Source organism: Lepisma saccharinum, chromosome 22 (assembly GCF_977018435.1).
Source record: "Lepisma saccharinum chromosome 22, izLepSacc3.1, whole genome shotgun sequence".
Taxonomy (NCBI): Eukaryota; Metazoa; Arthropoda; class Insecta; order Zygentoma; family Lepismatidae; genus Lepisma; species Lepisma saccharinum.
Genome location: NC_139250.1, coordinates 19,613,109 through 19,757,287, shown reverse-complemented (window position 1 = coordinate 19,757,287; position 144,179 = coordinate 19,613,109). Strand labels below are relative to the sequence as shown.

Genomic DNA, 144,179 nt, shown 5'->3' with positions numbered 1-144,179 from the left:
TACTCATCTACAGATTTAGGACCATTAAGTATCAAAAGCTAATCAACAACAACATTCTGCTGCTGTCACTAGGGCCTGGAACTATTGACTCATTTATTTTACATGTTTCAGATACTAGTTGAAGGTGTTTTGCAACAACAGGCGTTTCCTATTACTGGATATATTTAACCAAATAGCCTGTGGTTAGGCGACATAGGTTACCCTTTGAGTTTAAACTTCAAATGAACGATGCATGAAAATTACTTTCACTATGCGTAATAATAACCTCAAATTATACAGAAAAATAAGCAAGAAATACAGTATTCAACTTCAAAATTACATTAAAAATTAAGAAACGTGGACAATAACTTATGACATAACGCTAAAGATCAATAAATGCCATTATGGAATATTTATTCGAAAGAAAAAGCCAATTGAATATCAGTACCAAATACTCAGCCATACTCAGAACAAATCATTAGTGATGTGTTCAAGAACCTAGGGCTTAGACTTTGACAGGGGAGGGAATTTCAGAGTATTGAAACACAAAAAAAATTGTATAATTCATATGTAATCCAGGACTCGAATATTTATTGAATCTGTTATATGGAATATACAGCAAAGTAAAGTAAAAAAATTGTAAAGGTCCAATCTTGATTTCTTAGAATTAATAATCACGCGCCATCTCGACCCAAAGCCAAAACGAACGCCCTGTAGTATTATAATGGAAGTTGTCATGCAGTTCCAGATGAATATATACTCGGTCAGATTAATTCTTTAAGCCTATCAACAAACACTAGACTCAAGAATGAAGTTTTTCTTTTCAATAAGGCTAGATAGATTGAACAGATTTGAATCCCTGCCTAGCCATGGGTGTTCTTTCATCAATTTCATCATATCATCACTCATCCCCATCTTCGCAAATTAGCCAAAAGTGGCACAAAAAGCGAAGTAAAATAATGCAAATCAAAATAACCCCTGGCGTCGTAGCGCGATGTGCTTACCACTCTGCAAAGGAGGCCAGATTTTGAAGTGTTAATTTAGCGATAATTTCTGTAGAATATAATTGCAACGTTCCAAAATTTCAATTTTCAACTTTCATATAACAGTTCTGTGTTGGTTCGACATTGTACGCATTTTTACTCATATCTCTAAAATTTCTCAAGGACCGAATATTTAGCATATGGACCAAGACGTCCGTACATGACATGAAATTACCGTACATGTACGATAAGGATCGTACTGTTGGCAACGCTGACCGCGACCTGAAGTGGAAGAACAAATAGGCGAAACAAATAAACGTTGATGAACAACGACGAAAAAAACAATCCTCGCACTGAGCTACCTACGGGCAATATCCGAAAAGACAAACAGACCACTTCAAGAAATAATTGTTATAACATCAATATTGGCGAAAAAATCAACGGCCGCTGACCTTTATAGAGATTGCCGCCAGTGCTGTAAAGTAACTGCAGCTTGTCTTTCAAAGTAGAAACAATGTTTCTCTGTTGTATACAATAACAGAGATCTAACTTCAATACCTAACATGCGACGCTCAATATGACAAGGACCTCTTCGCCCTCCGCCCCCCCTTGGCATCGCCCCTGCTTGAGAGAGCAATCAGTTTCCTTCTCTGATTCCTGCACTTCCGGTTCTGACCATTAGTTTCCAGGAATGGAAACAACTTTGCAACTTGATCCAGTGATTCTTGGAAAAAGTTCCTCTCAGGATTCCCTTTTAATCTTATCAGAAATGTGGACCTCAAAATCCCAGGTTCTAAGCCCGACTGACACTTCAAACGACCGGTTTTTCCTATGGAGACGCGGGTCGGAGGCGCCATAAAGAATGACTTACTAGTAAAGAGGGGGGATGTATAGGACGCCCAACTGAGTCAGCAGTTCGGGCGAGGAAGAACCCAACGGCTTTGCTAAGAGTATGGAAATGAAACCAAGTACATTGAAATGTAAGTGTAATGCTATGGGTTCTTACCTACAATCTAAAATTGATCTCCCAACCTTATATCCTTAGGAAACCCACTATCATGGTCTCCGAATTCGGGCACCGGCCCTCGCCCTAGAATCCGCCAACTCCCGTCCCGATAATTTGGTAAAGTATTCAATACAAACACTTTACTTTTCCCTTTGTTTGAATATCATTTGATTTACAACTGAGCAGTACCAGAGCAAATTATTAATACTAACTACTAACAAAATTAAATATAAGTCCATAAAGTGGCTGATTGCACATCAAGCGGTGTCCGGTAAAAATGGCCAAGTAAAAATGGCAAACGAAAAAATGGCCAAAGTGAAAATGGGAAATGGAAAAATGGCGAAAGTAAAAATCACAAGCAGAAAGCAAAAGCAAATTATATATAATTGCTTTAAATAATTCATACGTAAATTGTAAAGAAGAAAAATATTGATGCTGTGTTTAACAAAATCAATATTTATTCACCTTGGATTTCGTCACCTTTTACTGAAATGGGATAAAGTTTCCGAATTTTGAATGGCTCGGTCATCGGCGAGGCCATGGCGGTAGCTCTGCAGTGCTTCTGCTTAACAGAAAATGTTATATCTGAGTCAAAACAACATTTCACTTTGATGTTTTTTTCCTAAAGTTCAGAGATATATGTATAGGGAACGGAACTTTATGTGCTAAAAAACTCAGAAATATTTATTTTCTTATGTGTCATAAATGTTGAAAATATGTGATAAAAACAGGAAAATATGTGACAAAAATGAAAAACATTTGGTAACAAAAACAAAATATTACATGCATTTTAACAGCTGAAATCAGTTTCTAAATGCTTACCTCCTAGCGAGATATTTTTTGGAAGAATTTCATTGAATCACCATAGTTTTTCCAAATTCTCCGCTGTAAATCTGTGACGATTATCTCTAAAAAGCATCTTATATTGTGAGAAAGACCGCTCCACGTCACAAGAAACAATTCTTGCATATTTGAAGCACGAAATGCCACTAACGCTGAAGTTTTCCAAAGCTTCCTCTTCCTCTACTTCAGCTTCCAAAACACGTGCAATTTGGCACAAAGTTTGAAAACCTTGTTTCTTCCCAAAAAAATTCTGTATATTTTGACATTAGCACTTGTGCGTTAGATCCAGTGGTGGGGGTAATATTTTCCCCCAATAGGATCGTAGGCGAGACGCCAGAAGTCTGCCAGCGAGCGTGTTCAAAGACAAAACAAACCTAGAAATCTCGATATGAAAGAGGTGCGGAGAATAAACATTTTTCCTTCGAGGATTTCGAGGTAGATGAAGCCAATAAGTGATTTTATGTATTTAAAATAAAAATTCGAAAAATATGTATTTACATACGGAAAACTGGAAAATATGTGTTTTTATGTAAAATAAAATTTGCTGTGTTGACATATAAGGCTATGATCAGAATTTTGGCAAAAACGAGGGTCTCTATCTTATCGCAGAAAAAACATTTAATTACCTAAAGTTCCGTTCCCTATATATGTACATTCCATATAAAAAGTTGTCACCAAGGTTACTTTTCAATGAGAGCCAGAAAAAAATATTGTATTATAATAATGTTGATTTTTGTGTGTCGATGCCTGACGTTATTAAAATTACCTTACCGCAGAGGCGTGGCGTGTATGTAGCCGGTGTTACCGCAGGTAACAGCAAAATGTAAAGAATTAAAAAGTTGTTTCAATAAAATGACAACATTGTTAAATACTACGTTAATGAACACCGTTGCCGTCGAGTAGATATTGCCTAGGTCATTTTTTCTGCAGTCGACAGAAGCGAAGAGGGAGGCCGTTCCGCTACCCTGAAGAGGCAACAAGGGAGAAGAGGGTGCCAATGCAAGGAAAGAGCGGGGAAGGACTTTGGGGCAACACTTTTGAAAAAGTCACGCCACGCCACTGCCTTACCGCTAAAAGACACAGCAGTTATCACGCCAATTTTTTTTTTCAAATTGAAGCTTAAAGTATGTTCTAATAGGATATAAAATCAAATGAGTGGCTTTTTCATTGCTTCTATTAATGAATTCTGTGTACATTCATATGGGTTATTCCATGTCAAATCATCACAAAAACATGAAATTTGGTAGGGTTGTAGAAGACATGCAGTAACTTACTCAAATATTTTCACTGCATATTGTTGTACAGTGTCTCTCAAAAGTTTTAGGACAACGACATTTTAAACTAGGCAACCCAAATTACGTAAGGCGCTGGTGGGTTGCATGTAGAGTTAGGCTCAATTTCAGGGTTGTCATATGCACAATAGATATTTATGAAATAAGCGAAAGAAGTAAAAGCAAGTATTATTGTATAAAACTCTAAAAAAATATATCAATATTACATTTGCGGCAAATGAGAAATACTTTCTGAAAGAAAGAAAATCGATTTTCTAGTATTTCATCGCTGATGAGTTTACACAAAGGAAAAAGAGGAGAGAGGAAACGAAAGGGGACAACAAATGAGAGGAGAAAAGAGAGAGCGAAAGGGGAAAAGGAAAAGTAAAGGAGGGAAGAAAAGATAGGACAGATGTGGATAGGAGAAGTAATGAGAAAGGGAAAAGATGCGAGGAGAGATGAGGAAAATGGAGCAAAGAGGAGAAGAGAGGAGGGAAAGAGAAGAAAAGAGAGGGGAGGAGAGGAGAGGAGAGGAGAAGAGGAGGTTTGAGAGCAGAGGAGGAGACGAGAAGAGGGGAGTTGAGAGTAAAAGTAGAGTAGAAGAGAGAACATGAGAAGAACGAAAAGAAGAGTAGAAGAGTTCAGTGGAGTCGGAAATCTAAGACAGGAGAGGAGATAAGAGGAGTGGAGAATAATGGGATGGAGACAAGAGGCGAGAACAGGAGGGAAGGCGATATGGCATAGCAGAGGAGAAGAAGGGGAGAGAAGAAGGAGAAGGAGAGGGGAAGGAGAGAAGAGAAAGGAGACGAGAGGAGAGATGAGGTATTTATGGAAAATATCGTCTCAGCGTCAAGAATTGATGCATTGATCAAAATATCGACATGAAACATTCAATAATATTTTAAAATGAATTGGACAATGTATTAGATAGGTGTGAAATGTCTTTTGGCCGAGTTCAGAGCGAGATAAAATCTGCCACGTAAGATCTTTGATTTTACATGCGATTATACCACCAAAAACATGAATGTAATTTTCATATTTATAAGAATTTTCCTCCACTTCTCAGTTCGTTGAAATGGAGGTTTTGTTATTTAACATTTATCCTCCCCTCATCGTTAATTCCAAAGAGAATCATTCCGTTTCACACTGCGTAGACAATGAACACAATGGGATATGTCTAAAACTTACGAAAATTTTCTGCCACCGGAAGGGTTTGAACCTACAACCATCAGGTTTACAATCTAGAACGGTAGCCACTACCCTACAAACTTTCGTCCTTTAGAATAGCTAGGAGGAGCTGACCAGTGTGAATTGTAGATGCAACTTTCCTCCTACAAGTAATGTGCGGAAAATACTTGTTTGTAACAAAGAAAACGAAGGTAGTACGAATCGGCGCAAACATTTAATGGAGAATTGCACATGATGAAAACTTTTCATTCGAAATTTGCGGAGGTATCCTTGCATTGAACTGGAGTGGGTAAAGGGGTAAAATTAGTATAATAATGTGCTGAATTACCACAAATATAAATAGTTATTTCATTAATATTTGTCAATGTCTTTGAAAGTACACAATTATCGTTACAGTATCATAATTCACGATCTTATACGTAAAAATATCCCTTTCAAAGTGTGTCAATTCATTTATTTGTTTATTTTTTTTTTTAGTAAATTCCAGATACAGAATAATGTAGCAACTCTACACTGCTATTACATATAATGTTACAATGCACTTGTTTAATAAAAGGAGAAATTGAGCCTAACTCTACATGCAACCCACCAGCGCCTTACGTAATTTGGGTTGCCTAGTTTAAAATGTCGTTGTCCTAAAACTTTTGAGAGACACTGTACAAGGTAACCAGTATCTACCACGTAAATGACAGTTCGCTCCGTCTTCCGATTCGGTCGTAGCCGTGGCTAGAAAATCATGTGATTTTCCAATGTAATGATTGATCGATTGCTCGATTGCACAAAAAACTAATTTGGACTGGACCTACAGTTTAAAGTGGAGTCCGAACCACTATGTGCCTCCACCGGGTATCCAACACTGGACCCGTTGATTAGAAGGCAGCGACGCTACCACTGCGCCATCAAAGAGGCCCTGTAGTCAATTGGGTATGATATACTAATATGATACAACATATTGATTTCTGTATAGCTCTGGGTGTTGCTTTTTGAAAATGTATCTCTTCTTAAACAAACGTCTAGCCTAAAAGGAACTAACTCTCCCCTTGTTATATTCTCCTGGTTTTGGCAAGTGGGAAAGAGTTTTAACCGTGGCAAGGATCGGAACCCCTGTGGAGCTCTTCTTATCTGTTGGCACAGCATGCCTTCCTGCCGAGTTTCATAATGGGGCGTAATGAAGGTGAAAATAACCCCTTTAATCTGTAAGTGGTCAAAGGTTCCGCCTAAGCATGTGACAAATTCAGAAGGGATAGTACAATTAATCGGATCATGTGAAGGAGCATTGAAATAACTTGTCTGATAAACTTGGACCTCTTTTATCAATCCTCTGCATTTGTTGAATGTTTGAAAGAGACTGAAAGTTGGTACGACAAAATGTCGTACTGCGACATACAGACAATATCGCATTCATAATAGATCAAAATTTTCATCCGACAAAATGTGGCACTATGAACCCTATAAATGAAAGGGACGTCAGTATTTTCCTTTCTTTTATTTTGAGTGCTATTCTTTCTTTAACGGATGCATGATGTCCAAATGGAGGCTACAGTGGTGAAAATATTCATAATTTACACATCAAGGGTGGAAAATTGATTTTTGTCTCTATCTATGGCGTTACCGCTGTTTTGGCGCAGGTAGGCAGGCTAATCGGAACTGGCCCTACAGTTTAAAAGTGGGATCCGAACCGGATATCTAACCCGAGCCCCCTACAAGGTGACAACGTTACCACTACGACATGGAAGCCTCTGAAAAGTATTTAACTGTTAAGAGAATAATCGTGAATGTTGTTAATTTATTTATTTATTTCTGCCAGAGTAGTAACACTTGCAATGAAGGAGCCTCGGGTTCGATTTCCTGTGGAAGCTCGGATGATTTGAATTCTACTTTGAACAGTGGGACCAGTTCATATTAGTTTATCTCAGTAAATTTAGGTGGACTGAAAATATAAATTTTAGTTGTTGCCGATCACAAAAATCCCAAGTAGATCTTGTCACATTACCTACACATTTAACATTGCCACAAAGAAACAAAGCGAATAGCATTGTTTAATTATAATTAATATAAAGGAAAGCTATTGTATTTGCATTCGCACCATGCCAAGAAGCCATCCATGTAAATTGATGCACTACACGGAGATTAGCACATAAAGGGTCCAGATCAGAAAGAACTATCGCATTGTGGTTTAGAAGTCAGGTAACCAGATCTGTGCTGTCTATCGAACGAGCTGTTTTCTAATGACTTCTTGCTTATTGTCCAATCAAGCAAAAGAAATGCTTTGATTTATTTGACAATTGGAAGATGTTTATTTAAATTAATTTCCTTTTTTACGAATGGACTATGTGGAATGCCATATCACCATCTTGCTGCACCGACAACAGATTCAGTACATTTTCCACCCTTTCATGCTTAAACGCTGTTGGAAATGCCTTTGTTTAAGCATTCACAATGAATTCCTGTGTCTTGAGATAGGAAACAAGTTTCCCTGAATATGTGTGCTTTCCAACTCGACAACAGCTTAGGTGAATGATACAGTGATTCTTGGAAAAGTCTCCCCTCAGCATTCCAGTTTAATCTTATCAAAATATGTGCCTCTGAAAATCCAAGGTACCAAGCTAGACTGACATTGCAAATTTCTTCTGAGCAGGAAGGTATTCTGCCCTGAGCTTGAGCTGTCTGGCATCAAGATGAATTTCCTAGTAAAGAAGGTAGGGACCATGGCCCGAATCCATGGGAGGGGCCATTGTGGTCACGGGCCCTCCCCTTCGAACTATGAAGTATTTTATTTTTACCCTATAAAAAAAAAATATACGAAAATGACATCTGCGATTTCGAAATTTGTAAAAATTTTCATTTTGTCCTTGCATAAATGAGTATGTGTTCCGTCATCAATTTCTTATCATTGCTCATCATGATCGTCGCAATTAGACAAACTTGGAAGTAAAGCAAGGCAAAATAAACTAATTCAATGACCCTTACAGCATGACTGTTCTCTTTGTGACACATTTTCGGATCTAACACACTCCTCCTTTAAACAATCCTAGTTTCGTGTCTTATCAAACTGAAAATACAAGATGAAGATAAAAGCACAAATATAAAACTAATATAAATAAGAATACAGGGGTGGCGCTAGAAATTTTCGACCGGGTAGGCAGAAGCTCCATAGTGATAGATTAGGGTGGGCAGTATAAATGTAAGACCATGTATGTGTACGTAAGACGTATGTATCCCCCTCTCTCTCACACTCCCGATTTTCCTCTTACTTCTTTTCCCTTTCCTTGCTTTCCTCTTTATTCTTTTCTAATTATTCTCGCATCTTGTTCCATTTCCTTTCGCTTTGTCTCTGATGAACACAATTATTTCAAGGAAGCGTTTACCCATGCGCAGCCATACATTCTAATCACATTCTTTCATGCATGTTAATACAGTGAAATAAATGTGAATTAGGTTTAAGCTTGTGTTGCGAATACAAGGCACATTCTTGATTTTATGTATTCGGCGACAATGATAGAAAGTGCGATGGTAGACAATCGTGAAGTTTCTCGTAATTTAAATGCATGTTCCTGAGCATAGTATTTTCATCATATGAGTTTTTGACTGAAAGAGTTTTCTTACTCCTTGGGGGGTTACTTTTCTTATCTTACAAGGTTAGTACAATTGACAAATCTATCTCAATGTTTGTAGTAGCAGCGATTGGGTGCCAACATTTGAGGGGCAAGGACATCTCTCCCAAGGCCAATGGCGCATCCCCACAAAATCATGTCCATGTCATCGCCCCCCCCAAATCATATTTGCGCCCTGAAACTATATCGTAATTCCTACACGGAAAGTAACTTTTTTCTTAGCCCTTTGTTCCAAATGGTGCACCTGCTTTAAAATAAGCAGTATACCAACACTAAGCACTATATTTTAAGAACTAATGTTACTCATGAATATGGAGAATATCGCTCATGTCTTGTAATGCAGCTATAGCATAAAAATTCACATAAACCTCAGTAAAGCGCCAAACACACATTGTTGTAACAAAAAAATTATTGCGAGCGAAGCAAGGAAGAACATTTTTACATCCATTTCTTTGCAGGCTCTCAAGAATATTAATTTAACGGGGTGTCAATACTTTCTTAGGATCCCGGGATATTTAGTCTTTTCCAACTTCTGTTTTGACACGTTCGGGCTCGAAAACGTGTGGATACCATATCGCTAAATATAGTCTCCAAAATTTAATGTTGTTCAAACTCTCTCTTCACTACAGAAATCCCTTGACAATCTAGGATTTAACACTTTATCAAGAGCTTCCTATCTTCCCCTTTAAATTTAATACTCAATCCTACCACAAGAACGTCCATGCCAATTTTAGACTTACTGTTGATATTGAAGACTGGATATTGCCTCCTCCAAAAAATTAATTCTTAGTCTCCACACCAAAATTTCTGCAACATTCTAAGACAATAGTAATACACAAAAATTGGATACCTTAATGCTCAATGCCCCTATGACTAAAATACCCGCCATAATCTAAGACTTAGAGATGAATACTGTACCCACCAACGTTTAATTCATAAATCCCCCAAGAACCCACGTGTCAATTAAGGCCTAATATATAAGAGTTGGATATTTATCCCCCCACCCCCTTCGCACCTTCAATAATAACCTTAAACGCTTTCTTTTCTTCATGTAATGGATTAAATATGGTGTATTATGGGAAAATATATAAATGTTCAATTTTACATTATTTGAAGGGAAAAAATCCCCCATAATCCCCCCTGTGGGCACCCCTGAATATACGTTTTCTTGGTAGAAAAGGTTTAGCATAAAGAGGCCATAGTGCGAGGGCAAAAAGTGGCAAAATGTGGCTGGGGAACTGCATCCCCCACTTCCCGCTCCTCCTAATCGCTGCCACTGAATGTTTGGATTAAAATGAACGTCTTATTAGGAATGATTTAAAACACACACGGAAAACAAATTATTTGTTCATTGTCCATTAAGTATCCCTAGGCTAATGAAAGGCTATTTTGACAAAATACCACTCGTCATAAGTAATAAACAAGTAAGATTGAGAAATCTGTTCAGAATTTAAGAGATTATTAGCTAAGTTGCTATTTGTTTTCGGAACTGCCACGTTACTAATGCGGGAGAAGCAATACACATATGGTTACATGAACATATTTTTTGAGGTAACAAAATGATTTAGGACACAATGGATTCATCGAAGTTGATCATCGTACCAGTAATACTTCATCTATTTTTCATTGGGTTGTATGGCGTGACTATTTCGAACACACTAGAATGTCAACCTCTATCCTGTGCAGCATACCCTGGAAACTTTATTCTTTCAGGGCAACGAGTCCCTGGCGCCTGGAACCACTGTCAAAGTAATAATTTATGAGGGCTCGTATTTTGAATGTTATTTGAGGATTTCTAAATAGGATAAGCCACTCATTAGCAATTGAATAATTCTTTAGTGTTTTTCCATACATAACTCATTTATTAAAATTTATTCACTTCGGTATTGTAGTGATTTATTTTTATTAGTAGAACGAATATAAAGTTGATATTTCGTATACCATATTGATATTTGAAGATGACAGGTATATAAAAATTGTACTGAAAAAAAAAAAGGGACACTTCTGGAATTTCAATGCAGAGCTGATTAAAATTATATTATACTCTATAGCAGTCATGTCCAACTTCTACATTTTATTGTTACAATAGGCAGTGATCTACTATTAATCGTCAATCTTTCCAAAAATCTGTACCTACTCAGCCATTATACATTATAGAACTTGAAATCAAATAACGTATATTCGTATAATTACAGTTGATAACTACGGTCGACCAACAAACGCCCCGCGATCGACGCGTTGGACATGCCTGCTCTATAGCATACTTAAACCCGAAGGTTTATGGCTGCAGCAACACAAGCCTTCCATCTGTCCCTATCCTGGGCAAGATCAATTCATATCTTGCCCACCCGTGCCCACCCCTGTCGCCGTCCCTGTAAGAATATCACTGGTAATTACGAAATGCTAAGTCTACTAAATTCGGTCGTAGTCGGGGCGAGAAAATGATGCAATTCTCCAAGGTAAATCGGTGAATCTTCATAACAGGTTGTCCCTAGGGTGGTAATAATTAGAAAAAGACGTGTTACCTCTATTTTTCCAACAGAATATTGTTGTAGTACAAGGTATCACGTATCTACCACACAAATGACAGTTCGCTCCGCTTTCCGATTCGGTCATAGTGGGGGCGAGAAAATGACGTAATATTCCAAGGTAAATCGGTGAAATTTCATAATAGGTTGTCGATGCGAACCACCACAAAAATGGTATGGTATTTTTGGAAGCATTTATGTAGCAATTTTGCTGAGGAAAATGCTTCACTCTAAAATGGACCTAACACTTACTGTATTATCTTTTCCTGCTCCTGGTTGCAAACACTGGACAAAAGCTGATACTTGACAGATAAGACTCCTCTGTCCTCGACCTCCGAGGACACCTGCTGGCACCAACAGGGAGAATGAAAAGGAAAGTGGTTGAACCGCCTCTGTAATAGGTTGTCGATGGGGTGATTTAAAATCGGGAAAAAGTGTTAGCTCAATTCTTTTTATTGAATATTGTTATAAAAGGTATCATGTATCCACCATGTACATGAAAGTTCGCTACGTCTTCCCATTCGGTCGTAATCGCGGGGAGAAAATGATGTAATTTCCCATGTTATTTCTTTGAAATTTCGTAATAGGTTGTCGATGGGGTGGGTGAAAATCGGGGAAAAGTGTTAGGTCAATTTTTTTTACTGAATATTGTTATAAAGGGTATCATGTATCCACCACGTACACGAAAGTTCGCTACGTCTTCCCATTCGGCCGTAATCGCGGGGAGAAAATGATGTAATTTCCCATGTTATTTCTTTGAAATTTCGTAATAGGTTGTCGATGGGGTGGGTGAAAATCGGGGAAAAGTGTTAGGTCAATTTTTTTTACTGAATATTGTTATAAAAGGTATCATGTATCCACCACGTACATGAAAGTTCGCTACGTCTTCCCATTCGGCCGTAATCGCGGGGAGAAAATGATGTAATTTCCCATGTTATTTCTTTGAAATTTCGTAATAGGTTGTCGATGGGGTGGGTGAAAATCGGGGAAAAGTGTTAGGTCAATTTTTTTTACTGAATATTGTTATAAAAGGTATCGTGTATCCACCACGTACATGAAAGTTCGCTACGTCTTCCCATTCGGCCGTGATCGCGGGGAGAAAATGATGTAATTTCCCATGTTATTTCTTTGAAATTTCGTAATAGTTTGTCGATGGGGTGGGTGAAAATCGGGGAAAAGTGTTAGGTCAATTTTTTTACTGAATATTGTTATAAAGGGTATCATGTATCCACCACGTACACGAATGTTCGCTACGTCTTCCCATTCGGCCGTAGTCGCGGGGAGAAAATGATGTAATTTCCCATGTTATTTCTTTGAAATTTCGTAATAGGTTGTCGATGGGGTGGGTGAAAATCGGGGAAAAGTGTTCGGTCAATTTTTTTTACTGAATATTGTTATAAAAGGTATCATGTATCCACCGCGTACATGAAAGTTCGCTAAGTCTTCCCATTCGGCCGAAATCGCGGGGAGAAAATGATGTAATTTCCCATGTTATTTCTTTGAAATTTCGTAAGAGGTTGTCGATGGGGTGGGTGAAAATCGGGGAAAAGTGTTAGGTCAATTTTTTTTACTGAATATTGTTATAAAAGGTATCGTGTATCCACCACGTACATGAAAGTTCGCTACGTCTTCCCATTCGGCCGTAATCGCGGGGAGAAAATGATGTAATTTCCCATGTTATTTCTTTGAAATTTCGTAATAGGTTGTCGATGGGGTGGGTGAAAATCGGGGAAAAGTGTTAGGTCAATTTTTTTTACTGAATATTGTTATAAAGGGTATCATGTATCCACCACGTACACGAAAGTTCGCTACGTCTTCCCATTCGGCCGTAATCGCGGGGAGAAAATGATGTAATTCCCCATGTTATTTCTTTGAAATTTCGTAATAGGTTGTCGATGGGGTGGGTGAAAATCGGGGAAAAGTGTTAGGTCAATTTTTTTACTGAATATTGTTATAAAAGGTATCATGTATCCACCACGTACACGAAAGTTCACTACGTCTTCCCATTCGGTCGTAATCGCGGGGAGAAAATGATGTAATTTCTCATGTTATTTCTTTGAAATTTCGTAATAGGTTGTCGATGGGGTGGGTGAAAATCGGGGAAAAGTGTTAGGTCAATTTTTTTTACTGAATATTGTTATAAAAGGTATCATGTATCCACCACGTACATGAAAGTTCGCTACGTCTTCCCATTCGGCCGTAATCGCGGGGAGAAAATGATGTAATTTCCCATGTTATTTCTTTGAAATTTCGTAATAGGTTGTCGATGGGGTGGGTGAAAATCGGGGAAACGTGTTAGGTCAATTTTTTTTACTGAATATTGTTATAAAGGGTATCATGTATCCACCACGTACACGAAAGTTCGCTACGTCTTCCCATTCGGCCGTAATCGCGGGGAGAAAATGATGTAATTTCCCATGTTATTTCTTTGAAATTTCGTAATAGGTTGTCGATGGGGTGGGTGAAAATCGGGGAAAAGTGTTAGGTCAATTTTTTTTTACTGAATATTGTTATAAAAGGTATCATGTATCCACCACGTACATGAAAGTTCGCTACGTCTTCCCATTCGGCCGTAATCGCGGGGAGAAAATGATGTAATTTCCCATGTTATTTCTTTGAAATTTCGTAATAGGTTGTCGATGGGGTGGGTGAAAATCGGGGAAAAGTGTTAGGTCAATTTTTTTTACTGAATATTGTTATAAAAGGTATCATGTATCCACCACGTACATGAAAGTTCGCTACGTCTTCCCATTCGGCCGTAATCGCGGGGAGAAAATGATGTAATTTCCCATGTTATTTCTTTGAAATTTCGTAATAGGTTGTCGATGGGGTGGGTGAAAATCGGGGAAAAGTGTTAGGTCAATTTTTTTTACTGAATATTGTTACAAAGGGTATCATGTATCCACCACGTACACGAAAGTTCGCTACGTCTTCCCATTCGGCCGTAATCGCGGGGAGAAAATGATGTAATTTCCCATGTTATTTCTTTGAAATTTCGTAATAGGTTGTCGATGGGGTGGGTGAAAATCGGGGAAAAGTGTTAGGTCAATTTTTTTTACTGAATATTGTTATAAAAGGTATCATGTATCCACCACGTACATGAAAGTTCGCTACGTCTTCCCATTCGGCCGTAATCGCGGGGAGAAAATGATGTAATTTCCCATGTTATTTCTTTGAAATTTCGTAATAGTTTGTCGATGGGGTGGGTGAAAATCGGGGAAAAGTGTTAGGTCAATTTTTTTACTGAATATTGTTATAAAAGGTATCATGTATCCACCACGTACACGAAAGTTCGCTACGTCTTCCCATTCGGCCGTAATCGCGGGGAGGAAATGATGTAATTTCCCATGTTATTTCTTTGAAATTTCGTAATAGGTTGTCGATGGGGTGGGTGAAAATCGGGGAAAAGTGTTAGGTCAATTTTTTTTACTGAATATTGTTACAAAAGGTATCATGTATCCACCACGTACATGAAAGTTCGCTACGTCTTCCCATTCGGCCGTAATCGCGGGGAGAAAATGATGTAATTTCCCATGTTATTTCTTTGAAATTTCGTAATAGGTTGTCGATGGGGTGGGTGAAAATCGGGGAAAAGTGTTAGGTCATTTTTTTTTACTGAATATTGTTATAAAAGATATCGTGTATCCACCACGTACACGAAAGTTCGCTACGTCTTCCCATTCGGCCGTAATCGCGGGGAGAAAATGATGTAATTTCCCATGTTATTTCTTTGAAATTTCGTAATAGTTTGTCGATGGGGTGGGTGAAAATCGGGGAAAAGTGTTAGGTCAATTTTTTTACTGAATATTGTTATAAAAGGTATCATGTATCCACCACGTAGACGAAAGTTCGCTACGTCTTCCTATTCGGCCGTAATCGCGGGGAGAAAATGATGTAATTTCCCATGTTATTTCTTTGAAATTTCGTAATAGGTTGTCGATGGGGTGGGTGAAAATCGGGGAAAAGTGTTAGGTTAATTTTTTTTACTGAATATTGTTATAAAAGATCTCACGTAAATGACAGTTCTCTCCGTCTTGTAATTGTGGCGAAAACATGATATATCGGCTAGAACTTTCTCGAACCTTCTCGTACCCCTGGCAACCTTGAGCGCGCCGATGGCCTGCAGCGTTTTCCTGGTTGTCGATGGATTCCGGTGTCGCTAACATATAGAACGTAGACACACACATGTTATGTACAAGGACTCTAGTGTGTGTTTGATTTGTCAAATTAATAAATAGTGTTCGACAGTTAACAGAAAACAAAATTGTAAGATATGTGTAGAAAATTTTGTAAGATGTAAGGCGTGCAGAAATTTGTAGAATGTAAAATGTGTAATTCTTCATATTTGGCACATGTATACAATGCAGTTGAAAACTGCATGCAAATGTTAATGTTCTGCATAACGTTGAATTCAAGTGGCTGTTATTTATTATTTTTTTTTTCGGAAAAGGGAGTAGAAAATTGTAAAGAAATTGAAAAATTAGTATACCTCTACCAATCGGAAGAGGACTATTATATCGGAAACACATTAAAATCGGATATTTTGTGTTTCGCATAGTTCGTACTTACCAATTGTGTATTGCGGAACATAGTTCAAGGTGCCATTATGCTTTTTACACGAAAACAAACACAATTTTTCACATACAGAGTGATTTCTTTGATTCCTTGGTAATTATGCGATATAACCCGAACACCTCTCACTCGTTTATTTCGTTCATTTTAGCATTGATACTTACCTATTCTGCATTGCGGAAGATTCTTTGAGGTGAAGTTATGCCTTTTTCCATAAAATAGTATCAACTGTTCATAATACGAGTCATTATTTGTCTTCCTTGTTCCACTTGGGTAACAGACAACATGGCGTGCACTCGCCATGGATCATTGCGAGTCGTGCTTGTGTTTTGTCGATTTGGAGTGGGTGTGCAGGGTTTCAAGCTTCTTAACCGAAAAATACCTACTTTCGTGTTCATTATGTCATCACAAATCGTTGACAGATAGCCCCACAAACCATTGATGGATAGCCCCAAAAACCATTCACGATAGCCCCAAAAACCATTCACGATAGCCCCACGGACCATTTCCCGCAAGGTTAGGTAAGCATAGTTAAAAAAAAAAAGTTCTCATAAAAAAAGGCATGTTTATAAACACTGGCGAGACTGTGTGACTTTCGACGCTCATGCCATCTGCAGGTACATAATGGAAACAACAGCATAATGTTGTCGCTTTACAGAAAATGCAAGTTCCTTACATAAAAAGTGATTATTTCTTGTTCTGCAGCATTCTATGGTGAAGTTTTCAGTTTCCGCAAAAGAAAATACCTCGACGAACTTCGACAATGTTACAGAAACTGATTTCAGTCAGTAGTTTCTCCTGTAAATTTGAAGAAATCCGTTCGGGTGATATCGCATATTTACCGATTCCTTTCCTCGCTTCCATAACTCACAATATGGCGGCCACATCTTGACTCACGTTGTGGATATTGCAGTGTTTCCAACCTTCTTCACTGAAAAATACCTACAATCGTGTTCGTCACCGGTGGAAATTGTACATTATGCACGGGTAGCTGACGGATAGCCCCACGAACCATTATGCATGGTAGCTGACATAGCCCCACGAACCATTTCCAATAAGGTTAGTTTAGGCAAGCATAGTGAAAGAAAATGGGTTGGAAACACTGACAGGGGGTTACGTAATGAAACGTAGGCTGCATCTGGTTTAGGTACGGGAGGCAAATGAAAACAATGGCAATTGTGCATCGGTGAGATATTTGTCTTGAAAAATACATGATTTGCCGGTCAAATATATTCCACAATAAAGGAAAATACCTCGACGAATGTTGTAAACCTTAAACAAGCTCATTTCCGTAAGTAGTTTTTTTCTGTAAAAATAAAGAAATGTGTTTCCGATATACTAAACTGTTACGGACTATTTCAATAAGTAAATTTGAAAACAACAAAAGATGCTTCTTGTAAGAACAGTTTTTAAAACACTGTTATGAGAACTGTAACATAAAATAGTATAATCAGATATTGTGTATATTATTAACATGTCATTTTTTTTCAAAAACAACAACGTAAGTAGTTTGATAAGTTTATAAAAAATCCCTTCAAGTGCTATATTTTGTGAAATAAATTCAAAACTGTATCGATTTCTGTGGAATGACATAGGTTTCCTTTAGCACATCACAAATATCTTTTGGTTCTGCAGTTCTCAGTTTTTTCCAAGTAACACACTCATGAAAATAATCTGTGGTACCTGCAAATTGTTTCAGTTTATTTCCTTGCAATTATTAATCTCATAATCACATAATTTTTTACTAAAATTAATCTGAAGTAAAATATTTGTCTGTGAAAGATTTTGGTAACAATGTAGTATGGGCACAACACCTCTCATTCGTTTATTTTGTCATTTTTGACATTCTTACTTACGTATTCTGCATTGCGAAAGATTCTTCAAGGTTGTATTTTGCTTTTTTCACGAAAATAATTTCAATTTTCCACATTAACAGTAATTATTGTTATTCTTTTTTTTCGCTTGCGTAACACATAATATTGCGGGGCTCAGCTTGAGTCGCATTGTGCATGATCAGTGTGTATGCAGTGTTTCCAACCTTCTTCACCAAAAAGATACCTACTTTCGTGTTCATCACGTGTGCAAATTGTATATTATGCATGGATTTTTGTTATTTTAAATAGGCTTGCCTAACCTAACGTTACCGAAAATGGTTCGTGCGGCTATCCGTGAATGATTTGTGGGGCTACCTGATCATTTAACTATGCTTCCACAGGTAGCCCCACAAACCATTCACGGATAGCCCAACAAACCATTTCCGGATAGGTTAGGTTAGTTTGGGTTAGGTTATGCAAGTATAGTTTAATGCACCAAAACAACAAAAACATCGGCATGTTTGGAAACACTGACAGGGAGTTACGTCATCAAACGTATGCAACATCTGGCACACGTGGAGGAAGCAAATGAAAGCAACATCTATTGTGCATCGGGGAGATATTTTTTCTTGAAAAACACATGAATTCCCAGTCAAATAGATTCCACGACGAAACAAAACACCTCCACGAACTTTCAAAATGCTACAGAAACTCATTTCCATAAGTAGTTTCTTCTGTAAAAATGAAGAAATATATGGTGCCCGTACTACATTGTAACTTTTGCAACTTATTCACATACAAATAACATTCAGGTATTAAAAGGTCTATATTTTTCCATGTCCAAGGGTTTTCATTAGGTCTGAGCCGATACTGATTCCCACCGATATCAATACCGATACTTGAAAATTGCAATAATTAAAATTTGGTATGCAAATATTCTTCTGCAATTTTATGCATCAATTTAGTAATAAATTTGCTTTAGAATACTCAAGAATTGCATCAGAATTTATTAAAATAGATATTTTGTAATTACAAAATATAGTTTTTTGTGCAAAATTGATGCAAAATAAAAAGAAAGTTTGAATTTTGCATAATTTCCAGGATAATTAGTGTTGTGTTGCATTTTCTGGACCCCGTGAAAAACAAAATACTGGAAAAGTATCAGCTAGTATCGATAAGTGAATTTCAACCCATACCACTGGTATCAGGAATTGGTCTTATAAACCTGCACAGAAATCTAAGTTGTGGAAATGCCAGGGTGGCTGGAGGTTGGCTCAGTGGTAGAGTACTGACACAGAATGTCAAATACCCAGGTTTGATCCCTCGTTGAGCCATGATTTTCACATAACTTTCAGTTAGTTATTGAATTAATTATTTTGTGCTTAAGGTGTCTAAATGTATGTTCAAGTTGAATGCAGGTAATAACTTCGTGCACTGAAATATAAATCCAGTATTATTTCAGGTGTAATAACTGCAAACATGCGGACGCTAGTTGAGCTGACACCAAACAGAGATCTTCTAGATCCACATTTTGAAGGCTACAAATTATCGTTGGATTCCGTCCCAATATATAGGCAGACTTTGTCTCCTGGTAAGTTAATAAAAGAAGATGAAAAAGGTTTGGAGCGAATTTACAATATAGAGAATATCTCCAATTTCGTTAATATTTCGTATACTAATTAAATTTGGCCTTCTAATCACAAATCTGTTGTTAAAATGCGGGGTCACGTGTGGAAATTGGGGAAAAAAGGCTATAGAAGTGGAAATTTTCTTTTTTTTAGAGCTGTATCGCATTGTTTTACGAACAAAATTTTAACTAAGCTTGCCGAACCTTACCGGAAATGGTTTGTGGGGCTATCTGTGAATGGTTTGTGGGGCTACCCATGCATGGTTCGTGGGGCTACAGCTTTCTAACTGCGCAAGATGCCATTTTTCTAGAAGAACGCTCAAACACCATTGCCAAACTTACCGGCCACATCCATCCTCCTCCACACTCCACTTTTGCACATTAACTATTTTATCACTCCTCTGTTCCGCCATGCTTCAACGATTAATGATCTGCAAGTAACGAAGCAACAATTAATGCTCTGCAAATAACAAAGCAGCAGTGTGGCAACACTGTAGACAGCGCAACGAATGCCGAACATCACTTGTTCATATCAAACATCGTTCCTATGTTTCTGTATGGAGAATGATCGCGGTAATGAAGAACGTAATTTTGCAACATGTATAGACGTAAGTGTACAATTTTTTCATGTGACCTCCAAATCTTAACTCCAGATACGTTACCAGGACTGCATATTTAGTGAGTATAAGAAGTAGGAAAGAAATTAGAAACATTCTGTGTATTGTACATTCTTACCAAAGGTTTGTGTTAGAACGAAGAGCAACTAATAAGTTAAGTGATGGATTTGCCATATTGCCCTATGGTTCATTAAGACGTTTACTTCTTTCTAGGTGTGGATCATGTTTGTCCAAACGAAGATCAGTATTCGTTCCTGCATGTGAAGCTGTTCGGACTTCACAATCATCTATATGGTGATCCTTGGTGTCCAGATGATGTATATTTCATTGATGAGAAGTGGGCTGTTAAGCACAATGTAGTGAATGAAAATGTAAGTCTCGTGTAATGTATTCAGCAATAGTTCTGCCAGCTTAACAGATCTTTTGATCCACTTTCAGGATAATCTGAAGGGCAGTGCGGACTGCACAACTAACCACCAAAGTCAATTCAAATTGTGTCTTTTACAATAACGAAATCAGCAGAGCATGCCCAGAGTTTGCGATACTCCCAAAGTCATGGAGCTACTTTCCATATTTGAAAATAAATGCCAAGTGAAGATTGAATTTTTAATCAGAACTCAGACTCAGTATATTTTAGGGATGGGCCGATATGAAATTTTGGCCAATACCTATACAGAACTGATGTGAAATTTACTGATACTGAATCGATATAAAATTCACAATGGTCGTTGAAGAACCTGAATAGTTCATTGATCTCCTTAATAAATGTTTCTTTCCAGGTGACTGCAGTGCAAAGAAGTTGCATATTTAGACATTTACTTTTATAAAGAATAGGGCTTGAAGATTATCCATAAAAATTAAACAGTATGCCAGAATTTTGCACTAAATTATAAGATATTTATAGATATATTGGATCGGTAAAATAATCAGTAATTTAACCTATACACTGATATGCCTATATTGGCTGATACCAATAGATTATCGATTAATCTGCCCCATCCCTAGTGTATTTCTATTCTTGGTTGAACTGACATTTAAGTTTTGTATTTACCAATTCCTTTTTGATGTTATATGACTCAGGATAATTTTTGTGTGCTTTCAGACAGGGAGATTAGAAGACATTAAACAGGTGTGGGAAATCCCTAGCAATCATGAGAGGAAACCTGGACACTACAACACATCCCTAAGCTTTGCATCTCCTGATTTGGCTGTGGTAGGAGATGGCGCTGGAACCTTACATGTGGTCGATACAGGACACAGAAAAGAATCAGCTTCAGAATGGAAAGTAAGTATTTGTTTTGTGCTTCTTTTAGGTATGTTTCCTCTTCCTATTTCCCAGTCTGGCACAGTGATGTTACCACTGCATATAGCTAAAAGTAACAAAGAAAATGTTCTTCTGAGGATAGTGGACCACAGTTATCTAGTGACACTGTCATCTCTTCTGTAGCGGTAGGGTTGAGTGACCCTGAATCTACCACTAGAGATCATAGCTCGGATGGCTGGGATATGAGCTGTAAGAATACATCTGGTTAAATTGGTAGAGCCTTAATGCTAAGTGGGAGAACCTGTAGACAAAATTAGACACATAAGCAGTGCTTGAAAAATCATCTTCAGAGCTTGGTGCCAGCTCTGAAAATCAGGTGCAGGAAACCACCTACTAGCAACTGTGGATACTATAAGAAGCTGAGCCAGCCCCTGTGGCGGAGTGGTTAGCACATTGCACTACGACGCTAGGGGTCCTGGTTTCGAATCCTGGACTGGGCTTGGATGTTTCTGAGTGTTTGTTCATCAATTTCATCATATCATAATTCATTACCATCTTCACAAATTAGCCAAAAGTGGCACAAAAAACAAAGTAAAATAAAGCAAATCAATCAATCTATAAGAAGCTGAGCTTCATCCTATTCAAAACATCGCTAAATCATGTGAGAAAGCGGGAAGTTGGGGGTTGGGGACGAAGAATAAGAAATTGTTACTGATTCTATGGAATGTTCACAACATTGATAAAAAAAAAGTCACTTGCTAGCTTACGCTGTACTGCAATTTGAACTTAGAATCTTCAAAGTTTCATACATTGAAACTTAAAAACAGCAATATTACAGCAAGAGATCACAGTCGCCAAGATGAAAATTTTTAGTTGCCATGGCGACCGGGAGATTTCGAGCCCTGCACATAAGTAATGATTAACAATAACAAGATTGATTATAATAGAGTAGTGGCTGATAGATGAGGAGTGTTAGAGGTAAGGGAGCTGCTTGAAAAGAAAGGTAGATTAGTGATACTTAGTAGGTTCCTTGTTCATCTTCTAAGTGCCTGAAGACAGCCTGGACTTGGCTGGGTGGAAAGTCATCTTGGGTCAGGGACTGGTCAGCACCTCTGGCTGCACTTCAGCTCTGTTGGTCGACTTCCACACCTCTAGTTCTGCAACGAGGGTTTATACATGTACTTCGGGTGTGGCCGAAGCAACCATGGGCAGGGTTATTTCTGTTGTCTCATGTCATTCTCAGGAAGTCTAGAAGGTCAGGGGTGCATGGACAGAAGATTGATCGTATCTGTTATTCTTGTTATTGAGTCATCGGGTCATTCTCATGTGATAGCTGATCGCAATCGGTTCCAAGCAACCAACGCAGTAACCACACTTTTCCTGTTGTTGCTGACCTTACTTCTCTGAAGGGTAGAGAGTGCACGTGGACTGATGACTGACGAAGATATAATCCACAGCGCCTTGAGTGTTTCCTGTCGTGAACCGCACCCAAATCCAAGTTGCAGAAAATCATGAGTGTGCAGAAATTTGCACATTGCACTTCATCTACAAGTTCAGTTGTTGAATGTGGAAGAGCCATACTGTAGTCACGAGCCACAGGCACGATGATAGAAGGACTGATTGGGTATGAAATTTTATGTGTATCTTTTCTGGAATACCCTATTTCACTGCATAATCGTCATATCCTGATGTTTCAATTCATCATGTAATTGACATACTAGAATATGAAACCAGATTAAATTTTGTAAGTCTGTACTTCGCTTTTATTTTAGATCAGAAAAACCTTTGCTAAACTGTCACAAAGAAATTATCTACGTTGGTATCTTAATCTACACCAAAGACAGTTTACTAAATTATTTTTAAGTACCAGTAACCAGCAAAATTGTTGTTGTTTTTAGGAAAAAAACTTCACATAATGGTCCCACCTAACTTTTCTGTTTAAAAAAATTGCATAAAATTTGTATCGATTATGCGGTGAAATATGGTACCGGGCATATCACGAAGGTGTTCACCATCCAGAGGCTGACCTGCACGACCTCTGGAAATCTTTCAAGGGTGAGGGCAAGGTCAGGTCGTGAGGGTGAGGAGGTTGATTTAAAATAATAAACACCTCTGGTACTCCGGCTGTACCAAGGTGAGAAGAACCCCAGCAAACGTGCAGTCCAGTCCTAAGAAAAATTTTTCGATCATACATTCCCAGAGACACACATTAAATTAGATAAACCTCTTGGCTTATATCCTTTACCATGCCATTTTCAAAAGTTAATAACCATCTAATTAATATATTTTTTACCCTATTTTCAGGTGGTCTTCAGCGATGAAGTGTGTGGGAAAGAAAATCCCTTTATAGTAATCAGTTCACGTGCCGTCAAGTCTAATGAAGTACATGAGCTACATTGTTTGCTCGTCCATGTTTCTGATGCCAAATTAATAGAAACTATGGGAAGTGCTGATGCAGATAAGGGATTATTTGTCACAGTCGTGGATTGGATAACATTAATGGAAGGTAATATATTTTTTCTCTCTTAAGGGGGAGAGGGACAATTTCCCCTAGGTCTTTCTCACTGCCATAGCTGCCGATCACTGTTGCCAACTTTGCTCTTTTGGAGCCAGATCTAGTTCTTTCATGCACTCGTTTGGCTGTGAACTGTAGCACCCTCCCCCTGCCCCACTATGATGTCACCACTGGCTCCAGCCCACAAAGACCAACTTTTGCCATGATTATACATTTTGCACGTGACGTGATATTGTTATATTGGCTGCATCACCCACCCCTTCTTACTTTTATATAGTACCGTGGCTAAGGTGAAGGTGACAATATTTTTATCTGGGAATCCTTCATTTTCGATTTCATATTAGCATCAGTGGATTATTGAGATGAGTGATGCAGCCAAATCTAAGCAGTGAAAATTTAGAATATAAATTGCCATCACTTTAAAGCTAACGGTAATAGCAGCGCCCCCACCCCTCTGACACCTAAAATTACCCTAGGAGGCACTTTATGCAGCCTTCGTTAATCTAGCTCTTTGAAAGTCATCTTTAGCTCTACTAATGATAAAATTTAGCTCTTTAATGCCCACAAGGTTTGGCAACACTTCCAGGATGGCCGGAGGAGGCAAGGAGAAATTCATTACGCTTGTGGGACCATGTTTTTATTCTCATTCTCTCTGCAATATCAAACATCCAATGACGTATAAAAGTACATGGACGGGAAAAGAACATGTTGAACTATGTCATAGTAGTAGGAAAAGGCAAAACTCCCATTTGATTAACCATAACTTGAAGTTGAATTTGATTTCCCACAAGGAATACATGAGATTCTGTAAATACTTATTAATCATATTTTTTAAACATCATGTCTAGCTTACTAATCAACTTGAAAAACAGTTTCCACTTGCAACATGGAGAGAAATTCATACTCCCTTGCATACTAAACCCTTTTTTAAATAGCAGTGCCCAATCTGACGATATTGAAATAAATGCACAACTGGTGCATAATTGTCCCTCTTCGCCTGAATACCATGATTTTAAGCAGTGTAAGAATCAAAGTTAATTTGCTTGAATGCTTTAATGAACCTAGAAACAGTACATTTGCATATTTCTGCAAACATCATAGTCTTACTTCTTGTTTAAAATTAGAATGATAATTGCCTTCAATTTGCATGATTCACCGCTATCATTCACAAAAAGGTGTTTTAGTTTGGCTCTAAGATGAGGATCATAGTCCATCAGTAGTGTACTCCCTCAGATGTTACTTGTATTAATATTAATTTTTCACTCTATTATTTGTCAGTTTTTAAAGAAAATATGGAATTGTAATGTATAATTTGTGCTAATATCTTCCAATTTGGCACACACTGGAGACATACTATGTAGAAATTTAACCAAAAATACTGATAACAGACAATTCCACACAGGTAAAATACAAACTAAAGGTTAAAAGATTAAAAATCAGTAACTTACGTGTGTGAGCATGAGATTTATCAAACTACGTTTCGAAGGTTATACTACCTCCTTCTTCAGGTTGAAACAATGTTTTCAGACACCCGACATGGTGCCTCGTCGAGAAAGTGATAGTTGAGGATTTAGGTTAAAATGGTATAGGAAAGACACTTTCTAAAAAAAGAATGTAAAATACACATACTAAAACTGCGCAATACTCTAAAAAAACACAAGAACGTTCAAAGCTGTTGACGGCGAACTGCCGATCGGTGCTCGGGGTAGGCGAATGCACGGTATCAGCTCATACCTGGAGAAGGAAAACGCCTCCCCCCCCGGTCTATCCTCAACCGGGGCTCGTGAGTCACCAATCCAAGGAGAATTCAATTTCCACCTCAGGGGTAACATGGAAGCCCATCTCGTCTCTACTCCCGGTGGCTTTATCCCATTTTTTAAAAAAGTTTATCCAGCCGTCTTCCAAATTCCCATCATCCCTATTGAGTTTATTCCTATTATCCGCGCATATATAGGCTGCCTCATACACATTCCTGTCCAATTTATTGTTAATCTTCCTAATGACTTCTCTTTTGGCGATCTTATGCTGGTTAACTAATACGTGTTCAGATAATCCTGTCTTGGGTATACCCTCCTTTACATCTTTATCGTGCTCGCCCCACCTAATTTGCATACTCCTCCCGGTCTGTCCCACGTATTCCTTTCCGCATTCACATACTATCCTGTACACTCCCTTTTGCTCTTCATGGTTATCGTGCCTATCTCCCCTCCCTTTCTTATAAGACGTGAAGTGTTTTTCAATGCTCCGAGGTGCTCTCACCGGGCTGTCAAATACAGGCGGCCTCGGTAGCTGAGTGGGTAGAACAATAGCATGGTATGCCAGAGACCCAAGTTTGAGTCCTGGTCAGGCCTGCAGTTTTCTTAAATTTCTACATAATTTTTTAACATATTTTCTACAATCTAGACATGCTTACTTGCACACACACAGGCAATTTGTTTTTAAGTTCAATTTATACACATATAGGCTACAGTGTAAAGTACAATCTTGCACCTCTGCCTGAAATCCTTATTTACAAGGCGATAGCATTGATGACTCTCTGTAGTTAGTGCAAAATGTTCTGAATTCTGTGCTTAAATTGTTGATAAAGAAAAGTCTTTATGTTTCTATAAAATGCATTTTTCCAGGTTCAAATAACACTTGGTCCATGAAGAGAGCTCGTCAGCTAGTCGGAAAGTGTGGTTTGGACTATGCTGGCCTTGAAGGGAATTGTACAAGCATATACCTTGGCAGTGACAAACCTTTTGGGTTCGTATCTGATTCAGAAAAGCCACTCGACAAGAAATCAGAGCCTGAACAGAAGGAAAGTACTGGTAAGTACCAATTGACTATTAAAATAATACAAAGCTTGTTCCTTTCACCATTATATTTATTAGGGATGCAACAGATTAATCGGTACTCTATCGGTATCAGCCGATATTGGCATGTCAGTGTATCGGTAAAATTACCGATAATTTGCCAACCCAATATATCTATAAATATCTTATAATTTAGTGCAAAATTCTGCCACTTTGGTATAATATTTATGTATAATCTCCATGCCCTACTTTTTAAAAGTAAATTTCTAAATATGCAACTTCTTTTGCATTGTAGTTATCTGTAACATATATTTATTAAGGATGTCAATAAACCATTCAGGTTCTTCAAGGAACATGTGGCATTTTATATCGGATCAGTAGAATATCGGTTATCAGTATCAGTAAATTTTTTATCGGTCCCATCCTTTATTTATTGTGATATATTGATGAAGGAAACCAAGGTGATACAAAAACTCAATCCTCATTCACCCCAGTGATAACCTATCATCACAATCATGAGTAGAAACTCCCCTCGTCACTACTGAGTTTATCTTGTAGTTTACAGTTATTACGAGCATAAGAACACAGTTTTTCGTTATGACGTTTCAGGAGAACACACGCTCCCTTCATCAGACATTTATTTTTAGTTTGACTAAAGATACAGTTGTTGTTCATGTTCAAAGCATTATGTAGGACAAACAGCAAGGAAAATGGCAATAAAATGGTACGAACACGATTTGGACATTATAAATCTAAACCCAAGAACAGGTTTTCAGCTCGCATCATAGAAGAGAAGCATTTGATTAAAAAGAGAAGGGTTTTAAATAGAGTGAATGAATGTCTGGGAAGTTTTGTTCATTGCATAAGAACACTGGAATAATTTAAATAATGAAAATGGTAACATAGACCCACTATGGAGTATTCTTTCCTTTATTACTTTACTCATATAATTATCACTATATACCATTGTCCCCAGATATTTAAAACAAGGAACTCCCTCAACCTTATTCTCTCCAATTGTCAGATCTTGAGGTGCTCTTCTGATTCCCATGTACTTTGTCTTTTTTTCATTTACAGTGAGCCCTATTTTTATTGCTTCTCTTTCCATTTGCTCATAGATTTGTTTAAGTGTACTTATTGTTCTAGAAATTATAGTAATATCATCTGCATATGCACATATTTGACTGGACTTTCCAAATGTGGTTCCCTTTTGGTCAACTAGATTCATTACTTTGTGCAATGCTAGATTAAATAATACTGCCGAAAGGCCATCCCCTTGTTTCACTCCTGTGTTGAATTCAAACTCTTCACTCAGTGTACTACAAACTTTCACTCGTGCCTTAGTACCACTCAGTCATTCTTATTAGTCTTATTATTTTGAGGGGAATAAGATACTCGTCAAGTACCTTAAACAGTTCATTTCGATTAACACTGTCAAAAGCCTACATGAGGTCAACAAATAAAAAATGCAAATCCACATCAAGTTCAAAAAACTTTTCCATCATCTGTCTAATTATAAATATCTGATCAGTAGTGCTTCTGCCAGGGCGAAATCCACATTGGTTCTCACCAAGTATACGAGGTTTGACTAGAAAAAAACCGGATTGATGTTGCTATTGGCAAACAACGAATGCGCGAAGGTTGAGCAATGCATGATTCTATACTACCATACCCTGCCTACAGAATGACTAATTGCCCTGGGTGCAGGCCTCTCAGTTTCGCTGTGGCACTTGGACAAAGCGGAACGTGCATCTGTGCTCCATCGGAAAAATGCTGAGTATTAAAATGGAACATCGTGTCAATATGAAGTTCCTTTACAAACTGGGGAAATCCGCAACAGAAGCGTACGACATGTTAAAATCTGTGTACGGGGATGAGTGTTTATCACGCACACAAGTGTTTGAGTGGTTTAAACGGTTTAAAGAAGGACAGGAAATGATCCAAGACAACCCACGTTCAGGACGACCATGCACGTCGAAAATGGAAACAAACATTCAAAAAGTGAGTGATGTTATTCGAAAAAATCGTCGATTGACCATTAGAGCAGTTGCTGAAATCACAGGAATAGACAAAGAAAGTGTTCGACAAATTTCACACGAGAATTTGAACATGAGTAAAGTGTGTTCAAAACTCATGCCAAGGAACCTGACATTGGAACAGAAGGAAGCTCGAGTGAACATTTGTACGGACACTTTGAAGAACATTGAAACAGACCCTACATTCTTAGAGAGAGTGATAACCTGTGATGAATCGTGGTTTTTCACATACGACCCTGCCACAAAGCGCCAATCAATGCATTGGAAGACCCCGAGTTCGCCACGTCACAAGAAAGCTCGCATGAGCAAGTCCAAATTCAAAGCCATGATGATTGTCTTTTTCGATATTCGAGGCATTGTGTACGTTCATTGGGTACCCGAGGGTCAAACTGTAAACCAACATCATTACATTAATGTGCTGAAAACCCTTCGTGAGCGAGTAAGAAGACGACGACCTGATTTGTGGCAAAGGAAGTCATGGATTCTGCACCAAGACAATGCTCCTGTCCATACAGCCCTGTCAGTGAAGACATTTTTGGCTAAATATGGCATCCCAGTGTTAGAACATCCGCCGTATTCACCGGACCTTGCTCCCTGTGACTTATTTTTATTCCCCAGAGTGAAGTCTGCCCTAAAAGGAACCAGATTTGAGACAGTAGAAGCTGTGCAAAGAAAAGCGACGGATGTAATGAACATGATCTCCGAAAATGACTGGCAACACTGCTTTCAGCAATGGAAAATTCGTATGGAGCGGTGTACAGATCTTGCAGGTGAGTACTTTGAAGGAGATAAAGTTCCTGTTGTACAAAATGCCGAATAAAAGATTTCATAGCATCAGTCCGGTTTTTTTCTAGCCAAACCTCGTATCTTCTGTGTAACATTTTATTCTCTCACTGATCAATCCTGACAGGATCTTATAGACCACACTAAGAAGTGTGATGCCTCTGTGATTTCCACATTATTTTATCACCTTTCTTATAAATTGGGCATATTATTCCAGATTTCCATTTATGGGGCATTGTTTCATTTTCCCATTACCATAACCGTAAACTACAAGATAAATAATTCGACAATGCAAGCAATGTGTACATACAAGAAAACTACTACTGAGTTTGTTTCCTACTACATCAAACTTAAGAAGCTTGATTCTTTTCTGTGGTCTCGGCATAGCCAGGTCAAAACTTGATCCCTGAACTTCCAGAAGAAAATAATGAATGGACCACTCGGGTGGAATATGTTCTCTAGTTTGTATATGTGTAACAATATTTCGCAAAATACAAATTTTGGGTTTTTTGTAAAATATTTTGGATACTTTAATTTTTCAGTCAAATACAGGGTGGTTATAAATTATTGAGCACACTTGATGTATGAGTTAAAGAGCAACACACTATTGAGCAACCTTTCTGATAGAGCAGCAGTAAGAATTTGTGCTGGCATGGATCAAATGTATGTGGCACCATGGTGGCAAGATAGGAAACCTCAGTGCCAGGATGTCTACCGTTGAAGAGAATGCTATGTGCGTTCTTTGGTTTCATGATACCAAATCTGCAATAACTGTTCAAAGACTTTTTCGCTTAGAGTACAAGCATAATTATTCTAGAAAGAACTCCATAAAACGTTGGTATTAGGAATATAAGGCTAGACGAAGTATTAAACATAGGAAAAGTGCTGGGAGACCACCAGTCTCTGAAGACATTTTGAATCAAATGAGAGACACTTTTACGAGAAACCTGGGCAAGTCGACACTTGCAGATGTTCTGAGTTTTTTTGAGTTTTTGGTTTTAACACATTCGGGTCTGGCCTCATAATACAGCATTTTTACCTCTGATCTGCGGTTTTTGGTTGTTTTTCAAAAAAATCATAGAAAAAATAATTTTAATTTGTTTTTATTTACTACACATTTCTTAAATCTACAAAACTTCCTCTTTTCAATGAACAAAAAAATTTAAAATTTTCTTTTCGTTTTCAGACATTTTTGAATATTTTTTCAGCAATGTTTTGTGAAAAAAAAAGTTTAAACATTGTAACAAATGTTAATACAGAGATATTTTAAGTTCGTAATCTGGAAATTTCAATAATTAACTACATAAACTATCAATACATCTTTTGAATTTTGCATAAGAATACTTCTTATGTGCACATAACAAAAAATAAGTACAAATTACAGGTAATTAGCTTTTGTATGAAAAAGTGGCTGCAGGACAGGACCAGACAATGTATCAGTTGGTTCTGCATCATCTGTAAAATTTAAACAAATAAATAAATAAAATAAATTTTCATTTGACATACACTATACAACATAATAAATAAAAAAACTAAAAATACATCGGTGCATGTAGGAGAATGAAGCAAGAGGCAAGATGAATAGAACCAAAAAAAAGTTACCTCTTTTCACTTCATTCATAAAATACTAGAGTTTGCAACACTGTTTATTTTGTCAACAATTAATTATTACGAATATAACCTACCTTCCAAATCTTCAAAATCATCTGCATCATCAAACTCTGAGGCAGAATCCTCATGCAGAATTTCCGCTATGCAGTGTGGATCTAACGACGCCATTCTAAACAATGCAACGTACATCAACCAGACAACAAACAGTCGCAGGTGCAAGATAAAAATAGCACATGAGTCACGTAGCGGTCGGAATTTCAACAGAGGGGCTTGGATGAACACGCACATGAGACGAAGTACGAACATAGCCCGTAGTTCAATCGGCAAAGCGATTGCATATCGCAGGATGGGCTATGCCCGTCATTCGTCCACATTCAGTTTAAGTACATTGCGGGCTATGCCCATCGTGAGACCCCAATGTGTTAAGTCCACTTTATGCACAGGAAGGCTAATCGAGACTGGACCTACAGTTTAAAGTAGGATCCCAACCACTAGTGCCTCCACCGGGTATCAGACCCAGGACCTGTTGATTACAAGGACGTAACCACTATGCCATCAGAGGCCTTTCTTGCACATGTTGTAAATAAAAATTACAACAAATTAAATATTTATACTTTACTTTGTTGTTATTTTATTCATCGTTGAAATGTGCTTAATTATTTATAACCACCCTATATAAACTTGAGATTGACTATAACCTTTAAATAAAGGGATTTATTGCATATGTGTGTGTGCATGCTTAACTAGTATAATTAATGACAAATAACATGATTGCATGTTTTCAGTTATTTCGAGAGAAAGAGTGCATCAGGATTCTTATTATTCCATTCCAGTGACGAAACCAGATTACATGTGGACAGAAACTGCAGAAGACATAACAGTGTGGTTTACTTTACCAAAGACTGCTGTCAAAGAGGACCTCTGTGTGAATACAAAATCAAACGAACTGGCAATTACATATCGTGACAAAGTTTTGCTGCAAGGGGACACTTGGCAGGCATTAGATGAGTCTCTGAGCACCTGGACTTTTGAAAAAGGCAAGTAAGTACACATACTTTCTGTAATTAGAACTTTATGCCTTGTATAATGTAGTGTCAGACTATACGTTTTAGTTACTATCACCCCTGTTGTAACCCAATAAGGATGTACGAGGGTTATTTTTTAAGTAAGGTCCGTTTTGCAATAAAAACGAAGTAAGTAAATGTTTTTCAAAAACCATTTATTTTCTGAATTTGCATACATTTCTCTATTTTTCTACATAATTTCCTTTCCGGTTTAAATATTTATCGTAACGAACTACGAGTTTTTGGATATCCTCCTCATAGAACTCTGCCGCCTGTGATGATAGCCAGCTACTCACGGTCGTTTTCACTTCTTCATCAGTGTCTGAACGCTTGCCACCCACGAAGGTCTTCAGATGGCGGAAGAGGTGGTAGTTGCTAGGTGCAAGTTCTGGACTGTATGGCAGATGATTGAATACCTCCCAGCCAAAAGATTCGATCAGATCTTGATTTTGAGCCGCAGCATGTGGCCTTGCATTATCATGAATCAGTACGACACTGGCTGACAGCATTCCACGCCGTTTGTACTGGATTGCTCGATGAAGTTTTCTTAGTTACTCACAGGAAGCTGAGTTAATTGTTCCTTGCTGCAAAAAGTTCACTAACAAAACACCCTGCCTGTCCCAAAACACAGTTGCCATGATCTTGCGCTTTGAAAGTGTCTGTTTCGCTTTCTCTCTGACCGGTGATGATGTGTATCGCCACTCCATCGATTGTTGTTTTGGCTCGGAAGTCACGTGGGACACCCATGTCTCATCTCCTGTGACGATATGACTCAAAAACTCATCACCTTCCTCGTAGAGGGCGGCAAGCGTTTAGACACTGATGAAGAAGTGAAAGTGACCGTGAGTAACTGGCTATCATCACAGGCGGCAGAATTCTCTGAGGAGGGAATCCAAAAACTCAAAGTTCATTACGATAAATGTTTTAACCGGCAAGGAAATTATGTAAAAAAATAGAGAAGTGTATGCAAATTCAGAAAATAAATGTGTTTTTCAAAACATTTACTAACATCGATTTTATTGCAAAACGGACCTTACTTAAATAATAACCCTCGTATTTTTGACTCTGATATACTGATGCACTGACACAAACACTCGTGCCTTAGCAGGATTCACACCTGGGATCCTTGTATTCACACTGTGCAGTGCTGGCCATGAGCATGGCTTCTTTTTATAATGGATTGATATGCAGACGATAATGTGTGTATATATTTGCCTTCTTAGGAAACTTTCAGTTTTTATTTTGGATTTATCTTGCTCTGTTTCCCTGTTTTGTAGGCTAGAGGTTTGTCTCAGTAAGACAGATAGCGGAAATATGTGGAAAGAACTCGTGAAAGGAGATCAGAGGGGAGAGTACCTGCTAGATCCTGGGACTGCTGAAGAAATACACCAACGGCTAGCCCATCTTTGTTCGGAAGAATTGGTAAGCATCCTTTTTTTTAACATCAGAATAACTATGTATTCATTCAAAATTAGCCTGTCAGTATAAATGTGGTTAAGTTTATAGTTTCTGAGTTTTAAATGTGATTTTATTTTCAAGAACCCAGAGCCTCAAGGAGGAACCACACCAGGATTCGACTCGCAGCTTGAGGAGTGTGATGCCCTGCCTGTAGACACGTCTTTGCTCACAAGGATAAATGGTGAAGAACATGAAATCACACATCAGGTATGTTATCTAATTTTTAACTTACGTTTTACTATGTATGGACCAATGTCAAAGTTCGTCGAAGCCCACTTTCCTCCGCTCTAGAAGGTCTGGTCATAACAGGCCTTTTTGTCAGTCCCCGTGTTTACAACATCGGCAGGGTTTCTGTGACGACATCAGGGTGATACTCTGCGTGTCTGCTATTTTCAGCACTGTATCACATGCAATGCTCTTGTTTCTAAGGCGAAAAACACACACTGAAGAGCATCGCAAAACAACTTACACAGAATACATGAAAGTAATGGTGTATAAAAGCATATACTTACCCACAACTAATGCTGGAAAGAACTGGAAGAAGAGTAGCTCTGTGTCCATTGTTTTTGTTTCATGGCATTTCTCCTTTTTATTTCTTGATCCTGCGATTCAGATATCGAACTCCGAAAAATGTTCTTGCTCTACAAAACAACTTGTGCATCTTCGGTTCTTCATGGGGAAACCCATTTTTCAGAATTTCCAACAGACTGCTTATTACTTTTGTTCCCGATTCCTTTTATAACTTGCATTCAATGAGGAGACACAAGGCCACCTCGTGACAAAGTTTCTATCCATCCTCCACCCGATGAATTTGATGCACAAATTTCACCAGCTTCGACATTCCTACACTTTCTTGCGATATAGCCTGCAACATACCGCAGAGCCTCCTTTTCTTCATTTCTCCAAGTAAAGCATATCACTGTTTTCATGTGGCAAGTCTACAGATGATGACGTAAAGGTCACTTCCTGTCTTTGGTCAGTTGTTTGAGAATCGACGAGACCATCAAACAATGAAGCAAGCATCGTGGTCTCCCCAGCATCTTCCACAGGAGCACTCACCGGGTGAGGCAGGCGGCAACCTAGTATCAATAAGCGCAACCTGTGCTTCACTTCTACCGGTAGCAGATTGTTGTAAAAATTCCCCATCCCACGAAGTTGAGACAAAAGGTTCTCCAGAGCATCTTGGTTCAGCTTTCTGGTAAGAATGTATTTCAAACCTTTTGATTTTAAATCATGGTATAATCCTCTTAAGCTGCGGATGGAGACAAGAAATCCTTGTTGGAATGGAAGAAGATTGCATTTTCCCATAACTCTTGCCTCTGATATTGCTTTCTCCATTTCACTAAGCACTTCCATTTGTTCGTCATAATGTATGCCAAAGCCACATTTGATTTTATTGCTAGAATTCAGTGCCACATGCCGTCAATAAAATTGTTAGTGAGATGGAAAAAATTTGCCTCAACCTCATTCTCTGGGAAGACATACTCAATAAGAGCAGCAGTGTGCCTGGAGAAAAGTTCCATTGCTGGCGCAACCCTTTGTCTGTCGTTCTGTTGCACTGATATGTGCATCCAATTTAACTTTGGAGCAAGCCTGATTCGGAAGAATCCATTTTGAGTATCCTTTCTATGATATTTTTCTTCATAACATTTTTATTCCACTGGATCCCATTATCGATAAAATAATTCCTCAATAATTTTATCAAGTGTGGCAAATCTGCAAAAACCCAAAGTTTCTCCCCTGACAATGGAACTGAAAAAAACGACTGCTCACAATTGACACTAAGATCGTTCCACAGTTTTCTATTACTTCCACCTAGATCCGAAACTATAGCAACTATTGTATACCTAGCTGCCCCAACCATTGATGTAATATCAAACAACAAAGCCTTGGACATAGCCGTATCAAAGTTATAGCATACTGGCTGTTTCCATTCACCTGTCAATCATCGAAGCATTGCAACCTGAACATTTCTATGGGGACCCAAAAAACTCAGTCATTTTCATGGTCGTAGCATGCGTATGTTAACATTCATTCCATCAAACAACAGGACACTCAGTTTTTCCACTTCAGTCAAACACTGTCTCTGCTGTTTCATAATATTCAAAACGGGTGCAAGAATTCCCGGTGGGAGTCTCAATTTCTGCACCCAGCAACGAATTGTTGCAATGCTGGATAATGGAATTCCGACCTCTGATCTCATTGCATCTAAAGATATCAGTTTGGCGGTTACGCGGATATTTTTTTCCCCCAGTGATCGATTTCGCCACTCGTCTGGTGGCCTCGTCAGGCGTGAACTGTCTTGCTGCAGTAAAAGACTGATCTCATGTGGGTATACAATCGTTCACTGATCGCCCTTTGTGTTAATGCAGGAATTATATCTTCTTGTTTCCACCTCTACTTTCTTTTTCCTTAAGTAACATGTTGATTTGCCCCGGAGTAAAGGTTTTGCTCAAAATTTGTCTCACTTTTTTGTTAAAGATAGTTTTCACTTTCTTCTGCCCCCTTGTTTTTAAAGCCACTTTTGACTGCAATACCTTCTTATACCTTGCTTGCCATTCTTGCAAATTGATTTTAAGGTTTTTGATTTCCTGATGACAATTATTTATATCTGTCTTTAGCTTTTCATTTTCCCCACGAAGCACTTCCAGTTGTTTTGTGTTTTCGATTTTTTCACTTTCTATTGAACAAGCTAATGACAACACAGATAAAGGCTTTTGTTCTTTAGATGGCACTCTACTGTTCACAAATAATTGTTCACTTACCTCAGAGAGAACTCTTTTCCTAGCACATCTTGCCTTTGCACGTCTTGCACGAACGCTGTTGTCGTCACTGACCTGTACATGTGTGACTGGAAGTAACAATGTAGGAATGGCATGTAATTCCTAATAATTCCGATTTTAAATTGCGTTAACAACATTCTGGTGAAAAATGTGAAGAATAAATTCTTGAGTTAGCAACCTGAAATTTGTCTTTTCGATAACAATTGCTCTCCCAGATTTTTCAGAACTTCTCGTCGGGAGGAAATTTATGGTAAACAATATCAACATTTTTCGTTTTCCTGAGATAGTTTCGACATGTGCTCACAGCACAGTTAGACATTATTATTATCACTCACACTACAATATGAGAAACACAACAAAATGAATAAAAATACACACAAAATACACGATCCCCAGCGATCTGTCATTTGTATGACATCACAGTTTTACAACCACCTCAGCTTGCTCAAAAGGCACGTTATGAACGGACCTTCCAAAGCGAGCAGTAAACACAGGTCAACGGACCTTGGACCAATGTGACATTTTTGCCAGTACCAATATGTAACCAAAATTCTACTGATCCAATATAAAAGTACAAATGTTCCTTGAAGAACATAGGTTTGAAATCTCCATAATTAAGTAATGTATCCAGGTATATTCAATGGATTCTGCCTTTGACAAGGTAATTAGAATTTATACATTTACTTTACAAATCAAGAATAGATAAATTATACCTTGCTATACATCTAACGTCGGAATTTTTCTGGCCTTGTATCCACATAAAGCATCTCTGGAGCTCACCCAGCCTTAAATCAACCTGGGGTTAAAGGTGGTTAAAGCATGGTGCTGATCACATCACCTACAAAATGACTGAGATTGAGCATGTGCAGGGTGCTACCCCCACCTCCCCTAAATGTGCCTTCATGGCACGATGCTATATGCACGGGAAACTACCGTTTTTACACATAAAAATAATAACAAAATGGCAGAATTTTACAACAAATTGCAGGCTATTTATAGATAGTCAGATTGGAAACTTTACAGATAAATTGACATTAAATTGTTTTGTAATTCAAGTGTGTCATACCTTTGTGCATATACTAATAAACAAAAAGAGATATTTTATTGTGTAGATATTTATCTTGTGTAGTTTTCAAGAAATGGCATGTGAATTGCTGCCACTTGAGCTACGCAGTCTTGGCAAATTTTTAACTTTGGGCTTGTGCCCCCACATTCCCCCTGGACCCTTAATTGTTGCACCTTGTTAAATTGTCGCATTTTGCACATTATTACATGTAAAATTGAATTTTTTCAGAAAAGAACAGTGGTTTATGGATTATAGCCTTTTTATAGATCTGTTCCATAATATTAGGTGCATCCAGAAAGTAAGTTTCCCTGGGGTCGTGCACAAAAAGGAAACATTATTTCATTCAATGATTTATTGCCACAGATACAGCACTTGTCCAGTTACTTGTCAACATAATTCCTGCCGGAATTCAGGCACTTGTCATAGCATGGGACCAACTTCTGTATACCTGTGTGTACCTGGGCACCGAACCACTGTGTGACAGCCGTCTGAACCTCTTCGTCGCTGTGAAAATGTTGACCGGACAGGAACTTTTTCAGGTGCAAGAACAGGTGGTAATCACTGGGAGCGAGATCCGGGCTGTAGGATGGATGATCAAACACCTTCCAGCTGAACCTGTCCAGAAGGTCTGCAATGCACCTAGCCATATGCGGCTTCAAATTGTCGTGCAGCAAGATCACCCCGGCACAGCTTACCACGTGGCTTATTGTGAATGGCTCGTCACAATGTCCCCAGTGTTTCACACTAACGGTTAGCATTCACAGTCTCACCTCTGGGCAGAAACTCGATGAGCAGAATGCCTTGTCTGTCCCAGAACACCGTGCACATCACTTTTCGTGCTGACACAGTCTGTTTGAACTTCATCCTGCATGGAGATCCACTGTGACGCCAATGCATGGACTGCTGCTTGCTTTCTGGGGTGCTGTATACAACCCACATTTCATCCCCTGTGATGATCCGGTTGAGAAAATCATCATCATGGTAAAGCTGCAGAAATGTCAGTGCCGTGCCCATCTGTTTTCCTTTGTGTTCGGGCCTCAGTTTTTCCGCACCCACCAGGCACACAATTTTCGGAACAAGAGGCATTTGGTTACAATGTCGTACAACAACGACCAAGAAATCTGTGGAAATGGCTGTTGAGTTCCGTGATCGTGATGCGACGATCCTCCAATATGCGCTGCTGCACCTACTCCAGAAGCTCGTCCATAACGGCCGTTGGCTGCCCACTTTGCTCGTCGTCATGCACATTTTCCCGACCTTCAGTAAATGTCCTGCACCAACGACGCACCATCTGCTTGCTCATGACGTCTGGCTCATACAGCTGACAAAGAATTTCGATCTGCTGTATGTTTTGTGCGTTCAAGAACTTGATCACTGAACGAACCTCGCATGCGGCGGGAGATGGAATAAGAGCCGCCATGTTTCATCGCTGCTGCGATGCTACTGAGGACTTTCGGGAGGAGGCTTCTAGGACATTCACTAGCCAGGGCATGTGCCTCTCATGCATGCGCAAAACCAGTTTCAATACATGGCCTGCCACCTGTGGGCGAGTGGGAAACTTACTCTCTGGATGCACCTAATATTACGAGGGGTCACAAAGGACTGTTTCAATCTATGCTTTTTAATAATAGTAACAATGGATATATTGTTTTGTAATTCGAGTATGTCATACCTTCATATGTATACTAATGAACAAAAGACACAGAACTGAAATATCTTGTGTAGTTTTCAAGAAATGGTGCATTAATTGCTGCCATCTGTCCACTTAAGGTTAATGTAACAATTGTGTAAATGCTTTTATAATTCTAATCCTCACAAAGCATAATAGAATGAAAAGTTAATGTAATTTTGTACGCAAATGACCAGAGCATCTAATGTCTACTTGTATTTCAGATAAATCTTGGAGCGCACCAATGGCTGTTCAACGTACAGTTAAAACCAGAGAAACCATTAGCCATGTGCTTACGGCATGATGTTGACGGTTTAGTGTGGCAGCCTGATAGTGACTTGGCTGGTGAATGCTGGAACTGCGAGCACGTGGGCACATTCCTTGCCTTTGGATACGTCCAGGCATCAAAGGAGCAGAAGAAATTTACGACATGTGCACCAGGTGGGGAAACAGCAGTTTTAATTTAGAACAAAAAGGGTGTATAATGACAATGCTTTAGTTTTTTTTAGTTATGTCAACAAAGTTTTCGTTTAATAAGTGTTGAACTGACTAATTTAATATGAAACCAGAAAATATTACATCATTTATCTAGATCCTTTTTTATGCTTTTATCATATTCTTTCTTCCATATATTATTTATTTGTAATTATTTCAGTTTTCTGCACAACTACTATTATGTGTTGTAATAGCATATCCTCTTCTTATTTTCTTTTTTATAGTGTGAATATTTGGAAGCGAAGCTCTGGTTGTTTATGTCTTATGTGGGTGTGTCAGTATTAACTCTGTTTGCACCTGTCTCAAGATGTGGCAAACTTCCTCCTAACTACAGCCTACAAATAAAGTTCTGTCAGTTTTATATAGTATAGTAGGAAAGGAATACTAAATTTAAAAATATTGTAAATAATTCTAAATTGTTGAAGTATCAGTGATAAATCATTATGGATATCAGTGTTGATTCAAAGTAGTATTAGCTCTACCTGATCATTAAGCTGCCACTAAACCCTAATATGCTCTCAGCCTAATCAGAAATAAAAATATATGATCAGAATGTGCATAATTGATCCTAGTTGAATCGGACTGAACAGTTGTATCTGTGATAAGTGTCTCCCTTGTGTCAGATTTGAACTAGACTTGGCAGAAAAAATTTGGATTCATTTATATGGTTGCAGAAATATCCAGAAGAATACCAGGTACCCAGATCTGGAACCATTAAAATTGTTACCTGGATCTAGAGACCTAAAATCAGGTATGCCAACCTCCATAGTAGAATGGTTAGCGTGGTATGCTGTCGGGGGTCTTGTGTTTGAATCCCAGCCTGGGTATGGATGTTATCTGTGTGTGTGTCCCTTGATCAATTTCAAAATATGACCCATTGTCATATTTGCGATTAGCCAAAAGTGACAGAAAAGCAAAGTAAAATAAACTAAATCAATCAGATATCCCATATCCAGAACAGAAATTTGGGTACCTCGAACTCAAAACCTATTCCTATTTTCAACAGGATTCGACCTGCCTATCATACTGATCTCATTTCCAGCTGGCCGCTGGGAAACAATGAATCAGCGATAAGTTGAATTCTCTTCTACTGACATTGGTCATTTTCTTGTGACAATGCACAGAATGTTGTTGGCGGGATGAAACAAATGAGCATTGGGTATATAGCTTGTTGCCAAACATACTGTAAAATGATGGAGATATAGAGAGAGTTGATCAGTGCCATTAACCTTTACTCTGCCGAGGGGGGGTTGTTAAAAAGATACCCCGGTTTCGCTTAGGCCTTTGGCGCGCATTTTGAATTCGTACACTTATTTGACAAAAAATGTTATAACTCTTAGACTATTTGACCAATCTACTTCGGGCAACTTTTGTTTTGCAGCTAAAACATCAGGGCATGCAAAAATCATAAAAATGGGGAGTTTTTTTTACATATTCGATAATGTAATGCACCCAGAAACATGAAATGACTTTCATTCGGTTGAGAAAGGACCGTTCGTTGAAAATAAGGCTAAAGTTTGCCTCCCCTTCCCAAAATAGCAGGGGAAGAGGGGGCAAACTCCCCATTTTTATGATTTTCTCATTGAAAGTTGGGGGCCTTGGCCCACCCAACCCCTCTTATTGCCTTTGGCATTTTGATTTCTGCGTGGTTGCATGCCCTGGTGTTTTAGCTGCAAAACAAAAGTTACCCGTAGTAGATTGGTCAAATAGTCTACAAGTTATAACATTTTTTGTCAAATAAGTGTACGAATTTAAAATTCGCACCAGCTTCCATATGTAACTTTAGAGTCGGGGGAGGGGGGGTGCATCCACATTACATGCCAAAGCTTCGTTTAACCTACTGTAAGTGTTTCCGACCTAACAGAAAAGTATCAAGATAATAAAGAACAGGAATTTTGTAATCAGCTGCATGGTCGATATATCAACCAACATACGAGTAAAGGTTAAAAATAACTGACAATAAACAGACGTACGCTTCACAATGTTGTAATGGGAGAGTGATGTTACCTCTACAACTTTACTTCTCAACTGAGGTTGTTGACACTCATTGAGCCACACACCCCCGAAGACGATTGCTGAACAGATAGAGCTATGTAGCAAAATGTAGATCAGCCTCCAGTTGGACCCGTGATCAGTATAAATCTGTTTAACTTAATAATATTTATGGTAACTACTGTAACTCACATTATGGCTAGAATAAAATTTATTCCAGTTCCTTGTTCTGATAAGTGCATTAATATTGTTATTGCAGATTTCTCATATGTGTGCATTTGTGAAGCAACTCGACACATGTACATCTACAGACAGCCATCTGATGTGGCCGGGGAGCTTCGAAACAGACGTACGGGAATTAGAGTGTCACAGATTGCAAAGCAGGTCTTGTTGAACTTGGACTCAGCAGAAGAAGTGCTCGGTGTCCATGCTGCATCCAGGATTTTGTATGTGCTGACAAAGGATACATTGTTCGGTGCAAGAATAAATGAATGAACAAAAGAAAAGAACATGTTTGTAAATAGTACCAACATTGTTAACATCTTCAGTCGCATGGATGGAAAACAAGAGATCATACAACATGGCTAGTAAATCACAATCACATGTATACACACATCTAAAACCACTTTCATTGATTTTATTTTGCTAATCATTCTGTACACGGGATTTGTTTTCCTTCTACAGAGTGTCCACAAATGGTTCCCCTGAAAATTGTTGTTCTCATGTGCTAATTGAGAACCTTCTGCATTTTCTTCTTGCCAATAGTTTCCGCATTTACTAATCACCCTCGGCTAACCTATCTGCTTCTCCTCCCCCCCCAGAATCATCAAAATATGCATTTTTTTGTGGTATTTAGTAGCATATTTAATGTTATTACTTCCCATAAAATATTCCCTCTGCTCTGCCTCCCTAGTCATTTTTTCTGGTGCTATAACTGTCACTAATAGGTATGTATTGTAGCTGTTCAATTCATAGGGTTGTGTGGGGGACAAAAATGCAATAATCTGTGTAGTTTGCATTATCATATTAGTGCAATCATCACTGTATTAACCTCATATTTTTCTCAACAGTACTACACTGAAAAATGAGATTTTGTTTCTAAAAGGAACATATCATGTTTACTTTTCTCTACCATGAATGAAATTTTAACTGTACAGTGGGTTGCATGGATATTCCCATGTTCTGTAGAAGTAAGACCTTTTGCACTCAATGCCACTTTGCTCTTAGCCAGATGTGAATGGCAGGAATAAAACATTTGTTGAACACAACATGAAGTTTGATGTACTAGAGTATCCATGTAATTAAAGTTGGTGTGAGGTTCCATATTAGCATGTGAAAGTATTCTTTTTCAGGATGATTATACTTGGACACTCTGTATAACAATTTACAATTATTTAAATTGTAAATAAATAAATTCACAATGATTAGCCATTATAAAACCGTTTGTGGAGGACCATGTTACATTATTATTGTTTCTTCTGTAATAATAAACTGTAATTTTAAAGAGCAATGATGTGTATGTGTATGACAAATAGATATAGAAACATGGTGTCACACTTGATTGAAAACAATTTACGAGATTCTAATAAAATCAGGTTGAATTTTACAAAATGTGGGGGTACAATGAAAAGTCTTCAGAACGTAATTACTTTTTATTTTTCTGTGGTAAGATTTGGCAAAGAAATTTGTGCTAGATATAAAATGACAGATAAGCACCATAACAATTTCACTGATTTCAATATACAGGGTTACTATAAAAGAAATACACACTTTCAATGTCAAGTATTACTGAAATCGTCAAAATTCTTACATACATTTTTAGTATGTGTCTTTGAGTTTGTATGACTAACTTACAAATGTTCTGTGTCAGACCTTTGAATATGACAATTCAATTCATTCGAAACGCACCAGATGCACATGGTCACCCAGATCTTTTCGATTTTGCATAAACATAAACAACCAATATTCTGAAATTTGTTACTTAAATTGTAGATGCCTTCTTGGTGGCTTTTATCATATTCTATTCTAAAATGCGACCGTATGATACTAACAGAGTTTGTTTATGCTTATTTTCAACATTGAAAGCCTTGTCTACCAGAATAACACCCATTTTGCTTATGTGACGCAACAGGGCTCACATGAGTGCCATCATGAAAGATTCCATCCACCTCTACGCCACTATGCATATTCCATGTCTATGTGCTCGACAGTTGTGGTTCTATATAATGTTAAACTTTATGATTTCGCACATACTATGTAGGATGAGAATCTCTTATTTTCTTTTCAGTACCCCTGTAATACTGATCTAAAATTTACTAATAATTGCAAAAGAATTTATATGAATTTGCTTAACCATTGGAGCTGATTCTACTTAATAAATGTATGTGTCATTATAGTAGAGCAGCGTTCGTCAAGTTGGGAGGGTGTCTTGACTACCCCGGTTTGATTCTGGTGGATTCGTAAAGTGACTAAACCTCTAATCAGGGGTAAAGGCAACTGGAACTTGGTGCTTATCACATCACCTGCAATTGTGGGACCCTATCTTCACACACCCTATGTGCAGCTACTACACAGGAGATAGCTTTACCATCTTTAAATGTATAACTTTATTATAGTAAGATACTATTCTGGCAAATATACAGTCAGAAAGTCTGTTGTAGGCATTGCTAAAGGTGCTGCACATCAGAATCTCCATGATAAGCTTTTCATTCTGGCATATTGGTAAGGCCATGCACAGAATCAACACCATAGAAGAAAGATATGCTTTCTCTTCCGAAAATATCCACTGCTATCTTCATAGCCATGATGTTCCAGTCTGATTCTACAGAAATCATGTGGATGAAAATTGTGTGTGGCACAAATTATATCTACAAATGTCGGTTGGCAACCCTGACAATGCAGGTGCATATGAACAGGAATCTCGCATGCTTAGTCAACTGCAGGGCTTGCAAGCAATCAATCTGCCATGGAATGTTAGCCAGTTCAGACATGAATTGCAGCAGTGGATGGATTCACCTCAACAGATTCCAATCGAGATCCAGAAAGCATCGTTAACTCGTACCTTAATCTCTGGCATCCTGATGCTTCCTCAAGTTTCCTACGCATCTGGAAAACCTGTGGGAAGTAAGCAGGGAAAATCTGATTGATCACCAATTTCTTGTGAACTACATCTGAGAGGTTATAATATGCACTTTCCTGTTAATATTCCAGACTGTTGCGGCATTTTTTCTACAGAAGGTTTTTCATTCCCTCAAATGTGAATTGGACCTATCTCCATGAACTATATTTTAAAGAACTTCATATGCCACATGAATGCCTGATCTCTCACCATGTGATTGTCATTTGAACCATTTAAGGATGCATTTGTATGTTAACATATCTAGAGCGATGAGGAGATGAAGTGTGTCTTGTGTAATTGTCTGTGGCACCAACCACAATTGTTCTGTGCCGCACGCATTAAAAAATTTCCAATCCACTGTGAAAAGTGCATCGATTGTAGTGCAATGTAAAGACAAAAATTGTATTTTTGTAATATTTTCATTTAATAAAAAGTTAGAGCGAAATTCCAATTTATATTTGACTGACTTGTGTATTGAAAGCAGTAACTGAGGCTGAACGCATTGAGTGATTGACTTTCAGTCTCTACACCAAAATTCCTGGGTTTGAATGAGTCTGGTCATAAGTTTTCTTCTGCCGGCCCCCGTGGCAGAGTGGTTAGCACATCGTGCTGTGATTCCAGGTGTACCGGGTTCAAATACTGGCTTGGGCATGGACGTTTGTGTTGTCTATTCATCATATCATCACTCATCTCCGCAAATTAGCCAAAAGTGGCACAAGAAGCAAAGTAAAAAAAATCAAATCAATAAGTTTTCTTCTAAGTCTTTTCTTCAATCATCTCTTGTCTTGCAAGTAGTGCTAAATAACTAAAATGCAAATAAAGGGTGTCTTAAAAAGATGGGACATTTTGAAACGCAGTTGTAGAGAAGAGAATAAATAGTTACAAGAGACTTAATCATGAAAATGATTGATAGGTTTATGTCTTGCGGAAACATCCCTGCAGTCATCGAGAGACATCCTGCTTAGCTTGACATAACATGTCCACCGGAATCTGGGTGATTCTTCAGTTGTAGCAGCTCTGAAGCATCCATGAGGAAATGACTGCAGGGATGTTTCCACACAAATGGTCATCTACTGGATGCCATCTTCAAGCAAACCTACCAATCTTTTCGGCAGTATGTAATGGCATCCACTGCACTATTCATTTCCATGATTAAATCTCTTGTAACTATTCTCTTCTCTACACCTCCATTTAATAATATCCTGTCTTTTTGAGACACCCTTTATAACAATACTCCATGAATATTGCATTGCTACAGCAGAAATTCAGACAGGGAAACATGACTGACTGTACTTACACCCTTCCCCTCATGAAACAGAATTTGTAACTATTTCTTTTGAAGCCTAAACTTATTAAATTTGATGGGGATGGGAATTATTTTAGATAACTGCCCACCCATACTGGTTGAAGTTATGAGAGAAATTTGATCCTTCAATCGGCAGTTTTTTTCTACAATTTCCCATTGTAATCACGGTGAAAAAATTACATTGAACTGTTTTGTGACTGGCAGAAAAGCAGTTTCAGTCCATAATGACAGACTCGGAAACAAATAAAGTAACAATCAGGACTTGTTGTTCAACAAATGCATTGTTTCGTCATGGTTACAGATGATCATATAAAGCAAAGAAAAGTATGTTTCAATATGAACACAAGCATCAGTTAAGGTATATAAATATATTATAATTGCTGTAACGGAAACTTAATGGAAATTTGGACAAGAAAATGAAAAATATCTCAAATAAAATAATTATCAACAACAAAGTACAGTTAATTAGAATTTTACAAAATGAACAAAGTAAGAAAATAAGCATTACATCACAGAACTGAATACCAGAACTCATATTTTGAATCTTATAGTTCGACCACAAGGAAAAAAACCTGTCAAAAGCGTTCGCGCATCTTCCCTGCCGTTGTCGGTGCTCAGGGCAGTGTTGCCAGGTCAGACTTGAAAAAATCAGGAGATTGTTCCTTGAGAAACCAGAAGATCTGCTACAAGATCCAATGATCTAATAGTAGTCGATAAACAACGTTTTTTTGGGGGGGTGGCATAGGCATGCACACTTGGGGGCAAGGGAACGTCCGCAGATTTTTTCCAGCGAGGGGGAAATGTTTTTTTTTTTTATCGGGCAGGGAACTAGGCATATTAACCCGTAATAGCGTTGCCCTCTCAGAAAACACCACTTGAGTTTGAAATTACCATGTTCCTATTATAATAATGGATGTAAATTACTGTGATTGAAATCGACTCATAGGTCTGAAATAATAGGTACTTTTATGTCAACATTCATTTTCCAGAAGGGAAGGGAGTCGCCAAGAAAGGGTCACAATAAAAGCCCCCTGCTGCAGTGGCACGCGTTGTTTATGGTATAAACGTCACAGATACAGCTGGCAGCCGACGAGAAGAGCGCTGGCAGAAGAGGTGTGACGTACTGCCAGGCGACTCCACTCTTTCGCGTGGGGGAGGTGCTCTTCCGCCAGAACTCTTGTCGTCAGCTTGACAATGACCCGCCAAGAAGAAAACAGGACTTCCTTCTCCCAGACCACCCCCAAATTCTGCAAATGATCCTGACCCTCCCTTTCCCTCTGTGCCCCGTCTCCCTTCATTCAGCGATCTTCTCGTCGGCTGCCGGCTGTACTTTTGTAACAATGGTGCTAAACCCAGCACTCTGTGTTTGGCGAAAAGAAACCGAACATCTCCATTTCAGGAGTGGATGTGTTTCAAACAAAAGAGAGTAAACTGTCCGACGGACCCGACCAATGTCTTTCATCATTCCGCATCTTTCGGTGGTAAAATCTAAGAGGGTGCACAGAAAACACCCTCAAGTTTGCCCTTTCTCAGCACCGACACAAGGGGTCTGCCATGCCTCTATTTTCAGACAGTAAATCGTAGAAAGTTGTGTTCACAAATGAAGCTATCGTGCCGCCCTTCATTGTCGGGGATTTTCCACAATCTTTCAAGTCGAATGCTAACAATAACAAATTAATTTGCCTTCTGCTGGTGTTCGGTGTACAGGTATCGTTGGGGGTTGGCACATGTCCTGCACCATAATGAGAAAATGAATTACGTATGTGAAATATATTGGTGAATTATACAACATGTCTTCCTCAATAATTGAAGATAACAACGCTTATGCTAGGGTTCGCCTATCCTCCCCATCTGCTAGAAACACACACACACACACGTATATATATACAAGGGTTGTTCAAGGTTGACCGGGACTTTTATTTCTGCAGAGGAAATAGGTAGCAGAAGAAACACCAAACTATGTCAGTTTTTCAAAGTATTCTCCGTGCGCGCCGAGGCACCGTTGCCATCATTCTGGCAGCTCCCGAATTCCTTTGGCGTAGAAAGAACTTGGTTGTTGTCGTAGCCACTGGAGGACATCGCTCCGCAATGCTTCGTCTGTCGTGAATTTCTTCCCTCCCAGATGGTCTTTAAGGGGTGCAAACAAATGATAATCACTGGGGGCTAAATCCAGACTGTAGGGGGGATGGGGCAGAACTTCCCAGCGCATGTCGGCCAGAGTTGTTGTCACATCTGCCGTGTGAGGGCGGGCATTGTCATGGAGAAGAATGACATTTTTCAGACAACATCCCAGGTCTTTTCTTGCGAATGGACTTTCGTACAGCACCACTCAACAATGTGGAGTAATACTGGGCATTAATCGTGCTCCCTTTGTCCAGAAAATCCACATGTCCCAGAAGACACTTGCCATGATCTTTCCAGCGGACAGCTGCGTTTTGCTTTTCTTGGGGGGGCGGGGAACCTTTATGCCGCCACTCCATGCTGCGTCTTTTGGTCTCTGGGGTTGAATTGTGCAACCATGTTTCATCACACGTGATGATGGTTTGCAACAATTCATCACCTTCTGCTCGAAACCGATTCAGAAGCTGTTCACAGACCATCCTGCGTGTCCACTTCTGATCGAATGTCAGCTGGCGGGGAACCCACCTTGCACAGATTTTGCAGAAGCGTAAGTAGTCGTGAATGATTGTCTCAACACTCCCGACACTGATATTCACCTCGGCAGCAGTATCCCGCACTGTTACTCGCCGGTTCTCAAGAATCATTTGCTCAACACGTGCGATATTCACTGGTGTGACTGCAGTTGGGCGAATATGTACATGTGCTTCATTTGGCACCAGCTCCCATCCTTCGCGAAACTGCTCACACCATTCGAACACTCTTGTCTGCGACATCGTTTGTTCACCATACTGTGCTTGCAATCGTCTGAAAATCTTAGCTGGTTTCACTTTCTCCTTCACGAGAAATTTGATTACACACCGCTGCTCCACAGCCACAGACACACTGCTTGCCGCCATGTTCGCTGCAACTGCTGCGCATGCGCGAAATACATCATGCCGGGCGCTAGTTACTCGCGAAGGAATACATTACGTCACCTGCACATTTCATCATGATCTGGCTATTCATAGATTTTTTACGTACTAAAATCCCGGTCAACCTTGAACGACCCTTGTGTGTGTGTATATATATATATATGTATAAAATAATTTGCCCACGCTACGAAGTCAGAGGTTCTACCTAGTAAGGCATGGACGTTTCACTGTGTTTGTGTCACTTCATCCATTTCATAAGTTTCCCATTCATCCTTATTGTCGTACTTACCCGTAGAGGCACAAAAGCGATGTAAAATAACTAAAATAGAAATAGAGTTTGGGGTGGGATAAAATACAGCCATCTAAAAATAGTAATGTAGTAAAAGTAATAAAATAATTTCCTAGCACAATTGAGTAGCGTTTGACATAATTTCACAGTTCAGACAGCACTTTTCACAGCTGAGTGGAGCCACTCCACCTCTTCCCTCCATGTTCAAGTAAGATGAGCAGGAAACGTGTTTTTGAGCAGGCCGTTGGAGCAATAGTTTATTAAGGAATTCTCCCGAGAAATCAATAGGCCTGGCAACGCTGACATGAGCCGCGATGAATGTTCCTTCCCATTGCCCTTTCCCGCACCTGCCGGCACGATGTGCTTCTGCATAGGTTTTTTTTCTTGTGGTTCCACTATAGCACTTAATCCAAAGAGTGGATAGTTTCGAGAGTTTTCAAAATTCAATTTTTTTACTTGAGAGGTCACACAATGTAAACTTTGCCTAAAATTTCCCCCTAATATTCAAAGATTTTTCTTTTAATAACAGTAAAAGTTCAATTGGATGTCATTCATCTGGTTGATCTTAGAAGACTTTTCCCTCTCCCCAAGAATGCAATAAAATGTCTGTGTGGGCATTCCAGCATTACATGTGTGACATTTCACACAAAAAATGGTAGGTTCCAGACCTGAGATTGGATTAAAATATTCATAATGAACTGATTTCAAAGAATTATGAAATACTTTGTGGTTTCTGCTAACGAACTTTAAAAAAAAACTTGCATGAAAAGCATTAACGAAAATGTGTTTTACGTGTGTGATGCTTTAGAAATATAGCAAAATTTGACTTCATTTGTCTGTGAAACGAATTTCTATCGAAATTTTAAACAAATCAAGATATTTTGGCTGTGGTCTATTTAGGATGCAATTCTTTCATCTCTGCTTTCCTCTAATGTCTACACACAACAAATATTGATATATTGAGTGTCTTTTTGGTCCATGTGCAGAATTTGGAAGCAGTCACGAGAATGCAAACTCCAACAGCCAATGAAACCTTACGACAATTTCCTCAATCAACCACAAGCGCCATCCACGTGATATGAACCTCACGGCTCATATCCATGTGCCGTTAATTATTCTGGGTTATTTTATATTAGTTAGTTCATATTATTTGATATTTAATATTTCATATTTCATAATTTTTGATAAATAGAAAGATTACTATTAGACTTATAAAATCCACTAATATTTTCTTTATTGTAACAATAAGTGTAAACGCAGCCTAATGTAATAATCTATATGTTAATTTTCTGACCGAATCTTTAATATTGGATATGTAAATCTGTGTTCTTTCACGGCAGAAAAATGTTTATGATTTAGATTGACATAGATTTCGTTTAACAACAATGGGAAGATCGAATCTGTTCTTTTAAGTTTAATGTATTCAGTAAGGTTCAAGTTGCAACGGGGAATGATTAGAGTTTAGTCCTTATTAACAGAGATGAATCGTTCCCCTTATACAATTTTATTTGGTTTTGCTGCAACGTGGAAATTAGTTAAACTTTGATATTGAGATTGTGAATATAGACATTGATGGGTATTTAGTTTGTGGAGATGTCGCAAATCGCGTTGTCAAAATTACGTAATGCTTAACAAGTGAGCATCGATTGGAAAGGTATATAAGTAAATGCGGATCTTAGTTTGCACGCATTCCATCAGCGTCGGCTCTACGATATAAACATCTAATGACACTTGGGAATAAATATACCTGTATTTCGCCAAGCACAATTTATACTTCGAAATTTATAATGTTATGGGACGACAGGTTAGGATAGGCCGAAATCCTTTGAGGTTAATGACGCCTGCCTATTGGACATGTATTTGTCACTGTTGACCCATATATTCTCATTCTTACGGATAAATGATAGAATTTCAGATCTCCGAACTTTATTTTGGCCTTCTTCAAAATTTATTCAACGTAGACTTATTTGGGTAAGGAAGCAAAACTAGACATGTAATGCAATATGTCTCGTTTTTCAATGGGAATGTCATCATTGGCGTGTATCTTGATGCAAGCTCTGCCTATTAACGTTTCTCGATCCCAAGTACTCAGTGGAGCCCGTAGATTCTATTCTGCTTAAATCCTGCCCGTATTAACATCGATACTCGTGACACATTTTGGTCGCAATACTGTAGGAAGGGGCACGTACGAAAGTTTTTGTCTGCTACTGAATGGTAGGCCGTAAGCTTCGTCTACGGTTGCAAAAACGACAGGGTTCTCTTCCCTGGTACGGCTTCCTCCTAGCGACGCACATACACACGTAACTATTCCCTGCACATATACATATTTGGATTTTTCCCATGGAGACATGCAGCAAATTAGAATTCTGGATTCATCGAATCTAATATTAACGAACAGGGGATTCTGTATTTATTTTAAATTTAAGGATATTCATGGATTGTAAATTGTAACTGAGTGTAATGTAAGCTTTCGTATGTATTGGAAATAAACCATCTCCTGGATAAAAATGAATGAAAAGAAAGGTCAAAGTAACCTCCCAGAAGATGCAGTTGCCAATCTTAAAATTTGAGAAGAGTCGTTCATTTATTTCATGATTCACCAACAACACCCTTAAGTTCTCAATGCTTTATTCACCAAGCCCGTACCTGAGAGGGGTCAGAGTATCCCATTTAGCCGCCTGAGTTTTAGCCGAGGTGAAATTAGAACATAAGGTATTTGGAAGATTGAGGCAGGCTAGGATTACCATAACTTGCAGCTCTCTGTGTGTGTGTGTTACTGAAAGGTTATCTATAGTGGAGAGTGAAATAACACACAGTTATAGTTATATGAACATATATATATGTTACGCAGATGAATTGCGTCTTACATTAAGCTAAGGTCAACCCTCATGCGTGAATAAGCGCGCGTAACGGCCGTAGTAAGTCTCGCAGGTAGGTAAGACGAGCAGAGCCGCGCTCGCTGTGAAAGAGGTTGAGTTGACAGTAGCGTCGAGACGTTCGTCGCGTCCAGTTTAGCAGCTGCCGTGCGACCGATCAGTGGTTGTACGTTTTTCTTCGCATGTGCCTCATTTGTCTACAGTATATTTGGACATACAACTTTACGTCCGATCGGAAGTCACGTCGTCCTTGGCAATTGGCACTGCCATTGCGTTCGTGACAGTTTGCGATCCTGTCGTTGCGATCGTTTCGTCGGTCGTTTTGCGTCCGTGACAATTGGCACCCTAAACGTGGGGCTCGATTGAGAAAAGATTGGTGAAGGCCCGATTGAGAAAAAGATTGGTGAAGGCTCGATTGAGAAAAAGATTGGTGAAAGCTAGATTGAGACGGAAGGAAGATAAACATTTTAATTGAATCCAGAGATGCAGTCCTTTAAGATAAAACACTCAACGTCCTTTGGATGTTCATCAGTTGTGTCAGAGGCGCAATTATATAACAAGGATCCACTAAAGCTAATGTCTTACGTCCGACCGGAAGTAAATCCAGAAGAAGGGAAGAAAAGGGTGGAGTATCAGCGTAAGCTACATGAAATAAATTCAAGAAAATACGTCGAGTGGCAGAGAGAATTCGAAAAGACAGAACAAGATATGTACAGAGAAATACAAACAGAGAAACTAATTTCAGAAGTTGTGTCCGAGCAGATCCAACCTTTGGAGGATTCCCTGCGTGAACACGTGACAAAAGAAATTGCCGACTTGAAGAAATATCTGAAAGAAGAGATGTCTTTGCAGTTTTCCCTGTTGAGGAAGTCGTTAACCGCAGAACTCTCTGGGACAAACGTAAAAGAAGTTGAGGAAATTGCTGGCATTAAAGACTTCAAGAATCCTATAGGAATTCAAGATGGTGGTCGAGATCCGTTGCTCTCTACGATGATGCAAGGCGCCGTGCATGTGCAGAGCGATGTAATGGATGTGGCGGTACAAACTGAAGAAGAAATCGAGATGTGTAACCTTTGCGGTTGTCGCAAAGAATCCCGAATGGACTTAATTATAAAGACTATGAAAATGCAAGTGCCTGTAGAAGAAAAACCGGAATGTTCCCGAACAATATGTAAAGATGATGGTTTAAGTGAGATTAGTCTGGACGATGAAATGTTGGTGGATCTAACCATATCGCCAAGACTTTATGACGAACTTAGTGCCCTTGGTGAAGAGTCAGTTTGGAGTGAAATGGAAGAAATCAGTGAGGTAGACTCGAAAGGAAATTTTCCTTTAGTGTGTGAAATCGATCAAGGTTCTAATCAGAATCTTAAGGAGAAGATTTCCGAGCAAATCGCTGGAAAACAACTGAAGTTTGAAGAACTTGTTAGCCGTATGGTTGCAGAACTTAAGTATGTGGGCAGCCGTAGCAAATTAAAGAAAAGGCTGATGAAACATGTTTGTGTCAATAAGGGCATTGTTTGCATGAAAGTTCCTTGAAATTTAAAGGAAATATTATGACTAACACTCCAGGTGTTTGGTGTATATAATATGTTTGTAATACCCATAGATATTTAATGGTTTTAGTAGATGACTGTACCTGTAAATATTCCTTTGTATTATTATCGTATTATTTAGTATTTTTGTGATAAAAGGGTAATTCGTATAGTGCATATTCTCTGTAAATCGTTCTTCTCCTTCATTTATATATGTATATATGTATTTCGTCCAAGAAACGATTTTCAAAGTGGGGGCCATATGATATGAACCTCACGGCTCATATCCATGTGCCGTTAATTATTCTGGGTTATTTTATATTAGTTAGTTCATATTATTTGATATTTAATATTTCATATTTCATAATTTTTGATAAATAGAAAGATTACTATTAGACTTATAAAATCCACTAATATTTTCTTTATTGTAACAATAAGTGTAAACGCAGCCTAATGTAATAATCTATATGTTAATTTTCTGACCGAATCTTTAATATTGGATATGTAAATCTGTGTTCTTTCACGGCAGAAAAATGTTTATGATTTAGATTGACATAGATTTCGTTTAACAACAATGGGAAGATCGAATCTGTTCTTTTAAGTTTAATGTATTCAGTAAGGTTCAAGTTGCAACGGGGAATGATTAGAGTTTAGTCCTTATTAACAGAGATGAATCGTTCCCCTTATACAATTTTATTTGGTTTTGCTGCAACGTGGAAATTAGTTAAACTTTGATATTGAGATTGTGAATATAGACATTGATGGGTATTTAGTTTGTGGAGATGTCGCAAATCGCGTTGTCAAAATTACGTAATGCTTAACAAGTGAGCATCGATTGGAAAGGTATATAAGTAAATGCGGATCTTAGTTTGCACGCATTCCATCAGCGTCGGCTCTACGATATAAACATCTAATGACACTTGGGAATAAATATACCTGTATTTCGCCAAGCACAATTTATACTTCGAAATTTATAATGTTATGGGACGACAGGTTAGGATAGGCCGAAATCCTTTGAGGTTAATGACGCCTGCCTATTGGACATGTATTTGTCACTGTTGACCCATATATTCTCATTCTTACGGATAAATGATAGAATTTCAGATCTCCGAACTTTATTTTGGCCTTCTTCAAAATTTATTCAACGTAGACTTATTTGGGTAAGGAAGCAAAACTAGACATGTAATGCAATATGTCTCGTTTTTCAATGGGAATGTCATCATTGGCGTGTATCTTGATGCAAGCTCTGCCTATTAACGTTTCTCGATCCCAAGTACTCAGTGGAGCCCGTAGATTCTATTCTGCTTAAATCCTGCCCGTATTAACATCGATACTCGTGACACATTTTGGTCGCAATACTGTAGGAAGGGGCACGTACGAAAGTTTTTGTCTGCTACTGAATGGTAGGCCGTAAGCTTCGTCTACGGTTGCAAAAACGACAGGGTTCTCTTCCCTGGTACGGCTTCCTCCTAGCGACGCACATACACACGTAACTATTCCCTGCACATATACATATTTGGATTTTTCCCATGGAGACATGCAGCAAATTAGAATTCTGGATTCATCGAATCTAATATTAACGAACAGGGGATTCTGTATTTATTTTAAATTTAAGGATATTCATGGATTGTAAATTGTAACTGAGTGTAATGTAAGCTTTCGTATGTATTGGAAATAAACCATCTCCTGGATAAAAATGAATGAAAAGAAAGGTCAAAGTAACCTCCCAGAAGATGCAGTTGCCAATCTTAAAATTTGAGAAGAGTCGTTCATTTATTTCATGATTCACCAACAACACCCTTAAGTTCTCAATGCTTTATTCACCAAGCCCGTACCTGAGAGGGGTCAGAGTATCCCATTTAGCCGCCTGAGTTTTAGCCGAGGTGAAATTAGAACATAAGGTATTTGGAAGATTGAGGCAGGCTAGGATTACCATAACTTGCAGCTCTCTGTGTGTGTGTGTTACTGAAAGGTTATCTATAGTGGAGAGTGAAATAACACACAGTTATAGTTATATGAACATATATATATGTTACGCAGATGAATTGCGTCTTACATTAAGCTAAGGTCAACCCTCATGCGTGAATAAGCGCGCGTAACGGCCGTAGTAAGTCTCGCAGGTAGGTAAGACGAGCAGAGCCGCGCTCGCTGTGAAAGAGGTTGAGTTGACAGTAGCGTCGAGACGTTCGTCGCGTCCAGTTTAGCAGCTGCCGTGCGACCGATCAGTGGTTGTACGTTTTTCTTCGCATGTGCCTCATTTGTCTACAGTATATTTGGACATACAACTTTACGTCCGATCGGAAGTCACGTCGTCCTTGGCAATTGGCACTGCCATTGCGTTCGTGACAGTTTGCGATCCTGTCGTTGCGATCGTTTCGTCGGTCGTTTTGCGTCCGTGACACACGTATGAGTTAAACCACTCCATCTCGTTTCCAGAATGCAGTGTTCTGTCTGGTAGATCACACAGAAATGCTTTGCAGTCATCATTAGGGAGAGGACAAGGCAAAAAATCACTTGGTACTGGTAAGCCAGCTTGTAACGATTGAAGGGCCTAGTAGGGAAGGGAGTTGAAACGTAGATTGCAATGTAATATGAATGCTCACACCACGTGCTAGCTTGCGGAACGAGCAGGGTGTAGGATAGTGCAAGTTTTACCAACCGAACCGTAGTACCAAAATATATGCTAAGAACACCTTAATGGCAATATTCAAAGCCCAATATACAACATTTTTAATTCCAGGTATTAATGATTGTCTTTGGGGCAAACTGAAGTTGTAGCAACCAATATGGTACAACTGGCGCTATCCCATGCTCTATTCCGCAAACTGCTAGCAGTTGGTGTGAGCATACACACACACATTACATCATAACTAGAGCTGAGCAGATGCTGATATATCAGTTTCGGCCGATACCAGTGGTATCGAAAGGTATCGGTTGAAATTTATTTAGCGATACTTTTTCGGCTTTTTGTTCTTTGATGGACTCTGCATTCTCAAAAATGCTGCACGTGGTATCTATTTATCCTGGAAATTATGCAAAATTCGAAGTTTCTTTATATTTTGCACCAGTTTTGTGTGAAAAAACTTAATTTAGTAATCTGATTTAATTACTGAATATTTTAAGCAAAAGTGTTCGTAAATTCATGCAAATAGAGTGGAAAAATTACACACAAATATTAACCAATATTTTGAACAACTTTCAATTATTTCAGTTTCCAAGCATCAGTATCAGTGGTTCCGTTCAATTCTGTGAGCCTGGTTTATTACAACTTTCAAAGATTTTAAAGGTAGGAATATAAAGTTAACTCCTTCTGTAGTTAATTCAAGTTTAACCTGATGCAATGGAACTATGATTTCACATTTCTGGACTCTACATACATTTTCCTGGTTACATGTAACTCTTTCCTCATTCCAATAGACAGCGTTGCTCCAATTTTTGGATTATGAAATTCCCTGACATTTCCAGGTTTCCTACTCCAAAAACGAAATTTTTCCAGACATGTTTATCATCATGATTTTTGCTTTTGAACCTTGTGTTTTTCAATGAAATATATAATCCGTTAATTATTATCAATATTCACTTTCACAACTTTTTTTTTAGCAAATTTCATTCTACACACACAAGGACACATGAAAATTTGAAGAGTAAAATGTAATTAATTGATTTGCTATATTTTACTTCGCTTTTTGTGACACTTTTGGCTAATTTGCGAACATGGGGATGAGTGATGACATGATGAAATTGATGAATGGACACTCACAAACATCCATGCCCATGCCAGGATTCGAACCCCGGGGCCCCTGACATCATAGCGCAATCTGCTAACCACCCTGCCACAGGGGCTAGCTAGTAAAATGTAAAAATACAATCTGCATCAAATGTATTGGGTGCTACAATCACGTGCACCTAGCCTTCAGGCTAAGGTAGCAGGGGTACATTATTTCACCATAACAGATCTCCACAATATAAAAACAACAGAAAAAGTTCATAAACTACATAATCTTCATAAACCATACACAATTTTTCATTTTCTGGCAGATTTATAGTGTAGAAAATGCTGCTTTTTTGCTTAGATTTACAAGTACACAGTATCTGGAGAACTTTTCATTGCATATAGGAATTCTATAAAATAATAGACGATCACCTCATCTTCACCAACCTATCCGATAATTATGATCATATTGTCAATGTACTTTAGTTATCAATCAGATATCTGGACTGCAAGTTTTACTTTGATATTCTTTCTAATATCTAGTATTATAAAAGTGAAGATTTATTACAGAAATTCGAAGGAACTCTAATTTTGCACAAGACTGGAATCATAAGAACTAAAGAAACAAGTTTCTAAACTGAATCTTTTTTGGGAGTGGAGTCAGAAGAACCGAATCCAGAAGTGGAAGTGAACTGCTTGTTCATTTTGCAACTTTTTCTCTTGCAGACTCCAAAATGCATGTAAATTCCAGATGATCTGAAAACTTCCCTGACATGTTCCTGATTTTTCCCTGACATTTCCCTGTTTTCCAGGTTTTCCAGATGCTGTAGCAACCCTGAATACAACAAAACAGAATTATTTCCAGGATTTATGCTGCATGGGAAATTCATGGTGAATGATTTCAGGTGAGAAATTTGCCAGCTATGTCCCTGTATGAAGGGCTCCAGGGCTCATCCACCCTCCGAGTACCTGGGCATTAAAGATGGCCAGAGCATGGCAGTGATTACATAATCTCCACAAATGGCCGAGATACTGAATGTGCAGGGCCCTACCTCCATATCACCCTGCATGCTTCCATGTAAGGTGACCATATTTTTAAAACAACAAAATGGGACATTTTTCATATTTTCTTGAATGAAAAATGTGACTGCAAAATGTACACATTTTAATATGAAAACGGTTTCGTCATAAATACATGTTCCTGAAAACGAATTAAATACACAAATACTGTATAAATAGCTTAAATAATATGGTGATATGCACTGCCCTCCAACCAAGCAGTGATTTAGAAATCATTCATATTTTACTGATACATAGGTATTCAGTACATCCTTCTTTTCAAGTAATATTTTGTAAAAGTTTACATACCTTATTAACATAGCTTTCAAAATTTGTACTGAAAGAGCGTTCTTGTCACTTGTCCACAAACTATTCATGTATGAAAACACTCATATTTACTTGGCATTAGTTCAAGGTAAACAGAATAGAAATTCCAATATTTTAAGAAAATTGTAATATAGCCAGTGTAACCTCTAAAATAAACAGCACTGTAGTCAGATGTGAATGACTGATTATTACATCCCATTGTTCACAGTATAGTAGAGAAGCTGTATTGTTGCTGTAATTGTATGCCGATAAGTCACTGTTAAAATAAAGGGACATTTTGGCATCCCATTTTATGTTCACAGAAAGTCGGGACGGAGACTCAAAAAAAAGGGACTGTCCCAGCTAATACAGGACGTGTGGTCACCTTACTTTCATGGTATGTTGCATTGTGTAAGGGTACCTTTATCTTTGTATATATGTATAAACGAGAGAGATATTCAATATTTAAGCCACATGTACGTACCTGAAGGAGGATATTGTAGAGGTCCAACTATCTGTTAATGAAACAAGACTGATTTTTATGAAATACTGATTTTTTTTCACTTTGAATGATCTCATACTATATAATTCCTTTAATTTTAGAGTAATAAATTAACAAGATATATTTTTTATATATTCAGGTACAGTTTGTTCCCAAAAAATCGAACGAGTACAAAACTTTATCCATGTGAAGAAACCAAAAAATGCAAAGCAAATATTCAGCACGAAATTCTCCCAGGAAAGCAAAGAAGAAACAAAATGCAAGTTGGAAGATGATGATGTATTAATCTGAGGTGGTACCAATCAGCAAGGAACAGTCAAACGCATTCATAAAGATCAGATAAACAATGTAGCAGATTGTTAGTATCTAAAGAAACGACACAGAAGATTGACAAATGAGGTGACAGACGTAAAACTACCGAATAACTGTGAAAATATGATATTGAGTGAGAGGAGAGGCAGTTAATTGTGCTAATGTTGAAGTAAAAACTGATAGAGCAGCATTCAACAGCTAGACAAGTCAATATCATAAGTAGCATAGATTACCTAAGAAACTACAGAATCTGAACCAATGGAAAAGAATGAGCACAAAACAGAGTTTGTAAGAAACTGGCTGAAAGAATCGCATCTGCAGAGCATTGAGCACAAAGTTAAGAATTACAAATATCAGACTACGAATGAAAGGACTCTACCAACAGAAATATATTTGCACTAAAAAATAATAAATGCAGGAACAAATCCAGATATTGATTGATTGATTGATATAAAATTGATAGAAATCAATCACACAAATAAAGACAGAAATTTTGTTCACTCTATTAAGGAGTAGCAAAGAGAGAAATAGGGGAGACAAAGAATATATAAGATGAACATAAAAGAGATTGCAGTTTTCGAAGAAAGAGATGAAGGAAATGTACAGCAGAACGAGAGAAGAAATAAGTGGATACCACTTAAGGACAACTTATTGTAAAAAATAGTAAAGTGGTGATGATGCAGTATGATTGAAAGATGAACTGAGTACTTCAGCAAACTGTTGGAGAGATCAGAAGCAGATTTTATAACCACAACATTTAAATTGACCAGAAGTGCAGATCCCAGACTCAAGAACGATGAAAATAGAAGCCAGTAAGGACAACATGATGCTACGAGAAGATTGCTAAAAACAAGACAGATGTGTACTGTGAGAATAAATCTATAAAGTATAACAAAGTCACAGAGCAATTAACCAGCCAACCAGTGTGATCAAGCAATGAATTGGTGCAGATGAAAATAAGTCAACAAGCAACTGAAGGTAAAGAAACCAAGTACCACACAGTACTCAGCTACAAACTTATGAAGTATATTTAATGAGAACAGTGGAATTGAAATGAATTAATTACAGAATAGTACACATGAAGATGTCATTCAATGATGGAAACAGTTTTCAGTATCTGAAGGTAGAAAGTTCATAAAACAATAAGAAGAGAAAGCAAAGAAGAAGTAATAAGAAGAGAAAGCATGGAAGAAGTAATAAGAAGAGAAAGCATGGAAGAAGTAATAAGAAAGAGAAAGCAAGGAAGAAATAATAAGAAAGAGGAAGCAAGCGAAAGCTCACCAAGATATGCCATAAAAGTAAAAGAAGGCAAAAGCATCTAAAACAATATTGCAGATATAAGAGAAATTACAATGAAATAGAAGCATGGATATGAAAAAATGCACGATAAAATAATATACAAAGTTTGTATCAAAATCCACAGTCTAAGTTTATGCATTCTTGCCACCATAAAAGCAAGAATTATTGATGGAAACAAGAGACAGAAAGTAATTATGGACATGTCCGTTGAAAATTAAGACAAACTAACTACGATGAAATAGTTCCAACCGTAATGAGAAAAAGATAAAGAACAGATGAATGTGCATTTAGTTCACAACCACGCATGATGCAAAACTCTCTTTTGAAGAAATCACAAAAGTTCTGAGTGAAGATTTCAGCAGAGTAGATGAGACAGCAAATCTACAAACAAACCATGAAACTATGAAGAGAGAGACAGAAAAGAAAAGAAAGGTGTTGAAATTCTTGTGGAAACACCAATATATGTAAAGAGATGATAAATAACTTTACAAGATCAAATATAAGTGAATTCAATCCATGCTGAAAGCCAATCAATGTCATGGCAGTCAAAAACCATGAGATACTGGAAGGAAAGAATGCTAATGTTGCAGTTTATAATGGAAGAGGTAAATGAGAATAGGCCTCACCATGCATCTCAAGAAGAACATGATTATGGAAGACAAACAGGTAAAAATTTAATTAATCAGTGTCCAATTAGCATGTTTATTATTACAGTATTAGATAACAAGCTGACAATCTCTGTACCAGCATAAGTGAAAATACAATACTTAAAAACATTAGGATGCCGAGCAATACTTTGGTCATTATGTATATAGTCATACATGGTCATTAAATATTAATCAACACGGTATTTTAAATTGATTTGATTTTGAGTTTTAAGTCCACTTTATTACAGAAGGCTAATTGAGACTGGACCTACAGTTTTTAAAGTGGGATCTAAACCACTAAGTGTCTCCTCTGGGTATCGAACCCGGGACTCCTCGATTACAAGACGACGATGTTACCATTACGCCATCAAGGAGTGCCGATGCACCCAAAAGCTTACACATTCACCATCATGATTATTGTAAACAAAATAAACAATGTATCTTATCCAGAATTAGAACACAAACCTTATTCTTGCAATGTGATATGCTAATGTTCATAAAACAGGGGCCAGTTCATTACTTGCTTAAAGCCCTATTCATTGTTTGTATTACGTTGGAATAAATACTTAGATTAGTGATTTGTCCCACTAAAATTTTCTCCTTCCAAGAGTAAGTTCTTCCATGGGGATTTATGCAGCTGCACAAATTCCATATACACATTGTTTTTCTCTGCTGTTGCAACTTCTGTTATCTTGACAGATAAATTAGATGGACATAGAACATCAGAGGAACAAAAGCTGCAAACCTCCTGAGCCCAACCCCGTCATGATATTTTGGACCTTCTTGAACTTGATACCTATCAAAATTGGCACATTTAACTACTGTATTATTGTGAAAATTAGTAAAAAGGATGATGACACACACTAAGCTATACTATTGGCTAGATACGTGTAGCCAATCTCTACGAAACTGTTACTTTACTATTAATAATAGAAATCCTTCTGAATAGTGGTGGTCTAGTGAGTAAGGTGTCTGACTGCAAACGTGAGAGAGCCAGGTCGGAATTTTACTGGCCTTGTCCCCACATAAAGCAGCTCTGGGGCTCACCCAGCTTCAAATCAATGGATTCCTGTAGGCAACCGTGGGGGTAAAAATGGCTGGAGCATGGTGCTGATCACATCACCTCCAAAATGGCAGAGATCAAGAATGTGTGGAGCCCTAACCTCACATCCCTAAATGTGCCTTCATGGCACTATGATATATGCACAGGGAACTTTACCTTTAATTCTTCTGAATAGTGTCTGTGATATAGTAAACATATTATATAATGGATAACAACATGTAATTAAATGACAAAAAAATAATATTTTCTAAAATATAAATAGATTATAGAACAAGCCGAAAAATATTGAGTTTACACCCTCCCCCTGCTCACAATTGCACTATAAGATATGAGGGGCAGTCAAATGAAAACCGAACACCCACCATAAAACACATTCCTCGCAAAAGTTGGCAACACTGTTGTTACGTATTGATACTGCCATCTATAGGGTATGAGAAATGCATAGTGAAAACACACAGTTGCTTCGTCATTGCTCAGGAGGTGAGTGTAGTGAAAAGTGTGTTCGTCCAGCACTGGAAATGGAGGCATGCAAAGAAGAGCAGAGAGGTGTGGTTCGTTTCTTGGTGGCTGAGGGTGCTGGAACACGCGAAATTCATCGTCGCATGTCTGCAGTGTATGGCGAATACTGCATGTCCCTGACAAGTGTGCACGAGTGGCAGAAGAGATTCTACGAAGGACGCACATCACTGCAAGACGATCCGTGCCCGGGACAGGCCCATCGAGCCATTACGCCTGATGTGATTGCGAGGATCGATTGTCTGATTCGGGAAGACCAACGAATCACAGAGAAAGAAAATCGTGTTCAAGTTGGCATTAGTCATGGCTCTGTGCATGCCATTATCAAAGATCACCTGCAGTTCTGAAAAAGTCAAAAGCCATAAAGGCAAAATGCCCTGGAATGCTGTCGGACGGAATCATCCTTTTGCATGATAACGCCCGTCCCTATACTGCCAATCTGGTGACAGATAAGCTTCAGACATTTGGCTAGGAAATGCTTGAACATTCATCGTACAGCCCCGATCTTTCCCCTTGTGACTTCCACATTTTTGGTGACCTGAAGAAAGACATTCGTGGACGTCTGTTTCATTCAGGCGAGGAAGTGCAACAGTGGGTGAGGTTGTGGATCCGTCAGCGACCTACCTCTTTCTACAAGACTGGAATTGATTGTCTCGTCTCCCAGTGGGATAAATGTCTTAACACTTGTGGCAATTACTTTTGAATAAAACAAACTCCATTGTCACTTTGTAGCGGGTGTTCGGTTTTCATTTCACTGCCCCTCATAGATTAAAATACATAACAATATAACATTAAAATTTATAAAACTAATAAATTTTCTAGGACACAATAGTGGTTTTTAATTGGCATGTAGTTAATTCTGCATTTAGGTTAGGGTCCAACGAAGCTACTATCCTGGGTCTCGCTGGTTAAACTAGTGTGTCCCTTATATTAGATGTTTAAAGATTTATAATCATGTTAAAGGAATGACGTTTGCAACAGGAAATAATTATTGCACACTATCCTTTCAGAACACACAAATAAACTTCAAACTTTTATAATGTACCAAGAAGTAATCCAGTCTGACAATTAAAACTTCATACAGCACTGAAGCTCTGCAAGCCCAGAAGCCATGTCAGTTTCACCAGGTACGTTGGGAATCATTATGAATTATTATCTTTTACATTGTCTCGCACCGTAGGCCGTGCAGTCTAAGGTGCAAGCTTTGGGCTCCGGCTACGGGACGCACACAGGTTCGAGTCTGCTGGGGGAAGCCTAATAACTTTTCCTGAGATTTCGGCCTGTGTATGGGACCGGTGGCCACCCACCATCGTGATGAAATTGGGGAGCTACAAATGAGTAGCGTTATCCGGTCATGGAAAACCTACAATGACTGGGGTTCGTCGTGCTGACCACATGTCACCCCGTAATTGGTTGGATAGTCTTTCCTCAAAAATGTATTCATATATCCTCCAATATATCAAGACCAGTACTCCCAACCCATTCTCCAAAAATCCTCCAAGATCCCCATCATACTTCCCCTAAAAAGCCCTCCCAATGTATCGAGACTTATCTTTGCATCCCATCCTCCAACGAACCTCCAAAATATCAATAATTTTTCTCCCACAAACTTCCCACCTCCTTAAAAAGAGTAATGTCTTCTCCCATGTGCCAAAACCTATAGCCTCTACACCCTCTCAAACAGCCCTCCAAATTTCTCTTTCCCTCCCCCTACAAATCTCCTAGACTATCAAAAATGTGCATGTCTTCCTCCAGACTTAAACCCTCAACAATCCCCCTACCCTGTCCCTACAAGTCACCCACCTTAAAATATCTCCTCCAGTGTAACCATAGGCATACCTCAATCTATTTCTCAAGAACCCTGCCCAAAATCACAAAAACCCCAAATTTTCCTTCCCTTTCCATACAAACTTCCAACTGCCTCCTCAAATATAGACCTATACCCTCAAGAATCCTCCAAAGATATCACATCTACAGAACCTATCAAAAAATGTATCCAGAGATATACCCTCAAGTATTTCTCCACAATCCCACCCGACAATCCCCCTACCCTTTCCCTACAAATCTCTCTGCCAACGTACGCAGAGGTATACCGTCAACCTATTCCTCAAGAACACCCTAAAATCCACATCACCATTCCCTACCACCCGATATTTTCTCTACTCTTCCCCTACAAACCCCTTGCTTCGTGAAAAAATGTGCCAACGTCTCCCTCAATATATATAGAGACGTATACTCCTCAAGAACCCTACTCAAAATCCACACAAACTTTCCCTACACCTCTCTCTTTCCCTACAAATCTCCCTCCTCCTTGAAATATGCCAATATATCCTCCAATGTATCCAGAAATATACCCTCAAGCTAGTCCTTGATAACTCCCGAAAATCCACATGGCCCTTCCCTACAAACAAACCTTCCAAATTCTCCGACCTTTTCCCTACAAACCTCCAACTTTCTGAAAAAATGTGTTAATGCCCCTTAAAATATAGACCCTGTCACATCCACAGAACCTATCAATAAAATAGGTTAATATTCTCTCGTAATTTAACCAAATCAAACCCTCAGCATATCTCTATTCCATACTGTAACACATGCAGTACTAGAGATGCAACCCTTCGTGCTTACGTGTCCCATTTCCACATTGTGAAGTGGAAATTTTGTGCAAAACACTACTTGCCTACCATGAAAGGAAGGAAAAACACAATACTTCCTTTCCTTATTCAATAGAGTGTAAGTTATTCTTATATTTATTCACTGTATATGTAATTTTAAGGATATATTATTTAAGGCAAACAATGAAATGAATCCCCTTAGTAATAAGGAAAAAGTTATGTTATATATTTAAGCTACTTCACAGAAAACAATGCCAGTACATAGCATGGCTCTATAATTCCCCTTCCCAATCCACGTATTATCCCTACATAATTTGTATCTACAAACATTAAAACCCTTACACATCACTTTCTATTGACACACTATTATGTTAATTGTTATGAATATACAGTTCCTTTGTCCTTGGCATGTATTAGAACTGTACTGGAGTGTCTTCCTCATGCCTAACCATACTCCCCAACATGCCCCAAAATCCAAAGACGATAACATAACATGTTACTTCCATATGACATCTATGGAGGTTACTAAGAAATATTACTGTAAATCGTACACTTACATACCCTTTATGTTTAATGATTTAGTTGTAAATACTCCCTACCACTGTATGTATAAGGATGATTAAAAACACATACTTGTAGCATTCGTCCTTAGCTACCAATGTACTCAATCTCCCACTCACACCCTTCCCTGTGCTTTGGCGTATTCACAGATTGGCTCTCGTACAGCTAAGCCCTGTGAAAAATTCCCATTCGCATGCATGGCATGGTGTGAAAATAACAGACTTCACAACCATCCATGCCCCAGATGAATTTACTTGATGCCTCCAACTAGATTGTACTACACCTATTATACCCTGTTCCCTTTAAAGAAAAGGGATTCATAATGAAAGTATCTTCCCTGCCCAACAACCGAACCTAACCCATGCCTGACAATCCCTACCACAAGAATTCCTCATGTCACATGACATGCCAGTGGTAGCCTGCCATTGTTTCCATACCATATCTCCTACCCACGCCCTTGCCTGCATTTACAGATTCACCCTCATACATTGTCCTGTGAAAAATAGCTGAAAACTCCCTTCCCCTCTCTCCACATTTCCCAAAGTGCATGGTTTGACATGAAAAATGATTGTCAACAACCCATGCCCATGAAATAAATACGTGTATTTATTCACATATGTAATACCCACCACAAGAATTTCTCATGCCACATGACACATTAGTGGTAGCCTGCCATTGCTATGCCATACCGTATCTCATACCCATGCCCTAGTCTGTGATCATAGATTCACAGATTGACCCTCGTGCATTTGTTCTGTAGAATTAGTCCAAAACCACCTCCCTCTCCCCCCACATTCCCCAAAGTGCATGGCTTGACATGAAAATAATTGACTTTGCCACTCCATGCCTAGCAACAACCTAACCACAAGAATCCCTACCACTGGGTAAATTGCCCATACCATATCCTACCTGCAAAAAAATGTACAAAACTTCCTAATTTCACAATATGCATGGCTTTGTGTGAAAATAGCTGGAAGCAGTACTAGCCCATTCTTGCTCCCATACAATGCTATACCACACTACTTGCACAGCTTGCTTCCAAATCCCCCTCCCCACTTCCCTCCTTATAACCCTAATATTGACCATACATTTCCCCAGTTATGAAGTCATTATCCACATATTTATGAAGCTCTGAAAAGCATTTATAAGCTGTGCTTTGTTTTGTAGATAGTCGATTCTTTCTTGAATTGAATTTGTGAATTTATTATTCTATGTGTTATATGTAGAGAGAGTTATTTCATTTACGAATATGGTATAATTTATTAGTTGTCAAATATGGTTTGACTGATTTATATTTTGTTGCATGTCGACTTGTCCACATTTCCCCGCTATGTTCCTTTCCATGAATTGAAGTTGATAACATACTGAACCCTACCTATGTCCTGAACCTCCCTACAAAATCCCTTTCCTTTCCAAATCCAATCACCCAAAAATCTTACAATAGGAAACCCTACTTCCACCAAAATAACTGGTTTCTATTTAAAAACCCAAGATTTCACCTTCCCAAAAAAACACCTCTGTACTGGTCTTTCCCTACAATACCCAAGCCTTTTCCATTCCAACCAATTACATTACCTCGTGTACCTTGATGTAATAATAATAAATTGTCTGCAATAATTGTATGCTTATTAGGGATGGACCGATATGAAATTTTGGCCGATACCAATATAAAATTTACCGATACCGATGTGATATAAAATTCCAAATGATCCTTCAAGGACCTTAACCTACTTAATAAATGTATGTTACAAGGTGACAGGAATGCAAAAGCTGCATATTTAGACATTCACTTTTTAAAAAAGTCTAGTTTATATCCAAAAAAACCATAACAAAATGGCAAAATATTGCTCTAAATGATACTATATTTATACGTAGATATATCGGATCAGTAAAATGAATATACCAATACGGCTATATCAGCTGATAATGATCGAGTACTGATTAATCGGTCCCATCTCTAAAGCTTATTATGCATTCATCACCGGAAAAAAAAATGAAATGTTGATGCTATCTTGTTTTAATTTAATTTTTTTGCAGGTACAGTGGAACCCTAATTTTTATGTTCTTGAATTTACATTTTACGTTATACAGTTAATCTTCATGGCTGCAATATAGCAATATGTTACAAAATTTCCTTGATTTTAAGTGTTGGTTTCCTGAAAAACATAAAATCGAGGTTCCACTGTTCATTATTGGTCAACACAATATTAATGCTTTTTTTTTCCCTTACAGGTTTTTTTATAGTTTCAGGACTAATATTGATTTTGCCTCGTCATATTCATTTCTATATTTCTTATTCAGTTCCTTAAATGAGGTATCATTCAACTTTCATTTAATTTGTCCCCTTGTGAAATAAGAAACACTTATTTTCCTCCCAGGTAAAATTCATATCTAAAGAATAAAATTTGTATCAAGCCACAAACAATAACAAGCAGTAACTAAAAAAATCAATAGGAAGTTAATACGTTATGATTTAGAGCAGAATTTGGGTTTATGTATCTGTATATTTATTTGTAGAGGAATAACGTGCCGTGCTGGAAGTCGGACAACACCTCTCAATGTGTTTTCTCGGCGGTCGGGTGGGGTAGTGCAAGGAGGTGACTTCTCGGGACTTAGAACCCCCAGGGGCCTGCGTCGGCGGAGGACTAGTTCCGAAGGGTGCTAGTTCGAAGGCGGCCGGGTGGGATCGTTCACCACACTGGCATGTTCTCCGGGACTTGGAATCCCCTGAGGCTTTGATCGGCAGAAGGCCTTGCGAGGATCGTGCGTCCGAGCGAAACACCAAGGAAGGTATATTGGGGAGAGAATGTTGAGCATAGTTTAGTCTTGGAATCAGAGCCCCAGCATAGGAATGTGGGGTCTCAGAGGCTCTAGCTCCAGCATGAAAGGGGAAGAAAGCAAGAGCTTAATACAATTACACGCTAGGTACACATGATTTAAAAAAATTTACTTACCAGTTTCTCTCAATAGTGACGCATGCAACGCATAATACTCAGCACCCCGTTAAGCTCTCCTCTTTCGAGGCTACCTACCCGCTGCTTTCTCGCGCCTGTGTTGATCAGCTTTGCCTACACCACTATATGCTCTACGTGCCATAACCTGCCTGCTATACTGACCCCTTGCCTGTCTTCACTTTCTCACTGTGAGTTATTCCTGGCAGGCTATAGCTTAAACTTAAATAGCTTCTGTACACGACATTAGCAATTACACCTATTTAATAATGGTGGAGGGTCTCAAGTATATTTTTATCTATTTTTTTCGACATCATCCCTGAAAACATTTACGATCATCACTTTCACACACTTTTAAAATCAAAAATTGAAACATGAACAATACAGTGATACTTGACAGTGCAGAATAAAATTATGTCATAAAAATTTTTCACTACTTCCTGGCATCCTCTAATTATCCTGTTGTATGTCTATCTTCATTCTACCATGTTCACTTGTTCAAATGTCATTCCTTAACTTTACTTTTCTGTTGAGCCCCTTCTGTTGTTTTATTCATTTTGCTTTCCTTCGAACAGGCCTTATTTGCACTTTTTATCTGTCTCTGATAGTCTTATGGTTAGTACTTTCACATAATTAATAAAACAATCATGGTGGGAAGAAAACACTTGTGAACTGAATGTATGTGAAATCAGTGGCATATTCTGCAATGTTACCTGGTATACCGCTGGTAAATAAATTTCTTTCATATATACAGAAATTCTAGGAAAATTTGAAGTTTTTGTTTTATTTGCATGCCTGCATTGGTCGTTTATTACCTCGACTTTACGTTTTGCCGAGGAAAAAAAAATGGGGAAACGTAAAGTCGAGGAAATTTTATAGCATTTTGCTATGTTGGGCCCATCAAGGTTGAATGTATAATGCAGCAAAATGTAAATTTGGGGTTCCATTGTATATACAATCAATAAGAGTTGATGCGGTAAAGCAGGTCAATTTTCGGAATACGCCACTGATATATCCGAATTTTCAAGGAAAGCTAATATGATGTCTCATGAAATTTCTTTTAATTTCCTCGTTATCAAATATTATTCTGTTAGCTACAGTATACAGGAAAGTAAAGTTGCAGACATTTATCAAAGAAGCACCATGAATAAAAACATGCCTATAAATTGCAAAGGCAATTGTGATCTTTTATCCTGTACTTCAAGTGAAGAAAGAAACAGTACACGCATGCAAATATTATGATACACACATATTATTATCATCAATCACTCGCTTTCCATCACAGGTCAGGTTCGTCGGTGTGCTACTCTCGTCGTGAATGGCCTTGGGAACATACAACACTCCTACCCAAGAGGTGAGTTATTGCATTTGTATTTGTCGTTATTTGGTGCTTTTTTTCTGCCACTTACAGCTAATCACAACAACAGTGAACCTATATTAGATGAAATTGCAACTTCCTCCAGTTCGACACAAGTTGTCACAAAGTTAGTCTGTGTGTCGGGAACATGAGACTATTTGACTCTCTACGGCTTGCTGGGTTTAAAACACAACACAGTTCTCAAAGTTAGACGAAGTTTTATAATCGCATGTATCTCCTATAGTATACGAACTTACAAGCAACATACAGATTTACACGTTTCATTAGTTTTTGTCATTTGATGCTTGAATAGGCAAAAAGAACAATTCTTAGAACATTTCAAAATTACAATCCACTAAACCACAAATACATACAGAATTAGCATTGCGTAAGACAAACGAATTACACGAAAGTTTCTGTTTGTAAATACTATTTTGCACATCACCAGAAAGTAAGAAAATGAATGCAAACCAATACGTTTCCATTTACTGTTACCACGTTCCTGTTGATTCCCCACCCTATCTTGTTTTCTGACTCATTAGGTGAAAATATTTGGGCGGGTCCATTCACTTCCTCTGGCGGAAATGTGACGTCAGCACTGGCAGATTATGATGCATTTTTCAAATGTTTCACGTTCAATTAACAGCTTTATGGCTTAATTATAGTTGCCTGTGATATAATTAACATTAGTTGAAATAGCGAATATTTAAAAAATATATTAACACCTCAACAAATATCAAATGTTAAACACTTGCTCGTTACAAAATTGACAAAACGACACTCACAAAGGAATATCCATGCACAAATTACACTCCAGTGTGTCCCGCATAGGCCAAACACTTCATACTGGGTCAATCAAATACAGTATGCTAACACTGTAAGAGGTTGGAAATTAAGTACATTTTATATACTAGTGTGCTTAACTAACTCAATATTTTATTATTATATTTTAGACAACATAACTGCATGGATTTCTACTTGTCATCATCTATATCTACGAACGGACTTCTGCAGGCTACATGTGTAGGATCAAGATTTCTTCAAATAAATTATGTTTTGTTTATTTTCGGACTATGACATTTTAATTGTTCACTGTCGTGGTTTTCATTGTAAGCAACAGAAAGAATTAAGTTTTATGCATGCAGGTTCAAGTCTCCTGGGGAAGCTTAACAATTTCTCCCGAGATTTCAGCCTGTGTATGAGACCACCCACCATCATGAGAAAATTGGGGAGATATGAATGAGTAGCGTAACTGGGTCATGGAATCATGGAAACCTACGAGAATGGCTGGGGGTTTGTTGTACTGACCATACGTTACCCCATAACTAGTGGGATAATCTCCCACCTTGGGTGAGTGAGAGCGGCAGTTGGTAGGTAGGCCTGGACCCTCAATGGGTTATTGCACCATGGGTTATTATAAGTTTCAGCAAAATCAGACATACCCCTAGTTACTTCCAATGTTCAATTTGAGTATCATGATAGTAACAACAAAAGGCCTCAGAGAACAAGCAAGTTCACTGATCCGAGTCACAAATCTCACCACCGAAGATGTTTGTCCTGGTTTCAACATGGGTGTTTCTTTTTTGTGTGTGTGTGTACCAACCCTCATCGTTGTGATCATCATAAAGAGGCCAAAATGTAGTATAAAATAAAGAAAAAGAAGAAGAAACCCATACAGTGAAAAAGAAAACAAACAACTATCATGAAAATCAAGTTTTTATTATACAACATATTTATAAAAGCCACTTGATTCTAAAAATCAAGGAACACACAAAAATAATAAATAATGACCCCACTTGGACGAGGCCTACACATTTCACCAACTGTTGGTGCCTCTACAAAAATCTACTGCACTGCAGGAGTTCTAAGCACACCTTCTAAAAATGAAAGTGTACTGTAATGCCTTTTTTCCTTCTTTCCAAATTCACTAACACTGCATATCAACATCTAAACAAAACTAGTATTATGTCGACATCTGCAAGAGGATAGTTGTATTGAATATGTACAAACACAGCACAATAATTCTACAGAACATAACCAGAAAAATACATTAATTTACTTTCGTAGATTGTTTACAACAGGGGGAAAAATTTATATAACAGTTAAGCACACTTTAACAACCATTTTTCATGTCTTGCTTATTTACTTTCTCAGATTCTGAAGTACAGTACTTATTTCAAGGTCTGGGTTTTAGGATGTGGTGGATACATATCTTCTCAAATCTTCTGAATGCTCATGTACTAACATTCAGTGTTAGTACTATACAAAGGCATCTAGAGAGCCAGCCATCTACAGTATGGTTAAGACAAACTTTCAGGCCAAAGCACAACATATCACTTGAAAATGAACCTTCTGAAATAAATACAACTTTTCACAACAGTGTGTGCTTGCTGTGGTTGTTACTTGTTGTTTGGGTGTTACTACGAGAGGACCATTTCCTCATTCATGCAGCCTTGGTCTGTTGGTTACACATGCACACTGAAGCGACATGTCGCTTTGGAATGAGCCAACTGCAACATTTACACTGCAGTAGCATGACAAACCACACAAGCCTGCGTTCTACTGGTGAAATCCTCAAGTGACAAATTTCGCATGTTGCAGTGTGAAATTTCCCTAAAGGGACCTGTGTCACCGGTGTGAAATTTCCCATGTCCAGATGTTGTTTCCAGCAGACTGCGATTACCAGACCAATATCCCACATCTAACCTTCACCCTGCCCCAAGCCTGACCAAAGAGGTTAGTGCTAAGAAAAGTGCCATTTACTGACAAAACACACACTATTCTTGTCCCAGAGTACGAAAAGATAACCTTATTACTACATGAGAATTGCACATCAGTATTTACATACTTCATCACTGTCATTTAAATTATAGGAAAATTTGCACAAAATCTTACTTCATTTAAATGAAATAACAAAGGCAAAATTTTGGAAACTAACTAAACAAAGGCAAATACTACTGTGGAATCTATAATAATACACTTAAATGATGGAATTCTACACATAACACGCACTAACTCTCTTTCTTGTAGCATATAAACAAATTTGTTTTATTCTCAGCAAAAGAATAGCATCTCACTGACCAGACATCATGCACTGCTTGACCTTACTATATTTTATAATATGATACAATACTGCTGAATATTACTAAATCACAGGGTTATGCTGCATTTCTGCAACATGGCAGTAGGTTGAAAATAAGCCATTCTTTAGTGTTTCAACACATGGCAATTTTAAAAATGTGGTAGTTCACACTATGTGCTGCCAACATATTAAAAACAATAGAGAAAAGGTTCATGAGAGTTGATGGAAATGGTTGATCATTCCACCATAGTAACCATGGGATCAAAAGTGTATACTTTTTAGCTCATTTTAACCATGCTTTAACATTTTCCCATGCTTTGTTGTTATCTCCCATCCTTGAAGAAGGATTAAAGTTGATCCGAAAATTAGGAAGACAGAACAAACTGTTGAAATTTTGTCTTGCTTGTTTTTAATGAGGCAATTTTTAACTTCGAATTCGAGGATTGTTCGGTTTTCTGATGATAAAACTAAATTATGATTAAGTTAAAGAAAAATGAAGCACATATTACGCTATTTTTGGGAGGTAATGAATATTTTCACCAATTCTAGGAACGAAGAAAGAGAGTGTGTGATACTGTTACAATTTGACCATTCACAAGGACTCTCATTCAAGAAATTTTTATGTGCCAAGCTGTGTTGTCAACACTATCAATAGCTGTATCGTACTTGCACGGACTGAACTTTTTGGTTACTCATTGTTTCGACACATTTCAGATATCTCTATATACAGAATGTCCACATGTGAAATGTGCCAACAAGTATGTATCATTGTTACAGTTGTTCTTCAATTATCTTATCACCAAAATCTGAGGCTGCAAACGAGACACAAAAATTGGCTCCAACAAGTGTGTTGTTGCAAACTTTCTACAAATGTAAGTTAACATACTTTACGGCACTTCAGTCATAAAAAAATTACATATACTTTGCTTCGTCTTTGGCAAGATCGTCTGCATATATCAGTCTTGCTACACTCTTACATGCTGATTCTATATCGGGGTACTTAAATTTATAACCATACTCAAGAGTCCTCTTTGGTATTACTTTCTGTCCTTCCGTCATGATTTTTGCCCTCTCTTCACTAAATGCCCAGTTGAGAATGGTTGTCGGTAACGGAAACAAGGTCGGCCGCCACAGTGCACGTCCAAAAGCCTTTGTAAATTCCCTATTCGTTACTATTTGAGGTGCCACTCCATTCAGTACTCCTTGCACCTTATCATTTTCTATCGCAAACACGAAAAGTCCTGCAATGTCTTCTAGATGGATCCATGGCATGTACTGACTCCCCGATCCAACCGGACCTCCGAGTCCAAAAAAGAAAGGCATGAACATCTGCTTTATCATACCACCATGTCTACCTAGAACTACACCTGTAAAAAAACACATCAAAGACTACAATATGATCATTTTACAGGCTGTTGCTGTACGACACCAACAAACTTTCACCGTAAGTAGTCAAGCCTCATCTTGGAGGCCTCATTCTAACACTCCAAATGTTTGCAAAATGCATTTTTAAAAATACTTTATGTAAGTTACTAGCTAGCTACTCCAAGACTAAGATAAAATTTCAAGAATAATCCAAGTGAAACCTCTAAAATTTAAATTACCATACAATTTGGTGCACACAGGAGATGTACTATGTATCGGGTGAGGCAGTCGAACGGGTAGATTTAAAAATTCACAAAAAATAGAGAAAGCAAATATTAGTTAATTTCTGAACATTGAACATGAATGTACTGTACATGAGTTGAAATTGCTAGTGTACCTGAAAAATGTTTTTTTTTTTTTTTAATATGGTGTCAGTAAGATGGCATCCTTGGTTTTGCACACATTGTCGGAGTCTCAGAGTAAATCCACCCACGACGTTATGCTGACATATTGGTTATCTTTTTCCTGCCTGTCCTCGATGACCCAGATGAAGAAACACTCTTCCAGCAAGATGGTGCAACTAGCCATACTAGTGTCTATGGATGTGCTTAGACTCGCATTTCATGGTCGTCTCATCAGCACATTCCGCGATATTCTGTGGCCTGCTCGTTCACCCAATGTTTCAGCTCCTGGTGTTTTCCTTTGGGGTTACCTCAAATCTAAAGTATTCAAGGACAACCGTACAAGAACCAGGGATAATTTGAAGGAGCAAATTTGGCAAGAGATCCACAACATTCCGTTGGAGATGCTACGAAGCGTCATGGGCGGATTTACTCCAAGACTCCGACAATGTGTGCAATCTTACTGACACCGTATTAAAAAAATGAATATTTTTCAGGTACACTAGTAATTTCAACTCACGTACAGTACATTTATGTTAAAAAATTAACTAATATTTGCTCTCTCTAATTTTTGTGAATTTTTTAAATCTTCTCGTTTGACTGCCTCACCCTGTACACGTAAAACAGCGACAGCAAAAAATCATTAATATTGAAATTGAATTTAAAATTACGGGTGTGTCAGCACTAAGGCTATTTTGCACCTGTCACGTTATACAGGGTCCAGCCCCTTACCATAGCAAATAACATAGTTGTAACGTTGCATAAGTAAAATCTTCTGACTTCGGTTAAAAGCTTAGGCTGTAAATGGGCACTCAGCACACACAAGGACAAAAGACAGAACAACACACTATACAACAATATACTGGCTATAGGGCCAGTCGCCAGAGCCTCGTTAGTCTGCACAAAGCAGTCCAGGGTGTGCTATGTGGAGGGTCACCCCTTACATCCCCAAAAAATCGTTAATAAGAATTGCCTACAACATCTTGTTTGACATTAAAACACTTCTTACATCACAGGCCAGCAACATTCTTGTTATAAAGCACACAAAACACATAAACAGAATGATACAAGACACTTTAAAAGTTTGTCCAAGCTCTCGACTCCATCTCAGAGTCATCATCAGAGCTGGTTGGGAGATAGCGAAGAAGACAAGGTCGAAGTTCCAATGATGCTACTTGATGTGTGCTGGAAGATAACCAACCCAACCAGTCCTGACAGGGTGTCTACAATTTCGTTAAAAACACAGAATTCCCTGACTTTTACAGGTTTTCCACACCAAGTCATTGGGGCAATTCATGTATTTATACATGTGTAAGAAGGTTACCACATTTTAAAACTTATAATCCTACTTAACAAAGTTTTTAGAATATTCACTACACATCTTAAAAGTAATAACAAGAAGGGAAACTGAACAGAAATTGACTGTTGGAATATTCACTACACATCTTAAAAGTAATAACAAGAAGGGAAACTGAACAGAAATTGACTGTTGGATAGGACTGAAGGTAAACAAATAGTAATTATTTTCCTTATCAAAAAATCATAACAAATATGGCATAAATAATACACAATTAAGACTAAAATTTAGTAGTACATGTTTTAATACTAATAACAACCAAACACAACCTGAAAATTGAAAGAAGAAAGTAGTAAATGCTAATAGTACGTTACTGTAGTTGATTTCTACTTGAAACATGACTCCTTTAGTTTATTTAATTTCTACTGGAACTACCAGTAATACTCAGTGTACAAAACTGAAGTAAAAATGTTATTTTTATTTTCAGAAACACAATAAATTTCCCTGATGTTTCCATGAGTTTTCCAGAAAAAGTAATTTCCCTGACTTTTCCAGGATTTCCAGACCCTGCGTGATGATGACTCCGAGATGAAGTCAAAAGCTTGGACATACTTTTATACTGTCTTGTATTGTGATGTTTATTTGTTTTGTGTGTTTATTAACAAGAATCCTATTTAATGTTACGTTTCATACATATAAATTATTCTTAATGTGTGTTAACTTATGACGCATAACAAAATGTAAAAAAAGGCTTTGCCTTAAATCCTGCCAATCAGCCTTATATCACTTCTGAGGAGTATTGCATCAAAGAACAACGAACCAAATTGGGCAGAAGGAGCATTTCTCAAAGCATGCATGACATAAGCATTTGCAGCGATCTAAATAAATTTTATATTGCATCATTACAACACTTCATTATCAGTAAATATCAGTCTTGTAAATACAAAAGCTTTGATAGGCAGAAGGTTTTCAAGGTGAACTTTACAAAAATTCAAGGGCACAAGCAGGTGTTTTCTATAATTTCAAACTAAGGTTTTACAGTCTCTCACCAACCACACACATACACAATAACAATATATGGTCTGTGCGATTCCAATGAATCCAATAATTCTAATTCAATTCAATTGAACGGTACATATATATAACTTAAGGTGCAGAGTTTACGTTTGTCATTTCATGTAGCTACTCAGACTATAAATACATCTACAAACAAAAGTCACAAATGTTACGGGAAATAGTAATCTACGAAAAATTGTTAATTCTATAAGAATTTCAAATTTACCTAATCAACTTCAAGATATTTTATCTTGCAATAATCTTCCGTCCATCAGATAGATTGTTCAGCAAAGAACACTAACAAAGCAAACGGATTGAGAGAATTCTATTTTATTTTCCACGCAGCTTTCTTTTCCTTCCTTGATAAAAATAAAATCTAAACTGTGAAAAACTTAAATTCAATGGAATTGGGATTTTAAAAAGTTGCAATTTTTCACGTCTACGGAGAAAAATTCAAGCAGAACTCACGCACAATTCCTGGAGACAATAATTCCCAGAATTCAAGGAATTCCCGGTGGGTAGCCACCCTGCTATTCTAATTGACTTTGGCACTGAAGATAAAATTGAAAACTCTTGTCCAGGCCTTCAAGAGTACTGAAAGTAATTTAATGCTTGTTTAGCAGGATAGTTCTATAGACATAATTTGAGACAGCATTTTTCACGCACAGGGGATCGCACATAGCCAAGTGACAAGCACTCTCACCTTTGGTGCGAGCAGCCCCAGGTTCAATTCCCTGTGGGTGCAGTTGACCCAGCGTCGTGAGGGCAATTGGGAAGCTACTTTAAAAGAACAAGTAGAAGGATCCGGTCACGAAAGCCAGAAAACAGTGGCGATGGGATCTGATCTGCTGACCACGCGTCCTCCTTCCTTCGAGGGCTGATGCGCCACCACGGAGTTTAATTTCTCATGCACAAAATAGAACTTTAAATTCTTTAATGAAATGCATGAAAATATCCGTTTAAACCTTGATTTGGAGTATATGAAACTTTTTTAAATTCCAAAAAAAAAATTTAAAATATTTTTTATTACTTGCGGAAGAATGGACATTCAATATATCAAGGTGTATATTTTAGTGTGTAAGCATACACAAATAACTAAGGCTCTCTGATACAATAATTGAAGAACAGTTCCAAATAGCATTGCCAGGTAGGAACAACCTCATAAACAAGAAATGTATAATTACCTGATCTTATAATAACCTGACGAACTCCAGATTCTTTTGGTATCGTAGCAGCTGCTTCCCATTTGGTACAAAGCTTGGCCAAGAAATCATGGTCTCCTCCTGTATTTTCTTCGGTATATTCTATATTATCACTAGGTTTGTAATAACCTGCAACAAATTAATATACAGGGTGTTTTAAGGTTGTTTATAGGGTTTTTGTGGTCTTTAGCTTTTCAAGGTGGAAGCAAAAGAGTAAGACTGCTTACAGTGCAGGTTAACTGAAAAAATATTTTACCAGAAAACTAAACTTCAATGTGCACACCTTTTGCAATGTTAAATATCCACCCAATAATCACTAAGTGTTCTCCAGCACATGTGATGTGACTCTTAGTGCAAAAAAACGGATAAGAATAGCTGAAGATGACTCTTTTCCAAAATATGCACAAGCATTGATTTCCCGTAAAAAGTAGCCATTTTGCATCAATACAATATTGCTAATTAAAACTTTTTGAGCCAGTCTTTCATTTGTCCAGTATGAAAATAATAGGGTGGGAAACTACATTAATAGTTTTCGATTGGCTTGTATTTGCAAATGACCCTTTTTTAATGTCTCAATTTCTGAACAACAATGAAGAAAAAAACGTAAACAGTTCCACAACAATGAAAATAAATATTTTGAGTTCCCTCACTTTTGTATGTGTTTTATCTCATTTACATTATCATCAATGGCTGAAGAAATTGTTTGAGTGGCACCTTATATTTGTACAGTTGCCACAGAAGAGAGAGGTAAAAACCAACAAATATTTTAGTGGTTTCGAAGCAAGATGGTGGATCGTACTCGGAGCATGTTTTTCCTCTCCGGAAATGGTGTCATTGTTTGAGGCATGCATATTTCGTTTTTGACGAAAACACGAAATGTGAAATAACACAGTCTAATGTTAAATTTTCATGTTTCTGAAAGGTGTGAGGTGCATTTTCCTACCCTGTTTTGTCACGAAATTAACTGCAAAATGCGAAATAGACTCTTAAACACGAAATTTACCGTTTACATACCGACACGACACTTTCTGAAGTCTGAAGTATCCTGCGAGTTATGCTATTCACGATTCATTCTGCTGTAAATATTTGAGAAGCAAAAATGGACCCCTTTATACAGGAATAAACTTAATATTCTCGTAATGATTTAAAGTGCTATTAGAAGGGATGTTTAATTTGTGTAATAGTGCAGTTTTTAAATCAAATTTGGGATTATATTCACATTTTTAAAACCAAAATGTCATTTTATATACTGCTTTTTCACCGCTATAACAGCAAAATTTCATTTTATTTACCGCTTTTGAACCCGAAATTAACTGTTTTTATACCGAAATTTTGCTTTCTTATTTACCAAAAACATGTGCCTCTAGTCATTATTCTTCTGGTATTTTGTTACATTTGTGTGCTTCAACGTCGAATTTGTGGAGAACAGCTTCCTAGTGTGTCAGTGTTGAGTATTAACTCTAAGTTTGATGGATGGAACCTAGCAAATAGGAGTTATTTATTTCCTGCAGCTGGATGTGTACCTGGACTCTCCGCAGCCTTGTCACGGTCACCGACACAAGGGGAGCAACCATGAGGTAAGCAAACTGTCGCCCGGCACTTTCACCTGCTCTGCCTCGCGCTCATGTGCGGCGCATCCACCTGAACCCCTGTCCCTCAAATAAAAGTGAAACTGCTTTCTCAATATATTATCAGAATATACAAAGCATAAGAAACAAGCTCTCTGATTGTGCTATAAACCTCAGTGAATTAATACAATATGACTGTTTAGTTTTTACCGAGACCTGGCTGAATGATACTGTGAGTGACGCTGAACTTCCGTTCGCCAAACACTTTAATATTTTTAGAAATGACAATCTAAATCAACGTGGGGGTGGTGTCATGATTTGTTTAAACATGAAATGGAACTGTAAACTACATGGTGATCTGAGTCGAGCCTGTGAAATAATTTGGGCGGAACTTAATATTCAGAAAGGTAAGAAACTTCTTCTTGGTGCCTACTACCGCCCGCACAAAAACTCTCCCCTACATATTCTTGAAGCTTGCAGGGATTCGGTGTTGGCAGCCATGAAGTGAGGAAATGTCCTGTTGCGTGGTGACTTCAATCTTTCAATTGACTGGGAAAATCCAACCACCAGAAGTGTCAATTGCTCAAATGACAAATGGTTTATCGACACTTTCATACATGGCATTGGGTTGAAGCAACATAACATGCACAAAACACGAGGTGAAAGTAATTTGGACTATGTACTGGCAACACTGTGTGAAATGGAGATAAATCCACAAAGGAACTTGCTACCCTCAGACCATGCCTCTCTCGATGTTGCTGTAAACCTCCCGTCTGCTGAGAAGGTCCAAAACCTCCAACCCCAGAACGGACCACACCGCCTGTGGTGAAAAGCCCCCTGGAATGAATAATTCTACCACCACTGTAGATGAGAGAGCACAACTTTTTAATGTGTTTTTTCATGAAAATTTCTCCTCAGAGACAATTTCTGAACCTCATCCTATAGTCAAGTCTGTCAGTTCACACACTCTCTATTCCATTAAAACCTCCCTTGAAGAAGTGAAATCTCTCCTCTTCTCTTTGCCGTTGCGCCGGTCCTTAGAACCAGATGGAATCCCAACAACTTTTCTTCGTAAAACCGCTGACTCCTTGGCTCACCCTCTGTGCCTCTTACTTAATAAGTGTTTCTATACAGGTGTGTTTCCAGACTTGTTCAAACGTGCCAATATTGTACCCACCTACAAATCTGGAGACAAAATTCCATAAATTCGTATAGACCGATCTCTCTTTTGTCACCTCTCTCCATTGTCTGTGAGAAAATAATTAAAGACAGGTTCAGGTTGCTAAAGTTTACATCTCCCCTTATAAATACTGCTCAGCATGGTTTCCTTCCAGGCAGATCTTGCTTGACCAATCTATCGGTATTACTTTCACATGCTACTCAGTCTATCTCAAATAATTCCCAGCTTAAAGTTATATATTTGGACATTTCAAACGCCTTCGATAAAATAGATCATAATCTCCTTCTTCATAAATTACAATCCAGATTTAACATCCATGGGAAATTTCTATCCTTACTACAAGACTATCTGAGCGCACGTGAACAGCATGTTATCCTTCCTGACACCTCTTCCAGCTTTCTTCCTGTTTTGTCTGGAGTTCCCCAAGGGAGCGTCTTAGGCCCACTTTTGTTTCTTCTTTGCATGGATGATCTCCCTGACAGATTGTCTTCTCTCCCTATAAATATACTTCTGTTTGCCGATGACTGTAAACTCTTCACAGAAATTTCATCAGAACACAATGCTTTAATCTTACAGAAGTTCTTACAGAAGTACTTGTGTGGTGTCGCCAGTGGAAACTTCAATTCAATCCTAAGAAATGCTCCTGCCTCACCATTTCCCTAAAAAGGAACAAACTCGATTCTGCTTGTTATCTTTAAAACAATCCCATCAAAAAAGTTTCCTCTCAAAAAGATCTCGGAATTATCATCGACGAAAAGCTAAACTTTAATGAGCACATTACGAACACTACTAAAAGAGCAATGCGTCTTCTCGGTCTTCTGTACAGATTCACTGAAATCCAAAACCAATCATCAATCAGCATATTTTACAAATCCCTTATCTCCCCCATTCTTGAATACTGCTCTCCTATCTGGACCATGGCTTCAAAAACAAATCTATCCAGGATTGATTCTGTCCTCAACTTTTTCCTCTCCATTGCTCGCCACAGAATACCTTCTCTGAGGCACCTTCACAAAACAGACATTATGTCTGTCTTCAATATCCAACCACCACACTCGTCGCGAATTAGCAGACATGAAATTTTACACAAAATCGTGAATAGTAAAATTAAATGCGAATTTCTGCTTAACAAATTTTATCTACGCATCCCCACACGGCCAACCCGCAACGTTAAGCTCTTTCACAATCCCACCACAATGCTCTCCCTTCTACAGCGGTCTCTTTTCTACAGGCTTCCTCACTCATATATTAACCTGCCTCCAAATGTGGACAAATTCTTGCCAGAACAAAGTTTTAGACAATATGTTAACGATGTATGTATAATTTTGATTTGTTTTCAGTGCCATCTTGTACTCTATTTTGTTGTTGTTATTGTTATTTTCCTGCTGTTACTGTGTCAGTGTAAAATGGTCATTCAGTACTGTATCTGAAACTTTAGGTAAAATAAAATAAATAAATAAGATCCATTGAGGGGGGGGGGGAAAGGTTTCATGTGCATGACACATTTAAGTTCTCTGAATTAATTAATGTACAGGGTTGTTACAGAGAACTTAGCGGAAAAATAATTAATTAAAGCTTCTTTTTTAAGGGGAAGACTGACAGTATCACACCAAGTACGCATTTATTTCAAGATCATCGGAATATGCACTGCTACTGATACGACCGCCTACCTATTCTCGTAGCACTTCTGGCAACTGGAGAATCGCAGGGGACCAACTTCCTTACTTGGATTTTTACCTTTCAGGCTTAAACCACATACGCTAACTCATGAAAAATGTCAAAAAACAAGTCTGGTGTTAGTAAATTCAGATTTTTATTAATTTTTACATGCAAACATGCTTGAAATTTGTTAGAAACAATCCGATTCACATGCATCGCAAAAACTTACAGCCACCGCTTCCATTAAGCTCAGTCACAGAATATCTCCACCCTCCTATTCCTCTATTTTATACAATGCGATTGCCAATATGACTTTTCTTTGCAGCGCTGTCAAAGTTATAATTTGTACAGCGTGATTGCCATTGTAGTTTTTTACACATTGCTGGCAAAGTTGTAATTTGTACAGCGTGATTATTTTTATATACAACATTTTCACCTAGAGAACTTATGATCTGTCATAAATTCCCCGGGGTTGGGAAATTTGACTTTCTTACTGAGAATCAAGAAGAAATGTCAAATACTTCATGCATTACTAAAATTATGACATTGTTTACATGCAAGAAGTTAGTTACAAAACAAACACCACATAAACAAAGATATAACATGTAAGATTATGACAAAATATCAGATTCATATATTAAATAACTTAACATGCATAAACACAAAACAGAATACACATATGTAGAGTGTGTATGCATAATCGCAGAACCAAATTTGTACAATTTTCATGCATAAACACAAAACAACACACGTGCAGTTTACATGCATCAGTAAAAAAAAAAGAAAACACATCATGTACAATTTGCATGCAGAGATAAAATCATAACATATGCATCTCGCATACATAAATTAGCATGCATACATTCATAACATGCAATAGACAACATGTATGCACAAACTCCACATATCACAAATATGGTACCACTATAATTTACAATTTGTTATCATGCTCTTAATAAATATCGTTAGACAGCATCATGCAACTGCTCCAAACCTAACTCATGAAGTTGCAAATCGTTACGCATGCTTAAAAGTTTGTTTATCCAAAGTTTTTGTTTGTCCAATGAACAATGCCAAGCTTTGATATTTTTTACAGAAATATTTGCAATGTCTTTTCCAGTATTGCAGCATATGGCTTTCACTGTGTTATCATCATGAATTTGCATACAAACAAAAGGACCTTGGTATAAATTACAATATTTTTTTATAATGCAAGTGATAGTGTCACTTTGAGGATGTAGTTTTATGAAGATCAGATCGCCTTGCTTTACTGGATTTTTTGTTGCTTGTTTTTCATGCTGTTTTATAATATGTTTTTGTCTCTTATTGAAACTACATGTTTCTGCCATAAGCAGCTTATTTTTCCACATCTCTACATCAGGAATGCGATCCGTTAGTACTTTTTTACAGATATTTTGAGGTTCAATATTTAGCCTGAGTTCTATAGGAGCATAACCTGTACTGGAACAAATTGAATTATTTAACAGATGTAAAATGGCAGCAACATGGCTAGACCATTGTTTATGTTTACCATTGCAAAATATACGCATCAATCTATTTATTTCCTGGTGATATCTCTCCACTAAGTTAGCACTTGGATGATAACTGGGTATGTAAAAAATTTTTACATTGAGAGCATGCATACCTTTTGTAAAATGTTCTGCACGAAATTGTGGACCATTGTCACATATAATGATTGTTGGTATTCCCAAATGGATGAAGTAAGAATGTGTTAGTTTTCTAGTTACGATGGAAGCTGTACTATTGCCAATAGGATATGCCACAAGATAACGGCTAGCAGAATCTAATACTGTTAGTAAATATTTTTCACCTTTGGAGGAACGTATGAATGGACCTTGTAAATCAATAAATAATATTTCACCTGGTTTTGAGGGTTTGTGCATGATTTCCAGATACTTAGGAGGATGTTTATCCGGTTTATTTTTCATGCAAATTTCACAATCAGTGATGTAAGACTTTGTGTCTCTTTTCATATGAGGCCAGTAAAATATTTGGTAAATTTTACCGAGTGTCTTGTCTGTACCAAAATGACCACCTTGATCATGATACTTGTGCAGTACAAGATTTACTAATGATTGAGGCACGCATATTCTTATCCGGTTTGGATTGTGAAAATCTTTGATGGTAAGTAGATCATTGTGAATAAGGTATATATTCTTCCAGTTTCGATGTTTGCTCTGTTGTGAACTTTCACAACCAGCGAGAACAGATTTAACACCACTGCAATACGGATCACTATTTTGTTCATTAACAAAATTGTTTTTATCACATATTAATGACTCATCAATATACTCAAAGTTATTCATGAATACGAGTTCATTATCATGGTCATTAAAAGATCGGCTCAACAGGTCTGCCAAGAGGTTTTCTTTACCTCTACAATACTCGACATGGAATGAGTACTGTTGTATTTGAATAAACCATCTAGTCAGCCTATTGTTCCAAGTGTGTGCAGATTCTAGCCACGTGAGGGATTTATGATCTGTGATAACAGTAAATTTTCTACCTAACAATAGTGATTTAAATTTGTCCAGTGTAAAGAGTATTGCTAACACTTCTACTTCAGTGGATGTATATGATTTCTCAAAAGGTTTCAAAATCCTTGACACGAATCCAATCGGACGCATGTTGTTGTCTACCAGTTGGAAACAATATCCTGCAATGCCTATATTTGATCCATCAGTTTGAACAAAGAATGGTTTGTTCAAATCTGGATGGTAAAGCATTGTTTCTGCAATAATGGACTGTTTCAACAACTCAAAGGAGCATTGTGCACTTTCATCCCATTCCCACTTTTTGCCTTTTTTCAATAACTGGTACAAGGGATGTGCCATGATGGCATAATCTTTAACATATTTTGATAGCCAATTGAAACTTCCCAAGACTTTCTGCAGTTGCTTGATATTGCAAGGGACAGGTAAGTCTTTTATGGCTTGAACATACTTGGGAGATTTCTCATAACCCTGTGCAGTGATAGAATGCCCTAAAAATTCCACCTTGACTTGACAAAACCTACATTTGTCCAGTCTCAGTGTCATGTTGGCATCTTGTAACTTGTCAAAAATAAGTCTTAAGTGAAAAATATGTTGTTCGAAAGACGTGCTTTTGACAATTACGTCGTCTACATAACATACTGTAAAAGATTCCGTACCTTCCAAGGTTCGTGTCAGAGCATTAATGAAAGCAGACGTTCCATTGATTGATCCGAACACTACCCTTGTGAACTGGTAAAGTTTTCCCTGAAAACTGAAAGCAGTATACTTTCTTGCTTTGGGGTGTAAGGGGACCTGCCAGAAAGCATTAACCAAATCTAGGGAGGACAAACATTGACATCCATGGAAACTCATTAAGAGTTCATTTATGTTCATAGGATGTAATTGCTCAAGCTTGACATGTTTGTTGATATTTCTTTGATCTAAGCAGAGACGAATGCCTCCTCCGGGCTTGACTACAACTAGGAGAGGACATAGGTACTCTGATTCAGAATATTCAATAATGCCTAAGTTGAACATTTGTTCTATTTGCCTGCCAACTTCATCCCTATATGCTAATGGTATTGGATAGTTTTTGTTAACTATTGGTGTGGAAGTATCCAGTTCTATTGTGTGTGTATACTTGTTACAGAGACCTGGTAATTCAGAAAACAATGTTTTATATTGTTTTAACAACTGAAATAAAGCTATCCTTTGTGACTCATTTAAATGTTCACACTCTTTAACCCTTCTCCACAAGTCTTCATCAGAAGGATGAGAGGATGACTGTGGGGATATGTTAGATACAGAAGGTCTGAAATCTAACTCTTCTTCCGGACAACTTTCATTTGAAACAGCGATAAATTTGGAGAATTTGCTTCCTTCGCTCGATTCCAAGAGTAAGCCTCGCTGGACAAAGTCTAAAGTACTGTCAATATTGTATAGGACATCTAAACCGAGAATAATGTCTACTTTTAAATGTCTGACTACCAGGAATTTAATGTAAAAGGAAAGTCCACAAATTTCAACGTTCAAATGAGTGGAACCTATTAGTTTGTCTTTCCTTTTCCCTATATAGTCAACTAATTTAATTCCCGTAACTGGCAATAGCCGTGGTTTAGAAGCCTGAGTACAAATAGACTTCCACAGGATTTCTGAGAGAACACTGACCTCAGCGCCACTATCGAGTAAAGAAGTATATTCCTTATTGTTTATTCTTACTTTTATGTAAGCAGAAGGTTTACGCTTGCTATTAGTATTTATGGGTTGCTTACAATTTTTAATTTCTGCACTGTAATCTATTTCATCACATTCACTTAAGTTTATAAAATGAATAGCAGGATTTATCCCATCACTCACATCACCTGCTTTTTGACATGAGCTCGTAACTAGTTTAACGAGTTAAACTGGTGTATGTCTGCCTGGACTGTGATTTCATTTTGATTGACATCATTGAACAGACCTTTTTGTTTCAAGAAATCAAAAACTACATTCATCCCAGACTTTGACCAATGAATTAAATCAATTCGGCCATTCCTTGGATTTCCTAAGTGTTTTTCAAATAGATCTAGTTTTATACTAGAATCTGCATTCAAAAACAGATCACTAATATTCACTACAATGAGATTCTCATCATTACCTAACTCCATTAGAAAATTATTCCACTGACTCCACTTACTCCACAAATCAGGATTGTCAGCAGTTAATAACTTTGGGATTGGTGGTAATGTGAGTAATATTAACTGATTCGTTAAAGGTAATAACTTGTGTATTAAACCTTTGAGGTCACTTTTCATTTTGTGTAGCTCTGTATATCTCAAAAAATCATTGGTGCCAATAAGCAACATCACTTTATTACCAACTTTGGTATCTGGACAGATCTTTTGAGATAGGTTGGAAATAGTTTGGCCGCTAGTACATAACCCTATGTTCCGTTTACCTAGTGAATCATATGAAACAGTGTAGTTTGCCAAGGTTTCTGCTACGCGGATCATCATGGAATCACCTAGCAAATGAACATTATTGTACAAGGGTTCAATGACCTGTGCTTCGGTATTTGTTTTGACTGAATTGTAAAATTTTTTGTGTGTGTGATTAAGATTACTAGAGTTGGGTTGTTGCAGAGGAGGATTAGCAGGTACACTCATGACACCTCCCTCTCGACATGAGCGACTTACTCGTTTCCCGAAAAGGTAGACTTATTAGTATTGGTGATTACAGTTCTTTTCGAGTTACGCTGTGTGCTGGCATGATCAACAACCTCGCACTTGAGTTTGTCAGCTCTGTCTTTAGACTGATCAGTACATTTAGTTTGAATAACTGCTACGTTTCTATTACTATCAAAGTTTTTAGTTCTACTGTTAAATACTGCCTGTGGCCTTTCACGTAATGAAGTTTTGCTAAGGGCTTCGGAATTTTCTATTACCGTGATGGCTTCACTCAGCTCTGTAACAGGTTTCATAATGAAAATTTCCTTGATTTTGAAAGGCATCAAAGTAGCAATTTGAGCTAGCCTTTGTGCTTCGTCAGTGGTAGGTTGAACAATCTGCAAAATTTTCCATTGGTCCATGAAAAATGTTAGCAGTGACCCATGAACAGACTTTTGATACTGGGAATTCAAGATTTTGGTGAGCATCGTTGTTTTCCAATTAGAATTTTGATAATGATTCAGAAACTGAATTTTGAAAGATTGGTAATCTGAAAATTTTTGCTTTGAGATCTTGTACCATTGCTTAGCATCTTTTGTTAGCAGCGTTGGTACATAAGTCATAAAATCTGTTTCTGCTATTTGAAATAACTCGAAATTCTCTTCGACATCATCTAAGAATTCAGATGGGATTAGTTCACTAGAAACTCCAGAGAATTTCGGAAACCTATTTAATTGATCTGACTTCAAGAAATTTCTTTTAGTAACATGTGAGGAAACTTGATTTTCTTTGCACCTAGAAACACTCTTACTTGTTCCATTAGGGAAAAGTGTTGTTACACTATCATTATTATTCACATTTACTAAGGGAGACTTTTTCCTAGACCTATTCTTTTTTCTACTCTTAAGCCCAGATGAATGACAGCTAATTGTGCTGGGTGAACTATCTGAATCACTTTCCCGAAACCTGTGTAGCATGGTAGTAGTTGAATTCTGTAGAACTTTAACTTGTTGAGCTACACCTGACAAAACGGGCAACACTGTATTGTTCACAATACCCACTAAATGTTCTACCTCATGGGAAACATTACCATTTTGTAATTCACTAGTTTCGATGGGAATATTTTCACTTGTATGGGATTTACCAGCAATAAAATTAAACCATTCTTCAGCTTCTGATGGCTCTTCAGTAGATTCCTGGTGATCTACAGGTAAAAATGCAGGCTTCTTTTTGACAGACTCTGGTACTTGTACTTGACGATGACACCATACAGTCTTGGCTTGATTGTTTTCTATTCTTTCTTCCAGTTCAAAAAGTTTGTTTTTCACAACCACCAGTTCCTGACGCAATTCATCCTTTTCTTCTATCAATTTTCTCACTTCCATGTCAACTTTCTGGGTTTCACTCCTAACCTTCTCATTCCTAGAAATGCATTCTTGCCTGTATAGGGACACATCTTTCTGCATGACATTCAGTCGGATGTTCAGATCAGCTCTTATATTTTTTTCTAGATTCTTTAGATCACTCTTAAATTCTGCTTTCACTTGTCCTAACTCCTGTTTAAGTTCCTCTTGTGACTTCGAGATAGCTCGCAATTCAGCCAATATTTGCTCCATATTTCTTATTTTCACGTAAAACCACTTAAATTCACTTTGCACCAAACAAGAACTAGTTGAACACTATCACAATCGTGGAATCACATATTTCGTTTTTGCAAACTAGTTGCGATGATAATGTAAAAATTTTCACATCATAATCTTTAGACGAATAATCTTTGAGACAGCGTACCGAGTCTCATAAAATCTTTTACGACCGCCTACCTATTCTCGTAGCACTTCTGGCAACTGGAGAATCGCAGGGGACCAACTTCCTTACTTGGATTTTTACCTTTCAGGCTTAAACCACATACGCTAACTCATGAAAAATGTCAAAAAACAAGTCTGGTGTTAGTAAATTCAGATTTTTATTAATTTTTACATGCAAACATGCTTGAAATTTGTTAGAAACAATCCGATTCACATGCATCGCAAAAACTTACAGCCACCGCTTCCATTAAGCTCAGTCACAGAATATCTCCACCCTCCTATTCCTCTATTTTATACAATGCGATTGCCAATATGACTTTTCTTTGCAGCGCTGTCAAAGTTATAATTTGTACAGCGTGATTGCCATTGTAGTTTTTTACACATTGCTGGCAAAGTTGTAATTTGTACAGCGTGATTATTTTTATATACAACATTTTCACCTAGAGAACTTATGATCTGTCATACTGAAAAGAGCAAAACCTACAACAAGAGAGCATGAAATTCTCTCCAGTTGCAAGTGGAAGCAGTTTTTTAAGTTATAAAACTAGATACGATCTGTAAAAAATATGAATATATAGACTCCCATGTATTCCTTATGAACAAACAACTTCAACTTGAAATTTTGGCTAATCAAACAGAAGTATCGACTTTTCGTAACACAAGCATGATCTTCAAGCTGTCCCGTTCCCACTGATGTGTTTTTCTACACCATTGAAAGTTTGATATTCCCAAGAGAACAAGTAAAACAATACTCCCATCAGAGGCGTATATTCGGGGCTATGTAGGCTATCTGCGAAGCCCAGACTCAGTGAATAAAATACACAAAAAATATATATCAGAAAATGTGCATAAAATTGTTCATTTCAATAAGATGAACCTGATTTCTTAGAGGAGTTGGAAACATTGCCCGCTTTCTTTGAATTCGCGAGACGGCTGGCCCATCACCGGCGGGCAACTCCATGGGGGTCACCGTGGTCAAGCTTGACAGGACCCCGATCAATGTTGCAAACCAATTTTTCCCAGCATGTAATTTCCCCAGGATCGGGTAATTGTGGAGCCAAACTGTTACAGGAGAGAGAACAGGGTTGCATATGGCGGGGAAAACCCTCTAAACTTCCTCAACAGTCTGGGTCAATGTTGCAAACCAATTTTTCCCAGGAATGGGGAAGTTTGAAGCCAAATTATCGCAGCAAGGGAAGAAGTGTGTCACATGCAGGGACAAGAACATCATTGAACGCTTGGAGAGGAGTTGAAAAAGCGGTCGTTGACCTTCAAACAACTAGAGATACAGTGGGGAGTAGAAAATTGTTGGCTGAGCGGGAATGTTTTATGAGTGCATTTAAAAATTACCGAAATGAAGGACCAGTGCTAGTCTAGATCGCGTCAAGCGGTCTTGGTGCGTGGAATTTATTTAGAGGCAGCGTGTGAATGCAGTAGTGAGTGGATTGTATTTTTGCGAATGATATGTGCTGTGTTGTGTAGTGAACTGAAATGAGGGACATAATTAACAAGCTGTCTATTCGGCTTACGAATGACGATAAGCTCCAAATCGTTGTGGATTTCTCTTGTGTGTCCACTTTATGAACAGATAAGCTAATGCGTCAAAAAAAGAAAAACGGTGGTCGAAAAATTGAGGTTACATTGCAGGCACCAGTTTATATCTTATTCGCCATTTAATACAAAGAATAACTGGTTTCCACAGTTTTCAAAATTCCAAAAATTAAGTTTTATGTGAATTGTCAAACAACATAATCTTTGACTAAAATTTCTCTCTCTTACATTTAAAGCTTTTTCTTGAGGTATCTAAAATTTAATAACAAAATATAATAGCTGTGCATTTCAGTACACACTGCTTGAAACGTAAGGAAAAAAAAAACAGTTGTGATGGATCGAGTAGAAAGTCTCCTCAAGGATATAAGGACAGCAATAATAATAATACATTTGGAATCAATTCGTTATTTATTATGAAATTTTAATAATTATTATTAATTAATAATCATTATTGTTATTATTTCTATTACTCAAATTCCTTGCGACGCCCATGGGAACTATTATGAGTGACCTCCCCATTTTTTTTTCTGCCTACAGCCATTCAATGATAAATGTAAATATAATACCACTGTATTGTTCTAATAAAGTATTGGTATTATGTACATCCATGCACCTTAAATTGAAAGTTTTCCTTTGTTTTTTGTTTTTTTTTAAATAATAAGCAATAATTAAGATACACATTGGATTCGAGGAAATACGGTACACAATTTTAATTTCCTGATAAGTATAAGAACATTACTATGAAACCAGATGAGCCGGCCTCCGTTGGCACACTTTATGAACAGATAAGCTAATGGGGATCGGACCTACAGTTAAAGTGGTATCTAAACCACCATGTATCGAACCAGGGACCCCTTAGTTTAAAGGAAACTACGTAACCACTGCACCAACAAGGAGCACCCAAACTTAAAATCAGGAAAATAGGTAGACTGAAATTTTATTTTTATTCTCATATGTAGGCCTACATAATATTTCACAATGTGGGCCTCTTATTTATGCAAATAAGAATGAAATTCTTGAAATCCTTTCCTTACTGACAGTGTACATTTCCATGTTTTATTTATGAGGTTTTATATATTTTAATCAGTCACATCACTTCAACCTGCCACCCCAAACGAGTTAAAAAAGCAAAAACACTCCCGCCAGCAAATTTTTGTCCATTCGAACACTATGATATGGTGCGATAGCCCAGGTTCTTAACCCAGCATACGCCAACGACTCCCATAGGTTTGGTGCTAAGTTTTCTCCCCCTCCTACAACCATCCCGGGCACAGAACTCTCTTTCCCCAGTTTGCAGCACGGAAGGGTCAGTGGAGGAGCAGTTTCGGGTTCTCGTGCCCTTAACTGTTACCGCTTGGGAAAGATCTTCCAATCTTGTGACCATAGATTTCTTCCTTTAGGGTTTAGTGAAAGAGTTGGTGTTGTCCCAACCCTCCCTGCCACCTTAGAGGACTTGTAAGAATGCATTACTGAAGTGACTGCAATTGTCAATGGAGAGATGCTCGAGCAAGTACATGATGAAATTGGCTATTGTCTTGACGTGTGTAGGGTTACCCATTCTTAACACATTGAGAACTTTTGTCATTGTATGTAAATTCTCTCTAATATGTAAGATTTCTTTTGATACCTCTTTTCATTTAAGTAATCATCAATTTCTATTACGATTAATGTTGAGAGTTGTCGACTGCATTTTGAATAACCCTGTATTTACCTATAATTTGGAGCTTTGTGTCACCTTGCTCTTTTAATTGCTTTGTTAGTTTTGTTTTATTTCTCTGTTACTGTTTCTATTCAGTTTACAATAACTCTGTTGTATTAAAGGAATTATAAATACTGAATTTCTTCGAATCTAAGGTGTACCTTTTTCGGTTTTTGGATGTTGAAAATTCTGTTTGCCTTAGATTCTAGTATATAAGTGTAAATATGCCACACCATGGCCATATTTAGAGGGGAGGTTCAGGGTTTAACCCCTCCCCCCTGAAACTTCTAGCATGTTGGATTAATGGGAGTTCAGAAATTTGTAACACATTTTCAAAAACTTATTCGCAGTTTCACAAAAATAGAACAGAGAGACAATTCTGAAATGATCTAGCTAGAATTTTCAAACACTTTCAATTCTGAAATTTGAGCAAAACGGGTTTAATTCTCAGAATCGCAGCCCACCCGAACAGAATAACAAAAAAGAAAAATGGTGGTCGAAAAATTGAGGTTACATTACAGGCAGCAGGTTATATCTTATTCACCATTTAATACAAAGAATAACTGGTTTCCACAGTTTTCAAAATTCCAAAAATTAAGTTTTATGTGAATTGTCAAACAACATAATCTTTGACTAAAATTTCTCTCTTACTTTTAAAGCTTTTTCTTGAGGTATCTAAAATTTAATAACAAAATATAATAGCTGTGCATTTCAGTACACACTGCTTGAAACGTAAGGAAAAAAAAACAGTTGTGATGGATCGAGTAGAAAGTCTCCTCAAGGATATAAGGACAGCAATAATAATAATACATTTGGAATCAATTCGTTATACATTATGAAATTTTAATAATTATTATTAATTAATAATCATTATTGTTATTATTTCTATTACTCAAATTCCTTGCGACGCCCATGGGAACTATTATGAGTGACCTCCCCATTTTTTTTTTCTGCCTACAGCCATTCAATGATAAATGTAAATATAATACCACTGTATTGTTCTAATAAAGTATTGGTATTATGTACATCAATGCACCTTAAATTGAAAGTTTTCCTTTGTTTTTTGTTTTTTTTAAATAATAAGCAATAATTAAGGTACACATTGGATTCGAGGAAATACGGTACACAATTTTAATTTCCTGATAAGTATAAGAACATTACTATGAAACCAGATGAGCCGGCCTCCGTGGCAGAGTGATTAGCACAGCACACTACGATGCCAGGTGTTCCGGGTTCAAATCTCAATCTGGGCATCGATATTCTTTGTGAGTTTCCCTTCATCAATTTTATCATAATTATTAGTCACGATTTAAGAGAGAGAGTATTAAAGTACAATTACATCATATTTACCTACACCTGACATTGTAACAAAGACCTTAGGCTTCATGCTAGCATCCACAATTGCCTTCGCCAAAGACTTTGTTGTGTTGACTCTGCTAGCTACCACATTCTGCTTAAATCCAGGGGTCCACCTTCGGGCAGGGTTCAAAACATTCTGCCCGGCAACATTGACTACTGCTGTACAGTCAGTTGGGAGCCCATTTCTCTCCAAGTCAGTCTAAAGAAAAACAAATAGTAATAAGTATTGCAATGTACTGACGAAATTATTCCTACAAAAATTGTTAACAAATTACAACAATAATTGTACCTCATGCACAGGTAAGCTAATCAGGACTAAATCTACAGTTTCTAGCATGACTCCTCAAGTGGTTCATAAGGGAATCAAACTCAGAATCCATCGAATACAATGTGACAATATTATCAACAGTACTACTAGGAAGGTCTTATAATGCATTGTCACACTCATATCTTTTTCTAATATATATTGTTAACAGAAGTTAAATTTGGATCTGACAAACACATTTCTTCATTTTTACAGAAGAAACTACTTACGGAAATTAGTTCCTCTAGCATTGTTGAACATCTGGAAGGTGTTTTCTGTCATGTGGGAATGTGTCATAGCGGACATTCATTATTTTTGTTGAAAATTAATTCTCCGACGGACAATAGCCTTTGGCACGTACACCTTCGTAGATCATGGCACGTCGTGATTGTGTTTTGTCGATGTTCATTGAGTATGCAGTGTTTCCAACCAAAAATATAAACATACTTAAAACCGTTGAACCATTCACGATAACCTCAAGAAACATTACGTAAGGTTAGGTTAGGCAAACATAGTCAAATGAATCTTTACTATGTTTGCCTATCCTAACTAAAACTAACCTAACTAGTTACACGAATTTTAACTGTTTGCCTAACCTAACCTTACATAATGTGTCTTGGGGCTCTCGTCAATGGTTCAACGCATTTTAACTATGTTTGTATTTTTTCGGTTAACAAGGTTGGAAACACTGCATAACCAATGAAATATCGACAAAACACAAGCACGACGTGCGATGATCTACGAAGGTGTACGCGGCATATTGGGTCTTACGGAAAAAGTACTCGTAATGTGAAAAATTGAAATTACTTTGATCAAAAAAACGTGAATACACCTTAAAGAATGTTCCGCAAAGCAGATACGTAAGTACGAATGTAAAAGTGATGAAAAAAAAGAAGTTACACGTGTTTGTGGATAGTAAACTTTTACCAGGGATGCAACATACATATTTTTAATATAATGTGCAATTTTATTTTTGTAACATTATTTAGAAAATTTACATACCCATGACATTCTATATGGTCCTGGCATTCTGGAAACAATTACAATGCTATAACCTTTCTTGCGTAAGAGTTGACTGATGGCAGTTCCAACAAAACCAGTTCCACCACCTAATAAACAGACAATAACAAATGATGCATATTTAATATAGTAGTAGACCTTCTTGCATGTATATATTACTTGCATTGTAGAATATTTCTTTTAATTCACAGTTGTTTCAAGCAAGTAAATATGTTTTATTGATGTAACATTTTGGGAGATCACATGCTCCCTTCATCAGATATTTACATGTAATTACAAATAAATAAATGTCTAATGAAGGGAATGTATAGGGTGGCCCAAAAAGGTAACGAAAATTATTTGGATACCTTTTATTTGGGCCAACCTGTACATTCTCTCAAAAATGTTACATATAAAAAAATGTTTGCTTGCTTGTAACAATATAATAAATAGAAAATAAAATTCAAGCTGATAATTTAAATTAATTATTCATGTGTGTGTGACAGTGAAATCCCTTGTATATTCTGAATCACACTAACATAATGGATGATATTCAATGTGACGTCAGTGGCGCAGAGCATGATAGGAAATCTGGCCCAAACGCACACAGTCTGACAAACGACAGCAAGCGTAAATGCAAAGCAAATGTTGGGAGCATAAAAATAACCCGTTGTTTAACACTTTTAATTGTATAATTGGAGATTTTGAAATAAAATTTCCATTTGGTGAAATAATGTGTTGTGTGTGTGTGTGTTGTATATGCCATTGTTTATGTATTAATTGCCAGAGAACGTCATACCTGCATACAGTTTCGTCGATGGCTAAGATAGTGTGATTTTTCCAATCCAGGGTGAAATATAAATCATATTTGAAAGGCAAGTGCTGTGATTATTGCTAGTGTTATTTGAATTTTATGCTACTTATACTCTTTACATCCTGGTGCTTTGCAACGCATGTGGTTGCAGTACAATCTCTAATAATGTTCACCAAAAGAAAAAGTTGAAATGTTTATGAATCAGCGGATGCGTTCACAGTATGCATATATTTGTATACACTTTTCAGCACATCTGTCTCAATACACATAAGAAAAGTGACAATCATATGTTACTGCCTTAAAAAACAGTTCACAATTATGCACTTCGGAACATATCTATAAATTATCATTTTCAAAGTTTTAATTAATTTATATTCAGATGAACTAGTATCGTTAAAAATGTGCCTGCACCAGGAATCGAATTTTGGATCCTTCGATTATAAGCAGGTTTGGCATGTTGCCTGTTTTTTTTCTCTCTCGAGAAAACCCAACCCAGGTGAGTTTTCTGATAACCCCCTTTCCCAAAAATGGGTCTTATTTATTTTCAGGTCATGTTTAAAAAAATATACTGTATTTTAAAAATGAAATACATTTTCCCCCTGGTACTCATGTATCGTAACATTCAATTTGTATTGCTTTATACCCTGTCCCATCTATCTCTGGAACAGCCGAACGAAAACAAGTCTGTGCAAGTAGTGTTGCGAAACGGCTCCACCAATGAACATATGAGAGGGAAGGGGGTTGCATGAAGAGGTAAGCGACTGCAGTTAAAAACCCTTAGCAGCCGCGTGTACTGCTTTGCTCTGCCCACTCCATTTCATCCCTTTCTCTGATGCTATGTGCAGCCTTACTCTAGAGATAGTTGGGACAGGGTATATACAGTTGACTGAATCACTATTTAATATTTCTGTTAACATATTCTGTTCTAAAATATTCATCCACCAGATCGATTCTACTCTTCTTGGAGGCTGTAATAGTTAATGCTGTTGCTTTGTGATCAGTTTTCAGGGTTGCATTCGGGCCCGTCGACCCACAGTACACCCTCGAGAATTACGTCGATATTTTTAATCAACAGATTTCAATATTTTACGTAATACAAAAGTGGTTCCAGTGTTAGGAAACCACAAATAACGGAGATATTTGATCGCAAAGTATGACCGCGTAAGCACAAGAAACACCTATTCTGGACTACTATCACTCATTTTTCCTGGAAAAAAATTCCCAAAGAGCAGCAAAACTAACACTCCTGGCATAACAAAAACGTGAAATCACAATCGGTACCAAATATGGCCCTCCTAACCTAACAACCATTTCCAATACGAAAGAGAATACATAATTTTTGAAAGTACTAAGAGAACAACGTGAAATCACTATTGTGACAAAACCTGACCCTCCTAACCTAACAACTATTTCTAATGTGAACAAAAATATATAATTTTAAAAAGTACTAAGCTTAAAACAATGCACACAATTTGGCAGACGAATCACACATTTTCATTGATAGCACTTACCACACTAAAAAGTACGCCCACTTTCCAAAGAAAATCCAGGCAGGGCCATGTCACATGACGGTCTCACTTATTGTACAACACTTTAGCAACCTTGTGTTCTGACATCACAGGGCCTACGTTGTTAGGTTATGCTAGCTATGTTTAGTACTATTAGCCTAAATAATAATTGGAGCGAATTGACAATATAGAGAAAGTCTCCAATTTTGTTAATTTTCGGTATATTAACTAATTTTGGCCTCCTAATCACGAATATGTTGTAAAAAACCGGGGGTCACAGGTCTAACAGGCCTAACTAATATTCCAACCTTCAATGGAGTAACATTAAAAAACCATTCTCCAACGGACCATCCTCTCTCCATATAACTCGGCAAATACACGTTTACATACTCAGCAATCAACGTTCTTAAAAGAGAATTAAAAACCGACTGACGACTGTGGTCGTCTCTATTTGCCTTGCACTGCCGGCATCTGACATTTACACATCGCATATTGTTACTAATTATACACTTGACACTATTCGTTCATTATATTCGTGTCAACGGCAATTTCGGTCTGTTTATAGCAAATATGTTGACAATTCGGAAATAGGGATGACCAGTTTGGTAATTTGAGGTACATACAAGTAAAAATAAATAAATTAGAATTATCTACCAAGGTGATATTATTGCTAGTGTTCCATGATACTCTACCGATAACAACTGTTCCCAGTTTTTCTGCCATTCTGGAGGCAAAGTTATTTCAAACACACCCAAAAATTCCCCGGCGCCTTACTCCCGTGGTGTACATGAACACAACAGAATGAAATGTTTTGATTGGCATCTTGCAATACGTCCAACGCCGGCAAGTCATCACCAGGAAAGATCCACAGATCCAGGGGCGCCGACTTGTCAAAATTATTGAGGTAGGCTCTGATCACTGAAATAAATTAATGAATGACTCATTCTCTCCCTTTTTTAAGTTTTGGCCTCAGTGTTCGGAATCTCCTAAAAGGCCATGAATTCCTCAAAAATATTAAAATTTTTATTCACAGTTCGAATGCAGAATATTTATTGTCCACGGATGGATATGTCACAAAGTTTCGTTAGTTTCGTCAACCATAATAGCAAAATATTCCCGACTTTTAATATCTGCTACTACGGAGCGCAAGACAGATATCCCTAATATATCAATGATCTCGTTCTGAATGTCATGTGAGAGCCATTTGTAGCCCGAACATCCCATCCACTACCCTAGTTCATGCACAGTGTCTATTGAAACTCTTTTTAGTAAAAGTATTAACAGTACTCATAATTACATACTTAGTATACCTTTAGTAATAAGTCATGTGTTTTGCTGTCTCTGGTCATAGCCCCCCCCCCCCAAAGTTGATGGTATAATTCATTACATCCTCTTAAGAAAAATTATTTGGGGGCTCTGGCCCCACATCGTTAACATTGGCAGGCTCGAGCCCCCACATGCCCCATGGAGTCGGCGCCTATGCACAGATCCATTTAAATAGCGTGATAGGGCAATGATCTAAGTTGTAATAATGTAATATTACTGTTCATAAAGTTTGCAAGTATTGTTTATGTTCCATATAAGTACCTAAAACTCGTATACCCATATATACATCATTGCGTATACTCCAATATAACCTATTTCTAATCTGCGCTGCGATGAAGGACATTTCTATATTATCGGCATGCTTGCAAGGTGTATCGTCGGTAACGGTAACTAACCAGTAACAGTAACCACATTTTTTTAAAATGTTGGTAAAATTTCAGTATTTTACCAAGATATTACCCACACAAACATTTATAATATGAGTTTATGAGCACAAGTTGTTAGCCAGTAAACTTTGGTGATGGATAAATGGTCTTTTGGCTGTTTTCGGGTCTCGTTGTCAAAATTTAAGGTACAACCGAAAACCTATCACTTTATTGGTTAAATTATCTTACGAGTTACTTCAAGTAAGTGAGAAGGGATTATGCCAAACTAAAGTAGCACACGATTTTAGAATGTCCTTGCACGTGTAGTTGGATTACATTAATTTAAGGACGGTGATACCAAGACTACATGTTTAATTTATAGGTAAGTAACTACGTTTAGTTTTCTGTATTAGTCGTTATAATGTTAAAGGTTTTTTTTTTTTTCCAAGAAAGTGCAAGGAACCGTATGTGAGAATGTTGCACAGAGTTGTTAACCCGTTATTTACACATCTGAGCCCTATCAAAATTAACAATTCTGCACAAAGTTGATATTTAAGACAAACAAGCAGTCCTAAAAGTATTTTCCAGTAATTTTCATTTTCTCACTGAAAGCTGCCTGCTCTTCAAACGTATGTGAAGAGCCACGTTAGGTACTAGTTTACTATACCGGAGACACCTATCAATGATTTATTTCACAATTTTTTACATTGCTAACGTACTATTCTGCATTGCGGAACATTTCTTTAGGTGAAATAATGAATTTCTAACGAAAATAATGTCTATTTCTTACATTAACGAGTACTTACTGTTGTTCCTTATTTCCCACAAACCATCCATGGGTAGCCCCAAAAACGATTGACGTTAGCCCAGAAATTCACGATAGCCCCACGAAACATCACGGGGACGAGGTATGCCTACTAGGTTAGGTTCCATTAGTACTCCTTTCGTTCAATTTAGCATATATACGGACAACGTCGGAATTACAAATTCCACGGCATCTTCCACACCTGGCAACAACTTCGCGACGTATCCTCGACATGTCATCTTGTAGCAGCAGCAATAGCACGTCGGAAATAGATTTTCGTAGAAAACCACATGCATTCGCATTAAAATGGATCGAAACTAGATTCCCGAACATCAACAATGCTACAGAAAATGATTTGCGGAAGTACTTTCTCCTGTAAATTTGAAGAAATCCGTCTCCGGTATAGTAAAGTGTTACCCAATTTTTACATGGATCGATTTTGATGTACGTCTGTTAACACATACTGCGGAGTTTTAGCGATTACTTAAGATTTGTTCAATATATGCTCACGTGGTTAGGTTAGGCAGGTTAGGTTTGGTTCCCTTAGCATTAAAATAAAGTCCCTAAATGCATTCTACTAAGGTTCCGATTTAGTTCTACATTCATTCCCATGCTTCTACGATATTTACTGTCGCTTTTCGACGGAGAATATCTTGTCCATGAGAAGTGCGTAAGGTAATTTTCAAGTTGTTTTTTTCAACATAAATAACTTTTTTCGAGTCCAAACAGTGCTCATTACTTTAAGGAAGGTTCAAATTTCGTGTGGCAATGATTTCCAAAATTCTACGATAATTAGTCTTTGTGTTAGGAGAAATCATAAAACAAACTGAACCGTTACCGCCAGCTGCCACCTCCAGAGCATGGTGCTGATCAGATCATATCACCTCTCAAATGGTCCAAAATTGATAATGTGTGCAGCCCTACCCCACATCTCCTAAATATGCCTTCTTGGCAGGGTGCTATAGGCACGGATGATTTCACCTATTCACGCAAGCACACACACAGGCAGACAGGGAATTTTAAGAAAGCACTCTTTGAAAACAATTAACACTTGAAACAAAGGCACGGGTTCAAATTCCGAGTACAGTATGAATGTTTAGGACAATCCTCATCACTACCATGAGTTCATTAGCCATTTATATTGTCGCATCTCAATTAAAATTCAAAAACCAGAAAAGACATGAAATGGCAAATTATGTAGTAATTCTTGAAGCTTTCCTGGTGGCGAATAATGAATAAGTTCTCTCGGGATATCAGCCAGGTGATTTCTGGAAAGCTTCCGAGCTTTTGTTTATGTAATTTGACCGTTGTACAGTTTTTCACTGTACTTTGACAAAGTACAATACACCAACCCCTTCTCGAATATACAAATTTCAGATTGTATTGATGAGTTCTCTACTTGCGGACAAAAGACTAGTGTAATTAAAGATAGTAATGCTACTACAATGAAAGTTTTTTTTGTTTTTTTGTACGTAATTTCATTCCTTACTGGAGAAAAAGGATACTTTTCCAGTAATTCGTCCACGCACAAAACACTCAATTTCTCATTTTATAATTAATAAGACTTGAAGTCATAATTATACAAAAATATAATGGGTAAGATTTGTGGTGTAAATATTGTCATTACACCTCTGAGTTTCTCGGTCGAAATGCAGGGTCAATTCCTCCATGTAGGAAGTTAGGAACTTCCTACAGTTCGTATGTACTTTTTTCCAGTCTCTACTTTTTAGGAGTTTAATGCATGTTATAAAATTATGAGCGCAATGTATGTACGATTGTCTAGGTTAGCTACTGTCAAGAGTTGACTGATCTCACATGCTCCAGCAGTAGCCCAAAGATGGTAGTTACAGGCAGTGCTCGAAAAATTTTCTTCAAAGCTAGGTGCCAGCTCTGAAAATCAGGCACCAGGAAACCACCTACTAGCAATTGTGCATACTACAGTAGGTATGTTTCAAAAGTCTCACAATTCAAACTTTGAAAATGTATATCATGAAAATCGTAAGAGATATTTACACCGGGTTCTCTGCACTAAACTAATCTTGTAGGCTATCACTGGGTTCATAAATGTATGTTAGCATATATCTAAATAAAGGCAATTACATTATTTTAAAAACATTGTTCATTTGCTGAAAGCATCTGAGAACTAATTTTCAACCATAAATACAACTCTTAAACAATTTGTGGGATCATTTGTTGGTGTTTGGTTGTAAAACAGTTGCTTTGTGAGGTAGCTACAGCAGAAACAGGGCATTTTTGTTGGAAAACTTCTTGCACATGAGTGTAAGAATGAGTAGTAAAATACTCTTCAGCAATGCACACGCGCTGCTCCAGAGAATACGCCATTCTGAATCAATTAAAAGAACAGGAATAGTAGCGTCGAAAGTGAGCGAAGAGAATTCAGTGTACCCAGAGGCAGACTAGGATTCTCTCAAGACTCCAATTTCGGCACAAAATCTTGGTTTATGAATTTTCACGTAAATGTACAGCCAATACTTAGACACCTGTTTGCGACTATTGGCAATATTTCGACCTGCTAGTGTTGCCATATACGAAGATATGTCCCAAAAATGGCACTTTTCGCTCAACCCATAAAATCGCCAGTCAAAAATTCATCAAATGTTGCACATGACAAATATTGATCGCAAATGACAGACTGACATGGCATCAGTCATCAAATGTCTGATTATGACACCCTTCGATAATTTCTTACATATTTTTCTTACTCAGAAGTTCATTTCTGGAAAAATTTGAATGGTGCTTTCAGTCAGTTACTAATTTATATAATTTTCTGTATGGAGTGAACTGATAATTTTAAGCATTGATATATATGTATCTCTCAATGGATGAGGCTTTATAGTGCAGAAAACCCGGTGTAAATATCTCCTATGATTTTCATGATATACCACATTTCCAATGTTTGGGTTGTGCGACTTTTGAAACACTCTGTATAAGATGCTGAGCATCAGGGTATTCAAAACATCGCTAAATTTTTTGAGAAAGCAGGAAATGGGGTGTTAGGGGACAAAGGGTAAGAAATTGTTACGGACTCTCTGGAATGCTCGCAACGTTGATAAAAAAAATCATGTGCTAACTTACGCTGTACTGCAATTTGAACTTAGAATCTTCAAAATTTCGTACATATTACAGCAAAAGATCACAGTTGCAAGGCTGAAATTTTTAGTCGCCATGGCGACCAAGATTTTTCGAGCCCTGGTTACTGGCTTTAATATTGCTCTCTGTGTGGTCATCCTACAGACAGATGGGTGAGGAGTGGAAGGGGCAGTGAAGGGAGGGGGGAGGTTGCAAAAATCGGCAAGGGCTGAGGAACCAGCAAGAGTTTCCTAAATCAGCAATGCCAACCCAGCAAAATGGTACTAAATCTAGCATAATCTTCAAATGCCAGTCCCTTGGAAAGGGAAATCGAATTCAAGAAATACGTTTTCAGGAATGAAAATAAAATTATCTCCCAACTCTTATTTCTATTTCACCAGCAGACATGTTTCAAACAAAAGGGAGTATCCGACCCAGTGGCAAGCAAGCTTTTTTACAACCATGCCACAATCTACCCTCTTATATTTTCTTCATCCTGTTCGATTTACAAGGGTCGTTCAAAGAAAAAGTTTCCATATGTTGCAAAAAATGTATTTCTTAAGTTACAGACAAAAATCAAGTTGCACCAAGTAGCATGGTTCATTTTCACTTTTCAACATAATTTCCAAGGCGGCACAAGAATTTGTCCCATCGTTTCACAAGTTTTTGAAAGCCATCTGCAAAAAATTCGGGGTCCAGGGAACTAAGAACACTTTCCACGGTTGTTTCCATTCCATCGACGTCCGTTTGAATTCTGGAGTGTAGTGATGAACGAAGCTCTCATCCTGAGTCACAATATGGCAAAGAAAGTTGTTCCCTTCATTATGGTACTGGGTCAGAGAATCCAGGCAACATGACATACGCGTCGTGAGATGTTCTGCATTGAGTTGTCGTGGGACCCAATGCGATGAAACCTTCATGTATCCCAATTTTTCGTGGATAATTTTGTGTGCAGTCCTGATGGAAATGTTCAAATCAGCGGCTGCTTCACGAACCTTGATTCGACCATTGGCCAAAACCAGTGCATTCACTTTGTCAACCAATGTTGCGTCACTGACAAATAGACAATAAATATTGCAATTTAAATATAATTAGATGCGTAGATGAATGATCGATCAGTGCTAGAGTAGCTACTACTCAGTGCACGTCACTGATTGTAGCAACTTGTTGTTTACACATATTGAAGAGATGTAATGGATACTGCATCATTCTTGCAAAATGATTTTACTGTCCCATACATTTCCACATTTGTGTTTCACCGCATTTTTTTTCTTCGTGTTGGTGACCGACCATAGCCCTTGGAAATTCCGACTGTAACCTGCAGTCACGCGGACATACGAAGGATTTTTTATCTGGGGTTGGGATGTAAACAAGGCACAAAATTCCCCCATAATTGTGTTGTCCCCTCAAAAAATCACTTTTGGTGAAAGTACATTAATCTCGTAATCATTTAATGGTGTTTATTTGGCTCTAAGAAAGGAAACAAAATATTACTGATGGGGTGAAGCTCATACAAAAGGAAATGTTATATGTAAACTGTAAACACACTTAAATTTCTCTTGATTTAAATTCAATAATTTTTAAAGGTAAGCATTTTGTGCAGAAAAATATACGAATGATGTTGCAATGTAAATAGTGTCATTATCATTAAAATAATTGCCAAAAATCAGCTACAAAGACAGACTATAAAAAAATATTTGAAGTTATAGTATATAGTACATCCAGAATGTTTTATTTTCACTGGAATTAATCAAACTATTCAAATATTTAACAGGACCATTTACTAGAAAATGCCTTTCTATGAAAAAACATATATCTATATATATGATGTCAAAAACCATGCAAATAATTTTAAGTGTGTTTTTTTTATATATAAAAATCAATTTTTATCCACCCTTGTACATAAGCATTTTTTTCATGGCTCGATTTCTATTTATGTCTGTTAACACCTACTTTGGAGATTTAGCAATTACTTACTGCATGTTTGCTTGAGAATGGTTTTTCACTTCCGTATACTCTTATATGATTCTTCTTTTGCAACCAACCAATAGTTTACTATTGTCTTGGTTATGGACTACTGCTGCCATCTAGGTCACATTTGTGGTGTGAAGGGGTTTTGAAGTTAGGTTCGCCAAGTCAGCTGTGGAGTACTTAGTATTCAAATAACATCTCTAAATGCTATTGTGGTTAGGTTAGGCAAGTCAGGTGCGGGGTTCTTACTCTCTTTCTTTCTCCCCCCTTTCTCTTCTTGATAAGAGAAGGTCGCTCTCTTTCCCTTTCCTTTACCCCCCACCCTCTCTCTCTCTCTCTCTCTCTCTCTCTCTCTCTCTAGCTCTTTTCCCTTCATTTTTCTTCCTTCTCCTCTCCTCTCCTCTTTCTCTCTCTTTCTCTGTATGGTTTCTCTTCTCTCCCCCTTCTTTTTTTCCGCCCCCTCCTCTCTCTCTCTCTCTCTCTCTCTCTCCCTCTCTCTCTCTCTCATTGTGGAAAGAGGAAAGGGTGGTAGGGGAAGGAGGCTGGAATTTCCATAAATGCTTTCAACATCCCAACATGTTTATGTTGGTCTCAAGCATGAAACCCCTTCAAGCCTTGTCGGCAGTAGGCTGTGGAACACTCATGGATTGCAAGCGGTGATATTTGAGTAAGGTACCTTTTACATCTTCTTTTCGCCAGTAAATAGGACTTTTCAGAACTGCAAACAGTTGTAATTACTTTCACCAAGTTTCACATTTACCGTAACAATCATTTCTACAATACTTCATTTTTCTCCTATGAAACTTTGATGTTAACAATATGTATGCAGAAGTATACCTATTACATAAATGCATATGTGTACCCCCTTTAATCCTTGCTACTACAATGGAGCTATTAAGATTTAATTAGTCCTATCGAGCCCAAAACTACTTATATTTGCTGTTTTTTGGAAAAAGGCAGACTATGACATGGCATTCATCATCGAACCTGGTGCAGATGTATGCCAGATCACGAATCATCATGCTGTACATTCGGGATTTCAGATACCCAAGACTATGTAGGCCAACACATTCAAGTGTGGCCAAACCTCCAGATTATGTCCACTTACAGGCTTGTGTGGAACTTGGCAGAAAACATTCCGAACAAATAGTGTGATTTGGCTTACTGGGGGAGGATTTTAATCCTATGTTAGCTGTCATTTTTTGTAACATGGGGAGACTTGTAGGGTACACCTGTTTCCCAACCCTTTAACTATCTTTAATGTATGAAATAAATCGTAAATTATACTGCTCTTGCATGTTGAATGTTATTTTTTGTCGTTCTTCTAAGATCAGATGCAATTTTCTGTTGCATTTCCTAAAATGACATAATATTATAAAGTTAACGTCAGTCTCATGCTTGGGAGACGGTGGTCGTCCCTCATGTGCGTAAATACAGAACAACCAAAGAAGTGTCATGTTAACTTTCGTCACTAATATAATATACCTACGTGTTCTCCCCTTCCTCACTAACCCACTTCTGCATAACATCTGAATCTGTTTGTGTGCTCTGTCTTGCCCACTTTGATATTTTTTGCGTGTTGCACATTAAGTCCTCCAAGCATGTGACAAATGTTAATTAACTTTATAATATTACGTGCCTTAGAAGTGCAACAAAACAACACAGCTGAGCTTAGAACAACGATAAAGAAAGAAAATCCAGCTACACATAAGAGCCCATGTGTATAGTTCACAGTGTTGCAATCTCACAATGAATATCCATGCCTATGGAGGGTAAATAAGAAGACAAAAACATTACTTTGCTTAAACTTGCCATTACTTTTGTGTGAGCATGAATGCTATACGATTGTTTTACACGGCTGTTTCTTTTCTACAGCACTGATGCTTCGGATGCGATATCTATCATCCCATTTGTATTTTGGAAGAAGATGCAAAGGATTGGGACTTATTGCTACATGTGCAACGTGGATCACTACTTGTCAGTTGGTACACTTTAGAAATATCTCAAGAGAACTGGAAAGGACACTACGTACATCTAGGATGTCTCAGTTATGTGAATTACCAAATGTACGTGGCATGAAGAAACTTGATAAAGAGGCATTTACCAAAGTGGTTAGGGTGCCGGTGCTAAGAATAGAGGAAAACTTGATAGGCTCTGCTGTAAAACATTTGAGGAAATATCTTCTCAAGCTCGATAAATTTAAACCCGTGCAAGCATTAGATCATGACACTGAGATGCGTAGAATGAAATGCATATTTCTTAATCCCCTCCTGTGTTCCTCATTTGATAGCATTGACGAGAGGGCTAGAGATGGTCTGAAGAAAACTGGTGTTAGTGAGGAACAATTTAGCACTGAAGATCTCAAGTTAACTTACGATAACTGGAAGGCTGATGAGATACTGAAGGCCATTTTACCTGAAGATAAAGAAAAAGTGTCAGGTTACTCAATAATAGGTCATATTGTTCATCTAAATTTGCGTGATCATTTGTTGGATTACAAGAATGTGGTTGGTGAGGTTCTGTTAGATAAGGTAATTGGGGCTAGAACAGTTGTGAACAAAACAAACATAATAGATTCCACTTATCGTAATTTCCATATGGAAATTCTTGCTGGGGAGGAGGATATGAAGGTGCAAGTGCGTGAAAATTTTTGCGTGTTTGAATTTGATTTTTCTCAAGTGTATTGGAATCCTCGCTTAAGTACAGAGCATGAGAGAATCTTGAAGATGCTTACTCCGGGGGACATATTGTATGATGTGTTTGCTGGCGTGGGACCGTTTGCCGTTCCCGTTGGTAAAAAGAAGTGCTCTGTTTTGGCAAATGATTTGAATCCAGAATCTCATAAGTGGCTGCGGCATAATATAGAGCTGAACAAAGTCCAAAGCTATGTGACTCCGTTTAATAAAGATGGAAGGGATTTTATAAAACAAGACGTGCGCAAGGATTTGATAGAGAGACTGAAACAAACTAAGCAAGAATCACAAAATATTCACATAACAATGAATCTGCCAGCCTTAGCTGTGGAATTTTTGGATGCGTTTATCGGATTGTTGCCAGGGGAGGATGTTTCTTGTCTTATAAATCATCTAACAGTTCATGTGTACTGTTTTACGAAAGAAGAAAACCCTGAAACAACAGCAAAGATAATGGTGGAGAGTGTCTTGCAGTGTGACTTGGGCTCAGACATTAAGAATATTCACCATGTGAGAAATGTGGCCCCTAATAAGGAAATGATGAGAGTGAGTTTTCAGCTTCCAGAACATGTACTGCAGGGAAAGCAGTTGAATATGAACGTGCCTGTAATTTCAAATGAAGAGGTCAGTGTTGATGAACCTAGTTGCAAGAAGACTCGCATTTCAAATAACTAACGAGGAGTGTTTTCATGTTTGGGGATTGGGTGAACGTTAGTTTTAATATAGATTTTTTGTTCTACTGAACAAAAACTTAAAGTATCATTATTACTGTGAAAGATACATGCATGTGTATAGCCTGGCACAGCTCTTGGATGAGTTACAGCCACTCATGTTGATTAAATCTTGTCATTTCATTGAAATTCATCTGTTTTAGTTCTACTTGAGGTTAATTTTAATAGCTGATGCTATTTATGGGAGTCAGACAGTTTTGGTTCCAGGTAATATTTGTGCCACACACGTAGGCACCAAGACATTTTGGTGCAAGCAACATATAGCTTTGCGTACTGAAAGAAATTAATGTTATTTTAAATTGATTGCTCTTTATTACTTTCCTTACATACAAGCAATGTTCCGTGGCAAAGTTATGGGCAACACCTCGTAAGTAGCAAACAATATTTGTCTTATCATATACAGACACAACAGTCTGTACTTCTTTCTTGGCCGAATATGTACATGAGTACATATATTTATGAAACAATATACAATTACAGTCTTTAGAACAAAGTACAACAAATGGAACATTTACCTTTTCCAGTAATTCTATGTATGTTTGTCACGGGTTCAATACCCGGTGGAGGCAAATAGTGGTTCGGATCCCACTTTAAACTGTAGGTCCAGTCCTGATTAGCCTTACTGTGCATAAAGTGGACTTAAAACAACAATTCAATCAATCAATCATAGGCCCGCTATTTATGTTTGCATCATGAACACTTGCATCCCATATTGCACTAATGGTTGTTTGAGATCAGTTGCTAATCATGACCTTTCTTACTGATATTACACTTGTCACATTGCATCTTCAAGGTGGCTTTAGTCATTAGTAGAGCCTGAATGACTTACATACCCTTTCCTTGGCCGGACTCTGTGGCCGAGTGATTAGCACATCGTGCTGCGAAGCCAAGGGTCCTGGGTTCGAATCCCGCTCGGGCTTGGTTGTTTGTGAATGTCCATTCATCAATTTCATCACTCATCCCCATCTTCGCAAATTAGCCAAGAGGCACAAAACGCGAAGTAAAATAACCAAATTGAGTGAAGTATATTACAAATTTTCCTTTGAGTTCATATTCTTACATAAAATGTGGTGTGGACATCAAGGGGAATGAAGCAGCCGGTGCTTCCGCCGAGAACATTTTCCGGGATACCGGGACATTTCTTTAAAAAAGGGGACAATCCCGTATATACGGGACGTCTGGCAACCCTACGTTAGCCACTTCTTTGGACAAGCCCAGAGGAGGTTCTTGTTCGTAACTTTCTTGACATTTGTTGTGCAGGGTTAGTCTAAGTATTGGTAACATAACTTATTATTGATATTCCCACTTGTTGAAAAAAGAGGTAATTTCATACAAAATAAATTAACTTTATTTCTGTTATTATTAGCAATAAAAATAACATTCTACCTTTTTGTAACTTGGAATGACTGGTGCCTGGTCAACCCCTCCTCCTGATGCCCATGCTAGGCAGCCAGGTCATGTGGTCATAAAGTCAAACTAAATGATACATTAGGAAGCCAGAATACAAATATTTTGCTGTACGCAAATGTAAAGGACTTTTGATGCTACATATTCAACATAATTTTCCAAACTTAAGTTGAGGATACTTTAAAACATTGAATGTAACTTTCAAATAGTTCAATAAGGAGTACTTTTGAGGACATGTTTCCTGTGTTGAAGAAGTTTTCTCGGAATATCAGCCAGGTGATTTCCGAGCTTTCGAGAGCTAACGTCACTCGAATCTTCAGAGATGGAAGTCACACCTGCATTGAAGTCACTTCAATCCCTGCAGATGAGTGATGTTAGCTCTCGGAAGCCTATCCAGAAATCACCTGGCTGATATCCAAAGAAATTTTCATCATCATTCGCCACCAGGAAAGCTTCAAGAATATGTCACATGTGTTAAAATATGAATATCTTGTTTCATTTATGTGCATGTTCACATATTAGATTCAATTATATTATTAGATTCCATTTACAAAAGAAGAAAAAAATACAAAATTACTCTCGTTGTGTGAATGTCGATGTGTAGACATATTTAATAAACCTTCAGAATATGAAGATAATTGGAAATAAGCAGCCTTTTTTAAAAAAAAACTCTACTGCTTATATGTATGAATCATACATTAAAGTTTTTTTTTATATGAAATTTAGAATTGAGTGTCTTCCTACATTATAGAGATAAATGAAAGCTGAAGGACAAGATAAATGCTGCCAACTGATGTATTTTCATTCGTTTGAAACAGTTGGGCCAAAAATATATTTTTCTCATCCCACTTCCAACTCTAATTGCGTAATGAGTGGAGGGTGAACTATTGTAAGATTTACAACACAACTTCCCACTGTTGCAGGAACATAATAGTACTACATTTTATTTTTGTGTTCACTTCAGTTTGTTGTGAGGTGCCATAGGAGCTCTCCCAATAGAAAGTATTGTGTAAAATTTAATCTTACTCCCTTGTGGATAGTAAATAGATCTTTTTGAGCAGAGTATATAGTCGTAATAGGTGTACCTGTACATATGTATTATGAATAGTAACCTTTTTGGATCAGGTACCCTATTCTACACCATCGAATTTTCAAAAAAAAAAAAATTTCCTTTATGAAGATTGTGATGCTAATTGTGAATTTAAAAAAATTGGAGCGCGGAAAGAAGTATTTACGACTGTACAGCCGTTTAAAGTTGAGATTTTGTCATTTGAAATTGTTGAGTCCAAATTTATCACCGATTTCAGGCTCCGCCCCTAGGGTAATTGACTTACTGCCTCCTACCGCTACCCTGGCCCCACCTTTATTTATAGAGTCCCATTTAAAGGCATGTTAGAAATTGGCCGGAGTCACCTGCCCCCAACACCATTTCTCACTGTTTTCCGTATTGACACATGAATATACCAAAAATGAAGGCTAAAATTAAACCTAAGAAGATAACTTACCTCTTTTTACCAAGGCCAGGCACTGAATTGCGGGTCAAAGTTAAATTGCAAAGTCCAAAAATGAAGTAACTCCTATTACAGCATCTTGAATAACGTAGTGTGGAAAACTACCCAACAAACTAGTTCCCCAGATGGATGAAAACATATGGCAGTGCGATCAGTACGAGTGCTAATTTTCTTATGAAAGTAATGTGGCTTAGTTAGTTTTTGGAATATATTGTGTAGATTTGTTTGTCTTGAAATGCGGTACGTGAATTGATGGAAACAGTTATATTTGTGGAGTGATTTGCAGTCACGAAATGACATTTATTTGGAAAGAAAACTAAAATAAATTAAATAAATAAATAATTAGCATGCCTAACACAAGAAGAAACATCACAAAGTGATTCCGGACGTCAGGTGTTGGATTGTGTACTAGAGTTTTATTTTTCTGTTATTAGAATATAAATAGTATCCTGAGAGACATTTCATACCGAGGCAACAAACCACAAGTGTCGCTTGGAAGCGAGCAGTCCGTAATCAATGCAGCCTTTCGAACCGTAGGGACACAAGCTCTGACTGCACCGTTTCCTCAAGGAGATTTTACACCAAAGTGACAGGCGACAAACGATATGAGGATTTCACAACAAAGTGACACGGATCCTTCTGTCCAAGGCAACTTTCATACTGAAGTGACACATGTTGCTTGGAAACATGCCAATCAAGAGCAACATTTCACATCATAGCGGCATGACGGGAAGCACAGGCCAGCGTTCGGTTGGTGAAATCCTCCAGCGATAAGTGCCGCTTGTTGCTTTTGTGCGCAATCTCCCTAAAGCAAGACACTCATTGCATCGTGCATGTGCAAACAACAAACCACGGCAACGTGTTGCAAGCTATCGAGGAAATGGCCCAGTTTGAGCGACGCACAAGCGACACGTGTGGCTTATTGTGTAGTCTAGATGTGTTGTTGTAATGTGCGGTTTATCATGTCGCCTATCTGTTGTTCGCACAATTAGCAGTGAACGCTTGCTAATAGACTGAAGGTACATGTCGCTTGTCACTTAGTTGGGAACTCCCCCTGTAGCGTGTCGCTTCGGTCTGAGTACCTTTCCTTTAAGGAGCTTTCCGACCGAAGTAACGAAGTAGCATGCGAATACGCCATATGAACGTGTCGTTTGCTGTTTGGACCCTCATGTGCAATGAATGCTGTTTTACAGTCTGGAAGTGTGCGTCACTAGTGTGACAGTGTGAACATCCAGTGTCGCTTGTCCATTGGTTTGAAAGTTTCCTTACACCCATGTCAATGGCACTAAGAAAGTTTTGTGGGGTTCCCCTTGTCGTTTCATGCAATCGTCATTATCATCATCGCCGCGATTAGTTTAAAGCGGAAGAAAGGAGACAGTAAATATCAAAAATACAAATGCTTCAGTGTGTATATCTTTAAAAGAAATGATAATAATAATAATGAACCTAATTCATACACACAAATTTAGTTGCCAAGAGCATTCCACGCGTATTTTTTCTCCCGTATTATTAACGAAAGTATGACGATAACAGGACGTGGTCGACTGTCTAGAATGTTCGTTAATATCTTCGCGACCACCACTGTGCCAAATATCATAGCAATTATCACATTCATAGAAATGCTTCATGTAAAAGAATCAGACGTTGCAGCGAAAACTCCATTTACTTCCATTATAAGCAGACGAATGCCATGCACGTGTACCGACACCAGTGCCTCTAGCGGTATCATTTTCGAGTGGTACCAGCCACCGATGCCATAACTGCCGTTTTCCATACTACGTTATTCAAGGCGCTGTACTCCAGGGGGTGCTCGTTGCTATGTGAAGTACGTATGCATTACGTCATCTGGGAGGATCGGGTTTGACCAGGGGGTGCTCGTTGCTATGTGAAGTACGTATGCATTACGTCATCTGGGAGGATCGGGTTTGACGGTGCTCGTTGCTATGTGCAGTAAGTTTGGTGCGGGGTTCATTTAGCTACTAACACTTCGCAAAAATCGGAACAAGCAGGTTATTGATTTTGTCGCATTCGATATATTTTTATTGTATTATTTCTCTTGAAATGAGATTGTTTTGTTCATTCCACCTATAATCATGCCTAATTGTGCAGTAACAAGCTGTGAGAATTATAACCAAAAAACTAAAGGAAGTTATATAAAATATCATAGATTTCCAGCTGATAATCGTGTAAGTAAACAGTGGTTTCGTGCTTGTGATCGAGAACATAATATTAATATTAAAAAAGGCGAGAGTGTGCAGTGTCCATTTTTGTAAAGAAGACTATGTGCGAGATCTAAGAGCAGAGCTTCTGTGTTTGCCAACAAAGAAAGTACTGAAGCCAACTGCAGTGCCATCACTAAAATTACACCATATTACTTCAGTGCAAAATAATAGAGAATGTGGTGTAGCAAATTCTCCTGAACCTTCCTTTTCAGAACATGAATCATTTTTAGGATGTGCTGATAAAGACTGTGGAGATGTACGCTACGAAAGGTGTGAAATAAGGAAACGTTCCTTAAATAAGCTAAATACTATGTCGCCGAAAAAAATAAAAATAGACGTAGGTACAGAAACTGCTAGCAATATTTCGTTGTTGGAAAACACTATTCATCGCTTACAGAAGAACAACACACGTTTACATAGAGAAATTAATAAGTTAAAGATTAAGAACAAGCTCTTGCAACTTGCTTTAACCAAAAAAACTAAACAAGTTCAAAATCTTCAACATAACCTAACCGACAATGTAACAAGAAAACTCACGAATATGTTGGGGAAAGTGTTCAGTGACGCTCAAATACAATACTTAGTACACGGTAAAACGAAATCCGTATGGACTAAAGATGATATAAACAAATCATTGACTCTTCGTGCCGTTTCAAAAAAATGTTACGTTTATTTGAGAAATACAGTTGGTATACCTTTACCTGGACTTTCTACGTTAAGAAGATGGGTGTCGAATTCATTTCGTTGCCTGCCAGGTATATTAGGTGATGTTTTGCAATTGATGAAATATGTGTGAACTCTCTCTAAATGTAAATCACATTACACTAATAATTTGTTTAAAAGTTTGTTTTATTTAATTTCGTATTAATTATGTTCGGGTCTCTGAGTTCCATATTTTCGGAAATTTTACGTACAGGAGGATGAGGAAGTAGAGTGTAAGATTGGCATTTCGTGCTACAAAATTTGTGTTGTAAATAAAACCCCAAACCTTGGAAACGCAAGTCCAGTTTGTAATTTCCATAAAATGTTAATTTTCGATATCAAAGTGAGGTTGTACAAGTTACCGTGCTGATCAGTTACAGTTGTGTGAAATCGTTTTGTGTATTAAAAGCTATAATACGTGGTGCAAGCGAAGAGCGAAAGTGTATAAATACGAATGCAACACCCTTAACAAGCCGAACCTACTCGAAACTGGATGCTAAGAACACCAAACCTAATTCACCTAACCTACTAATTCAAAAGTACAGGAAGAGATTTACGAACACACAGAAAATTTAGCTCATTGATAATATTAAGCAAAGCCAAAAGGGAGATGCAAAGGACAACACGGTAAGCTCACGTATAGTCAGGAGAATGTTGCCACTATTACTGCATTTTTTTGTTTTCAATTCCATGTAATTTATATTCCTTTGCGGTGGACAAGCCAGGTAATGGTAAAAATCAAACAGTACGAGGGTCACTATTTATATTTTGAGCCTTGGCAACACTGATTGAAGTTAGGCGCGATTTGACGTTTGCACGGAATCGTCTGGCATTATTCACCATAACGTACTTCAAATGTTTTGTCAATAGCTTCATTTGTGTTGTTTATGTTGCCTTGGAGATTGCGCGACAACAATAAAATGGAAATAACTCGTGAACGTTTTCGTGCGATGATTTTTTACGATTTTCGATGTGGATTATCAAGACAAGAGTGCATCGATCAACTTACTTCCACATTTGGCGATGAAGCCCCATCCTTTGCCACTGTGAAACGCTGGTATAACGAATTTAATCGTGGCCGCCATTCGCTCACCGACGAGATTCGCGAAGGTCGTCCAAAATCAGTTGTTGTTCAAGAAAACATTGATGCTGTGCAAAACCTAATACTGCAAGATCGTCATGTGACATACTGTGAGATTGAGGCAACCATAGGCATTAGTTCCACCAGCATATATAAAATATTACATGATCATTTAGCTGTGAGAAAGGTATGTTCTCGTTGGATCCCACACAATTTGACAAAAACTCAAAAAGACGCTCGCGTCAATTGGTGCAAACAAATGCTCAATAAATACAATCGTGGTGCTTCAAAAGACGTATATAAGATTGTAACAGGTGACGAATCATGGATATATGCATATGAGCCGGAACGTAAACAGCAGTCGACTGTATTGGTGTTTCAAGATGAACCCAATCCAACAAAAGTTGTTCGCGCTCGAAGCACATCGAAACAAATGGTGGCCTGTTTTTTTCTGGAAAACTGGTCATGTGGCAACTGTGCCTTTAGAGGAACGTAGTAGAATGGTCATCTCTGAATGGTACACAACAATTTTTTTGCCAGAGGTGTTCGGTCAAATACGGAAAACAAACAAACACGCCGTCGGATCATTCTTCATCAAGACAATGTCAGCTGTCACACATCTCGTCTAACAACCGACTTTATGAACAGTCAAAAAAACGAATTGATGGGTCACCCACCGTACAGTCCTGATTTGGCACCCAATGACTTCTTCTTGTTCCCGAATGTCAAGAATAAATTGCGTGGACAACGATTTTCGTCGGCGGAAGACGCCGTTGATGCGTTCAAAAACCATATTATGGAGGTGCCTCAAGAAGATTGGAAAAACTGCTTTGACAAATGGTTCGAACGAATGCAAAAGTGTATTGACCATAAAGGAGAATACTTCGAAAAATAATAAAGCAGTTTTCAATGCCAAATTCCTGTTTTTTCATTGTTAGGCTCAAAATATAAATAGTGACCCTCGTAATAATGCCTTTGAAGATAGGTCGTGAGATGTAGAAATTTCATGAAGTCCCTAACATGACAACGGCAATCTACTTCTGGCATACATACAGTCATATAGTACACATGTACCGAAATCTTGTCATGCGATTTTATGTGTAATGAAGAGATTATCACCCTGCAATCTAAACTTGGGCCAAATTACGAATTCAAAGGACATAATTAATTCTTCAGAGAATAGTTTTTCTATTAACTCTGTCCATTTAATTGATAATCATTAATTAGATTTAACTTGATGTTCACTGACATTAGGTTAATAATGTTGATAATTATATTTCTTGTACATGTGACATTTAGAACAGGTTAAGATAATATATCTGAAGCATAAATGAAAATATAGCAAATAAGTTACAAGATATCACAATAAAGGACTGTACAAGGGTATGAATCGTTAAATAGTAAAATTTCATTTTTGGACTATGTCTTGGATTTTCTATTACATTTACAAATACATTTTAGTCGTCTATAACCAGGAAAAACTATTCTATATGCCGAGCTCGTGGCACAAGTATATAGTTAGTCAACTACACCACAAAGAGCTTACTGTTTTAAAGACAATTTTCCACGAAAGGAGAGTATGACATCCATTGTTTACACTGAGTAGAAAGGTACACAATCATCCACATTATATTTGTGAAATATTAAATTGAACGAAGTAGTAAAACTTCATTAATGGGCATTATATTTATTTCATACAATGCTCAATATCGTGTACATAATGTTATAAAACCGGAATATACATTTTATTCAAGAAGTGTAATTTCCTTTACTGTCGTTAGAAGGCAATTACTTGACATTTTACTATCTTGTCTTCGCGATTAGCCCAAAGTGGCAGAAAAGCGGAGTGAAACAAATAAACAAAATAAATCTATGAAACGATCATTTCCGTTTTAACTCTTTCATTCATGCAATTCTATTTTAGCATGTTAAAATTATAGTATACTATGATTATAGAATGAAGACATGGTAAATGAGAACATGGGCAACTATCTTTGTAACACATCGATCAGAAAGTTTGAAAAGTATGGATTTTCACAATACGTTTGTGAGTTTTCAATTATGTTACTACTAGTGCCTCCCCGATGGCGCAATGGTAGCGTCATTGCCTTGTAATCGAGGGGTCCCGGGTTCGATACCCGGTGGAGGCACAAGTGGTTCGGATCTCACTTTAAACTGTAGATCCAGTCCCGATTAGCCTTTCTGTGCATAAAGTGGACTTGTTGAAACACCAACTCAATCAATCAGTCATGTTACTAATCATTAAAGGAATGCCTCAATACCATCCCGAAGTTTCGATAATTAATAATTCCCCCTCAAAGTAATAAAACACTTTCCCTCTCTGAACCTCGCATAGAAATTATAGCGGCCGTTTGCTTCGGCCAAGCCCCGAACGAACATAACCGAAGGGGCCCCGAGCATAACCGATCCTCCCATAAGACGTCACGCGCTCGTGCATGATCGGCAATTTTCGGATGGCGCTACCTTATATATTAAGTTACCTTGGCTGTACTCCTATGTTGAAAGTCCTTGTTGTTCTTTTTCACAGAATACCACCATCCATTCCCTTCCCATCATAAAAATAAGAATTCGCAAATTATCCCATCCCACAAGTCATTTAGAAAAACAACCCTCCCCTTTACGGCCTGCAGTTGCCAAAAAGAAATTCCAATTTCTGAAGTCGCATAAATGAAATCCAATGTCTGAAATGTCCAATCCGCCAATATATCACACAAATAACATATCGCAATCGCAAATGTACCCATTGCAGAAGTCAATCATAAGAAGAAAAAGAAAAAAATCACACGTCCGCCTGTGACATGAATCCATCATCCGCCATCATAGAAGTTCTGAAAAATCTTTTTGACGTTAGGCAAGGAATTTTAATTTTATAAAAAACGTAAGTTTCGTAGCACGTAGATCTAAAGAAATAACTTCCGCGCTATTTGCAAACACTGTTTGTTATGAGGAACTAAATATTTTCACGAAAATATTTGAAATGTGCCTGAAATCGAGGGTGTAGAAAGGGGTACCGGAGCCAAATTTTTAATTCTAAAACAACTTGTAGGTTATTAACATTTTTCTCATGTTTTATGACATCAACACTTGAGTTTCACATAGATGCACAGGCATATGAAAGTTTGAAGTTGAAATAGGCTAATCAGAATTGCGCATACAGTTTTAAAATTGGAATCCAGACCATTATCCCATAGGTACACAAATACACGCTTATAAGGCAAAACAAATTAGTCATCAGAAGTACTTGCCTTGAAGTTCTTAAGTATTTGTTCTTGTTGACAAAAATAGTAATATATTGTTCAATTTGTGCGAGAAGATGTTTGTAAAAGGGGAGGAAATCTACATCACAATACTTGTTATTTTTTGTAATTCTTGCCCAAAAAGTCAGTTTAATGAGCTTTTCATGGAACTTCACAGATATTGATACAGCAATGTTAATCTAATTGCAATATTTGGTCTGCAAAGTAATTATTTTGCAAGTAATTTCATTGTAAATTTTGCTACACATTAATACGATCGTATCAAAAGTGTGCTGTATAAATTACATAGTACTATTAAATTTATTGGCAGTACAGAGAACTGCAAATTGTCCATCAGTGATTCCATTTTTTTTTTCTACTTCCTATGTTGGTTTAAAATGTGTAATTCTGTTGATGTGAAGCAGATGTTGCCATCTGCTTATTGATGATTTTATTTGAATCCATGATTGTGGCAAACACTGAATGAAAATCTGATGGACAATTCGCCTATCTCGTATTTCTTTTCCAGTTGGGTGTACAGTCAACCATGTCCGTATTTAGAGGGGGGTTAGGGTTTAACCCCCCCGAAACTTCTGTCATGTTGGATTAATGGAAGTTCAGAAACCAAAATTTGTAACACATTTTCAAAACTTGATTCGCAGTTTCACAAAAACACAACAGGGATACAATGCTGAAATGATCGAGCTAGAATTTTCAAACATTTTGAATTCTGAAATTTCAGCGAAACGAGTTTAATTCTAACAGCTCACCTGCGACCAGGCACGTATCCAGAAATTCTTTTCGGGGGGGGGGGGGGGCTAAACATATATATATATATTTTTTTTACAGGGTTATAGATAGAACCTCGCAAGGTTTAAGGTCGATGGTGGCGATTGAGTTCCAAAAAGGTTGGGGGGGAGGGGACATGAAAAGTTTACTTTCTCTTGGTAGACAAAGGTTAGCATTAAAAAGTCATAGTGCAGGGCCAAAAATGGAGAGCAACTGTCTCCTAAATCTGCCACTGTTTAAGCTGCTGCTTTTTTCTCTCTCCAGAACGTAATATCTGAACATATTTCATCACTCGACTCCTCTGTTGCAATGTACGAACGTTGTGTTTGTGCCAAAACGATCTCAGTATGTGTATGTGTGTCCATTTCACGAAGCCGTTATGCGATGGACAATCCATTCGATTCCAGGTTTGGATATGATCCTTTTTGGTGTTGTCGCCTGCCTTCGAAACGTAACCTTAATAGAACTCCTAATTTTCCATCCTTGTAACTTGGATCTTCAAGATTTAGGAAGAATTCAGACCGAAGGCACACGCACGTCGTTTGCAATGAGTGACCCAATCAACAGAAACTTTTCACACCGTAGCGGCACGACAGGCTGCACAAGCCTGTGTTCGATTTGTGAAATCCTCAAGCGACACGTATAGCTTGTAGCTTCGGTGTGAAACCTGGTGGGTCAATCTCATTATCACCTTGAAACGGCAGCTCGTGTTTACTACAGAAGAAAAATATCTTGTCAACCGGTGGGAATCTCCTTTTTCTGTGCTTGTTAATTAAACAGGCAACATCTTACTGTTTGGCATACACATGAGATGTGCTATGCAGAAATTTTAGCGAAAAATGCAGGCTCCACCAGACATAGCATGCCATTGCTCTACGGCGAGAGCAAAAGATCAAGCGAAGCCAAGGGTGACTTGGTAAAACAAAGAATGGCACGGGAGAGACCCTGGTTTTGGAGTCATGGTCGAGCTTGCTTTTTCCGCTAAAATTTCCGCATATACAACATCTTGCTTTCTCTTCTCGACATTCATAAAATTTTCGGCCTTCATGGCTGCCCCTTTGTGGTATTTAGTGTTTTTCCAAAACAGTTGACTTAAAAGTCCTTTTTTAACCCACGAAACTCTCGGACAGCATACACGAAACTTGGTCCGGTCACTAATAAATCGTCACTCAAAACTTAGGTTTTCAGTCGATCTGTGCAGCTTATTCCTTTTTTTAAAAAATGATGCTCCAATGTCCATTACTGCTGAAATATTTAATTTAGAGACCTTCGATCTCTTCAGCTCATGATCCGAAACTAGCACTACACTGTCGGCAATATCTTCAGCTTTGAACCCGAACCCGAACTTGTACTAGTGGTAGACGTCAGCACTTCCCAGCAAAATGTGTCACTAGTCCTCCCCCCCCCCCCCCGAATCTCTACATCTTATAAAACTGTCAATGGACACTGACTGATCACTAATCGACTGTCACCATTACTCCTGAAGTCTTATTAAATCATTCTGTTGTACAGACCAACTGTGAAATTGAATCCGCGTGTATATATATCCCTATTATATTCTGGAATGTTCCGCACATAAAATGTTTTGTTAATACTGCCAGTAGTTGGACTCCACCTCATATTCAAGAACGTTCCCTCTCGAGCTTTTCAGAGAATTAGTAATGCAACTAATCACCCGACTCATGGCGCTACCTTCAGCAGTGCTTTGGTGTGCAACTTCCAAATGCTGACAAATCTTGAAATAATGCTCAAGTTCGTTGCGACAACACCGAAAGAGGAAGAGAAGTTCACATTCAATATTATCAATAACAGAGTTATCCCTCACGGTTCTAGAACATTCTCCGCCTTTCCTCGATAATTATCTCTCTCCAAATTATAATCACACTATTTTATTTCACACACACAAGCCAAAAACCTCATTTTATCTAGTGTAAATCGAAAAATTTCGGAGGGGCTCGAGCCCCCCTCTGGATACCTGCCTGCCTGCGACCCCTTCATCTTCACTTCTGCTGTCCTATTTCCAGTGCTGTTCCTGGATCAGACTGAAAATTTCCTTGTGATTGTCTCAAAATTTCCAATGGTAGCACTGTTAAGCCTTGTTTCCATGTTAATAAAACATTCAAATGCTGACCAATTTGTATAAATTTATTGTATTAATATAAAAAATATACACTAGAAACGTGACGTTTCCACGTAACGTTCAGCCAAAGATTTACAATAAATTGATCTTTTTTAATTCATTGTGAATCTTTGTCTGAAGAACACCCTGTTAGAGGGTGGAAACGTTACGTTTTAGTGTATATTTTTTTATACAATAAATTGGCCTTGCTCAGCATTTGAATGTTTTATTTTTTACCAAAATTCCAGTTCCAACTTTTTAATTCCTTGTTAGGTACGGGTTTCAATCCCCCTTGTTAAGAGTTCAAACCTAGGATATCCAGCTTGATAGCGCTTTACGTTCACTACACTTCACCCAGTGGTCGATATAGTATATACATTTAATCTATATGCGGTCCCATAAAACACATACTTGTATAGTGGTTCTATGTAAAGCTGTTTGCTAAGTATAGCAACAATATGAGCGTCGGAAAGTGGGATCGACTGGTCCATAGAACCCCCTTCCCCCCTAATTGCCAGCGTTTATTGCAAGTTACAAAATAGCAGAACGTTTGTTAGTTTTATTGTTAATAATGGAAATAAAGTCCAGTTAGTATTCGAACAGAATAACCAAAGGAAAACGACGTTAGATCGAAAAATTGAGGTTACAATAGAGGCACCAGGTTGTGTTTTACCATTTAATCCAAAGAATAACTGGTTTCCACAGTTTTCAAAATTCCAAATATTAAGTTGTATGTGAATGGTCAAATAACATAAACTTTATGACTAAAATTTCTCCCTTACTTTTAAAGCTTTTTCCTGAAGGTATCTAAAATTTAATAACAAAATGTAACTGTGCATTTCAGTACACACTGCATGAAACGTAATAATAATAATAAAAACATTTGTGCTGCATATTCACACTTCTGATGGATCGAGTAGAAAAGTCTCCTCAACGGTATAAGGACAGCAATAATAATAATACGTTTGGAATAAGTTAATTATAAAATTTTGATAATTATTATTTAATAATTATTATTGTTATTACTTCTGTTATTCAAATTTCTTGTGACATCCATGGGAACAATTATGAGCAGCGGCGGCTCTAAGGGGAGAGCCGCCGTTCCACGGCTCTACCCTCAGAAGAAGAAAAGCACTTGCTTCGCCATAATAAAGCTAAATTAATACATTTACGAACAAGGAGATTCGAATCTTACAACCGTTCGAGCTTACGGCCGCCTCAATTCCTGCGCCGCATCCCCAGCTGTTCTCTCGCTTGCTCTGGGCCAGAATAGTGTGGCCTTTGCGCAGAGGCATGAAAAAGTCTCCGCAGGAAACGGGAAAAGAGGTGGTAGCCATAAGAGAACCAGCCGTGCCCATTTTCGGCTGGCACGACGCGTGAGCTTTCACATTGTGTTGACATAGTTGCAAACTTCATAGAGAAGCGACTACTCCTGACCGATTTGTACGATAATACTCGTTGGGGAAGTAATTCGCGAGAAAGATACTTTCCTGCTTACTTTGCAAGAACGAACGTAATATCTTCCCCAAATTTATATAACCATTCAGATAGATGCGTCTAAAGAGCCATCCAGACTTTTTTTGCTATCGATTTCTTCCCCGTGCTCTGACGCACACAGACATTTACGTGCTGCAACTGACGTTGACAATATTGCAGACATTTTCTGTAAAAAATAATTGTCTAAATATCAAAGGGAATTCGCATCACCAGGGGATTTTTTACTTTAATATTTGTAAACAATCTCACGGAAAATCTATCGGTATAAGAACTTCCCTTGAAGATATAATTCAATTTCTTGCATTGAATTTTAAAAATTGTAGATCCACAGTTCATTTAGCAGATAATCATATTTCAGTTGTTAGTAACACCGATTGTTGATGTACCGTCTGCCGTGCTGGGGTTGCAAATTATAAACAAGGCAAGGCAAGAATACCGTGTTCGACTCAGTGTGTCTAATTGTTCAGTGTTTTTCTTTTTAGTGAAGTAAAAGTGTCAGATAGTGTGCGAAAGGAAGGGTAGTCAGTGAAGATGAGTCAGTTTAGAGCATTATTACATACAGTTTTCCAATTACTATACGATATTAAATTAAAAGTTAAACAACTTTTCTGTCCCACGCCAGATTTAAACATCAATTCTATTTTTATTTTTTTTCTAAAGTGGTAAAGGTAACAGGCGTCGAAATTTGATAGAAATTCTGGCCGACCTCCGGGAACAACATGCTACGACGCCGTGGATCACGGTTTCGAATCCCGGCCTGGGCATCGGTGCTCATTGTGAGTGTTCACTCATCCTTATCTTCGTGATTAGCCAAAAGTATTACAAATGCGAAGTAAAATAAACCAATCTTAGGAATTCTAAATGTTTGTCTGCAATTTTAGTAAACAAAGTTCCATTAAAATTACCTCTTTCATTAGATTTCTATGACACTAAAAAAATTAGCGAAAATTTTTCAATTTCTTGATCACATTAGCGCTACCCATCATACTAGCTGCCAGCCGCCACTGATTGAGTGAACCCCCTCCCCCGAAAATTTTTCCTGTCTACGGCCATGCAGTCAACGAAGTTAGTGATAAGTTGTGTTTTATACAGCGTATATTGATACATTTGTATGTTGAATTGTATCTTCTGCAAATATGCTGTATAAAGAAACAAACTGCCGGAGTACTAAGTGAGATGAGTGTACAGTCAACGGCAAAGATAATAGTAGGCATAGGCGCCGACTCCAAGGGGCTTGGGGGTCTCGAGCCCCCCCCCCCAAATGTTAATTATGTGGGGGCAGAGCCCCTCAAATAATTTTGCTTAAGAGGATCTAATGTATTATGTTGCTTCTCTTTTAAAGTTTACTCTGAATTGCAACATGAACTTAACTTTAAATACACATTTGAAATGTTCTAGACCATCAAATATTGGGGGGGGGCTGAGACCGCTAAACCATCAACTTTGGGGGGGGGGCTATGAACGGAGACAGCAAAACACATGACTTATTACTATATACTAAGTATAGAATTATGAGTATTGTTAACATTTTTACTAAAAAGAGTTTCAAAATAACGAGATGATATGACAATTATACCAGTATGTTGTTTACTTAATTCTGAACAATTTGAGGTCGTAAACACGACTTTCAGGCAATGATATGTACGATATTTAGTTATCCTCGAAATCTCTTTCTCGAGTCCAATGAATAAGGGGAAGATAATTCTAAAGTCTTTGAGTTTATTTAACACTGGCTTGCAGTAAAGTACGCAAGGAAAGATTATGAAAAGTCTGTATTGAGAAAGCGGGAACGGCTATGATCAAATGCATTATTGCTAAAGCACGGCGTGCTATGTGTCTATTTATTATTGCAAAATTAAATTTAAAAAGTAAAATATTGTAGCAAGAACAAAAAAGTAAAACTATTTGCCTGCGATTTGTGTTAGCATTTATGTAAAAAAATTAAATAAAACTGTTAAATATTGTAAATATTCGCTATTTTTATGGGTACGTCAATACTAAGGTTCTTTGCACCCGTCACATGTCCTTTCTTTACAAGTCTGTTGCGGACATTAAAACACACATGCCCTCGCCGGGACTCGAACCCGACACCTCCGGATCAAAGCGAGTTGAGCCGACCACCCAACACGCTCGGCTACCGAGGCACTGCTTAAAAACTGCTATACGAAGACGTAATTTTTATTTTTAAAAAGGGAGGGAGTGAGTCATTCGTTCATTTATTTCAGTGATCAGAGCCCCCCCCCCAATAATTTTGACAAGTCGGCGCCCCTGATAGTAGGTAAATTGTCCATCACTACTTTGTCTTTTGTATTCTACTCCTGTGTTGTTTTAAAATATGGAATTTTGTTGATGTGAAGCAGATATTGTCCTCTGCTTATTTTCGTTTTTATTTCAATTGATGACCATCACACTGTGGAAAACAGACTAAAAATGATGGACAATTTGCGTACTATTTATTTTGCCCTTGGGTGTACTACATAGAGGATAGGTTGACATTTTATGCTTTCAACGTACATCCAAAAACTGCCATTTGTTTGTTTGTCTCTCTCTTTTAGATTACGTGATTTCACAGCTTGACATTACTTGTTGGGGGATTATAATGGCGCCCTAGTATGTCGAACGAAATAATACAACAAGTGAACAGAAGTGCTATAACTGTATAGGTTAGAGATTTGTGTGTGGATATGGCAACACTTGCAGTTGCGATTACATGTAGTTCGACGTGATTCCGTTTGTGGCGCTAGGAGCAGACGAAACTCCTTTCATAATATCCCAGGAGAGGGTGACGTGATATATATTCAATTCCTTGAAACTGCACGGCAGTGGCGAAGCGGGATATTTTTACGTAGTCATCGCAAGACTTGCCAAAAGTCAGGGTCAATCTTTCAAACGTGTAGCTGGGGGGGGGGGGGGGGTTGATTCCTACATTGATAGTGATAACAGTGTTCGTACAGACGTGTGAAGTTGAGATTGCCAAATTATTTTTTTTCTACGGAGTATATGATCCTAGAATAAACTTTCTTAAATTCTACCCGAAAAATGGAAAAATTGTTAAACACCTCTCTCCGAAATGCGGGTAGTAAAATTTCCGAATCCAGATTTTAACTTTCCGGAACCCTGATGTTTTTGACCATCCCTGGTGTGAAAGTATAATTAGGGAAAAGGATCTAAGTATGTCTGTCACCTCAAGAACAAAATTCTTGATCAGTCTTGTCATTCCTAAGCATAGTTTTGAGTTGTTTGAGTTGGTGTTTTAAGTCCACTTTATGCACAGTAAGGCTAATCGGGACTGGACCTACAGTTTAAAGTGGGATCCGAACCACTATGTGCCTCCACCGGGTATCGAACCCGAGGGCCCTTGTCATTGTGCCATCGGGGATGCCTCCCTAAGCATACACAAATCAACATGAAGTACTTCGTGTTGTGTAAAGCAAGAACATTATTTTCCGAAATCGATATTTGAACCGCAGGATCTAAGAAAAAAATTGAAAAGGAGAAATACTATGAAGGAAATACAATGGATACAGAACTGCTTTTTTCAGTTCTTTCTAGCACTAACCGTGGGGAAATTTATGCTTTTGCTTATATTTTTTTTCTATGTACCATTACTTTCATGTATTCTGTGTAAGTTGCGTTGCGATGCTCTTCAATGTGTTTTGCTCTTAAAAACAAGAGCGTTGCATGCTTTAGGCCTGTCTGAGAAGTTTCATCTTGATGACGTCACAGAAATCCTGCCGTGTTTGTAAACAAGGGGGCTGAAAAAAGGGTATCTTATGACCAGACCTTCAAGAGCTGGGAAAAGCGGTAGAAGAACCTTGGATTCGCAGACCTACCTGTTTCATGGCGTCGTGTGACTAATTTCGCTCAAATATGCGAGTATTCTGACTTATTTTTTACTTCTCTAAAATATTTCAAAAAGCAAAATTTTTATTATTTTGCTTTGTCATCGCCGCCTCCGGGGCACGGTACACTCCTGTTCAATAAAGTGTGCTACTTTATGTTTAGGAGCGTACATTAGTGTCAACCTTTGTTTTAGTGCCTAATGCTTATATTCACGTGTGTCATTTACTATGTTATACTTAAGTTATCCCGGTCGGGTTTGGTTGTTTGTAAATGTCCATTCATCAATTTCATCATTTCATCATTCATCCCCATCTTCGCAAATTAGCCAAGAGGCACAAAACGCGAAGTAAAATAAACTAAATCAATCAATCAATCAATTAAGTTATTTCTATTATAACGTTTTTTAAGGGCCTCCTCGATGGCGCAGTGGTAGCGTCATTGCCTTGTAATCAAGGGGTCCCGGGTTCGAACCCGGCGGAGGTACATAGTGGTTCGGATCGCACTTGAAACTATAGGTCCAGTCCCGATTAGCCTTACTGTGCATAAAGTGGACTTAAAACACCAAATCAATCAATCAATAACATTTTTAAAAATATTCGTACATAGATTATAGCATTTTTTGTAATTTGTTGCTATTACTGAAGCAGAGGGCGTACAGTATTATAAAATAACAATAAGAACTCTCCCGATATAAAGAAGAATCGTTCCGGTAAACTGAACCCGGTCTACCGCACACACTTTTACATTAGATTTCCCACAATGCACCGTTTTGTTGAATACACTTGAGTGTATTGAATTTTCGCCCAGATAGAAGGTGGATATAATGTGATAATACCTTGTGTATTTTATATTCATTCACCGTTGGGGACATGAACTTTAGCCTTCCTTTGCTATTGAATAGAGAATTTTCCCGTCCAGTGTAAATGAATAGGATCAGGTGGAGGTGGCTCTTTTTTCCCCCTGGGGACATTTTAAAGAAGGGCCGACGCCAACCATTATTTGTTGGTCGGCCTTCTCTCTTCTGTGGCGCCATAATTCACCTAATCCCTTAACTTCGAAAAGGACTGCTGTGATTTTAAAGTACCCGTGCGGTTTTCAGATCTTTCCCTTTCATGAAGCGACGTTGTGGTAGCTTTCTCTTTGGCATGGCAGGATTTGTTGCCGGTGGGATATTTTCCATTCGAAGTTTTTTTCGGGGGGGGGTCCTTCTATTGTACGTCGGCAAAATGTCACTTTGGCATCCTCCTGCTATTGTCGTTCACCAACAATACGTATTAATGAATGCGGCCATTTAAGAGTTTTTACCTTATGATGAAAGTTTTTTTTTAAATTTGCAATTGGAAAATATTATCAAAAATAACATTACGAACTTTTTTAAGTCAAGCTACCGAAATTTCTGGTTTCTAGTCTTGGAATGCGAGTCCCGTTTCTCCACCAGTAAACGGGTTTATATGTACAGTCAACGGCAAAGATAATAGTAGTTAAATTGTCCATCACTACGTTCATCCTTTTGTATTCTACTTCCTGTGTTGTTTTAAAATATGGAATTTTGTTGATGTGAAGCAGATATTGTCCTCTGCTTATTGACGTTTTTATTTCAATTGATGACCATCACACTGTGGAAAACAGACTGAAAATAATGATAGACAATTTGTCTAATATTTCTTTTGCCGTTTGGTGTACCAAAAAGTGTTAGACATAAACGTCCTGGAAAATGAATGTCCACCTAAAAAGTATATATTTCGCACATGATTTTATTTTAGTTACTGTAATTTATGTTAATTGTATAAGGGCGTTGAAGAAACATGATAATTTCAGACTGATGCAGTATTTTTTGAGGGGACATCACTATTATGAGGGAAAATATGCCTCATTTACCTTGTCTGCACCTCCATGGAAAAAATCGTGCAGACGCCCATGGTGTTCGATATGTAACTATATGTTCGTTATTTTAATTGAAATATGGAATTAAGTATGGACTTAACACTTGAGAGACAGCTATAGCAATTTTCATAAGGAAGCGACTTCGCCTATCTAAATAAACTGCATTAGGATTACATGACATTAATTGTAATGCAAAATTCAAGTACAAAATTATTTTATGTTACCAAAAGTTTGTTTTAAATTCTGAAACGGGAATCTTCTCTTGTTCATGAAGGCATATTTATACTGCGTTCAGTATCGCATGGAGTAATGCGAGTATATTTAAAATGGGCAATGGATTTCACCGTGAAAAATTGAGCTTGCATTCTCTATTACAAGGGTTGGATAAAAAGTAATGGCAACACTGGTATAATTGCTACTTGACTGTATTGGCAGAGGAGCACGTGTTACATTCCTTCAATGTAATCCCCCCCATCTCTACGACCTACTGCCACAAGTATGGAAGGCGTCGTACACCGTCAGCGCGTCCATCTCTGTCGATGTCCCGCAGTGACCGCCCTATAGCACGTATGATGGCTTCGCGCGTGTCGTAGTGCTTCCCGCCCAGTGGTTCCTTCATTTTGGCAAAAAGGTTGTAATCACACGATCTCATACCGGTGAATACGGCGGATGTTCCAGTACCTCCCACTACCAGTTATGCAGGAGCGCCGTCACAGTGTTTGCAGTGTGACACTTTGCATTGTCAAGCAGGATGATGGGACACCGTGCCAGAACATGCCGTCGCTTCCTTCTTAATGCGAGACGAAGGTGGTGTTGCAAGAAGGTGCAGTAGTAGGCTGCGTTGACCGTCTGCCTAAGAGACGTTGTTCTTCTTGCCTAAACATATTGTTAGGGCGCTTGCACTCTCGTCCTCTGCTTCAGAGCACTGCTGTTTTTGACTGAATAACATACAATCGCACCCCACTCACTATACTTCCTCGTCTGACATTCCTTTATCAACCACGAAACTGTTGTGGCGCTGTGACTCGCCCCTTTCACGGGACAGCAGTGTTGCCATTACTTTTTATCCAACCCTTGTATATTGCTGGCAAGAATACTACAGGCTGTCTGAAAAGTCATGAAACTTTCATTAAGTATTAACTTTGTCTATGTGGATATTTTGTAAACATTATACAAGAAAATCATGCTCCACATGAACGTTAATTATGCGGAAGATGTTACTAAGGTGTAAAAAGTTTTTTGTATCGAGTAAAAACAAACATGAATAAAATACAGCTGTGAAATCTATTTTTTTTAAAAAAAATGATGTGTATCGATGACCTCTGTGTGTATTTAGCGAATTTATATTTTTTATGCATTACATACGATTAATGGGGTTAATTATGACATATTCATAAAAAGTGGTTGTTGTTTTTTAATAAGAAGTGTACTGGCAACATTGGTCGTGTCGGAAGGCAGTAGCAGGTGTGCCTGACATCTGGTTGTTTTTCAATCAATGCCCAGATGGAAAAAAAGGAAAGAGTTGAAATTTATTTCATTTGGGCACAGATAAAATAAATGTTCCCATTTTCTCCTTCTTTAGCTGTGGTCCTTGTGGTCCTAGTAATAGTGTGTGGCACAAAACATCATGGGAAAACCTAGGAAAGCTACCGAGAGAAAGAAGCAGCTCAACCCTATGTTCAAGTTAGCTGGTTCCCGGGCTCTGAAGGCGAAGAATAAAGCAAAATCTGTCAGCACAAATCTTAAAAGGGTAAGATTTTTCATCATATATATTCATTTCAAATAAAAATGTCCGTTTGGTATTATAATTTGCATGATCCATGGCAGAAAATTTTTGTGGGAGAGGGTTAGTTCAATAAAACTAATTTGTTGAATTTTGAAAGCTGTGAAACTTTTTTTTTTTGTTTAAATGGTAGAACATGAACTGGGTTCTGTATTTTACGTTATTTCTTTTTCAATTTAACATGTTTCTTACTTCGATATTATGTTAAAATACTAACTAATATAACTAACTGTATTTTTGTTATTATTAATACAAATAACAAACTTTTTGAATTTTTGTAACAATATGAAGGATGCCAATTTCCAAGTGGGTTGACGGACAAGTTCTACCCCCCTCTCTCTTCCCGATACCCACGGTTTAGTCACAACTCTCTTTACTAGAGGTAATATGGAGATAAGAGTTGTGACACAGTCTTGTCTCGCAAATAAGGGGGCCTACCTCAAACTTCTATGAAGCTTCAGATAAGGTTTTCCACATGAAAAAAGTGTGGAAGGTTACTTATTAAAGAAAGTAACTAAGTATGGTGATGTATCCACAAATTCTCCTCCTCCCCCATATTTACTTCAATACCACCCTCAAATTCTTCCCAAGGGCCCAATTTATGATCATTTTGAGCAGTGTGTAGATAAAATCAGAAAAGTTTCATGCTTTATTATTTATTTATTTTTCGGAAACACACAATTTCTTAAAATATATAAGGGGCATTCCATTGTCATGGGGAGACATGCAGACTACATTTTTTATATAAAAGTAACTATTCTACCAATAGTTGAGCAACATTTTTCTTAGTTTCTGTACAATGAAATATGAAACCGAACTCTGTTCATTAAACATAACTACCCTTAAAATACTTTCCTAGATTTATAGCTACAAGTAAAAAAAAATGTGTCACGGGTAGGACAGACGAAACATTGCATCTTTACGTAATAAGGAATTTATTTTAATTTCTGTGAATTGTCAAATGATGAGAAATAAATTATTTAAGATAAAGGGAGGAGGTAATTGACCTTTGAATATTCTAGTGGAGTTGAGGAGAAAATGTAACAGTTAAAGATGAGATTAATTGTTTTTTGGTGTCACAGGTGGGACACCATAAAAAACATAAGGAAATCAAAAAAGTTAAAATAAACGAACCAGGAGCATATATTCTAGGCTAGCTAGGCTATCTGCAAAGCCTGAAGTCTAGAGAATAAAATACAGGAAAGAAATCGATCAGAAACTGTAAATAATATTATTCATATCAGTGAGATGATGATACTGATTCTGGAGTTGGCAACCTGATTTCCTGTGAGTTGGCAACCTGATTTCCTGTGAGTTGGCAACCTGATTTCCTGTGAGTTGGCAACCCGATTTCCTGTGAGTTGGCAACCCGATTTCTTAGGAGTTGGTAAATTTATTTCTGTTCATAGCCTAGGACCACGTTACATAGTGAAATAGCCCAGATCTTGGACTCGGTCGGTATACGCCACTGAAACGAACAATATGTAAAATACCTTCAAACTTAATTATGTATAATACATGGATTTTATGCAAATAACAATTTTAGATTGTTTATTCACAAGTTAGGATACAAAGTTACAGCATTGCATATAATTTTAAAAACTGAGAATCAAGGGCACTTTGACATGAAATGCCATATGAAGAAAATTGAATTGTATGTATTTTACTGAAGTATAGTCTGTGTATAACGGATATTTACTTTTTGTTCACAGTTGAATGAACTCACCCGTTCCAAAGTGGAGGACTTAGATGGGCAGCTTGTGAAATTGCAGACGACTCTGCTTCAGCCATCCAAGGGAAAGGAAGAGAAGGCAATGATTGTGTCTGAAAGCAAGCCAGTCCTTCCACCTGCAGATATGGATGGTGCAGCTGAAGAGTTTTCACGACTTGGCGATAAAGCTGATGAAAATGAATGATTTCTTTTTAATGTAAATCTGTATATATTGCTTATGAAATGTTTGTGTGTTTTTTACAGTTTCAATAAAATGTTAAATCGTGCTTCATTGTTACCTTTGTTTTTAGCTTTTAAGCTTCCCATGACAATTTAGTTCGTCATAGTCTAATTAAATAACCATTGCATTTAATTTGTATCTTACACTGTGTTATTGTTATTAAAATTATTGTCCTTGCCTCCCTTTTTTCACAATTTGTGTTCCTTAGTGGATCTTCATGAAACAGTAATTCTTGTATATACAGACACTTCTGGCTTGTAACAAACCAATTGACTTACAATGGATATATAATGATTGTCCATAATCCTTGTATCGTAGAACTTTTCTTTCAATTTACGGTTGTAACAAGCAAGTAAACGCATTTTCTTATGTAATGTTTTGGGAGATCACACACACTCTCTTGATCAGACATTTGTTTGTAATTTGATCAATGTTATAATTATCACAAGCAGGTAAATGTAACAAAACAGAAACTCCTCTAAGTTTTATACTTACAGGTTGCCTAACGTGAGGCAGCTGAGTGAGATGTTTGTGGACTGTCAACCAGTAGCGGCTCGTGCCTAAAATAACAGGTGAAGAAGTATATTTATAGGCAATGAAAACAAATAGTAAGTGGCAGTGCCCCCCCCCCCCCCCATTTAAAACGTCTTTTTTGTCTTCATCCGTCCATCTGGAAAATGGTGTCTGCAACAAATTACACACTAAGTCATTTACTGGGTTCATTGTAGAAACCACAGCTCAACACATGAACACAACACACGATAGGAAACGCGAAACACACACGCGGAACAAGATCTCGCGAGAACGCGAAGATTTTGCCACAAGCACTGGATGCGATGTTTTCTCCGACGAGAGAACTGCTTCATCTAGAAGGCGACACCCGTTCAAGGCCAACGCTAGGTGACGTCACCGTTGCCATGACAACTGGCTAAGTTTTCCGCAACCTAGCGGTGTTTGCTCTTGGGTTGGGACGAACTCAATACGTGCGTAGCGCCGAGTGGCGTGTTATTTGAGTATTATCGTGTGCGTTCTGCTGGGAAATAGTTTAATTTAACAAGCAAATGAAAAATGTCAATATTAATTTGAAAATTAGGTGAAAACATCTGCACTTGTTGCACTTGGCCAGCCGCCACTGCTGTCAACATGTGTTATGAGCATGTGCTAGATACTATAGTAAGATATGCTGCTTCATTGCAGGCAGTGCTTCCACTGCAACGCAAAAAAAATATGCGACTACTAAAGAGTCTGCCTTTCATCTGCTTGTAGCAAGCTTTGTTTTTAAATTATGCTGTTGTAGCATACACAAATAATTCTCAATGTCCACATGTGCTGTTATTAACTTTTTGACCAATTCAGAACACGATCTAGTACAGATCCATCTGCTTAACATGTAAGTATTATATTTTAGCTGGCGGGACTTGTTCCTAACATACTCAGGTGGCACACACTAAATCTGGCCATGAACCAAATAAGCATCATTCACCTATCCCTAAACTCAACCAAGGTAAATGAAAGTTCCATGAAGGCACATTTAGGTGATTTTTGGGCCCCTACTCATTCTCGGAAATGTTGAAGGTGATGTGATCAACACCATGCTCCATCCACCTTAACATCTCACTCACCCAGGTATCCATTGATTGAAGCTGGATGAGCCCTAGAGCCACTTTATGCGGGGACAAGGCCAGAACAATTCTGACCTTAGATCAACCACCTGGGTCTCCCACGTAGCAGTTAGATGCCCTACTGACTAGACAACCTGCTCTTCTAAACATCCCCCTATCGAGGAATTTCCGCTTTGAACACTAAGTATAAGATGATGTCATTGGTTCCAACACTTTATTATTGTTGATAAACTTGCCTGGTCTGGTTGATGACCAAACAGCATGGACGTCCGCAGAAGTTTTTCCAGTGAGGGGCAAGCAAGGTAAGGTATTTTTTCCAGGAGGGTTGGCAAACTAGACACATTTTCCCCCATAGCATTGTCCCCTCAAAAAACATTGCTTTATTACTGAGTGAAAGTAAATTATATGTGTGAAATATGATCTTTTTGGTTGGATTTCATTTTCCAGGGGGTGGGGCATGTTACCCGTCACCCCCTTGCCCCACTTCCGTACGACCATGCTAAGCAGGTTATTTTGGGTTGTCGACTCGCACTTCCTACCGAGGGTTCCTGGTTCGAATCCTTAAAGAGGCAGAAAAGTGATGTAAAATATCTTTTTTTAAAAAAATTGTAACTATGGTGCTACGAAAAGCATTTAACAATCACATAAACCATGTAATCTAACAACAATGAAGTCCGCATCAATTATGTTAATTCTCTTCCCTTAAGAAGTAGTGATGGAGCATAGAAGCGTAAAAAGCTTTTGGATTGTGCATTTGGGCCCAAGGGAAGAAGGCAAAATGGCCGTTGAGACCCCGTCATCTTACGTTAAATTCCTCAATTAGTCTTGCTTGTTCCCTAATGGTGAAGTGAGGAGTTTTTATCTTGTTCTTGTTTTCAACGTCGAATCTCAGCCGTCCTAAGTTATCAACAGTTACAATCTTTGCTCAGAGTTATTCGGTTTACAGCAATCGTCTGCCACATAAGTATGAATGACATGGATTAACCAATGTGACTTGGTCGAAAACAAAGAATGCAAAGTAGGAGAAACCACAGCTGGAGTCCGCTCAGACCATCTAAGTGGTTGAAGATCACTTTTAGTAGGCAATTGGTGGAGAAAAATGTTGGGAGGTGTGGTGGATAAATCGCGATGCCAGCTCTTTGTCACTTGCGATACATTTTAATTCACGCCCAAAGATCTTGAAAATAAGCGCTAGTTCCATCTGATTTTTCCTCCGATTGAATCCGAATCAACGAACAGTCTAACATAAGAAAATAATCCGGATGAACAAGCAGTTTATCGTATGTACAGGGTCAACGCAGACTTTCGTGGCAGAGCGGTTAGCACAGTGTACAAGGGTCTCTGGTTCGAATTCCAGCCTGGCCATGGTGTTTTTTGTCAATGTCCCTCCATCAATTAAATCATCTCGTCAGTCATCCTCATCGTCGCGATTAGCCAAAAGGGGAAGAAAAGCAACGCTAAATAACAATCAAGTAGTAATTCTTTTAGCTTTCCTGGCCATGTGATTTCCGGATAGACTTCCGTGCTTTCGAGAGCTAACGTCACTCTCATCTTCAGCTTATATTCCGAGAGAACTTCTTCAGCAAAATCAAGTAGTGTCAAAGAATGTAGTAATACGGTGTATATTTATACATTAATTTTTCATTCTTTGAGCAGTCAACGGCAAAGATGACAGTAGGCAAATTTTGTCCATTCACTATTTTCATTACCCTTTATTCCACACCTTGTGAATGAATTGCTGTTGATACAAAGCAGATGATGTCCTCTGCCTATTGACGTCTTTACATCAATTCATGATTATCACATTGTGGAAAACTGACTGAATGAAAATGGTGATGGACAATTTGCCTACTATTTCTTTTGCCGTTGGCTGTACGTACGTACGGTTAATGTCAGAATGAAATCTAGAATGCTGGCATTTTCGCAATCCATTCATGGATGTGGAATTGTATATTTTGCAAATACGCGTATAAAGAAACAAACTGCCGGGTCGATTTGCCGCCCAACCGCAAAAAAATAATAGAATTTCACAATTTTTCATTCTGTCTGTTTTCCACAATGTGATGATCATGAAATTAAAACGTCAATAAATACATCTGCTTCGCATCAACAGAATTACATTCCTTAAAACAACGCATGAAATAGATTATAAAAAAAATGAAAATAGGGATGGATAATTGAATTTTGCTGCAGCAAAATTGTCCTCTGCTTGTTAGTGCTTTTTAAAAGTAGGTGAGTGGAGAAGGTTATACAAATCTGTAGTAGTTAATATAATGATTAAACCAGGAAGACTTTTACGAGAAGGATATGGGGGATTGAGTTCGTGACATATAGTGATGAGCATGGACGTCCGCAGGATTTTTCCCAGGGAGGAGAAAGGAAGGTATATTTTTTCCCAGGGGGGACAAACAAGGCACATTTCCCCAAAAATAGTGTTGTTCCCTAAAAAAAACATTGCTTAAATTTGAATTTATGGTGTTCATGCAATAATTAACACATATTATTGTGGCTAAAATGAAATTATATGTGTGAAATATATGATTTTTGGTTGACTTTCATTTTCCAGGGGGACCACGCCCCCCCCCCCCCTTCCGGGCGCCCATGGTGATGGGCATACTCAGGATTTATTCCACGCGGTGGAAGGGGTGGAGTGGAGCGCGGCTTACTTTCTCCAAAACCAAAACACTGCTTCAGTTCTCGCGTTCTTGCAACGATCTGTACCAGTCTTATTTGTAACTATCATGTAATAACATACATTACTGTGACTGAATTTAAAATATGTGTGAATGTGTAATGTTATGGTGGCATTCATTTTCAGGGAGCACGTCCCCTTGCCCCTCCGAAATCATATACGTCTATGAACTTTGAATATTGATAAGAAATAGAAGATCGTTCGTGAATGATTGACAATGCATCAGATAGAAAAATACAACAGTCAAATTTTATCAAACAAAACACAAGGGGTTACGTACAGTGGGACGCATGAGTATTTCCCGGCAAATTGTTCATAGTTTCATTAATGTTTATCTTGCATTTCTAGGTATTTTTAAAGGAATTGATGCAGAGGTTGCCAACTTGCCAGCAGCTTGTTTGGAGTTTTGTTTCACTTCTGAAGCTCTCGTTTGGTTAAACAAAGAGAATGAACATGGTAATGGACAATTTCCTTGGCAGTGGTATGCATAAAATGGAAACCACTGTCCTCTTGGGAACTACGAATTATAACCAACCACTGAACAAAACATGACTCAGATCGACGGCACCATAGTTGGCGTGAGTGTTCTTCAAAACAAGTGATCCACACTGATCTTGAACATCTGTTGCTCTCAAGACGCTGTTAAAATCGGAATGCCCATGTTAACAAGCAGTGGAATTATATCATCCATGCTTTTAGCTTTGTAAACATCATCAGGATCCAAGTGCGGGCTCACAGATATTCAATCATTAAAGATTGTACACATTTTAAAAAGATGTCATGACAGGTCATAATTGTCATTAAATGTTGTATATACAATACAAAGATAGATGTAGACATATTATTTCAGCATTTTGAGAACAATATCTAATATATGTACGTGAACAGTGAGATCCATGAGTATTACCGTGCAAATTGTCCATCACCATGTTCGTGCACTTTATTTGACCCAATGAGAGCTTCAGGAATTAAAGGAAACTCAAAACAAGCTGTTGACAAGTTCTGCACAAGCATACATAAAAGTCCATCGCTTAGAAACACATAGGATATAAGAGAAAAATTAATGAAAATAGTAATCGATAATTTGCACAGTAATACTCATGGATCTCACTGTACGTGCGTGTGTGTGTAGTTCTACCCCTGTGCATTCCAACATTCTTTGATTACATATGTAGGAATGTGGAGGTATAAGCTCACACACATTCACAATCTGGGCCATTTATGAAGGTGATGTGATCAGCACCACGCTCCGGCCGCTTTTACCTCCCAGGGTCAAGATCCACTGGCCAGGATTACCCGAAGGTACCCATTTTTTTAGGGACTGAGTGAACACCAGAGTCTCTGCATGCAGGTACACAGGAAATAGGCTCAGGGTCCCCCCGCCTAATGGTACTGATTGCTGCCACAACAGTTTTAAGCAATCCGATTGGCTAACCGCTGACGTGACGTCATTAGTGTGAGGTTAGGTTATGTAGAAGAATACGTGTTGTGGTACTAATTCCAACCCCGCCTAATACACACACACACACACACACACTTACTTGTAAAAGTAATTTGTGTTGCGGCGTAGAGGTGTATGTGTGTGTATCACACTTTAAATGGGCGATGACAATACTTTCTTCTTTACTTGCAGGACAAAATCAAATTATTTTTCACTTAGTGTGGGTGAGAGCTGATAGATTTGCCAGGTAAATTATTATTTCCAATCAGTTGTTTACCTGAAATTGAGAGCTATGTGAAAATGCAATATCAAAAAAATGATGAATGAAAGCTAATTTTTCATGCTTCATTATAAATACAACCATTTTAAATACATTTCGTGGAAGTTGAACTACCCCCCCCCCCCCAATCTAAGCATGCTCTTTGACGATCAAGAAGTTAGAAATTTTGATCATCGTGTTCAATTAATTAAAATCCATTTTGCTCTGAACGTGTACGAAATGCTGCATTTCATTTTTACCTTAGCATTTCTTTCAAACCTGACCTCAGTCTCTGCTTGGAAGATAAACGTTCATTTTTTTCTTTATGGTTTACCACGCTTCATTCTGAAATTCACAGGGATCCTACTTTTAAAGCATCGAAGACAAACATTCCACAGGGAACGCAAATGAGGCTCTTGAAATGGAACAGGGTTTGTGTTCAACTCCGAAAAGAAAGAACAAGAACGTTAACAAGTGCTAATGGGGACAGCATGAAAGGTTGGCAATACACCTGTGCTTAGAAAGAAGTCAAAGGGGATAAAAAAAACGGTTTGGAAGCGTCGACTTTACAGCCCTGTAACTTTTCTGTTGTCAAGGGTAGATCGTCAAAGTGTACATGGGCAAGAAAAGAATCGCTGACCATTAACATCGAAAACAAAATACTTCGACTGAAGCTTTATGGGGGTGTGGATTGTGAAAAACTAGCACAGAAAAAAAAAAGGATTTTGTTTTATTTCTTTAGAGCCTTTGCTGCATTCCAAAGAAACAGCAATGCATGCAGATGTTTCTTACGGAACACAGAAGTAAGGAAAGAAAATTTTGGAATGAAAAGCAGATTTTCCACGCAAGAAAGGGGCGGCAAAAAGCATGTATTGCCGATACACATTTTTACGTCCACGGTGAGTTATTATTGCAATATAAGAAATTTATCATTAATTGTCACATAGTACATGTTCGACCTGGCAATACTGCGTGTATTCAACATGGATTCCGATACAGGAAAGCAGCTACATAGTCATTCCATATGAAATCAACACAGACCACAACCTGACCATCTCAGATTTTCATGAAATTTGGGGAGTTGAAACTATGCATAGAACTTAGTAACTATGAAAATTTTGAGTGTCGTGCGTCTTGTAATTGTTAAATTATTCAAGGTCAAGTGGCCGCGGTGGCTCAGTCGGTAACGCGTCTGACTACCATGCTAAAGGTCCCGGGTTCGATCCCCAGCCGGTTTAAATCCGGGAACTTTTCTAACGTTGGAAGTGGCCCCGGCGCCCACCCAGTGTCGAATAACATGGGTACCTGGGGGAAACCCTGGGGGGTAAAGGCGGTCAGGGGCGTGGTGCTGACCACATCACCCCCACTCACGACCGGATCAAGAAAATGTGGGGCGTTACCTCCACACCCCCTATACGCCTTCATGGCGTAGTGCTAAGCACAGGGGAACACTTTTACTTTACTTTTTTTTTTTTTTTTTTTTTTTACAAATTTAGCATAAATTGCCCTTTTTGAGCCAGCTTATCTATACTAAATGTAATCACCACAAGCAGAAATTGGCCAACCAGCTCCGGCGTACAATTGGAATAAGACCGATAAGGAGATCTTACTCGCTAACATCAACTTACCAAAAAATCCCGGACCATGGAAGAGTACAGATGAATGGGCGAAAATTCTAACAAAAAATCTTCAGGTCGGAATAGCGGCTTCAACACCGAGAAGATTATACAATAACCAGAAAAAACCCTGGTCTACAAATCTCACCAAGCTTAGAGCCAACATGCGTAACTCCAGAAGGCAATACCAGAAAACAAATATTCACAACAGAGGAGTATATTTAGAGGCATATCGCAGGGATAAAGCCCGCTACGCAGCGGAGCTGAAGGATTTTAAATACAAAAACTGGTGCAAGTTCGTTAAAAACAACCTGGAACGGGACAAGTGGGGATTACCCTACAAAATAATGGCAAATAAAATAAAAGTAAAAGAAAGTATTACAACACTAAGAAACCAGATGGCTCTTTTACAAGAGACATGAAGGAGACAGGGGAACTGTTACTACATGGATTACTGCCGGCTGACGAGGAGGAAACCGACAACGAAAAGAACAAGGAGGTTAGAACAAGCTGCAGACAATGTCCAAATTCCATACCCATTGTACCGTTCGAGCCGGAGGAGGTCATTGGAGAATTGGCAACTATGAAAAATGGTAAAGCACCAGGGCCAGACGGAATTCCTGCAGAAATTCTTAAACTATCCGCCCCCGAAGTAATTAACTTCATAACGGCCCTGTTTAATTTGTGTTTGATTCGCAAGGAATTCCCTGCATCATGGAAAGAGGGAAAACTTGTCGTAATTAAGAAGGAAACCAAGAACGACGAAAAAAGTTTGAAGTTGTATAGGCCCATCTGCCTCCTCAATACTATAGGGAAATTATTCGAGAAAATGTTAAACAAAAGATTGCAAGAATTTCTAACCATGTGTGGCAACACAGGTAGCCAGTTCGGTTTCACAAAGGGCCGATCGACGGAAGATGCAATAAACGCCTTGAAGGAGGAAGTTACAAGATCAAACAAGAAAATAGTTATAGCTATCTTCGCTGATATCAGCGGCGCCTTTGACAACCTCTGGTGGCCTAACCTCTTTCAGACTTTAAAGAACATAAATTGTCCAGGCACACTGTTTCAAATTTTGGAGGACTATTTTAGAAATCGCAGGGTCTCCCTGAGGATAGGCGATAACAAACTAACAAAAACCACGACGAAGGGATGTCCACAGGGCTCAGTGTTAGGTCCTCACCTGTGGAATATTAACTTAGAACCTTGTCTTCGTACCCTGGGCGAGAATCCGGACGTGATCAGAGTTATAGCCTACGCGGATGATATAGTCCTGGTCTGCGCTGACGACTCGAGAGCTAAGGTGGAACGCAAGGCAAACAATGCTTTAAAAGCCTTGGGAGACAGGTGCAGAGACGCTAAACTAGAACTGTCGGCAGAGAAGACTAAATATCTTATCGCTAAGGGCCATCTTAGCACCAGCATTAATCCATCCATTAGGATACTGGGATCAGCTATACAGAGATCGGTCAACTTTAAATACCTCGGCGTGACCATGGGAGAGGGTATAAAATTCGGAGAGCATATCAAAAACATTACAGCAAAGGCGGAAATGGCGATGGGTAAACTCACCAGAGTGGCATCCCAACAGTTTGGCCTGAAACCAAGCACAATCGAAGCATATATCCGAGCAATATACTACTCCATTGTGACTTACGCAGCCTCTACCTGGTTTGAGAGTCTAGCTTTGAAAAAGAACGTCAGAGTTCTCAGGGCTTCTCAACGAAGAATATTGTTAAGAACAACAGGTGCGTTTGGAACAACTTCCACAGAAGCATTGCTAACCCTGACTGGACATCTCTCTTTAGATTTAGAAGTAAAATGGAGGGCAGGTAGATACTTTTTTAAGAAAGGAAATGAAGACAAAATGATCTCCTGTATAGGAAACTTCACCCTAACCCTGCATGAAATGAGAAAATCCCTGTTGGACAGATGGCAAGAGGAATGGAACAATGCCGAAAATGGGAGACGGACGTATACCTTTATCCCGGATGTCCGAAGTAGCACACAGACAAACATATTTTATGCAGGGGGCCTGTTGCATCTTCTAACGGGACATGGGCCGTATGGCAAATATCTTCACCGAATTGGCAGTGCCCTGGAACCGAAATGTACCTACTGCGGAGCTACGGAGGATTCTCCTGAGCATAGAGTCTTCTTCTGCCCGGAAACAACTGACAGGATCAAAACTTTGCGAAGAGAACTTCCTACGTTTGATATTAGAACACTTCTATGCGAGCAGCAAATTCAAAATCTGAAGATCTTGGCTGACGAAGTCTCAAAAGAAGAAAAAAATAAATTTAACCCTCGACACCGTAACACGGCACCCACAAACAGCCAACAAACACCGGAAGAACATAGGAGAAGTACGAGAATACAAATACAAAGGATCACCCCGGCCCTCGAGCAGGAGGAAGAGAATGATGAAGAACAATGAGGCACCACCAACTGTATCTAGAAGAAGGCACTACGCGGTATCAACTGGAAGACGGGAAGCTGCAGAAAGAAGAAGAATTCGTCCTGTTCGGATGCCCGGGGAAAGGCACAAAGATAATTTGTTGAGAGTGGCGGAAGCCAGGTTAAATAGATAGTAATTAAATAAAAAAATATGGTATGCTGGTATTCCAGCACCCGGTGACATTGGCATTCCAATGTCTAATCTAAACCCCAAACTATTTAACATCAAATAAAACAAGCACAATATTATTATTCATTTAAATTCTTTTTATTCAAATTCTAACACTCAAAAAACTTAATTCACTGTATGTCATATAATGAAGATCAGAGTGTACCCATTTTGATCGACAACTTAGCTTTTCTATATTGTTTTATTTTATTCTTGTCAGACTTTATTTACTCTTTTGTACAATTAATATTAACTTTAAAATATTTGAAACGCAACTCAA

General features: G+C 38.0%; 3 protein-coding genes across 6 annotated transcripts in view; 2 read left to right on the top strand and 1 right to left on the bottom strand.

Moving 5' to 3' along the window:
* Window positions 1-45,102, top strand: part of LOC146004691 (nudC domain-containing protein 1-like) — a 59,614-nt gene extending 14,512 nt beyond the window's left edge. The window contains exons 2-11 of one of the 2 annotated variants that reach the window (XM_083143633.1): window positions 19,261-19,389; window positions 20,256-20,413; window positions 21,145-21,327; window positions 23,611-23,812; window positions 26,446-26,631; window positions 31,880-32,087; window positions 33,388-33,532; window positions 33,650-33,775; window positions 39,311-39,527; window positions 41,833-45,102. In XM_083143633.1, the coding sequence (XP_082999759.1) occupies window positions 19,278-19,389; window positions 20,256-20,413; window positions 21,145-21,327; window positions 23,611-23,812; window positions 26,446-26,631; window positions 31,880-32,087; window positions 33,388-33,532; window positions 33,650-33,775; window positions 39,311-39,527; window positions 41,833-42,068 (1,773 nt within the window). In that variant the 5' untranslated portion in view covers window positions 19,261-19,277 and the 3' untranslated portion in view covers window positions 42,069-45,102. Of the gene's footprint in view, window positions 1-19,260; window positions 19,390-20,255; window positions 20,414-21,144; window positions 21,328-23,610; window positions 23,813-26,445; window positions 26,632-31,879; window positions 32,088-33,387; window positions 33,533-33,649; window positions 33,776-39,310; window positions 39,528-39,805; window positions 39,977-41,832 lie in introns of those variants that run through there. The other variant, XM_083143634.1, reaches the window with a different exon arrangement.
* Window positions 45,103-72,333: 27,231 nt separating this feature from the next.
* On the bottom strand, window positions 72,334-100,406 carry LOC146004961 (epimerase family protein SDR39U1). 2 transcript variants are annotated; one of them, XM_083144037.1, is made up of 5 exons: window positions 100,337-100,406; window positions 96,297-96,403; window positions 94,982-95,189; window positions 79,012-79,158; window positions 72,334-75,075 (listed from the first exon to the last, which is right to left on the bottom strand). In XM_083144037.1, the coding sequence occupies exons 2-5, from the start codon at window positions 96,321-96,323 to the stop codon at window positions 74,621-74,623; spliced, it is 837 nt and encodes a 278-aa protein (XP_083000163.1). In that variant the 5' UTR covers window positions 96,324-96,403; window positions 100,337-100,406; the 3' UTR covers window positions 72,334-74,620. The 2 variants fall into 2 exon arrangements, with proteins under 2 accessions (XP_083000163.1, XP_083000162.1); XM_083144036.1 differs by lacking the exon at window positions 100,337-100,406 and adding an exon at window positions 99,308-99,428.
* LOC146004960 (tRNA (guanine(37)-N(1))-methyltransferase) lies at window positions 100,324-133,694 on the top strand. 2 transcript variants are annotated; one of them, XM_083144034.1, is made up of 3 exons: window positions 100,443-100,688; window positions 131,491-131,658; window positions 133,404-133,694. In XM_083144034.1, the coding sequence occupies exons 2-3, from the start codon at window positions 131,536-131,538 to the stop codon at window positions 133,605-133,607; spliced, it is 327 nt and encodes a 108-aa protein (XP_083000160.1). In that variant the 5' UTR covers window positions 100,443-100,688; window positions 131,491-131,535; the 3' UTR covers window positions 133,608-133,694. The 2 variants fall into 2 exon arrangements, with proteins under 2 accessions (XP_083000159.1, XP_083000160.1); XM_083144033.1 differs by lacking the exons at window positions 131,491-131,658; window positions 133,404-133,694 and adding an exon at window positions 108,048-109,840 and having other exon boundaries at window positions 100,324-100,688.
* Window positions 133,695-144,179: the final 10,485 nt, after the last annotated feature.

Coding starts and splice junctions, on each gene's coding strand:
- LOC146004960 (XM_083144033.1), top strand. CDS start 108,053: ATGCTTCGGATGCGATATCTATCATCCCATTTGTATTTTGGAAGAAGA.
- LOC146004961 (XM_083144036.1), bottom strand. CDS start 99,338: ATGGCAGAAAAACTGGGAACAGTTGTTATCG. Junction 95,190..96,296: donor GACCATATAGAATGTCATGG/GTATGTAAATTT, acceptor GTTTTTCTTTAG/ACTGACTTGGAGAGAAATGG. Junction 75,076..79,011: donor TCAGGTTATTATAAGATCAG/GTAATTATACAT, acceptor GTTTTTTTACAG/GTGTAGTTCTAGGTAGACAT.